This window comes from Spermophilus citellus (assembly GCF_964194105.1).
Source record: "Spermophilus citellus genome assembly, chromosome: 4".
Lineage (NCBI taxonomy): Eukaryota > Metazoa > Chordata > Mammalia > Rodentia > Sciuridae > Spermophilus > Spermophilus citellus.
Window position 1 is genome coordinate 66890359 of NC_138185.1, and position 142313 is coordinate 67032671.

At 47.7% G+C, this 142313-nt stretch overlaps 3 protein-coding genes across 15 annotated transcripts; 1 reads left to right on the plus strand and 2 right to left on the minus strand.

The window, feature by feature from the left end:
- Positions 1-9263: 9263 nt before the first annotated feature.
- Positions 9264-83200, plus strand: ACAN (aggrecan). Of its 4 annotated transcripts, XM_081293204.1 has the most exons (19): positions 9264-9621; positions 47157-47233; positions 49113-49496; positions 50517-50691; positions 51954-52081; positions 53632-53925; positions 55436-55840; positions 56818-56992; positions 57767-57894; positions 59228-59521; positions 61828-62043; positions 64363-68091; positions 68938-69051; positions 76949-77062; positions 80008-80166; positions 80674-80756; positions 81368-81512; positions 82317-82499; positions 82943-83200. In XM_081293204.1, exons 2-19 carry the CDS (start codon positions 47164-47166, stop codon positions 83017-83019), a joined length of 6873 nt encoding a protein of 2290 aa, XP_081149330.1. In that variant the 5' UTR covers positions 9264-9621; positions 47157-47163; the 3' UTR covers positions 83020-83200. The 4 variants fall into 4 exon arrangements, with proteins under 4 accessions (XP_081149330.1, XP_081149332.1, XP_081149331.1 ...); XM_081293206.1 differs by lacking the exon at positions 76949-77062; XM_081293205.1 differs by lacking the exon at positions 68938-69051.
- Positions 83201-85900: 2700 nt separating this feature from the next.
- On the minus strand, positions 85901-104953 carry HAPLN3 (hyaluronan and proteoglycan link protein 3). Of its 4 annotated transcripts, none has more exons than XM_081292303.1 (5): positions 104275-104953; positions 93660-93845; positions 92147-92515; positions 88582-88884; positions 85901-87919 (listed from the first exon to the last, which is right to left on the minus strand). In XM_081292303.1, the coding sequence occupies exons 2-5, from the start codon at positions 93814-93816 to the stop codon at positions 87633-87635; spliced, it is 1116 nt and encodes a 371-aa protein (XP_081148429.1). In that variant the 5' UTR covers positions 93817-93845; positions 104275-104953; the 3' UTR covers positions 85901-87632. The 4 variants fall into 4 exon arrangements, with proteins under 4 accessions (XP_081148429.1, XP_081148426.1, XP_081148428.1 ...); XM_081292300.1 differs by having other exon boundaries at positions 104232-104953; XM_081292302.1 differs by having other exon boundaries at positions 101459-104953.
- A 141-nt stretch (positions 104954-105094) lies between these two features.
- Positions 105095-118860, minus strand: MFGE8 (milk fat globule EGF and factor V/VIII domain containing). 7 transcript variants are annotated; one of them, XM_081292290.1, is made up of 10 exons: positions 118705-118846; positions 116651-116755; positions 115727-115852; positions 115276-115407; positions 112680-112861; positions 112103-112258; positions 111068-111212; positions 106488-106672; positions 105534-105689; positions 105095-105437 (listed from the first exon to the last, which is right to left on the minus strand). In XM_081292290.1, exons 1-10 carry the CDS (start codon positions 118775-118777, stop codon positions 105267-105269), a joined length of 1431 nt encoding a protein of 476 aa, XP_081148416.1. In that variant the 5' UTR covers positions 118778-118846; the 3' UTR covers positions 105095-105266. The 7 variants fall into 7 exon arrangements, with proteins under 7 accessions (XP_081148416.1, XP_081148417.1, XP_081148419.1 ...); XM_081292291.1 differs by lacking the exon at positions 118705-118846 and adding an exon at positions 117937-118153; XM_081292293.1 differs by lacking the exon at positions 118705-118846 and adding an exon at positions 117937-118151 and having other exon boundaries at positions 116651-116689.
- Between the last annotated feature and the right edge of the window lie 23453 nt (positions 118861-142313).

Below are 142313 nucleotides of genomic sequence, written 5' to 3' on the forward strand. Positions count from 1 at the left end.
GAACTCAGAGGCACTCGACCACTGAGCCACATCCCCAGCCCTATTTTGTATTTTGTTCAGAGACAACAACTGAGTTGCTTAGGGCCTCACCATTGCTGAGACTGGCTTTGAACTTGTGATCCTCCGGCCTCAGCCTCCCCAGCTGCTGGGATTACAGGCGTGCACCACAGCACTCGGCTAAGCTTGCCTCTTTGGGGCTTCTCTTTGGCCACAGAGAACTCTACCTGAGAGTCCTGAGCTAAAACTTCAACCAGGCCCCATCTTCAGCCTCACATCCCCATGAATCTAGTGTGACTCAGTTCTCCGTCAGCACTCTAACTTGTTATCTCATGGGCATCATGGAGCTTCTGGACTTCTTCCTTGGTTCCCAACTCTGCTCAGCTCAAGCCCCTGGCCATGACCTTTACCTGTCAAGCCAACCTTCCCTCCCATCATTTAAACAGTTCCTACCACCGCCATCCCTGGTGTGAATCTCAGCTCTGCCGTTCATTCGTTGTGCAATCTTGAGCAAGGGTCTTGCTGTTTAGGGGCCTTTGTTTCCTGTTTCTGGTAAAACAGGAGTAATGTGTGATGGATATGTACAAATCGTCAGGTCACTATGGTTACCGAATGAGTTACTAAACATAAAGTGCAGAGAACAACCCCTAGCACATAGTGCTCAATGCATGTGAGTAATGATGATTCATTTTCAGAGCATCAAAATGTGCCAGACACGGGGGATACAAAATAGACCTATTCATTCACTTTACAAATATTTATCAAGGGACTTCATGTGTCACCACTGATGGGAGTTGTGAACATGTGCCCTGCCCTCGTGAAGCTCACAATCCGATGAGGGAGGAAGTGGGGGGGGGGAGATACTAAATGAAGAACTGGCAAGCTCGTGAGGCCTGAGCTGGGAAGAAAAGGAACAAGGAGCTTTAACAGAGGTTGACGGAAGAGGAGAAGTGGAAGTAGTGGGGGGCAGAGTGATCAGGGGAAGTCTCCCTGATATTTATAACACTAAGATGTGGTATTCAACTCCATAAGAGCAAGCACACAGGTGACCTGCAGCGGGGGTGGGGGGATGAAGGAGATGAGGTGAGGGAGGTGGATAAGACCAGAACATTATGCCAAGGCACCCTCAAGTTCAACCCAAAGCCTCTGAGTGGTTATAGCAGAGAAGCAACAGGATCCCTTCTTCAATGGTATATTGCAATTCCCCTTTTACTGAGGAAGAAATTGAGGCCTTACGTCAAATCCCTGCAAAGTGGGATAGTTAGCACCAGAACAGCTCTCCTGAGCCCTAGCCCACCAAACTTGCAGTTGCCTGTTTCTCACTCCCCTCTGCCCCTTACAGCAGAAGCCAACTGCCCAAGTAGCACCTGGTTACCCCCCGAAAGCCCTCACCTGCTCTCAGGGTCATGACGCCCATCTTGACTTAAACTCACACCACACCCAAGACTCCGTCATGGGTAACTAGGTGCCAAGCAAAGATTCCCCTGCCGATAGTTTATGCAAACATGGCTCTGGCCCTCCTTCTCACCACTGTCTCCATCCCCACAGCTACCAGGGTTCACACCCAAGCCAGTAACCACAGGTAAACGTGTCTCTCCCTGGGACACAAAGTTAAACACACAATCACAGAGATGTGTCTTCGGTCCAAAATGGAAGGTGCCAAGGTGCCCTGGGATGACAAATCCTCCAAGAATCCACCTTGAAGTTCCTCCATAGAGACACCCCTCCCCAAAATAGGCAAAGAGGGTCAGAAACACCCATACAAACAGCTGATCCACAAAACGCCCACTGTGCCCAGGCTCCCTCCACCTCAGCCCTTTCTATTTTTATCAAGAGAGTGAGAAGGGTAGCCAGGCAGGGCCAGGCTGCTGTTTATGTCTGAAATTTGAAAAGATGCACAGTGTACTTGGGAGAAGGCGTTGCAGTTAAAGGAATTTCAGAGGAGAATTTCAAACCTGGCAGGGTGAATAGGTGCCTTGTGTTCTGGCTTTTGACTCTGGAAAAGCCACGTTTCCAACCAAGGCATGAGGAGGGGCCAGAAATGGGGACAAAATGCATGTATGTGAGATTTGAACAGGGAGTGAGATCCAGCTCACCTGGTGCAGGGAAGCACTGATTTTTCAGACAGGGTCCTTTGGAAGGAAGTGTGTTCTGCTGCTCCAGGGTAGTTTCTATCTACTTCTCTCCCAATTAATTCACAGAATTTTCTCGATTTTTCTGATTACCCCACAGAGTTCTGACCATTCTCTACTCCACATCAGTCGTCTCTCTCCTTTTGATCAGTGAGTTTTGCTAGACACTGATTTTCTCATATATACGTATTGGCTTGTTAAGGTTTGAAGTCACTCTGTTGATTTTCTTGTGCCTGCTAATTACATCGTAAGTGTTCCTTTGATAGCTGGATGTCTACCATTTCTTCAACGCACACAAAACTTAGGGCCTGACTGAGGGTTTCACTCTGTAGGCATTACATTGGGACTAACTGATGTTCTTCTTTCAATTGTGGAAAATAAGAGGTAAGAAAGAGAAGCAGAGCCAGGCTTGGTTGTACGTGTCTACACGTAGGAGGCTGAGGCAGGAGGATTTTAAGTTCAAAGCCAGCCTCAGCAACCCAGTGAGGCCCTAAGCAACTCAGTGAGACCCTGTCTCTAAATGAAACATTAAAAGGGCTGGGAATGGGCTGGAGTTGTAGCTCAGTGGTAGAGTGTTCACAGGTGAGGCATTGGGTTCAATTATCAGCACCACATAAAAATAAAACAAAGGTATTGTGCCCATCTATGACTAAAAATCTTTTTAAAAAATCAAAATTATCAAAAAGAAAGGGCTGGGGTTGTGACTTAGTAGTTAAGTGCCCTGGGTTCAATCACCGGTACCAATAAATAAATAAATAAACTAACCAACAAAAAAGCAGCAATATTGTGACCTCCTACCAGCCAAATGCATGCCATGGCTCTTTCTTTTTCTATGCTCTCTCTTAATGACAATGTGGTTAATGTGGTTCTGACACCAATCTGTAGACCAGAAATCCAGATCCCTTATTAAGCCAGGGATGGCCAGGAAGTCTGAGGTGACTTCTGGAGGGGTGGACTTAGCCTTGATGTGAGATTTAAGGTACACATGATCCCTAAGATCATGGCTGTATTTAATCTCATTTCTTTGGGCCTGGGGATAAATGCTAAGAAGCTCTACCTTCATCAATATCTCTAGCTGAAAAAAAAATGCAACAGTTCAAAAATATTCCTGAGCCACAAAGTCCTAATAGCCACAAGTGGCTGTTGTCATGCAATTAGCAACTCTCACTATATGTCCAGTGAAGATTCATAAGCAAAAATAACTAAAATGTAAGATAACTAAGTTTTGTGAGGAAAAGCTGCTTCTGGGTCTTAGCAAATTATTTTTAAGCTATGAAGGTGCTTCCTGTACCTCTTCCATTCCATTTCTAGCCAGTATGTGTGTGTGTGTGTGGGGGGGGGGGGGTTGTACCGTTTTTGCCCATCTTATAAGCATGCATTCTATATCTACATTATGGTGTGTGAAACTCTGGGACAAATTTGTCAAAATAGTCCAATGTTATTTCTGAAAGAAAAGAAATGTATCAAACGTAGCTGATCAGCCTTCCCAAAAGACTCTGGTGGCTGGAATAAAGGAAAGACCAGAGAATAGCCAGCTCAGGTCTGGGGTGTGGGAAGCAATCCCTTGGGATCCAGGGAGGGAGACAGAAGGTGAAAAGGCTCCCAGGAACCTGGGGAGGTACACAATTCCAGGACTACAAAATCTAAATGCTCCTATCCCAGATCTGCTTGGAAAATGTTGTTGCTGATGATGGTGATGGTGGTGATGATGGTGATGATATTATAACCCAACAGAGGAACACCACACTCAGCTCACTCACTAACTGGTCAGTACCTTAGTAAACGATGAGTAAAATGCTTGCCATAATTTCCTCCTTTATAAATGGCAGGGTTTTACTGAAAATAGGAATCTGCTACAAATTCAGGAACTCAATGTTTTTGAACTGAAGCTTCAAGAAATGAGAATTTCCTTAAATGTGCCCTTCAATGTGAATGTATTAGGTGACACAGCACTTTCCTGTCACTGTACATCATGATTCCACACAGACCTGTGGGGCTTGCAAGTGTTTCATTAACTTATCTCGTGTTTTTTATTATTAGAACATTTCTCTCTTAGTTTGTCACTTGTACAGCGTTACAGTAATAAAATGGCACTTTTCAAACAGTTCACTGGTTCTCAGTGGGCTGGCTCCCTGGCTCAGTTCTGCCATAGGAAGGCTGCTCTACATTGTATTTCTACAGCCCTTTGCTTCCAGAAAGGATTGCAATATTCTGTACAAACATAACATATAGTATTTATCATTGCCACACTCCTATGAGGTGGGTATTTTTAGCTGCTTTTACAAATCCAGAAAGTAGCACACAGAAGATAATGTGCTAACTCAGGGACACCAGAATTCAAGGGGTAAAGGAGAGAAGAAAATTCCTCATCCTTGCACCTCAAGCCAGACCGTTTGCTAGGTGCATTCCATGTCTTGTTTTAATTCTCACAATTCCATGAGATAGCTCCATTTATAAGTATAAAAGTCAAGATCCCGAATAGTTAAGAAACTTGCCTGAGGTTCCTGTGCCAGAACTGGGATTCACATCCAAGACTATCACACACTTAGGGAACCCCTGTCCCCACCATTCCTTAACTATTTTATAGCTAGAGTCAGATAGGCAACCCTTTCATGGTGGCCAGCATAAAAACAGTCTGATGCTTTTAATTGTCCACAAGTTTCAATATGATGTGACATAGCTCTGAAAAGCAACCATCTTTGCCACACCAGTCGGAGATGAATGTCCAAGGAAAGTGAATGTTGAATGTCCAAGATGAGAAGGAAGAGTTGTCCTGGCCCAGCTCCCCGCCCCAAGCCACAACTGGGCTTGCTGGGGAATGGCAGGGCTGGAAAGCGAATTTTGAATGGACTTCCATGACCAAGCATTTCCAGAGATCAAGAAATTCAGAAGAAGATTTCCTTGGGAAACATTTGAAGGGCCTGGGGCCTCCTGCTCTAAAGGGAGACACGGAAAACCCCACTCATTGTATCAGGATAACCCTGTGGACTAACTGGAGGCTGTCTGACCTGTAGACATTGAGACAGATTGTGTGGCTCGGGAGAGCAGAACCAAGCCACTTGCTCATACAGGAGTATGAGATGGATGCTTTGAAGAAGTTCTGCAAATACCTTATACTCAAACTTTGCAAGGTACTTATATGATGTCCCCCTATAAGGGACAGAAACAAGTACTCCATGGTGGTACAGTTAGGTGGGCTGGAAGATTGCCCATCCTCTAAGAGTCAGTTTAGACAGCCACCGGTATGCCCCTGTGATTCTCATCCCCCACTATTTACATCCCCATCCACACTAACCCAGGGCTGTGTGACCACTGGAATTCAGGATTGGTGTATGACCTTCAGATCTAGACAGAGAAGCACTGCAGCTTCTTCCCTGCCTCCATGTCACTCAGTGTGGTGGAAGCCAGCCGCCCTGTCATGGGAACACTTAAGTAGCTTCACTGGGAGGCCCCCATGGAGAATTACAGAAGCCACTGGCTTTCATTGGCACGACCTGCCAATCACATGGGTAAGCCACCTTAGACATGGTCCTTGAGCCCTCTACAAGCCTTCAGCTGACAGCAGCTACACTGACATCTGACTCTAAGCCATAACTGCCTGGCTGAGCATCTCTCAAATTCCTGACCCACAGAAACCATGGGAGATATTAAATGACTATGCTTGTTTCAAGTCATTAAGTTGTGGGGTGGTTTGTTACGCAGCCATAGTAACTGGAATACAGAGCCACACCATCCTTGGAGGGCTGCCTCTGGTCCTGCCCTAGAGTTCATCCCTAGGTTCAGTCCTGTGCAAACCTGAACACAGACACAGAATGATAGAATCATAACCCCAAGATGACCTGGAGTGGTAAACTGAATTTATTAGGGTAATTTTAAATAGAGAAAAGATGAAGTCCCAGTCTTCGATTAGGAAAATCCCACTCATTGTAAAAGGATAAGCCAGAGGAGACATTGGGCCATAGTAGAAGTGAAAAGAAGGTCTGAGTTGGTTGCAGGCTCAGAATGATCTTGATGAGGCTGTTAGAAAACCACGTGAATGTAGGCTGCAATCACAGAAGCATAGGACTCAAACGAAGGAGGCAAGTTCTCCCTTGGGCTGAGCACACCAATGGGAGGACTGTGCCCAGTTCTGAGTTACTCTTTGCATGGGACACAGGTGATTCAGGCCTGCTTAAAGAAGATTAATAGAGGTGGGTCTATTGATGGAGACAGATGAGAAAGAGTAGAAAGGAATGATGGTGAGGGCAAAAGAATCACTAACTTTAAATACTGGAATATCAGTCCCATGGCAGGAGGCCAAAGACCTGGGGATAGCGGGTAGAAATGGGCCTGATTTGTTCATTGCTGAATCCACAGTGTGGGGAAGGAGTAGGAGCTTCCACAGCAACTGAGACCTGCCTAAATACTAGAACCATGTGAAAATAGGGCATGCCCTCGGAAGATCCAACCCCTGGGTATGTCCATGCAAAAGTGAACCTGGGGGAAAGCACTGGCATATTCTAGAAGGGCCATCTTCCAAATTCTCTAAGAGCCCTTCCCAGCTCTCCATTTCTCTTCTGTGCTTTGAAGATTGCCTGGGTAGAATTTGCTAAATAACATCATCACAGTACCTCTATTGCTTCAGCAGATACAAAATGCAGATTCTGAGTTAGCAGGTCTGGGTTGGCCTGACATTCTGCATTTCCAGCAAGCTCCCAGCCCACACACTGGTCTGTAGAAGACACTTTGTAGCCAGAGGTTAGAACGCACATGGGATCAGGCAGCCTGGCAAGACACTAGGAAAATGGGAAGTGTTCTAACGGAGAAGGGACTGCCAGCAACATCAGACATATACTACACCAGGACCAGGACTCCTGAATTGGACAGGAGAAGCATCATCATGCCACCAAGAGCTTTCTGACAGTAATGTCCTTTGATTCTCAAAACACAGTCTTCAAAGTATCAAAACCCTCTACCATCACCCTGGGCTGATCCTTCAGGGATAGGCAGTTTGGAGTCATGACAACCTACACTTGAATGCCCTTCATACTTTGGTGGCCTTGGAGTCTTGTTTCCCAGTGTGTAAGTGGGAATCATACCCACCAGTGAGGCTGCTGTACCACACAGCACCTGGCATGGAATAAGTGCCTAATATATTTCTTAGCCTCATTACAAAACTAGATGATCAATAAACATTTGGTCCCTTCCTTACAAAGATGAATTACCTAATTAATATTTGTCCCCAACTTAAATTGTCCTTCACCCCCCCAGAAGGATTAGGATGTGTGACATTTTACAGACAAGAATAGTCTTTTCCCACCTGAAGCATTAGGCAAACACTGGCATGAGAATTCATGCTCCTTCTAGTTGGAACTTTAAGGATTGGTTTTTCTTGAAGGGTCATTTAATCAGAGCCAGTAATTTGTAAGATTTCCTACCATTTGTCTGAGAGGGACGACAGCTATGTGCTGTGCCTTTTCTTTTGTCCTTCTTTCCCCCTCCCCCTTTCCCTCCATATGGGGATTGAACCTAAGCAGGTTCTACTGCTGAGCTACATCACCAACACCACCCCACCTTTTTTTTTTTTTTTTTTTGAGACAGGGTCACTAAATTGCCCAGGCTGGCCTCAAACTTGCCATCCTCCTACCTCTACCTCGTGAATCATTGAAATTACAGGTAGGCACCACCACACTCAGCTCCACTGTGCTTTAAGTGCTCTGTAATGTAGAGACCTGACCCAGATACTCAGGTGAAAAGGGGGAAAATCAAGAACAGCCAACTAATGGAGCACCTTAGCCACAGCTCCAAGAGACAGGTGGGTGGAGTGTGCACAGCTGTCTGCCCAGGAACCTCACTTCTCTGAACAGAGGAGAGAAAGGGGGGTTTACAGAGAACACTATGGGCCAGACAGTCCCAGCTCAAGCAGAGGTGGCCAGAAGGATACCCACACAATTCTGGGGAAAACTGAGGCACTATGTTCCTGGCAATCAAAGAAGAGCTTGATTTATCTCTTCTGTAATGTGCAGTCCATAAAGAATCCACTTTGCGCTTCAGTCCTTGCCCAATCAGGGGCATGAGGCTTTTGCCACGTTAACTGAGTCCATCAAAGCTTAGTGGGAAGCACACCAGTTCCTCCATAAGGACCCTGAAGGCCACCAGCCAGTTTAGATCCCCCAAAAAAGTTGCTGCAGCTTTAACCAGCAGCTCTTGTAGCACAGAGAGTTTGACCTTGGGTTTGAATTCAGACCCCCACCTTGAGTAGGTAACTCCACCACTTCCTAAACCTCAGTTTCACATCATCTGGGGGAGAGGGTTTGAGAGTTTTAATGTTTACTGGGCTCTTTAGAGAAATTAAATAACATTAGTGTAGGTGGACTCATAGAAGATACTCAAAACTGTTAGTCTTTTTATTCATTTTCCCAGAAAAAAAAAAAAAAAACATGCTTTAGAGGTTCTGGAGTTAGAGCGATACAGATGAATTCTGCTTTTCATTTGAGATGTCCTTGGTTTCTCCTGGATTTAAAAGACTCATTCAGCGTTCTGCCCTGGTACACCTTCGTGCTGCTTCCTTATCGCCTGTCTCTGCCCCCCCCCGCCATCCCTGTGTACCCCAACCCCAAAACTTTCAGCCAGCTCCTCTGTGGAGGGTCTTTTAAATTGCAGCCTGAGAGCAGGGGGCCGCTCCTTCCCTGCCCGTTTTTGCTGGGGAAACCCAGCCGGGAGCTCTAGCCATCACACCCGGGCGCTCGGGGCTGCTCTGCGGGTGCAGCCTTTCGCGGCCCCTCCGACTGCGGAGCTGCCGACCGCAATGCAGACGCGGCCCTTCAGCCCTTCGAGTGCTGTCTCCCTTCCGCGGGCCTCAGAGATGCCGGGTCCACGCCGCCGCGGGCAGCGCTCCTCTCGCGCCCTGCGCGCCGAGTGGCTTCCCCAGTGGCGCGCCGGTCTGGAGCCGGGGTCCAGCGCGCTCCAGACGTCTCTGCTTTCGCCTACCCTGGTGGCCGCCCTTCGGTCCCCCGGGGGGTGGGGCTTCCCTTTGCGCTCTCCCCCTCCCGCCCCTCACCCCTGGAGTGCCCTCCCCTCCCCCGCCCGCCCCTATGTATGTGTCACCGCGCGCCATGCCCGCCTGCCCGCCCGCCCACCTACCTCCCCGCGGTTCTAGAGGGGGCTCACAGAGCTGAGGACGCGCACGGCACCGCTCAAGGTCTCTCTCTCTCTCTCTCCGTACCCTCGCCTGCCGGCATCTGACGCGGGCACCAAGGGGCTCCGGGCACCTTTCTGAGTGTCCCTTCTCTGGTTCAGTCGGGACTCCGCAACCCAGCCGCTGCCGCTGCGGCCACCGCCCGAGGGGACCTGCGGACAGCACGCCAGCAGGAGGAGGGGTGCGCAAGCGCCCGCGCCGAGTGTCTCCTCCGCTGCGCAGCGAGACCCAGGCCTCCTGGCCTCAGGAGTCCCCGGCTGCCTCTCCAGGTGTACTGGACTGAAGTTCTTTGAGGAGGGAGTCCAACTCTTCAAGGTAACTGTGTCCTTCCCTCCAGAGAAAGGTTCTCTCTGGGCGTCCCGAATCAATTCTGAGGTTGTGCGCCTCTGCGTTGGGGATGCGCTGCCTCGGTCTCCCCACTGTGTGTGTGTGTGTGTGTGTGTGTGTGTGTGTGTGTGTGTGTGTGTACCCGAGGCTCCCGGCATCATCAACTGTATCCTCAGTAGAGTTGAGCAAACTTTCTCACTCTTGCCCACTCAGAGTGAATGGGGCTAAGGAACACGTGAGAAGGGGCTCCTGTCTCCGAGTGTCCAGAATTAAGTAAAGGAACAAGGGAGATTTTGCTGCCAATTCCCTGTTCGTTTTCAAGTCCTAGAATCTGAGAGGATATATTGATGTGTAGTTGACAGAGTAGCAGCTTTAAAATCAAGAAGACATGGGTTCAAATCCCTGCTGTGCCTCTTTGGAGCTGTTAGAGGGGTGCATCTTCTGAGCCTTGGCCTGCGCTCTGTCAGCTGGGGAAGAGGAGTCCTCCTTGGTCCCATAGCCAGGGAATCCACTAAATGATGTGGGCAGCTTGTCAGGTATGCAGAGGTGCCAGAGCAGAGGCTGAGAGAACTCATCAGCTTCATTTCCTTAACCACTTAGCTTACTGCAGGGACCACAAGGCATCTGAGAAGTGAAGAAAAGGCTGGGAAGAGATTGGCAGAATCTGGAACAGGGCTACTGAGCTGCCCATAAGGGAGAGGAGAGCAGTGCTCTGAACATGCATTTGTCCACCAAGAAGGGGCATTTCTCAATGCAGAAAGAGGAGGAGACCAGGGACAGCTTTTTCATCCTGGGATACTCTGCAAATAAAGCCAACAATAGTGGAGCAGGAGCCCTTTCCAATACTAGGGTTGGGTAGGAGGTTGTCAATTATGTTAACTGAACCCACATTCTAGGCCAGTACAAGCTGGAGAGGTGGAGGGTTACCTCCAGGTGGGAGATAGGATTCAACCCCAACTTTTCCATCATTATCTCTGCAATCAGGAGCTGGCTTCTGACAGGAGGGATTCCACTAGGGTTTCACCATCAAGCAGCTCAGGTCCCTGTATTTTGATTGATGTGTAAATTCCAGTTCTGTGGGGGTGACTGCCAGGAGGAAAAGAGGGAAACACAAAGCTGAATTGGGTTAATGTGCTGTTTCTGGTCCTGAGTGTCGCAGTGGGAAGGTGTCTGACAGTTTGGGAGAACTCTTGGCCTTGGAAACACACCCACCTTATCTCATGATAAGGGAAAGGGAACCCAGAAAGGTGCAATGACTTTCCAAAGGTCACACTGTGTCATAGGGGAAGAGACAGGACCACAGTCTAAGTTTTCTGAGGCTATAGCCAGTCACTCCTTCTGATTTAAGAGTCTAAAAGTCTGAATGCTAATCCTTATTTCTCTTTCTTGCCTTCTGGGTGCCCATGAACAAGGAGCAGTTAGGTTGCCCCATGTGCCCTAGGCAAGGCAGTTCAGCTGGCACTGTGAAGATGAAGATAGATGCGGAGTGTTGACCTGTCAATCACTGAACCCAGGAAGTTACAACCCAGAATCTGCAGGGCAATGGGGAAGCAATGGCCAAGGCTTGATAGGGGCAGGAGCAAAGGGTGGGGCAGGGGGTATTTCTAACCTATAAGAAAAAAAATATAGAACACAAGATCTCCCTAGTTTAAAAAGTTTTAGATGAAGGAATGGCCCAAAGGAAGAAGATATCTTTCACAGATGCTGGAATTCCTCACATTATGTTTAATTTAGGAAGGTTTGTGTGTGGTTTCTGGTGCCAGGATGTTATGTTCATTCATTCCCTAACGTCTTCTGAGTGCCACCCAGAAGCCAGACTCTGCTCAGTGCTGGCTCACAGTAGATACTGAATAAATAGTAGCTGAGATGACTCAAGCAAAGGGCTTAGCAAAGTGCCCACCACAAGACAAGCACTCAGTAGCCACTCAATGTTATTATTAATTTTAATATTAAGTAATTTGTCTTTCCCTAAATTTTTCTATGGAAAATCTTAATTAATTATACTTGCATTAGGATTCTTACTGTTTGGAAGCCCCACTTACCCTCGGGCACACATCCTGTCCGTGCACACGTTCCCATCCCAGGCAATCCCCACCCCTGCATGCCACGGTGGTGTGTTCTCCATCCTCATGTGCCCATTCCCCAGCTAAAGGGAAGCTTCAATGTAGAGCTCCCCTTCTAAGATGGTGGGGAAGAGCCATGTGTGTGGCATGCAAGACAGACCTGGGTTCGAATCCCAGCACAGCCACTTACCAGCTACATGACTTTGGTGAGGTTCCCGAGTCTCCCTGAGGCTCAGTTTCCTTTTCTCTCAAAAGGGGGAAAATACCTCCAGAAGTGGATATTTGTGAAGATTAAAAGACATACTGTGGGTGCCTTGTCCATGCCTCAGTAGGCACCATACCCCCAATTCCTCCTCTCTGCCAGCTCCTTGGCCCCCTTGAGGTTACAAGCCGTAAAGTCAGGATGGTACCAAGTTCTGCCTATTCTGTCTTAGTCAGAGAATGCATGTCCCAACTTTCAGTGTGGGTTCATTTTAAATGATGCCTTCTAGAAAAAGATCCCCCAAGACCCTTCTGTTCAGGCACTAGGGGACCTCAGCTGAGCCAGGGGAGACCCACAAGAGTCTGCTTAGAGTCTCACTTTTAGTGTGTCTGTAGGAACAGCTAGCACAGGATTAGTCCAACCGTAGACTGTGACACAAATTTAGTGGGGGCTTTAATGAAATAAGAAAGAAAAATTTTATAGTGCTTCCTATGTAGTTAAGGGTAAGTATTGTTTCCAAAAAGTTTTATTTCTGTTAAATATTCTTCAGTTCTCTATGAGGGTACAAATATTCACCATGTATGTGTATATGTGCAAATATATACAAATGTGATGTTTGTGTAATGTGTTTATTACTCCGAGTTGTGGTGGAAAAAGTTTGAAAGACATCAGTGGCAATGATGTTTCTGTCTCTGAGAAATCCCTGCCTCACGCTCCTGGTAGCAGGCGCTGGGGTGTCCCTGCTGCAGCTATACCAGTGCCCAGCCTGACACCTAGGTGTCTGGGAATGAAGGCAGCTAGAGGTGGAGGCAGGTTGAGGGTGTTAGACAAGCTCAAGAAAGAAGACCCAGAGTCAGAAAGGAAGCCGGGTATGGGGGACAGCTCTGCTTACCGATGGAACAGGGGAGGGGACAGAGCAATGGCTGTCCTGAGGGTGTCACCTGAAAGAGGAAGCAATTGTTGGAGACAGTAGTGTTCCTCTCCTGCTGTCCCAAACCCATGCTCTAGGTCCAGATGGAAGCCACATTGCTGCCTCCTTCCACAAGAAAGCCCTGTTCCTTGGGGCACAGGGAGCTGTCTCAATGGCATCTCCTTTGGGGGTGGCTGCTCCCTTCCCCCAGATCCCAACAAGATACCCCATCCTTGTGAAGGGGTATGGACCCCTGGACAGGTTAAAAAGATGTCTGCAGAGGAGGGATTCTGGAGGAGGCAGCGTAGGGCTGGAGTATAGGCAGGAGGAGGACCAGAGACAGGGGAATTTGTAGGGGAACCGGTAAAACAGTTCCTTTTTTTTCAAAAGTTGAATCCAGGGCAAGAACGGAAATGGTTGAGTTTACTTTTAAAAACTCAGAGCCTCCTTGTAAGCAGCTGTGTGTGTGTGTGTGTGTGTGTGTGTGTGTGTGTGTGCGGGCCCTGCGGGCTGGCTGGGGTGTGTGAGAGGCAACTTCACTCCCTCTCAATAGCCTTACAGTGTATCCTAAAGAAGCTTTTTGTTAAACTCATGAATAGGTGGATTCGGGGTGTGTGATGCTGGGCATCACGATTTGGATATTTGGTTACCTTTGAGGTTACATGTTTTTCCTTTTAAGACATTCACCCAAAAAAAGGGGCCATGTCTCCTGAATAGGGTCAATATTGCAGGTAGGGGTTTGCCTGTCTCTATAATGGATTTGGCTTGAGGGGGTGAGCATAAGAAAGAGAAAGACAGAAGTAGGCAGTTTTGCACTGTCTGGACTGGGGGCAGTCCCTCTTCAGCCCCCTGGTCTCTGGTTGTCCCCAGACCATGGATGCCCAGGGCCTTTGGGGCCTGTGATGATTCTCACTAAAGAGATCACAAAAGGAACCTGGGCTCCAGAGAGGGAAAGGACTATACCCCATGCCAAAGCAAATTGGTGAGGATCTGTACAGGACGAACCCAGACCTTCAGTCCTAGAATGTGCCAAATCCACAGAAACCAATCATCCATCCATTCATTCATTCATTCATTCATTCATTCATTCATTCTTCTCTCAGCAGTACTTGCTGTATGAATAACACAGCTGTGAATAAACCAATCCTCTCTTCTTGCCCCCTGCCTCCTGGAAGTCTAACAGGGGGGAGAGGCTGTTATCAATTTGACCTTGATCCCTTATTTCTATAAAGCAGTGGTTTTTAATTGAGGGCACTTTTGCTCCCTGGGAACATTAGGCCATGGTCTGGAGACATTTTTTTTTATCACCAAAGAAGAAGAGGATGCTACTACTTGCTATGGAGAAAAGCCAGGGATGCTGCTAAGCATCTTACAATGTTTTGTAACACAAAATGTAAAGCTACATGTGCATGTGTGTATATATATATATCACACATACACACACACAGCAGAGAACCATTCAGCCCAAAATGTTAGCAGTATCAAGACCGAGAAACTACTCCAGAACTCCCTTCTGTCATTAGGCCAGGCCACGCCCTACTGTGTGCCTGAAGACTTGGGGTTGGAGAGCAAAAGGGCTGATTTGACAGGGAGACAGATAACAGGCGGAAAGTGGGGAAAGAAGACAGGGCCACAGAGATAAAGTAGAAAAAAAATTTGGCAGTCCAGATGTAGGCTGAAATCCTGGCTGTGTGCCCTTGGGTAATGCACTTATCTTCTCTGAACCTGTTTCTGCATCTGTAAAATGGACTTGTAGGGAAATCATGGGGGTTCAAGATAAAGCAAATAGTGAACCTGGCACAAAGCAGACAGACAGTTTTTAAAAAGCAGCTGTTATTATTACCTTTGAGGCTTTTCAAGGTCCTGCTATGGAAAATTACAGCATCAGCAATTGGGGACATGTGATCTCGAAGCCAAAGAAGGTTGCTGTTTGGGGCAGGGTTGCCATAGTGATGCCTTCTGCTGTGGGAGTGGGGGAGGGGAGTGGGTGCTGTCAGCACCTCCCCTACACACAGCTCCCAGCAAGGAGTGAGGAGCTGGATGTGTTCAATGTGTGCACTGGAGTTGGAGTCATGGGAACTGGTCACTGGGTATCTGCATGCCAGTCAGGAAATGGCTTTGCCTCTCTGAGCCTCTTGTTCAGTATCTGCAAAATGGAGACACTGAGGACCACTCTTCCAGATCAAGATCCATTGGAAACTCACTGTCCATGATGGTTCCTGGTGGGGATGCCTGGAAACCAAGGCAAGGACCTTTTGTATCTGCTGTGTGCTGTAGCTAACCCAATGCCAGGCACACAAAATAGAATAGTTGAATGAGTAAATGAACGAACTAACAGACCATTGCACTCCAAATTCCTTTCAGTTCTTGACAAGGAGAAAACTGACAATACCCCTCAGGCAATCAATCCTTAGCCAGGCCACTACTCCATTCCATACAGACCCAAAGAAACCGGAACAGTGGTTTCCATCAAGTGCTGGGTCTTCCTACAGCTCTGAGCAGCGGCGCCCTCTAGAGGACACTAAAGATATAGCAAATTGTGTGACAGTCCCAAAGCTTGGTCCTCATGGGAAGTGGGAGGTGGAAGGAAGGGGGAATATAAAGCCCTGGAAAGTCCAGTTACTACTAAAAAGAGGATTAAACGTATCAGGAGCCAAAAGACCATCTCACTTCAGGCACATCACTGAGTACCTCCATTTTCCCATCTGTGAAATGGAGTTACAATAAGCTAAGCCCTAACTGAAAGCCACTAGCCATAGGGGTGGAGTTTGGTAGGTCACAAAGATCCCCGAGCCTCTGTCTGTGTTTTTGTAGGTCACCAAGCTTCCCTGGGCTTCCATCTTACATTATCATAAAACATTAGAGCAGAAAGGGACTCTGGGTCACCACATTGCCTTCTCCATTATTCACCCAGGGAGAGGGCACCCCAGAGAGGGAAAGGGCTTGGACCAGGGGCACAGACCGCTCTTGCCAGAGCTGTGGCTTCAACTCAACTTTCTGGGGCCATTTCCTTCTCACAGCAGGTCACATACAAGCCAGTAAAGGAAGTGGCAGATCACAGAAACACAGTACCATCCCATCAGAACCCAACCATGGACAGATTCAGTCCTGAGGCCACCCATTGCCACCCTTGGGCCACCTTCTGGCTCTGCCCTTTATGTCCTCACCAGTTCCAGGGCCACTTTTGAGAAGAAAGCCTTTCATAAGAGAAGTGTCCAAGCAAGTGGAAACCCAGCCTCTCTCTCCCTTAGAGAACCCGACTTCCTTGTCCCAGCTGCCACCCTGGGCCTGGCGGGGGGGGGGGGATTTTTCCCAGTAAAGTCTGGCCCCTTAACCTGACTTCCCCCACTCACCCTCTACCCCATCAACCTCTCACTTCTACCTGCACATCCAGATGGCTCCAGGGAACAGCTGGATTTCAGGATGACTCAGGGACCTAGGGGATGTTATAAGAAATGAAAGCCTGGTAACCATCACAGGAGGTAGGTTTCATCCTAGAATTAGGAGTGTCTGAGGTGTCTGAGGCTGCTAGGTGCCTGAATCCCAAAGTCCTCTTGACAGCATCTGCGTCAGTGGGATTGGGATTGGGGATGATTGTGGGGAATCTGTGTTTTTCAAAATCACCCCCAGGTGATTCCAGGACGATCTGATTTGTGGACAACCCCCCCCCCCCAGTTTAAAGTCCAAAACAGTTCCTTCTGGGTTCTAAGCCATTCCCTCTAGCCCTGTGTCTTAGGGTCCCTTGCCCTTTCCTCCCTACAGGCAGGACTACAGCCTTTGACTCCAGTTAGGAGAGTGAGAAAGTCAAGATTTGCTTTCCTGTCTCCTCTCTCATGCCTGAGATAGGGGCCCTGCTTCCATAACATAGCTGTTTTTGACCTTGGATTAAAATGCATTTGTCCTAGGAGTTAGGCCAGGGTTCCCCAAAGTGACTTCTACAGAACACACCTTCCAAAGGACAACAAATAGGCATTGCACATATAAAGGGTCTCAACCCCCAAGGAAATGCAGAGTTAGACAAAAATCAAATGAGTCCCTTCCATATGTTGATTGGCTGGAAATCTCCATCAAGTTTCCCAAACAGAATGTGACCAGGGAGCTCTTTTTTTCTATAGCAGATTGAGGGACTCAGTCTAGAGAGATGCTGATCTAGGCAATCAGCCAGGTCTGATCCTGCGGCAGGAATGAGGCAGCTGCACCAGAGCCCAAGGGGCAACCCCAGAGAAGGGGGAGACCCACCAGGGGGGCTTAAAATCCTCCATCTCAAATGCAGTGACCCAGTGAGTCCTCTCTACCTCTTTTCACACCAGCAGCCTTCTATTTAAAGGCTGGCTGTGTTGGATGCTCATTTTAGTTCCTTTCCCCACCCCCACTGGATTTAAACGGTGGAGCATCCAGTGTAGTATTCTGGGATGGGGACTGTTCCCCTTAGCAGAGTCCTGCCACAGGACAGTTTCCGTCCAAGCCTGGCCACCCCTTTCCCTGCATGTGAGCCGAGGGCTCAACCCGGCTTGCTCTACTTGGGTGACTCTAGGGGTCACCAGTCTCCAGAAAGTCTCTGGGAACAGCACTCCAAGGGTGAGTGGCAGCCCCTGGAGTTGAGCAGGTGCCCTGTCTATTACATGTCTCTGTCTCCCGTCCTAACACCCCATCCATGGGCTTCGTCCCCACCCCCAGGCTTCTAGGACCCAGCAGGGCCTTTGCCCCTTCCTCAGGCCTTCTGCCAATCCCTTAGCCGTGTTCCCAGCTTCCTTTTGCAGTTAAATGACTCCAACAACCCGGGAACAGCCTGGTTCTGGGATTCCCACTCGTTTCCTAACTACCCCACACTGGCTTCCACTGGGACTTGTTTTGTTGATAATTTAGCAGAGGGTCCTCCAATCACAGGGGGCCTGATTACTTGGAGAGTTGCATACCTGTTCCTGAGGACAGGCTGGGGTGGGGATGGGGTGGGTTAGAGCTTTGGCTTTCCAGAACCCTCCAGGCCTCACATCTGCCCTCCTCTTGGGAGCTCCACCTGCCATCCCAGGGGCTTAGGGTCTCCAGGTTCAGCAGGACTCTTTCTTATATCCACCAGATAAGCCTCTGGCAATGTTTAATGGTTGGAATGGTACAAGTACTGTGTGGAAAAACTCACCCTTAGATGCAGACAGCGATCGATCGATCAAGGTTATTTGCATATCCCTCTTCAGCACCGGGGAGATTGCAGAAGCCCTCAGAGGTCCTCAGAAATGACCCTGGCATGCTTACAATCCAACCAATCCCCTCCTTGCCCCACAGGATCTGGTGTGCTTACCTGGCCCATCAGCTCCTGTGACTCTGTCTCCCCGCCTTCCACTCCCCTCCTGCTTCCTTCCAACCTCAGGATCTTTGCCCCCTCCCCGTCTGGATGTTCGTCCTGATTGGCTTTGCATGACTCATTCTGGTCATTCAAGTTCAAATATCCCTTGCTTCACGAAGCCTTTTTCTGACCACCCCATTTAAAGAAGGCAAACCCCCCTCTGAGCACCTATTATTGAATTTTTCACAGCTCATCACTACCTGGAAGTTTCTGGTTGGTTTCTTTGGTAGCTGTCAGCCCCCATCCCAGCCCCAGTCATTTGTGGATTAAACAAATAACTTCCATCCATTGCTTTTCAAACTGTGCCCCACAGAGTCCAGAGTAGGGGAAGGGGGCCACAGAGGTGGGTGGAAAGAGTCAGAGCCGGTGATTCTGGGGGTCCCTGTACCAGATTCTATCAGAACAACCCAGTTTTCTGTTTCTTAAAAACCAGTGACATGGTACATGCTGTCCTTGTCATAGATGAGAAAACTGAGACCCAGAGAAGAATAGGTCCCACCCCAGCCTCGGCTCAGGGAATATGCAGTCAGAATGGCCACCCCCTGGGCCATTTCATGTTCTGCCCCCAGTGGGAAGCGCAGGGATCCAGCTGAGAAGAAGGACAGTCATCTCCACATGCCAATCCCTTACCCGTGTCCCCAGCTTCCTTTTGCAGTTAAATGACTCCAACATCACGGGAGCAGCTGCTTTCAGAACCGGTTATTATTTTTAGGTTGTTACCCCTAACAAATTCTACCACTGGGTTACCCAGCATGCACCATCTCTCGTCTCATGACCTTCCCATCTTCTGGGCCACAGGGTCCTCTGTGCTATGGTAGGAGGCAGGCTAGGAATAGGATGGAGAGTGACATGGTTTCCCTGGCTGCATGTAGCTCAGAGTCTCCATGACGACATGGACCTCAAAAGGCAGCACTTCTCACTGTCCATATGGAGTGACATTGCACCCCTAATCTCATTGGCGTCCTTCCTTAGGGTACACCTCCCAGGGGTCCTCCCAGAACCTCCAGGTCCATCTTGTATTTTTTTCAACTGTGATGGAGACTCTTCATTTTTATTCCCAGCTACCTCCCTGAGAGAAGTTCACAAAAGAATTCATGAGGCCATTGTCTTCCAGGAGTAGGTTCTGAGCCCAGTTTGGCTGCTTGTCCAGGAGTGTGGCTGGGCTGATGAGTACTGCTCTACCTCAGTTTCGGGCTCTGTGCATTAAGTATAATGACACTCACTCCACAGGTTTTTTGGCAGGGTGAACGAGATAATGTAGCTAAGCCACAGTACTTCACATGGGGCATCTGTTCCCAAAACAGCAGTGCTATTAATCACAAATAGCCCCAGTCTGATTCCTGGTATTTCAGAACCTAACATTTTGTCGAATGATCATATCGTAACTGTGACTTCCTCCTTTGGTCCAAACCAAAACTCCTCAGCTGCTTCTGGCCTATTTATACTCTTATTATAGCCTTACCATCTTAGGAAGGCAGGGACCTCCAGACTGATAAGCCTAGAAACTGCAGCAGGACTTGTTTACCCAGGGCCTCCATATTACATAACTCCAGGGGCTTCTGTTCCATCACGGTCATGTGAATAGTGACCCCTGAAATTATTCAGCGCACAACCTTTGCAACTTTACCAGTCCACCCTGATTTTACCTCACTCCTTGGTAAAATTCTCTTGGGACTGCACTACAGATGTTGCACTACAAAGGATGAGTTGGCAAGAATTTTTCACTGCTAGCTGTGTGGTTGCACTATCAGGAGTCATACGGGAGTGAGGAGCTGATGCAGAATTGGGAGCTGCCTCTAGTTCTACCCATCTTCCCCTCTGCCCACCATCCTCCTCTCTGGGGAATGGAGAATTCTAAACGTCCCAGAGGAAACTTTAATGATTCTGAACTGGTTACAGACCAAAAGAGACACTGAGCCCCAAAGGTCTATCTTAAGGAAACTGTCACTTCTGAGGTTTTCCTTAATAAAAGGCAGAATTCAATTAGGATCTGGGATATGTTCCTCTCGTCCTCTGGTTGGGCATTAGGGAACAGCGGGGAAGCCAAGGTCCCATGATAGCCTGAAGGTCAAGGAGTCAGACCAAGGAAGTCCCAAAGAGGTGTCTTCCAGTAGAAGAGCACATGAGAAAGATGTAGAAAGATCATCAAGAATGATCTCAGGGCATGAAAGGTCTGTCTCTACTGAGAAAAGACAGGCAGCAGAGACATTTAGATTAAACATTATTATGTAACGTATTAGTAACTTGGGCTGGGGTATAGCTCAGTGGTAGAGCACTTGCCTAGCACATGTGAAGCCCTGGGTTTGATCTCCAACACTGGAGAAAAGGAAGGGAGGGAGGGACGGAGGGAGGAAGGAAGGAAGCGAGGAAGGAAGGGGCTTCCCAGAGAATTTTAAGTGATCCTGAGGTTGACTATCAAGTGAGATTGGGGCATCTCTTTTTTTAATATGTTAACTTCCTAGTGAGCCTAGGTGGCTTAAAACATCAGAAATTGATTGTCCTGCTGTTCTGGGAGCTGGAAGATCAAAATCAAGGTGTCAGCTGGACCATGTTCCCTCTGAACCTATACAGAGAATCCTTCCTGTCCCCTTCCTAGCTTTCTGGTGGTGACCATTCATCCTTGGTGCTTCTTGGCTCCCAGCTACATCACTACAGTCTTTATCTCTCTGTCACTTGGGGTTCATCCCTCTGTTTTCCCGTGGCCATCTTCCCCTCTTAAATGGAAATCAGAGCTGGGTGTTGCACACTTATAATCCCAGTGAGTTAGGGAGGCTGAGGCAGAAGGATCGCAAGTTTGAGGCCAGCCCTGGCAATTTAGCAAGGCCTTGTCTCAAAAAAAGGGGGGGGGTGCTGGGGATGTAGCTCATTGGTAAAGCACTCCTGGATTCAATCCTCAGCACCAAAAATTTAAAAATATAAAAGGACATTGAACATATTGGGTTAAGGATCTATCCTAAGGACCTCTTGATTATATTTGCATAGACCCTATTTCCAAATAGGTCTCCATTCATAGTGCCAGATGGATAGGACCTCCATGTATCTTTTTTGGAGAAGACACAATTCAACATATGTTTACTGAGTTGCTACTGGGTTTTAGACCTGGGCTTCATCCAAGAGACTGAAAGAAAGTTCATCCTGAGAGACAGATTAAACCATTGATGTACTCCCCATCCAACAGTGCATTAATGCTAATGGGAGACTGAACAAAGAGGGAAGGAAACGCCCCTGTATGATCAGAGCTGAGCTCCCGTGCGCACACTTCTCACTGAGGTTTGGAGAGTTCTAGAAGTAGATCTAACTATTCCCAGTTGATAGATGATGAAGCTGAAGCATAGCTGATAAATGGTATAGCCAGGACATGAACTGGTGACCGACTGATTCCCAGGTTCATGGTTCCTGTGTATTCCAAGCACTATACTCAGAGACAGGTGAATTTTCCCATCTTATGGAAAAGGAAAAAAAGAAAAAGAAAAAGAAGCAAAGAGGTCTTTTTCCCTCTCTGGTCCACTGCTCAGGTGTGTGCAGAAAGCCCTGTTTATCCTTACATACAGAGTGCAAGAACTTCAGGTACATTCTTTAGCTCAGGGTCAAGGTCATCTTCAGGAGACATAGCCATGAACTGGAAAGATCTTGGGCCCAGAATCAGTTGAACATTGTAACAAGAAATTTCTTTTCCCAGCAGATTCCCAATAGTTTCAACACATAGTGAACTTGCTCCCTCCCACACTGAGGCCCTCTTTCTCCCTCTATGCCACACTCCCTCTGGCTGCCACCTTAGTCACTGGGGAGTCCAATGGCTTTGACACACCAACCCCAGTTCTCCAGATAACCTGCCAGGGCTGGAATATTTTTTTCTCCTGTGACTGTCTTGAATGTAGATTTTTTTTAAAAAGAATATAAAATCTTTATTTTTAGAAACATTTTTCCTTTAAAAAATAATAAAGGACATGGTAGAAAGTTCAGGAACTAAAAAACACTCAGATGGAAAAGTTAAAATTGACTCTAAATACAGTTAAATTTCTATTTTTGTTTTCCATGAGTAGATATATACAAAAATAAAATGGAATTGCATTCTACATCTTATTTTGCAACTTGCTTTTGGTGCTTAATGACATAGCATGAACATGTTTTGGAGTCAGTACACAGCTTTCCATGCTTGAATATCTATGTGTCAGGCTCTTTATAAGATGGAATGAAGAATACAAAAGGAAGAATAAGTTTTTTCTCTGCAGTGAAAACACCTCATCGGTGTGGTACAGAGAGCCCTAGCTCTTTGCCCCAGTCCTGCTGCTGATAATGCAGCTCTGACTGAATTTTTCCATCAAGGAAAATCAGCACAGCTGCTACCGCCAAGTTCAAATGCGTCTGAGGCTCAGCTACTATGCAGTGTGGTGTTATGGACACATAACATTTTAGTGAGAAACTTGCAGGTGCTCCTCCTGTTGGGCACATGTCCCCTGTAAGCCAGAGACAAGAATCCCAAATCTGCTATTCAGAGGCAGCCCCAGTTTCCTCCTTCTTTTCACAGTGTGAGAAGCACCAAGCCACACCTGTATTTGATGACATGTATTTCTTAGACAATGTATGGCCCTCAAAACCACCCAGATAATTCATCTGCTGCTTGGATAAAGAAATAATAGTCCAGCGCAGCAATGGAAGGGGATGGCTGTGTTGGATTCATTGGGAGATAGCATGGGGGCCTCCAACATGGAATCTTCCTAGAGGTTTTCAAGGGGAATTTCTATCATACTTGGTTTCTGCCTTGTGTGGACTTTCAAACCAAACCCCAAGAAGACATAGCTTCTCTGTGGAGCATGCAAAACATCCTCTGCAGAGGCGGATGCTAACAACAACATGGCCTCTAGGAGAACTGCATGCCTGTGAGAGCTTCCTTGAATATATAAAGCACTCCAGGGGGAAGAAAATCTGGAAGCTGTCCAGTTGGAATCTCACATAAATATATCTAGCTACTGTGTCAGAGAATGCTATTGATTTCCCTCCTCAGAGGAAATGTTAGTCAGATTCATGGAGACAGAAAGCAGAAGGGTGGTTACCAGGAGCTGGGAGGAGTGAGTTGGGATGATTATTTAAGGGGTATAGACTTCCAGCTTTGCAAAATGAAGAGTTCTGGAGATGGATGGTGGTGACGGTGGCTCAACCGTGTACTATTTAAGGCCATTAAACTGTACACTCAAAAATGATTAAGATGGTAAATTTTATGTTATGTGTATTTAACCACCACTTCAGCGAGGGGAATGATCAATCTTTTTTAAAAGTCAGGGAAGGTAGCTCTTATGTGACGTCAGTGTGGTTGAAGATCCCTGACTGGGAGGAAGTGGGAGGCAGTACCAGCCTGAGTCCCTTGAAGGCATCTTCTGAAGGCAGCAGCTTGGGTGACCTGTTGGGAGGCTATTGGGCACTGTAATCCTGACAGCCTTATAGGAGACAGTCACACAGCCAGAAAAGGCTGGCAAAGAAACTGGGGACATTCTGGAGATCACTGGAAATGGAGGAAACAGGAAGGGGCAACTTTTCAGGGTCTCCTGCTAACTATTCCAGGACAAGTGTGGGGGGTCTATAAGGGGCTCAAAGAGTAATTCTCTGCCTTTCTTGGGGTTTTAGGCCTTATTCTACAGCCTGAGGTATTTTGACCCTTTGCATCAAATTTTGAAGCTGAACCCAATTCAAGAAACCTTCAGTATCAGGCACTCATCAAAAATATCTGTTAATCCATAATTTTGAGGGGATGCTTGGAACCAAATCCAGGATTGTAGGCAAGCACTCTACCACTGAGCGACATGCCCAGCCCTTTAATCCATGACTTAAATAAAGCTGGGGTGACAGATTGTCAAGAGCTTTTTCATGACTGGAACAAATGTCCAAAGGATGCCATATTCAGCACCTAATGCCATTCCTTGTACATACGTGGGAAACCGGGAACTGATTAGTGTAGTAGAGTAGCTTTTGAAATCATTTTGGGTTTGCATTCTGGCTCTGCCACTCTCTGGCTATGAGATTTGGTCCTCTGTCCTCTCAGTTCAGAAATAGAGCTAGTGAGAATGTGTTCTCCCAAGACTGTATGAGCACTGAACAGGATGCCGCATATGTTTAAAATGCTTGGTGCATGCCTGAAATCCCAGCAACTCTGGAGAATGAGGCAGGAGGATCACAAGTTCAAGGCCAACCTGGGCAACTCAGAGAGATCCTCAGCAATTTGGCAAGACCCTACCACAAGATAAAAAATAAAAATATCTATGCATTTAGTTCAGTAGTAAAGAAGTGTCCCCTGGGTTCACTCTCCAGTACCAGAAAAAAAAATCCTGGTGTACTCCTGTAATCCCAGCAATTTGGGAGGCTGAGGCAGGAGGATCACAAACTTGAGGCCAGCCTTGGTAACTTACTGAGATCCTATATGTAAATAAATAAAGGGGACTAGAGATGTAGCTCAGTGGTAAAGTGCCCCTGAGTACAATCCCCAGTACCAATTAAATAAAATATTGCTAGCACCATGCCTTACATGGACTCAAGCCTCAATATATGGCAATCTATTTTTTTACATAATGTATATTTCTTCTTTCCCACATTTTCTAATGACACATTATAGTCATGCATAATGGCAGGATTTGTTGTTACATATTTGTACATGTACACAATATAATTATAATTTGGATAATATCATTCTCCAGTATTTTCCCTTTCCCTTCCCTCTCCCTTCCCCTGATCCCTTTCCTGTATTCTATTGATCTCCCTTTGCTTTTCACGAGACCCTCCCAACAACACCTTTCCCTCTCTAGCTTCCAAATATGAGAGAAAACATAACAACCCTTGACCTGAGTTTGCTTATTTCACTTAACATAATATTCTCAAGTTCTATCCATTTTCCTGATATAATGTCATTTTTCTTTATGGCTGAATAAAACTCTATTGTGTATATAAATCACACTTTTTCTATCCATTCATCCATAGATAGACACATAGGCTGCTTCCATAGTTTGGCTATTGTGAATTGTGCTGCTATAAACATGAGTATGTATGTGTCGCTATAGTAAGATGACTTTAATTCTTTTTTTTATTGGTTGTTCACAACATTACAAAGCTCTTGACATATCATATTTCATACATTAGATTGAAGTGGGTTATGAACCCCCAATTTTACCCCAAATGCAGATTGCAGAATCACGTCAGTTACACATCCACAATTTTACATAATGCCCTATTAGTAATTGTTGTATTCTGCTACCTTTCCTATCCCCTACTATCCCCCCTCCCCTCCCCTCCCATCTTCTCTCTCTACCCCATCTACTGTAATTCATTTCTCTCCTTGTTTATTTTCCCATTCCCCTCACAACCTCTTATATGTAATTTTGTATAGCTATGAGGGTCTCCCTTCATTTCCATGCAATTTCCCTTTTCTCTCCCTTTCCCTCCCATCTCATGTCTCTGTTTAATGTTAATCTTTTCTTCCTACTCTTCCTCCCTGCTCTGTTCATAGATGCTCTCATTATATCAAAGAAGACATTTGGTATTTGTTTTTTAGGGATTGGCTAGCTTCACTAAGCATAATCTGCTCTAGTGCCATCCATTTCCTTGCAAATTCTATGATTTTGTCATTTTTTATTGCTGCATACTACTCCATTGTGTATAGATGCCACATTTTTTTTATCCATTCATCTATTGAAGGGCATCTGGGTTGGTTCCACAGTCTAGCTATTGTGAGTTGTGCTGCTATGAACATCGATGTGGCAGTATCCCTGTAGCATGCTCTTTTAAGGTCTTCAGGGAATAGTCCGAGAAGGGCAATAGCAGGGTCAAATGGTGGTTCCATTCCCAGCTTTCCCAGGAATCTCCAAACTGCTTTCCAAAGTGGCCGCACCAATTTGCAGTCCCACCAGCAATGTACAAGTGTACCCTTTTCTCCATATCCACGCCAGCACTTGTTGTTGTTTGACTTCATAGTGGCTGCCAATCTTACTGGAGTGAGATGGTATCTTAGGGTGGTTTTGATTTGCATTTCTCTGACTGCTAGAGATGGTGAGCATTTTTTCATGTACTTGTTGATTGATTGTATATCCTCCTCTGAGAAGTGTCTGTTCAGGTCCTTGGCCCATTTGTTGATTGGGTTATTTGTTATCTTATTGTCTAATTTTTTGAGTTCTTTGTATACTCTGGATATTAGGGCTCTATCTGAAGTGTGAGGAGTAAAAATTTGTTCCCAGGATGTAGGCTCCCTATTTACCTCTCTTATTGTTTCTCTTGCTGAGAAAAAACTTTTAAGTTTAATTAAGTCCCATTTGTTGATTCTTGTTATTAACTCTTGTGCTATGGGTGTCCTATTAAGGAATTTGGAGCCCGACCCCACAATATGTAGATCGGAGCCAACTTTTTCTTCTATCAGGCACAGAGTCTCTCATTTGATATCAAGCTCCTTGATCCATTTTGAGTTTACTTTTGTGCATGGCGAGAGAAAGGGATTCAGTTTCATTTTGTTGCATATGGATTTCCAGTTTTCCCAACACCATTTGTTGAAGATGCTATCCTTCCTCCATTGCATGCTTTTAGCCCCTTTATCAAATATAAGATAATTGTAACTTTGTGGATTAGTCTCTGTGTCCTCTATTCTATACCATTGATCCACTCGCCTATTTTGGTACCAGTACCATGCTGTTTTTGTCACTATTGCTCTGTAATATAGTTTGAAATCTGGTATCGCTATACCGCCTGATTCACACTTCCTGCTTAGAATTGCTTTTGCTATTCTGGGTCTTTTATTTTTCCATATGAATTTCATGATTGCTTTATCTATTTCTACAAGAAATGCCGTTGGGATTTTGATTGGCATTACATTAAACCTATAGAGAACTTTTGGTAATATCGCCATTTTGATAATGTTAGTTCTGCCTATCCATGAACAGGGTATATTTTTTCCATCTTCTAAGATCTTCTTCTACTTCTCTCTTTAGGGTTCTGTAGTTTTCATTGTATAAATCTTTCACCTCTTTTGTTAGGTTGATTCCCAAGTATTTTATTTTTTTTGAGGATATTGTGAATGGAGTGTTTTTCCTCATTTCCGGTTCAGAAGTTTTGTCGCTGATATACAGAAATGCCTTTGATTTATGCGTGTTGATTTTATATCCTGCCACTTTGCTGAATTCATTTATTAGTTCTAGTAGTTTCTTTGTAGACCCTTTTGGGTCTTCTAGGTATAGAATCATGTCATCTGCAAATAGTGATAATTTAAGTTCTTCTTTTCCTATTTTTATGCCTTTAATTTCTTTCGTCTGTCTAATTGCTCTGGCCAGTGTTTCGAGAACTATATTGAATAGAAGTGGTGATAGAGGGCATCCCCGTCTTGTTCCGGATTTTAGAGGGAATGCCTTTAACTTTTGTCCATTCAGAATGATGCTAGCCTGAGGTTTAGCATAGATAGCTTTTACAATGTCAAGGTAAGTTCCTGTTATCCCTAGTTTTTCTAATGTTTTGAACATAAAGGGATGCTGTACTTTGTCGAATGCTTTCTCTGCATCTATCGAGATGATCATATGGTTCTTATCTTTAAGTCTATTGATGTGGTGAATAACATTTATTGATTTCCGTATATTGAACCATCCTTGCATCCCAGGGATGAATCCTACTTGATCATGGTGCACAATTTTTTTGATGTGTTTTTGTATTCGATTCGCCAGAATTTTATTGAGGATTTTTGCATCTAGGTTCATTAGAGATATTGGTCTGTAGTTTTCTTTCTTTGAGGTGTCTTTGTCTGGTTTCAGAATCAGGGTGATGTTGGCCTCATAGAATGAATTTGGAAGAGCTCCCTCTTTTTCTATTTCCTGAAATAACTTGAAAAGTATTGGTATTAATTCTTCTTTAAAGGTTTTGTAAAACTCCGCTGTATACCCATCCGGTCCTGGGCTTTTCTTGGTTGGTGGTCTTTTGATGGCTTCTTCAATTTCATCTATTGATATTGGTCTGTTCAAATTGTGTGTATCCTCCTGACTCAGTCTGGGAAAATCATATGACTTAAGAAATTTATCGATGTCTTCACTATCTTCTATTTTATTGGAATATAGGTTTTCAAAATAATTTCTAATTGTCTTCTGTATTTCTGTAGCATCTGTTGTGATATTGCCTTTTTCATCCCGTATGTTAGTAATTTGAGTTCTCTCTCTTCTTCTCTTCGTTAGCATGGCTAAAGGTCTGTCGATCTTATTTATTTTTTCGAAGAACCAACTTTTAGTTTTGTTAATTTTTTCAATAGTTTCTTTTGTTTCAATTTCATTGATTTCCACTCTGATTTTAATTATTTCTTGCCTTCTGCTACATTTGCTGTTGTTTTGCTCTTCCTTTTCTAGGGCTTTGAGATGAAGTGTGAGCTCATTTATTTGTTGTTTTTTTCTTTTTTTGAGGAATGACCACCAGGCGATGAATTTTCCTCTTAAAACTGCTTTCATTGTGTCCCATAGATTCCGATATGTTGTGTCTGTATTTTCATTTATCTCTAAGAATTTTTTTATTTCCTCCTTTATGTCTTCTGTAACCCATTGATCATTCAGTAACATATTGTTCATTTTCCATGTGATGTAGGATTTTTCCTTCCTTCTTTTATCATTGATTTCCAGTTTCATTCCATTATGATCAGATAAAATGCACGGTATTATCTCCACCCCTTTATATTTACTGAGGGTTGCCCTATGGCATAATATATGGTCTATTTTTGAGAAGGATCCATGTGCTGCTGAGAAAAAAGTATATCTATTTGATGATGGTTGATATATTCTATATATGTCAGTTAAGTCTAGGTTATTGATTGTGATATTGAGTTCTATAGTTTCTTTATTCAACTTTTGTTTGGAGGATCTGTCCAATGGTGAGAGAGGTGTGTTGAAGTCACCCATAATTATTGTGTTGTGGTCTATTTGATTCTTGACCTTGAGGAGAATTTGTTTTATGAATGTCACAGCACCATTATTTGGTGCATAAATATTGATAATTGTTATGTCTTGTTGGTGAATGGTTCCTTTTAACAGTATATAATGACCTTCTTTATCCCTTTTGATTAACTTAGTCTTGAAGTCGATTTTATTCGATATGAGGATGGCCACCCCTGCTTGCTTACGAGGACCGTGTGCGTGGTATATTTTTTCCCATCCTTTCACCTTCAGCCTGTGTATGTCTTTTCCAATCAGATGTGTCTCCTGGAGGCAGCATATTGTTGGATTTGTTTTTTTAATCCATGATACCAGCCTATGTCGCTTTATTGGAGAGTTTAAGCCATTAACATTCAGAGTTACTATTGATATATGGTTTGTACTTCCATCCATGTTTGATTATTTATCCTTTTTTTAAAAAATTTAGTTTGTTTCTCCATGATTATCTTTCCCCTCGCCCTCTGTCTTTACTGAGGCACTTCCCACTGATGGTTTTGGTTATTGTTTTTCATTTCTTCCTCGTGTAGTGTTTTGCTCAAAATGCTTTGCAATGCTGGTTTTCTTGCTGCAAATTCTTTTAACTTTTGTTTATCATGAAAGATTTTTATTTCGTTGTCATACCTGAAGCTTAATTTTGCTGGATACAGAATTCATGGTTGGCATCCATTGTCTTTCAGTGTTTGAAATACATTGTTCCATGACCTTCTTGCTTTCAGTGTCTGTGATGAAAAATCCGTTGTTAACCTTATTGGTTTACCCCTGAATGTAATCTGTCTCCTTTCTCTTGTAGCTTTTAATATTTTCTCTTTGTTCTGTATATTGGATATCTTCATAACAATGTGTCTTGGCGTTGGTCTACTGTGATTTTGTGTGCTCGGTGTCCTGTATGCATCTTCAATTTGTATATCTGTTTCCTTTTTTATTTCTGGAAAGTTTTCTGTAATTATTTCATTCAGCAGATTACTCATTCCCTTGGTTTGAATCTCTGTACCTTCTTCTATCCTGATGACTCGTAAGTTTGGTTTTTTTATGTTATCCCATAACTCTTGGATGTTTTTCTCATGATTTTTTACCAGCCTTTCTGAGTTGGCTAGACTCTTTTCAAGATGATATATTTTGTCTTCATTATCTGACATTCTGGCTTCTACTTGCTCCACTCTGTTAGTGATACTCTCAATTGAGTTTTTAATTTGGTTTATCGTTTCCTTCATTTCTAGAATTATTGTTTGATTATTTTTTATAATCTCTATCTCCTGATAAGGATGCTTAACTTCTTCTTTTATCTGTTTATGTAATTCATTCTCAATGTGTTCTTTCACTGCTTGAATTTGCTGTCTTGTATCCTCTTTAAGGTTCCATTCCATCTGTCTAAGGTGTTCCTTGAGTTCTTTATATGACCATTTTTCTGATGACTCTAGGTCCTCCTGAATATTTAGGCTGTCCTGCATTGTTTGTACTCCTTTTCTTCCTTGCTTTTTGAAGCTGCTCATGTTACTTCTTGTTCTGTTTGACTGCTGAGTTACTGTTTACTCCTATAAATTCATTTGATGCTTGGGAGGAAAGGTATTAGAAGGGAAGGGAAGAAGTCACTAAAGAGAATGAGAGTAAGCAGGTAGAATTCAAGGAAGGGGGGATAAGATAATTGAAAAGAAATGAAAAGACAAAAGAAGAAAAAAATAGGAAATAAAAAAAGAAAAAAAATTAAAAAAAAATAATAAAAAAATTAAAATTAAAATTAGAAGAAAAAAAATTTAAAAAAAATTGTACAAAAAAATTTTAAAAAACAACAAGAAAGAAAAATGAAAATGAAAGAAAAACCCAAATCAAAAAAAAAGAGAAAAGGAAAAAAAACTAATAAATGCAGTTTTAGAGTTTGATTAACTTCTCTTCCAGTAGGTGGCGCTGTGCCCACCCGGCCAAGTTTCTCCTGTCAATACGCGGGAACCAATCACTGTGCAGCAGCTCCTCCTCCCAGACTGGGCGAGTCTCCAATCCTGAGTGCCTAGGGCCTCCTCTTGTGTCTAGTCACTTCCCCACTTTTCCTCTAGCCAGGCCCCTCTCACGGGTGCCACTCACCACAATACTGGCTACACACCAGGTCTGTTGCTCCCGGGAGCCCTGTTTTCATGAACGACTGGGCACACTCTTCCAGTTTGCCATTCCCTCAGACCCTAAGTTTGTAGAGCTTGGGGCTGAGAATCCTCAGCGAATTTTACTTGCCCTCCGGTAGCCACGCCCCCCGTAGCTGGTGCAAGAGACCTCAGCTGTCAGCCCTGGTGGGAGCAGTAGTTCCGTCCCGCGGGTCCCGCGCCACCTCTGATTCCCTCGGTCTGGCTATCGCGCTCACGGGAGAGCTGGGAGGGTCCCTTACGGGAGAGCTGGGAGGGGCCCTTAAGGTTTCCCCGATGTGTGGAGAGGGAAGGCTAGGTAATTACACACCTGTAGCCGCAGGTTTCAATGAAGTTATCTCCTCCGCCGCAGTCTGATGACGTCAGTTCTCTGCCATGGTGGTGTCTCTTGCAAATGGCGACAGTTCGTTTCCCTTTGCTGGGCGACCAATGCAACGGGTGGGTCCTTACTGTCTCTCCCAAGCCCCGTTTCAAACCTGTGGCCACTACCTATGAAGGCTCGGTAGGCATTTACCTCTGTAGGATCAGAAGGGCTGACCAGTTGTTTCAGCCGGATGGATTAGTGCTGAGTCACAGCTGTTTGTCTGCGGGAAGCAGGCGAACGGGAGCTTGAATTCAGCTGATCCGGGCTCAGTGTGTGTTCTGAGAGGCCCAGACTGTTCGCCCCAGATCCACGTCAGCTCAGCATTGCCTAGTGATCCTGAGCAAACAGATTTAGGTTGTTTACGACTCCCTATGCCCGCACAGCTGAAGAGGTCAGAGACTTGATCTCTCCGCGCCCGCCGCCATGTTGGAATCTCTCTGACTTTAATTCTTTAGGATGAATGCTGAGGAATGATATAACGGGTCATATGGTGATTCCATTTCTAGTGTTTTGAGGAGCCTCCGTACTGATTTCCAAAGTGGTTGTACTAATTTATAAACCCACCAACAGTGTAAAAGTGTTCCTTTTCCTCCACTTCCTTGCCAGCATTTATTATTGTTTGTATTCTTGATGACTAACACAAGGTAATCCTTACAGGGAGTAATTGGGATAGGTCCTAAGGAGCAGGGATGACTAAGGATGAGTAAGATCCAATGCACATTCCCCCATGAGCTCAGACTCCCTGCAGAGGCACACAAAGGCTCAGGGCAGCATGTGCTGTGATCCAGGAGGATGAACTCAATCATGATGGGGGGGGCTTTAGTCATTCTCTAAAGCCCTAAGTGCCTCCCCATTAATTAGAAAATGAAGTCAAACTCATCAGCCCAATCATGGAGTCCCTTCAGGATCTGGCTCAACTGCATTTCTAACTTTATTTGATCTTACTATGTAGACATACTCCTTTGTCCACACCTTTGTGTATGCAATTCTTCTTTCTTGGAAGGCACTTTCCCATCTCTACATGTCCATATTGCACCTGTCTGTCAAGGCTCAGATCAAATGCCATCTCTTCTTCGGATCTCTGAATCATGCACTCCCTCAACTCCTGGAGCCAAATATCAGCTTCTCGCTGAGAGGTTCTCTTGGTGTTGTAGGATTTATTCTCACAGCTCCACCCTTGCCTGGGCTAGATCCACAGCTGATCCAGCTGTAGAGCCCCTTGGGCACTCATCACAGAGGCTTCTGCATGGTGGGCATTCTGCAGAGGAAAGTGGGAGAGAGGGCAACCAAGAAGTGCTGGGACTTTTCTAGATACATGATAATTGTTCCTGCCTCATAAAAGCCAGAAAGAACGCTCTACTGAAAAGGCAGCATCACTGGAGGGTGGCCATAGGATGCAGAGGTCTTATCTACTCAGTCAGTACTGACCCATTCTGGGCAGCACATGCTAACAGACAGGGATTTGGGGAGGACCCCAAGTCCACCTCTGGCTCACTGGTTTGCTGGAGGGACTCACAGAACTCAGCAAAGCTGATATACTGACAGTTTCAGTTGATCACAGCAAAAAGATAGTGACATCAGTCAGCAAAAAGAACAAAAAGAATAGGCATATAGAGCAGGCCTCCAAATGGATATGGAGCCCAGGCAGGAACTTCCAGGTGTCCTCTCCCAGTGGAGTCCTGGGAAAGCACTTACTTCTCCAGCAACAACGTGTGGGACACAGTGTCACTAACCCAGGAAGCTCATGGAGCTTTCAGTTCAGGGTTTTTATTTCAGGTTGCTTGTGTAGACATGGTTGACCATCACATAGCTGATCTTAGTCTGCAGTCCCTCCAGAAGTCAGATTGATACCTTATGGCCCAAGATCCCCACCATGTATCACACTGTTAGTCTAGACTGTCTGGTATGGCCCAAGGCCCCCAGGTAAATATTTGGATCAGGCAGATTATTCCAGGTGTTTAGAGTTCACCTCCTGGGAGCTTATGGCCAGGGCTCAGTCTCGCTGGACAAGGTTAATCCTTGACTGCACAGAAGGGCAGTTCCATGAATACTCTGAAATGATACACAAAATCCTGTGGGTGCAGGTAACATTTCCTAAGAATTATGTTCAGGGCTCTTGTTGGGTGTCAAAGAAAAGTTTGACCCAAAAGGAACTAAGAGGATGTTTCCTGTAAGGTCCTTCTCAGTCCCTGGACCTGGGGGATACAAATTAGATTCAAAAGATTGAGGTTTGATACCAAATAACCCATCCCTTCATGGAATCTTAGGACTAATCAAGAGCCTGAGCATCTGTCCCCAAAGTTAAGGAGTCAGGATAATTGCCCCCTCTTTTCTTTCTGCTGATACCCAGACACCTGGCCTCTGCTTCCCCAGGAGTTCAGTTATAGCCCACACACCTATGGCCATTTCTTGCAAGGTGGTATTACCACCAGGACCCTCTGTTTCCAAAATCCTTCGTGGAAAAAAAAAAATTTCGTACTGAGAATTGAACCCAGAGGCATTTCATTACTAAGCCACATCTCAGCCCTTTTTTATTTTTAATACAAGGACTCACTAAGTTGCTCAGGGCCTCGCTAAGTTCCTGAGGCTGGCTTTGAACTTGCCATCCTTCTACCTCAGCCTCCCAACTGCTGGGATTACAGGCATGTATCATTAAGCCCAGCTAGAAGATCTTTCTTTCTTTTTTTTTTAACTTTTTTGTAGTTGTAGATGGACAGAATGCCTTTATTTTATTTGTATATTTTTATGTGGTGCTGTGGATGGAACCCAGTGCCTAACACATGCTAGGCAAGTGCTCTACCACTGAGTTACAGCCCCAGCCCCACAAAGATCACTTTTTAAACCTGGGCTCAATTCCCTGTCAGGAAGGCCACCAAGGAGTCACACTGGGTCTCCTAGCCCATCCCCAAGCTCCTACAGGAGGGACCTCCCTGTCCCGCCAGGTTGGCAGTCAGCACAGCATAGAGGGAACTCAGCTCTTGGCCCATGATCCCTGACCCAGGAAAGGTGCCTGTGCCCAGTGGAAAGTTTGAACTGAGAGATACCCTTTTCCAAAGACCTAGGTCTAATATTTACACAAAGTCTGAAATTTATGCAGAGCAAAACTTCTAAGCTCCCTGGGCTGGAGCTGAAGGCTGAGCACAGGAAAAGGCAGGTCCTGACTATGAGGGTGTTTTCCACCGAGAAGACACAGCAGAGATGAATGTCCCTGGGTGAGGGACTCAAGAGCCATTAATCATGGCACACTTCTCCATTTGAAACTGGAATTCCTGGGAATTTGCAACTCAGAGTGAGGAGGGTGGGAAGAATGGGGAAAGCAGGAGAGGACTGAGTATGGATATTCCCAGGGGCCACAGGTATGCCTCAGTCTATCCCTGGCAGCCCCACCCAGAGTTAGCCTCCCTCCTGGGGCTTCAGATGCTCTCCAGGACTGAGAGGGTAGGACTGTTTTGAGATCAGGTGACACTGGACTGTTGTGATCAGTCTTTAGCTTACCACTCCTCCCGTTCCCAAACTGATCTAGAAGAGCCATCCACTCATTCACTCAACAAATACTCATTGAGTACCTACTGTGGGCCAAGCACTGTTCTAGGCACTGGGAATATGTCAGTGAGCAAAACAGACAAAAGTCCCCCCCCCCACCTTGTGGAACGTGTTTTCTACACAGAAACAAACAAAAGGCAAACAGGCAGGAAAGGACGGTCATTTCAAATAATAGTAATGCCATAAATGAGCTGTAAGAGTACGTGATGTAGGCCAGGTGCAGTAATGCATGCCTGTAATCCAAGCCACTCAGGAAGCTGAGGCAGGAGGATGGCCAATTCAAGGCCAGTCTGGGCAACTTAGCAAGACCCTGTCTCAAAATAAAAAATAAAAATAAAAAGGGCTGGGGATGGAGCTCAGTGGTGAAGCACCTCTGGGTTTAATCCCCAGAACCTCTCCCACCCCAAAAAAGTGTACATGACAGGAGGGAAGGATGTGGGAGATGAGAGGAGGGAGCAGAGTGGTCAGGGAACGTCTGAACTGAGGCTGGGATGATGAGAAGAGCCCAGCGAGGGGCTGATGGGAAAGTGTGCCCTGGGAAGAAGGAAGAGAAGGTACTAAAGGACATGTTCAAGGCACAGCTAGGATGCGTCTGGAGTTAGGATATGAGGAGTGGAGTATGATGTGTGGTCCAGGCCGGGGGTTGGGAGGGGGCATCAGGTGGGCTGTGGGAAGGAGCCAGACTCCAGGAACACCTGCCCTCTTCCAGGAAGTTCTGGGCCAAGCTTCCCATGCTCTTGCCACCCTTCTGACCTGGCTCACTCAAGACCCTTCCTCCCAACCCCACCTGCCATCCACCCAACAGGATCAGACTACCCAGGGCCACAGGAACCCCTTGAATGATTTGGAGGGAACAAGAAGAAGCTCAGGACAAGCTGCCATGGGGAGTCATCAGTTCCTGCTGCTCATCCTATTTGGAAATTAGCAATTTCCAGAGTCTTCACCCAATGACATTATGGCCAGAGAAGACAAGAAATTTTCCCAGGGTCACCCAAATAGCAAATTTTGAATTCAGGTTGTGTTCTTAAGGTACCCACCTTCTACCACACTATGTTGTCTCCTAGGGAACTTGATAAGAGGCCATTTCAGAAAATAGCACCAATCCTGGGTTCATAGTGGACCCCAGAGAGCAGATGAAGAACAGTGTATACCTCTTGTCACAACAGATCCAAGTCAAAGAGATATTACCAGCAGGGACATATGGCCATAGGGTGAGCAGCATTGAAGCAGAGAGACTAGAAGAGGGAGAAATAGACGTCATCTTTTAAAATATTTCCTGTGTTACACATCCGGAACCAGGGTCTGCTCCTTCCTGTCCCCCCACCCATAGTATCCACCACCTCCACCTAGAAGCCCACATATACCTTTAGCAAACCAAGCCCAGCTCTGGTTTTGTTGGTGGACATACATCCTCCTGGCCCCTGGCCAGGACAGTGAGGTTGGCCACAGGCTGGCGCTGGCTGGAACAGCTCCTAGGGCAGATTTCTGGAAGCTGAAGTTCAGAAGTGGCTTTGTTCCCTTGGCTCCCTTCTCCTGCCTTCTGTGATCAACAGCTCAGGAAGTGGCAGGAGCTGCCCAAGGCCAGTGCTCTTACGTGGCAGGGTGGGACACTAGAAAGAGCCAGAAGCCCCTGAAAGAGTTCTGTTGACTCTTCCAGGGAGCTGGTACCAGAAGTCCAGATGCTCCCGAACACAACATGTTCGTACCTTGGCAGGTACCACTGAGACCTGGGCCATTTTTCCAGGAGTGTCTTGATTAGAGTTCTGTCTAAACCCACCCTGAAACTCCCTGGGAGGACATTAGCAAGGCCTGTCTGCAGCCCTGCCAGGCAGCAGTAGGTCTGTGGAGTGGCCTCCTTTTGCAGAGATCTTGAGCAACTTGCCAGATGGATGCTGGGGAGAGCTCCAGTGGACCTCTGGGGGAGCAGGGAAAACCAAGACTCTGAGTCTGGCAGGGCCCCTCCCTGGTGACAGAAGTTCCAAGAGAAAGTGAGGATTCCAGACTGGGAGCCACCTCCCCAGAAGGAGCCCTGCACTCAGCAGCAGCAAGATGCCCCCAACTCTGCCGAGATTACAGGCAGATTTGGAACACGTATTGATTTTCTCTCTCCTGTAAACTAGTTAGGGATATATTTACCCCTAAATCTCTCCAAATCTGAAATATGAACATCCTCATCTCCTCCTTCATTGAAATGTTTGTTGACTAAATAGTGGAATAAATGAGTAAAACTAATGAACGTAGAGGGACTGGAAATGTTGAGGGAAACCATGGAATTTGTAATCATGAGTTCCGGACTCCAGATGAAACTCAGTCACTTACTATTTGTGTGACTCTGAGCAAATTACTTAACCCTCTGAGCAGCTATCTTATTGTCTATAAAGAGAGAAGAGCAATACCTATTTTTGCAAGCTTGGTTTCAAGATGATAAATGGATTTCAGACAGCTCAGAACATAGTTCCTGACACAGAAGGCCCTCCATAAAGTGATCTGTAAGATTGTTCATGAGCCACTATTGAAGCTGATTTTGGCTAAAATATACTCACTGGTCACCTAAGGGTAGAGAGGGAACAATTGTCCTCAGTAACCACAGAGAAGCTCTGGGTCAAACCTGTGTCACTGGACATGGTGATGACAGCATTAGGCTCTTACATTATAGTCCACAATTTTACTTTATTTTTTTTAAATCAAGCCAAAGTAGTAGTATCATTTATTGAGAGTTCACAAAAATACAAAGCATGCAGAGGGACAGAGTATTGGGGTATGACCAGTATATTCTCCATTTATTCAGATCCAATACTTTGCCATTTAAATTTTTTTTAATTTTCTGTAAATTAATTTGTAGATGGTTTGTATTTTATTACATAATGGCTTATTGTTTTCTATTATGTTTTCTATGTGGCTACCTAGGATGGAGAGGAACATTAATATTTGTGAGATGATTAATTTCACAATTTTATTTGACTCCACATCCTATACCCAGCCTTGGGGGTGGATGCAGGAAGTGGTCCTAGGCCGGCCAATTGGAAAGGCATTCTCATTGTTTGATATCATTGGTTAAATGACCAATCATTTAACTCAACCATTTAAGTTAAAGAGAGGGACAAACTGTATTTGGGTGTGTCTTCTTAGCAAGTTAGCCCACATTGTCTGAGTGCCTACTATGTGCAGAGGCTCTGGGCTCCATGCCCACAGTAGGTGAGCTGTATTCTACTAGATTAAGCACAATGATGGGTATACATGATGCAGGTGTTTTCTCCTTAATGAAGAAGGAGCAAGTGGAAAAGATTTGGGGGAAAAGACAGCATTTCCTGAGGGCCGTAGAGCATCTCTCAGTTAATCCTGTGCTATGCGATCGATCCTGTCTTATCAGCACTTTAGAGGTAAGGAAATTGAGCCTCTTGGAGGTTAAATAATTGGGCCAAGGTTACAGCTCACATGTATGTATCAAAGCTGTGATTGAACAAGACCTGTCTGACTGCAAAACCAATCTCTTTCCACCACACAGCCCTGTCCCCAGCATGGCTGTCCCCACTCGCCCACTCTCCCCCTCCCCCGAGAATGTTAGCCTTATAGTTTCAGAAACCCTGAGCTAGGATGTGTTTGTTAGTAAATTGGTTCTAATAGCAAGAAATGACAAAAGCCATGGCAGAAAGGTGATATTTCAGGTCATCTAAGAGCCCAGGAGGCAGCATTTGTGCTGAGTCTCAAAGAAGGGTCAGAATAGGTCAGCATGTTCTGGAAGTAATGAAGTGTACAAGCAAAGGGGCCAGGGAGCCGGGAGGAGAGCAGGCTTTGAATGGGGCATGGCTGGAGGTGAGACCAACTCCACATTAGCCCAGGGCCGGCAGCCAGTTGAAAGTATGGCCTGCACATAGGCCAGCCCAGCCTGGTGTCACCCTTACATGTCTTATTTCCTTTTCTCCCAGCTCCACCACCTGAGCCTCGCCCCTCCCAGCAGGGCCTCCCCACACCCCTTAGATTCAGACATGACCCTATGGCTTCCTCTCTGTACCCTTTGCCCCCAGCATATGGAGGGGACAGGGTCATCTTTTCAAGTTGGTATAGCCCTGGCTGTTGGAGTAGAACAAGCAAAAATGAGACAGTCCCTAGCCACAAAGGAAGTTGTGAGGGATGAGACAAGACTCATCCTGTCCCCCGATGTCAAAAAGGTCAAATTTGCCAGGCGCTGTGGCACATGCCTGTAATCCCAGTGGCTGGGGAGGCTGAGACAGGAGGATTGCAAGTTCAAAGCCAACTTCAGCAAAAAGCAAGGCACTAAGCAACTCAGTGAGACCCTGTCTCTAAATAAAATACAAAATAGGGCTGGGGATGTGGCTCAGTGGGCAAGTGTCCCTGAGTTCAATCCCCAGTACCAAAAAAAAAAAAAAAAAAAAAAGTCAAATTCTCACCACCTCTACTACGCAGAGCTGGCATTGAGAATCTTAGAGAACTCTAGGACCAATTCTCCCAACCCTCCCCCATTTCCAAGATGGAAAATATGAGGCTTAGGGTCATATAGCCAGTTTAATCAGGGTCAAGGTTAGGACTCAGGGCCCACTCACTCATGCAGGTGTGCTATCCCTGGGTACAGATTTGCCTCCACCCCCAAGGCTATAAGCAGCTCCCAGGGAAACATTCCTCCCCTCACATTGGGCCCCTCTGCCTTAGCACAGAGCTTTCTGGGACCAATCCTAGGCAAAACTGTGGACTGGAAAGGTTTATATGTAACATCCCCCACACCACTGTCAATGACGTTTTCAGAAAACCTACTTAATTACCTAGAAAGCAGGGAAATATTTGTGAAATTTGATTTAAGATGGCTCAGTGACGAACATTAGAAATAAGGAAATTAAGATATGGACAAAGAGGGAGAAAGAGACAGAAACAGAGGGAAGGAAGGAGAGAGAGAGAGTGAGAAAGTAGGGAGAGGAAAAAGGGGAACTGTAAAGAGTATTAGCATCCACAAAAAGTACCTTCATGATTCTCCTGGATGTGAAGCTTGCATGATGCTTCCAATTTGCAGATGAGTTCCAAAGTGAGTTAGGACAGAACCGGAAGCAGCTTCCCCATATCCCCTTTCCTTGCTAATCACTGTGTCATTTAAAATGTGCATAAAATGAGCAACTGCAATTGAGACCACTCTAGCCAGCTCTGCCTTGGTGTGGGGGGGGGGTCCCTGTCCTTTCTGGGTGCTGCATTTGAAACCTCAATCTCAAGAGAAAACTTCAATCTCAACATGTCACCATTTGTATGCACAGGTGTCAGGGTGGGTCTTGTCCATGAGTGACAAGACAAAGGTTGTTGGGAGATTCACTTGCAAATAAGTAATGAGGTAGAGGCTGGTGCCTGGCTGGGCAGGGGAAGGGGTGGGTGGGACTTTGGTCCTTGGTCTTTTCAGTTCTTTCCTACAGGACTTGATTCAGGGACACAGATCCATTCCATCACTGGCAAATCTTACTGATCTACTAAATTCCACTGTGTCCACTAGCTTAGCCAACAAGGAGGTATCACGTACCATTTTGTTGTTCCTGGCACTTACTGAATTTAACACATAGAGTTTTGTTTTGTTTTAATTTAAATCCTGACTTTCACCCTCAAGTGGGACCTAATCTATGTGGTGAGGCAAAACTGGCACATAAAAAACAAAAAGAGAACATCAAAGTCTAAAGGAAGTAGAGCTGGGAGACAGAATCCAGGGCCAGAGCCCAATCCAGGAGGCTCCCATGGTGGAGAATGGGGCTCCAGGGTCTGGGAAGCCAGAGGGTATACATGCAACCCCCCGTCCAGAAATGCTTACCAAGTCCGCACTGAGGTAGCGGGCTCAGGATAGGTACATGACATGGAAACAAATGGCCAGCTCTACCTTAGGGCTGGCAAACTATCCTTGGTTTCAGAGTTAGCTTCAGTGGCCCCAGGGACCCATGCAGGGCCATGCTATCAGTGAAGTAAGAAGCTTCAATAGGTTGAAAAAAGAAAAATACCCATTACCCTTCCCCAGCCTTTTTCTATATTTACTATGAGTTACTTTCAGTAAGTGTCAAACACACTCTCAAAAAGGAAAAGAAAAACCAATTCTGACCCCATTTTAGTGTCTGCTGATTACCATGGTGTAAATGCTCCCACCATGACCAATTCCAAGTGACTAGAGTGATATCACTGAATGTGGAGTTGGAAAGAGATGCTTCAGGTTGGCCCTGGTGAGCTGGTACAAGTTGGCTGTAGCACAGCACAGGTACTCCCAGGAACCCTGGGAAGGGAAGACCCTGAATTTTTCTCCTCTATGCTGGACATAGATCATGACCTTCCCCAAATCACATGCCTGGTTTGGGGAATCAATACAGCCATGCACATGACAAGCAAGCAGTGTTTCCCTAGCCGAGATTTACTGAGTACAAAGTAGGAGTCTACCTCACACACAACACATAGGTACTCAACATATGAGTCCCACCTCTCCCCACCCAAGGCACAAGGCTAAAGGAGACGATGTCTCTAAGTTGCCTGGGCCCCCACTTGTTTACGCATTAGTTCAGCAGGTATTTCCTGTTTGCCTTTCTTTGCCATGCTGGGTGCAAAGGAGGCCCAGGGGAAAAAGACAAACACAGTCACTATCTTCTGGAACTAGCTGGAAATTATGAGGAACAGGTCCCTAGAACTGGGGTCTGGTTCTGGCTCTACCTCAAACCTAATATGTGTCTTTAAGCAAAGCATAGTGACCTCCATGGGCCCTAGTTTCCATCAGTAAAATGAAAGAATTAGAGCTGGTGTTCACTAAGGTGTAACGCATCTCTGACTTTCTGTGGCTCCAAGGAGGAAAGAAAGATCTGGAAGCCACAGAAGGAAGGGCTGGTTGGACACACCGGGAATGTCTCCATGGGAGAACAGCAGGTAGAAGTGCAGATTGGAACCCTGGAGATCTGTCATGAGTCTGTGAAAGAGAAGGGGTTGTGTTTTGTGTGGCCTCTGATGGTGGAACCCACGGGCAGAAGTTATGATGGGGGTGGGCCACTTTCACCCCATCTTGGAAGATCCGGAGCAGAATTAGAGCTTCCCAGTGACTAAATGGGCCACCTTGTGAAGGAAAGAGCACCTGCCAATCAGAAAGAGGCTGAAGACCACCTGCCCAGGCCACCTGGGCAGGGTTCCCAGCAGGGAAGTTGTAATTGTAAAGCCCTGTGATCATACATTCTGACGGAACCAAAAAAAGCCATTGGGTCCGCTGTGTTCTGTGGAAAAGGCAAATAGGAGGCCAAATATGACGTTACAAAGAACAAATAGCCCAGTAAATGCCTAAGGAAAAAGACCAGAAGAAAAACTATGAAAATACCAGCAAGGATTGGATTAGGATGGAGGATTATAGCTATTCTTTTTTTGTGCCTTCCCTTGTTTTCCAAATGTTTGGGAAGATGGTGATGTTGTTTTTGAAACTAAAGCAATTTTATTCTTTATGGAAAGTTATCTGGTCCAACCCTCATCCCGGGACAGGAAACCTCTCTACAACCGCTAAGCGCTCTTCCAATCCCCAGGCTCTGAGAGGCTCAGTTAGGCCCGACAGAGCAGGAGTCGGGAGGAGAGTGTCGACGACGTGGAGGTGCCTGCTGAGTGCCAGGTCCTGTGTGGGAACAGCACCAAAGGCACCGTGGCTGTCCTGAACCAAAAAACAGAATGGCACATTGTCTCACTGCATCTGTGAAACAGGCAGGGGGCAGATCCTGTGTTGTTCAGCAATAGGTGGGTGGCCTGCCAGACCTGAGAGGCAGGACAGAGGGTCTCCACTGTACACATTGCTGGAAGAGGAATTCGAGGTGAGCCAATGAACTGCCTGTGCCGTCCTATAATCTGATGGCATCAAGGCCAAAGCTGTGGCCAGATCGACGATAATCAGGACATGGAGTTTACTTTGACATGGAGGGCTGGGTTTCCCTGTCTCCAACTATGGTACACACACACACACACACACACACACACACACACACGCACACACGCACACACAGCCTCAGCTCAGGTGAAAAGCACGAGCAAGCTTGCTCCCCTGCTAAGCCTCCTAGTAATTCTCCCTGAGGAAGCCAGCTCCTTCATGATCAGCCAGGCGGACACACGGCATCCACTCCTTGCACCCTGTGCTCCCCCTTATTCTCTATCTTAGCCCCTCCCTTTCTTCCTCCTCCAGGGGCCACATAACCCCCTCACCACCTACAGCCCCTCACCACCTACAGCCCTGAACACCTAGAGCCTTAATACCTACACCCCTCACACCTACAGCCCCTAACACCTGTACCCCTCACCATATACAACCCCTCACCACCAACAGCCCCTCACTAGCTGTAGCCCTCACCACTGCCTTCCTTCGCTTCCCATGGAGAAAGGCCTCCCTGGCCGCAGTGCTTGCGCTGGCAAAGTCAGTCTCCTCACATAAAAGACTCAGTGAGTCCCGGAGACACTTGGAACCCAGACAGAATGGAATTTCTCCCTATTTTCTTTACAGCTGAGAAAACACAAACACAAGAGCATATTTATTACCATATTTCTATCCCAAAGTTTGTCTAAAAAAAAAAAGAAGAAATAAAATTAGTTTCTCTTGCCCACTCCACCGCTCCCCCCATCCCTCCCCCCACTCCCCTTTTCATTCCTTCCCATTTCCTGGTCTAGGCCAGGGAGCCAAACAGAGCGGACCCAAACCCCACAGAGAACTACTGCATCCCCAGACAATGTCCGGCTTGTTCAGAGAGCGAGGGAAGAAACACAACTCCGAAAACATACACAGAACTTCCCAGTGAGCTGTGTTCTGAGGAAAGAACAGGCCGGCCTGTGTCTGAACGCAAATCCTTGAGGCTCTGAGAAGAGGGGAGCCCAGAGTCTAGACCCCGTCCCCAACTTGGAGAGGACACCTTGCTCTCTGACCCTCCTCAGCCCTCCAAACAACCGTTTCCTAGTGAAGGCTGGTCACACCAGGCTTGAAGAGAGCCCCATAACCCAGCAGCCCCTTCAGGGCCAGGCCTGGAGCCCCAGAGATGGATTTTAAAGGCAGCATCTAAGTAGAAAAATCCTTAAGAAGAAACAAGGGGCTACTTCTCAGAGTTTGGGAATTTTCCAGACTTCCTTTTTTTTTTTTTTTATTGATTATTTATCGCATTACATAGTTCATGATATATCATCTTTCATACATTAGACTCAAATTGTGCTTTGAACTCCCATTTTCACCCCAAATACAGATTGCAGAATCACATCTGTTACATATTCACATTTTTACATAATGCCATATTAGTGACTGTTGTATTCTGCTACCTTTCCTATCCCCTACTATCCCCCCTCCCCTCCCCTCCCCTCCCATCTTCCCTCTCTACCTCCCCTGCTGTTGTTCAATTCTCTCCCTTTTTTTTCCCTCCCCCTTGCCCCTCATAACCTCTTATAATTTTATGTATCCTTGAAGGTTCCAGACTTCCTTTTTGAAGGCCATGTGCCTCACATGTGCATCTCTATGCCCCCAGCAGCACTTACACAGAGAGCTCTCATTTCTCAGGAGACCAGCGTATGTAGCATGAGTGGAGGACAAATGGTAGAAGGATGTCACGCACCAAAAAGGCAGGAAAGGGTCACCCAGAGTCCTGGGTCCTCAAGGTCCCTCCTGCAGGTGTTCCTAGGCAGAACAACTGCAACCCCCCAGTGCCCCACCGGATGCTGCCCTCATCTCCAAATCCATCTTGCCACAGCCTGTGGGGACCGAACCAAGAGCGACATCTACTGGGCCAACAGAGCCGAGGTTGGGCACACCTCAGCTTAGCATGGCTCTCCGCCTCTGCAAACTCCCTTCTTTACCTGAGTTGCAAGTCCCCCACCCACTCCAAGGTTTCCTTTCCCTATGGTGCAAGTGCTCTTAAAAGAAAATGCTCATGGCCAGGAGCAGAGGGCAGGGTAGGTGCCAGCGCCAGTCCATCCGACAGGACAACCTAGTGACCATTCTCAGGCCCAGGTCATGGAGGGCAGGTCACAGGTGTGCATAGTGATTCCCATGTGCAGCCACTTTGAGAGACTCTGCCCTGGCTAGTGGCTTGTAAATTTAGTTGGGTCTTTTCAGGGTCTACCTGCGCTGGTAGACTAGAATCCCAATCCCAATTGTGCAGGGGATGCCCTTGACATGACAGCTGTCACTGATCTGTGTACATGTCATGTCAGTTGTCCAGCACATGACAACGAGGAAGGCTTGTCTTTCTAATTCACATGAAGTTGTGTTTGGGCCAGCAGGAGGGCTTCAGGAATTCTAGATTCCCATTTCTTTCCTAAATTATGAATCTGTTTTCCCACAGCCCACTCAAAATCTCTCTTGCCTTGATATGAACCAGCCAAGTCTTGCCTGAAACCTTGGAGCACAGTCTATTCTAAAACATGTAGGATGCCTGGATTTTTGTTGTTGTTTTGTACTGGGGGGTTGAACTCAGGGGTACTATACCACAGAGCCACATCCCCAGTTCTTTTTATTTTTCGAGACAGGGTCTTATTAAGTTGCTGAGACTGGCCTTGAACTTGCAATCCTCTTGCCTCAGCCCCCCAAATTGCTGGGATTACAGGCATGCACCACCTCACCTGGATGGATCCCTGGATTTGAAGTTGGTGGCAGACTCCATTTCTATTAGGGACATTGGGTGACTTGTTACTTCTCTGGGCCTAGGGGATTACATTAGAGTTCTCCAGAGAAATAAACCAGAGTGGGAGAGGGAGAGGTGTCTCTTAACAAGAACTCTCTTGTTGGGCGATTTTGTCATTGTGCAAACATCATACAGTGAACTTACACAAACCCACATGGTCAATACTCCACTTGGCCTCTTGATGCAATGAAGGGACACAGTGAAAACCAGATGTATGAGGCTGTGCTGATGTGCCACAGCATATTGTTTTGCAGTAAACATATTTTCATATGTAGAAGTACATGCTAAAATAAAATACAATTGAAAGTATTATCCAGGAAATAAAAACCAGTAATAGTTATTTATTAGCCTTTTTAAGTATTATCTACCATGCATAGCGGTATTGCCATACTTTTATACAACTGGCAGCATGATAGATTTGTTGACACTAGCATCGTCACCAACAGGTGAGTGACATGCTGTGCTATGATTTTTCACTGGCTACAATGTCACTAGGCACTATGAATTTTTCATCTCCATTGTAATTTTATGGGACTGTCATTGTATATATGGTTCATTACTAACTGAAATGTTATTATATGGCAGAGGATTCTTTGTGTATGTGTGGAGAAAGAGAGAGAGTGAGAGAGAGAGAGAGTGAGAGAGAGAGAGAGAGAGAGAGGAGATTGATTGATTGATCGATGAATTATTAGGAACTAGCTACATGATTATGGAGGGTGGCAGGCCCCAAGATCTACAAGGATTTGGTAAGGTGGAAACAGGAGAGCCAATAGGGTATTTTAAGTTTGAAAGCCTTTTGGCTCAAGACCTGGGAAGAGCCAATGTTTCAGTTCAAGTCTCTAGGAAAGGAAAAAAACAAACAAACAAAAAAACAGTGTCTAAGCTCACTGGTCACAGGAAAGAAGAATTCCCTCTTATTCAGGAGAGGGTCAGTCTCGGGCTGTATTCAAGCCTTCACTGATTGGGTGAGGCCCATACCTCTGGCGAAGGCCATTACTTTACTCGTTTTATAGATTAAAATGCTCATCTCACCCAGAAACACCCTCATAGACCAGACATATCCTGAACAATGTTTGGCAAAATGCCCAGGCACCCTGTGGCCCTGTCAAGTTGATGCATAACATTAACCACCAAAGGAATTCACTGGAATGAGTCTTTGCTGACTAGAACATGGGAGGTTAGCCTTGTCAGTCCAATGCCTCTAACTAAACAGAAATCTGTAAAGGTTTCATGAAGAAAAGGTTCTTGCAGAAGGCCTCACACACCACCTCCAGCCTCCTGCCTGACTGTGATTTCAGATCCTGAGATGTGAGGTTTAGCACCTTGCGTGGTAGATCACGTGACTCTCCTCCACCTCATATATATTAACTGTCCAAATAATGCCTCTACCTGCCCTCTTCCAGGTGAACTATGACCACTTTTCTCTTGCTTTTTGTGACTCTGAGGGTCATCACTGCAGCCGTCTCAGAAGAGGTTTCAGGTGAGGACATTCCCACACTTGTCTCATTTCCTCAGTAGGTGCTGAGTACTGAGTTCTGAGCACTGGTTACTGAACATGGTTCTGCTAGTCCCAGGGACACAATTCCCCCTTTCCTGGCCTTTTCCTGGTCCTTCCCTTCCCTACCCACACAGTCTAATCACAGCAGGAGAGCACCCCTGTGTGTGTGTACAGACAACCAGGAGCTTCTCTCGGATCACCCAGCTCCTGGCTGCCTGGAATGAGCTTGACCCCAAAGTAGAATGACTCTCCCTTAGACCCAGATAAGAGGCCCTGCCCTGGACCACACACTGTAGAGCCCTCTTCTTGAGGAAGGGGATGTGTAGAGCCAGTGAGAGTCACCAGACTCTGGAGAGAAAGGATGCTCACAACTCTCTGCCCAAGAGGCACAAGCCACTCCCAGGGCCTGTATGTGTGCATCCTCCTTTGGAGAGACACAACCTGAGCACGAGCACCCCCTGGACCCAATGGAAGAGTCAAGCAGTGGCTGTTTGCTTGGGGTGTTGACAGATAAACTCAGCCTGTGCATGAGATCCCCCACAGTGCAGAGTCCATGGGCCAAATAAAAGGGTACCCAGCTCCTCTTCCATCACCCAGCCACTACATCCAACGCAAAACTCTTAAGGAATTTGAATCTGGAAGCTTAGGCCATTTTGAAAGTTACCATGGTCAAATAGGAAGACACAACGTATTTTATTTAGTATCTGTTAGTCTGCATATGGAGACATATGGCATATGAGCCTCCATTTTTACTGTTGCTTTGAGACCCACAAATACCTAGCTCCTGGCCACCACCTGGGGTTGGTATGTCCACACTGGCTAAGTGACCCACTAGCATTGGTTGAGAACTGTAACAACTGTGGAGCTGGACTCTACGTGGCCTTCAGCTGTCCCCTGAGGACCACCACTATGAAAACCAAGCTGGTGCCAGAGCCAGACGTTAAGATAGAGGTGTTTGTGGAAGGGGCTGGTGGTGACTATGCAGACTTCAAAAAGCCGGAGCCAGACTCCAAACATTCCTGGCTCCCCTGTTCTTGCCCTGCTATGTATCTACCACCCACAAATATCTGAAACATTTTTATTTTAACCTGTAGGCTCTACTGAAAGGGCTCCATAAATTTAGGTCTCACCATGAAAAGTGTTATTTTTTGAAAAGCTATGTCTCTCCCATTCCCGACCAGATCTTTTCCTTCGAGCAGGATTTGGTAAACACACTGTAACTTTCCTATCAATAATCTCCCTGATTTTTGTGGAGTCTAGTTCTATCCCATCCCCAAACCCTCCATCTGACTCTTTGCATACTAAATTGTCTGATCTCTTATGCTTCTCCACTCAGCCCAACACCTGAAGACAAGAAGCAATTTGTTCCCCTTTGAAGTCAAGTAGAGTCCAAAGTGGACCTCCCAAAATTGGACATAGCATTGAAGTTTCGCATCTTAGCTATAAAAGCTCTGTAGAATTCTTTTATACCCCATAATAACTTTTTATACAGCAATACAAATTTTTCCAAAATCTTTGAGTCAAACAGTCACTCCAAGAAGATGGGTCCTGTTTTATCCTGTGGTTTGGTGACCCAGGAGTACCTCAGCTTGAGAAATAAGGAAGTGATTTCTGGCTGTGCCATGTCCCTGCTGTCCTCTGGAACCCTTTTCTGGCTCTACAGATTTTGTCCTGAAGTGCAGAAACCAGGGGTCTTGAGAAACATTGCTCTAGAAAGGGTATTGCAAAGCTTTCTGGGAGTTTCCATATGACAGGTCATCCCATCATAGACTCAAACACACTGACTGAATTGTGGTCTCAAAAGAGTGCGTTTCCAGAAGGTAACAGGTCTGTCTTCTATCTCCCTGCCTCTCCCACACAGAGCATGACAACTCCCTGAGTGTGAGCATCCCCCAACCGTCCCCAGTGAGGGTCCTCCTGGGGACCTCCCTCACCATCCCCTGCTATTTCATTGACCCCATGCATCCTGTGACCACCGCCCCCTCCACTGCCCCCCTCGCTCCGAGAATCAAGTGGAGCCGTGTTTCCAAGGAGAAGGAGGTGGTACTGCTGGTGGCCACCGAAGGGCACGTGCGGGTCAACAGTGCCTATCAAGACAAGATCTCGCTGCCCAATTACCCGGCCATCCCCAGCGACGCCACCTTGGAGATCCAGAACCTGCGCTCCAATGACTCTGGGATCTATCGTTGCGAGGTGATGCACGGCATCGAGGACAGCGAGGCTACCCTGGAGGTTGTAGTGAAAGGTGAGGACCCTCACGGGGATGTCACTTCACTTGCAGAAAGGACCACAGTGGTGACCTCACCGGTGTGGAATCAGGCAGGCTGCTTTCAAATCCAGCTCCTCCACACAACTGTTTGCCTTAGACAGGTCACAAAAACACCTCAGTTTCTTCCTCTATAACATGGATCTAGTGAAACCATTCTCTGTGGACTTTGGGGCAGGGTGGATTAAGTACTTCCTGGCCACAGTCACAGGTAAATGACCCTTGTGCTTTATAGCAGCCTATGATCCAGTAAGCCTTGTTGACTGCCCTTTTTGCAGGTAAGCAAACTGAGGCTGACTTGCCTTAATTACCCTGGAAATGAGTCAGAGCAGTCTCCTGACACTTCACCCAAGTATCTTTTCCCTTCTCCTCCTCCCACTCCTTCATTCTCGGTTCCAGAAGAAAAAAAAAAAAAAACTGAAGAGTCTTGGCCCCCTTTCTTTCACAGGGCTCCCACTAGGATACCTCCCAGGGTGAAGGTGCAGGGGGCTCTGAGTGTCTCTTTCCCCAAAATAATATAGGATCCTGGGGTGACAAGAAAAAAATATATGGAGGCAGGTTTTAGTTTAGTTCAAAGAACATTCTGATTATCAGAATCATCTTAAGTATTCAAAAGGGAATGCCAGGCACAGTGGCACAAGCCTGTAACCCCAGCCACTCCAGAGGATCCCAAGTTTAAGGCCATCCTTAGCAACTTAGACCCTGTCTCAAATTTTTTTAAAAAAAAAGGGGGGGATGTGGGGCTGGGGATGAAGTTCAGTGGCAAAGTAGGTTCACTCCTCCATGCAAAAAAAAAGTGGGGTACCTTAAGAGGTAGCGATTCCCTGTTACTGTGAGTGTTCCAGCAAGATCAGGACCACACAAAATTGTGGAGAGGGGATCCGTGCCTCGACCCGAACCAGATAGTTCCTAAGGTCCCTTTGATTGTTTCCATAATCCTGGGAGGGCCTCAGTGATCAGAGGCTGCTCCTGACAGCTCTCCCGCCACGTCTGTGGCAGGCATCGTGTTCCACTACAGAGCCATCTCCACGCGCTACACCCTGGACTTTGACAGGGCACAGCGGGCCTGCCTGCAGAACAGCGCCATCATTGCCACACCTGAGCAGCTGCAGGCTGCCTATGAGGACGGCTTCCACCAGTGTGACGCCGGCTGGCTGGCCGACCAGACTGTGAGGTGAGCTCACAGCCCCCAACAGAGCCGGCGTCTGGGCTGGGGGCCAGGGGTCAGAGGACATAGCACAGCGAGGCAGGTGCCTGGTAGACACTGAGCTCATGCCAACGTGACATTGTAGCCAGCCTTGGTTAGGGGCCACGGTCCCACCTTGGCTGACATGAGCACCCAATGTCCCCTCCCAAATCCTTGCCATTCTATCCCAGTGGAGTGGTGGCTAGCTGGCTTGCCCTGGGTTGTCATTATCCTGCCCGGTTTCCCTTTAATCAAGGTTTCTGCACGTTTTGCTTTTTTATTTTAACTTTGGTGTTTTATATATTTTTATAAGCCACCTTATATCCTTTTTGTTCTTAATAAGGCTAGACATGCATAAATGAGGCTTCTTTACATCTTTGGAATGCAGCCTGGGGCAGTGGATGGCAGTGCATGCAGATAGCTCCCTGCCCTCGGGGGATTTCAGTGCAGCCAGAGGCCTGTGGAGACAAGAAGTTCTATTCCACTCCAGGTGGATCATAGCTTAAGTTCCTAAAGCCAGAAACACGAAGCATCAGGAAGGAAGCCATGGGAAGCAGTTTTGCAATCTTGGGTGGGCAAAGAGACCTTGGGATACAAAAACTACTAATAATCAAAATAAATAAACATTCAGAGACTACAGTCTAGCATAGAGAAAAGCCCATACCTTGCTACACTCAAATTCAAAACTAGACTCAAATTCTAGCACTGGCACCTGAGATCAATGTGACCTTGAACAAATTGTTTAAGATCTCTGGGTCTCAGTGTCTCTGGGTCTCTGGATAGCACCTGCCTCATTAGGTTGACGTGAGACTCAAATGATATAGAGCAGAAACCAACTATGGCCCACCAGCCAAATCTAACTCACCCCTTTCTTCTGTAAATAAAGTTTTTATTGGGGCCCAGCCACACTCATTGGGTTCTTTATTGATTATGTCTGTTTGTGCTACTATGGTAGTTAAGTAAGCATTACAGAGACCCTAAGGCCTGCAAACCTAAGATATTTACTCTCTGACCTTTTACAGAAAGTTTGTGGGCACCAAAGAGTGTATGTTTGCATCAATAAATATTCAATAAAGGGGACTGCCCTTAATCACTAATAACAGTAAAAAACAGTTCACATATTCAGAGTAGACACAGTCAAATATAATATTACGTTGCTGTTTCATCCTATAAGGAAGGAAGCTACAAGAGCCCAAGCCTTGGGCTTCCCGCTGTCCCAAGTGACACTCCTCACTTTGGGTTCCTGGCAGGTACCCCATTCACACCCCCCGGGAAGGCTGCTATGGAGACAAGGATGAGTTTCCAGGTGTAAGAACCTATGGCATCCGAGACACCAATGAGACCTACGATGTGTACTGTTTCGCCGAGGAGATGGAGGGTAAGTGTGTCCCCCCACCAGGAGGAAGCTCGCCATCCCTGTCACCAAACTGACCAACACTCGCCTCCCCCCCAAGGGCCACACAGACCTGCTATGGGCCAGGGCACTAGCTCAGGGCCTGACTCAATCCTTCTCTGCCATGAAGGAAGAGTAGGAGGGGCCTACTGGTCTGGACCCCTCCATGTCCACTTTAGAGAAGGTCTCAGTGGCCCTAAGCTTTTATAAACTGTCCAGAGTCACCACTGGGCACCAAGACCCTTGCTACAGGAATACTCACCTGGGACTCCCCCTCCTAGCCAGGACCCAGTTGCTCTGGCCAGCACATCCCCATCCTAAGGACTGCTGTATCTTCAAAGCCCAACCCAGGGCTGGGTTGTAGCTCAGTAGTAGATTGCCTAATTAGCATGTGGCCCTGATTCGGTTGTCAAAACCCTTTAAAAAATAGCTCAGCCTTATCACCCTCATAAGAGAGCCTCCTGGCCAATCCAGGGTAAGCCCAATGGACACCTAGTTTTCAGGAGAGCTGGTCCCTCAGCCACCTTCTTTCTGCTTCCCTATTGCCAGTATCTGACCCTATTCCAAACTTTCCTGTTGGGTTAATTGTGGGGAGGAACTTGGATTCTTTGTTTTGTAAAAGGCATTAATTTTGGTCACAAGGGTCACACCAGCATGTGGATGACACTCCTTCCCCCATCTGCACCCATTTACCCCTCTGGACATTCCAGACTCTGTCACCTCTGCACAGGCACTTACATACATACCACAGCCCCCAAGCTCGCCGCTCCTTCAGGCTGGAGAGAAGAACAGACATGGCCCCTTCCTCCATCTCACCCCAATAGCCAAACCCATTAGGTAATGAGTACTTGTACTCTCACCTTTGTCTAACCAAAGACAAATAGAACTGCCAATCAGAACTGTCACTGTGGAAAAGCACCCAGAATGGTCCTGGTGAGTGGGTGTCCACAGCCCTACCCTAAATCTCCAATATACCCTTGATAAGTTTGGGTAAATATTTTTTAAGCTTGCAGGCCCCAAATTGTTCCATGATGGCCTCTTCACAACCTAGAGACCCCAGTTTGGGAAGCACTATTCTAAGAAATCAAAATCTGGTGCCTGTTTTTCCCATCAGAATTAGATTTTTTTTTTTTTTTTAAGGATTTACTGAGTGGGTAATACCTGAGCTCATTGGACAGTTCCCCCAGTGGTGAAAAATCGTACAGCAAATGGTGGGGCAAAGATGCTTCTGACCAGGAAAGATTTTCCTCCTGGATTTCCCGTTACCCCACCCTTGGATCCACCCCTTGTGTTTTGGTGGACTTCTTTCTACAGCTCCTGTTTAAGAAATTAACATCATCCTTCCCCAAAGCCCAGAAAAATATGGGAAATGAAGGGCAAGATCTAAGATACGGAGGTGTGGGTGTGGGTCCAGGGTTTTGGACCAAACCGTGTCAGAGGACTCATCTCCAGGAAAGACCTGAATCTCTCTCAGAGGACTTGGGACAGGGGAGGCAGGAGGAAGATCTTTACTCAGCTTGCTGTGTCCTTCACAGGCGAGGTCTTTTATGCAACCGCTCCAGAGAAGTTCACCTTCCAGGAGGCAGCCAACGAGTGCAAGAAGCTGGGCGCCCGGCTAGCCACCACTGGCCAGCTCTACCTGGCCTGGCAGGGTGGCATGGACATGTGCAGCGCCGGCTGGCTGGCCGACCGCAGCGTGCGCTATCCCATCTCCAAGGCCCGGCCCAACTGCGGTGGCAACCTCCTGGGCGTGAGGACCGTCTACCTACACGCCAATCAGACAGGCTACCCCGACCCCTCATCCCGCTACGACGCCATCTGCTATACAGGTGGGGCTGGGACTGGGAGCGGGAAGGGGAGTTGCGCCACCAAAGAGAAGATCTTGGAAAGTGAGGGCTGGGTTTTACTCTGGGTACTTGAACTCCAAGCTTTTGCCACCCTTACGCCCCTTTTCATTGGTTTTGAAGGTGGAGACATTGGAGGCTGCAGTGTCTCCAGTCCTTTCTCATCAGATCTTCACGGAACAGGGGTAAAAACATGTGCGTTAGACTCTGCGTTTTCTTGGGTTTGAATCACAGCTCTACCAACTACTATTGCACAACCCTGCGAGAGACAAGGCCCTGACTCTCCCTCTGAGCCTCAATCTCACCTATCTAATGGGGAGATGGTGATACCGCGTCAAAGATGATGGGGGCCTGTTATGGGGCCATGATCCCACAGGAGGGCGCTGTTATCTGCCCTTTTAAATTGCACTTAAAAGGAAAACGAAGTGTTAATGAAAGTAGGAAAACATTGGACAAGGGGACGTCATTTTTAAAAAAATAGATTAAAATAAGTTTTTATTTTATTGAACACGAGTTAGGTTGTAATTATAATTAACTGCTAATTGTTGGAGAAAAGAAATGAATAATATGGATGAGGAGCTGCATCAATTTTACAACAGAATTAAATGACAACTCAGTTCATATTTCACTTCCATAGCCTGATCTAACACAAAGAGGGTAGTTTTGCAAAAATAATTCATATTACACCCCCCAAGCAAAGCTTTTCTTATCTTTTTGATAGTCTATTCACTCTCTGGAAGTATTGTGAATTTTCTCTTTATTAACTAACTGGCTTCTTTCTGAAAACCCCTTATTTGTCTGTGCCAAGGCAGGCAGTTCCCTGGCACCACCTTCATCAATTTCCTGATCTCACCTTCTGCAAGATTTTTATATTTTTCCTTCACAACTGACATAAAATGTCCCGGTGGACACTCAGTGGGTAGTCACAGATGGACAATATGGCAACTGCTGATGAATAGGAAGGGATGTCCTGGTGGGAGCTGATTTTATGAAAAGTAAGCTGGCAGGTCATTATCTTGCAAGTATCCATGGGTATCCGCACATTGAAAAAAAAACTCAGATTGAAAAAAATGGGACAGGTATATTGCATCTGTTCTGAACATGTGCTGACATTTTTCTTGTCTTTATTCCCTAAATAATACAGTATAACCATCATTTACATAGCCTTTACACTGTATTAAGGATTATAAATAAGTTAGATTTAAAGTGTACAGAGGATGTGTATAGGTTATATACAAACATTATGCATTTTATATAAAGGACTTGAGCATCTGCAGGTTTGGGTACATATGGGAAGTTCTGAAAGAAATTCCCATGGATACCAAGGGATGACTGTAGTAAGAGAGCTGAGGATGCCCCTGCCATGTGCTGCACAAGGTGCCTGTCACCCTGCGGGTATCTCCTTCCCAGGAGGGAAGGAGGCAGAGCGAAGCTCATCTCTCATCCCTCTCAAGCCAGGCTGAGCAGTTAAAGCTCATTTTTGCCCCCATCCCAGGTGAAGACTTTGTGGACATCCCAGAAAATTTCTTCGGGGTAGGTGGTGAGGAAGACATCACCGTCCGGACAGTGACCTGGCCTGATGTGGAGCTGCCCCTGCCCCAAAACATCACGGAGGGGGAAGCCCGAGGCAACGTGATCCTCACTGTAAAGCCCATCCTGGACGTATCCCCCACTGTCCTGGAGCCCGAGGAGCCCTTCACATTTGTCCCTGATGTGGGAGCCACCGCCTTCCCCGAGACTGAGAATGGGACTGGAGAGGCCACCAGGCCCTGGGGCTTTCCTGAGGAGTCCACATCTGGGCTGGGCTCTGTCACAGCCTTCACCAGCGAGGACTTGGTGGTGCAGGTGACTGTTGCCCCTGGTGAAGCCGAGGTCCCTGGGCAGCCCCGTTTGCCAGGGGGTAAGTACCCACCTGTTCCGGGGGGAGGCTCAAGGGCAAGCAGAAGGAACTTGGCCTGGGGACCCACCCCAATACCTTTTCAACTTAACCTGGGACCTGGGACAGCCTCTCTCCTCTCAAGCTTTTCTCTCTTGGTCTCAAACAAAGAGGTAGAGCAGACCAGTCATGTCCACTCTTTGCCACAAATCACTTGCTTCAAAGGAAGTCATACATGTAAAACAGGGTTATATGTCAAACAGATAAAAGTGCCACATGGCCCTAAGGAAAGTGGAGAGGAGCACTGGGGCCCCTGCCCATCAGGTACCTCCACAGCAGAGGCCCCCTTAGAAATCCTGCACTGGGTGACCCTGAGGCCCCTCCTGGTCTTGTCCTCCCTGCCATGACAATGATCCGCAAACTGGTCAATGGTCCAAATCCTGCTGCTCTTATAAGCCCCATGAACTAAGAATAACTTTTACTCCCTAAATAGTTGAGGTGGAGGGAGTCAAAAGAAGAAGAATATTTTGTGATGATTGAAAATTATATCAAATTCAAATTTCAACATTCAGAAGTGAAGTTTGATTGGAACTAAGCCATAGCCATTTGTCAATGTGCTGTTGATGGCTAACTAGGACAATCACAGCTGAACTGAGTAACAGAAACCATATGGCCCACAATGCCTGAAATATTGACTACCTGGCCCTTTCCAGAACATGCTTCCAGTCCTGTGCCAGACTGATGGTGCTCCACGTGCTTAGTGAATGTTTGAGGAATTGGGATGTCACAAAGCTCTCTAGCCCAGCTGCTCCCCAAACTCTAGTCCCTAAAGGAAGGCCCTTCTGGTGGTGTCCCTACCCAGGGGACTGGCAAATGGACCCTGCCATCCGCCATCACATCCACAGTGCCAATCCAACATATCAGAATGGAGGAGCTGGGCTTGGAATGGGCCTAGGGCATCTGACCCTGACGGCTCTCTGCTCTCCTTCTTCACCACCCAGGAGTCGTATTCCACTACCGCCCAGGATCCACCCGATACTCTCTGACCTTTGAGGAGGCGCAGCAGGCCTGTCTGCGCACCGGGGCGGTCATGGCTTCACCCGAGCAGCTCCAGGCCGCCTATGAGGCGGGCTACGAGCAATGTGACGCCGGCTGGCTGCAGGACCAGACCGTCAGGTGCAGGGCGAGGCTGGGCGGGGCGGGGCGGGGCGGGGATGGGCGGGGCGGGGCGGGGCGGGGATGGGCGGGGATGGGCGGGGCGGGGATGGGCGGGGATGGGCGGGGATGGGCGGGGCGGGGATGGGCGGGGCGGGGATGGGCGGGGATGGGCGGGGCGGGGCCAACCGAGACGGGACCATCCCTCTCCCAGCCTAGCAGCCTCAAGAGATCTGGCCTAAGGAGCCACATCCTACAGGATACTCAGCACAGTGGGCACCCTCCAGAACCTTCAATGCTAATTACTTTGCCACTCCCTAGGCATATTTTCTCCCCTAGGCATATTCTGGAAGGATGGTGATAAGTTCCTGTTCATGGAATCAGGTCCATGAACAGAAAGGACACTCTGGTGGTGCCCACACCTGTGGGAGAGGCAGAAAGACACTGCAGCCACCACCAGATCCTTAATCCCATCAAGTGGGATTTCAGCCTGAATTGCCAGGCAGGGGACATTCACCCCAAGAGACAGAGAGACCCCCTGTTCTTGAGGATCCCCTTCTTAAGCATCCCCCTCCCCAGTTCCCTCCAGTTTGACCCAGTGTCCTTCCATGTAGCAGCTTCTCTTCTGAAGTCAGAGATTCCTGTACCCTTCCCCCAGCCGCTCAGCAAACTTGCTACATGAGAGGTGGCTCCTGGTTTCAGCCCATGAGACACCCCAAGACACGTCCTGCCTACATCAGAGTGACCCTGAACCCCAGCTCCCAAAACAGGCTCTCATCCTCCCCTCATTTGCAGATACCCCATTGTGAGCCCACGGACCCCATGTGTGGGCGACAAGGACAGCAGCCCTGGGGTCAGGAGCTACGGTGTGCGCCCATCATCAGAAACCTATGATGTCTACTGCTACGTGGACAAGCTCGAGGGTACAGGCTACATTCTCACATTCGGGGCTTTAGATGGGCAGGGGACTGAGAGACAGACACAAAGGGGAGGGGGAATTGCTACCCACTCACCCCATTCCCACTCAGCCTTCCAAGTAGAAAGGATTCTTTTCAAAATGGCACACCCCTCTCAGTGCAAGTCCCTCTTTCCCTCCTCAATGGTGCATGTGGTTTCCCCAGCATTCACTCCTTTAAAACACAATGAGTTCTATGAATACATAAATTAACTTGTTATAAATAAATGCCATGAAGGTCATAATATCCCTTGCCTATGATCCCAGCCACTTGGGAGGCTAAAGAAGAAGGATTGCAAATTTGAGGCCAGCCTGAGGAACTTAGCCAGACCCTGTCTCAAGACAAAACAAAAGGGTCTGGGGATGTAGCTCAGAGGCAGAGCACCGCTGGGTGCTCACAGATAATAATATTAGATAAATAAGTGTTACATATTTATATTAGATAAATATATTTATATTATATATATTTATATTATATATATATTGGATTATATAATTATATTAGATAAATAAGTGTTAAATATATTAGATGAATGAGTATTATATTGGCCTCTTATAGAGTCCCAATGCCCATGAATGAAACAAAGGCTCTGAGAAGTCCCACAGTGGAAAACCTCCTTAACCCTGTCTAACCCAGCATTGCCAAGCTTATTCAACCACAGACCTGTATTTTGCTTTATTTCATTTTATTTAATCTCAATGAACATCACCAAATTACTATTCCACTGGAACCAATTGTAGAAATGCTGATGTTCTGGAAATTTTCAGCATTAGTACTCACTTGATCCAGGACCCTGGGCACTCCTTGTCTATAATGAGGTTGGTTTTTTACCCACACGAGGCTTTTTTGAGTATTGAATAAAACACATATGAAAAGTTGATTGCCCAGGTAGGTGCTGGGTAAATCCTCCTGAACTATATAGGCAGCTAGGTGTGGCTGGGGTGGGTGGGTCCACAGGAATCAGTATCCAGCAAGCCGCTCTCCTTAGCGAGGGCAGGGGGTCCCTGGTGTGACTGGAGAAGCCAGAAAGGAGGGATGGAGTAGAAGCCCCTTCCCTGTGGAGTGACCTGCTCCACCCAGCTCTGCTGTGACATTGCCTTCCCATAGAAATCTCAAGGAGTCCCAGGAAATCCCAGTCCCCTCGGTCACAAACCAGAGCAGTTGGTCACTCTAGTTCCCGGTGTCCTATGAGATCTAAGGGGTGTGATCCGTGGCGGGTGTCCATCCTCACAAGCAGGATTGGGATGGCAGGGAGCGGCCGTGGGCCTGGAGGGTCACACTCCACCTGCTTCCCCGGCAGGGGAGGTATTCTTCGTCACGCGCCTGGAGCAGTTCACCTTCCAGGAGGCCCTGGAGTTCTGCCAGTCGCAAAACGCCACACTGGCCTCCACCGGCCAGCTCTACGCCGCCTGGAGCCGAGGCCTGGACAAGTGCTATGCCGGCTGGCTGGCGGACGGCAGCCTCCGCTACCCCATCGTCACCCCTCGGCCGGCCTGCGGCGGGGACAAGCCAGGAGTGAGAACCGTCTACCTCTATCCCAACCAGACGGGCCTTCCAGACCCACTGTCCCGGCACCACGCGTTCTGCTTCCAAGGTATGAGCCCTTACCTCTCTCCAGCGTCCCATTCTGCCTCCTGGTGACTCCCCGAGACTGGCCCTCCTGACCCCTCTCCATCAATCTTCCATCAGAGCAAGGAGGAAAACATCCTGTTGGGACAGGGACAACTCTAAAGTTAGCTGACTTTAGGCTTTGACCCCCAAGACAAGGCCATTCTTCTAAATTTTCCCAGAGGCAAAGCAAAGTAGATAAAGACCTTTGACTCTAAAATAAGGCAAACCTGAATTTCAATTATGGCTTTGCTATTTAATAGCTGTGTGACCGTGGATAAGTGACTTAACCTCTCCTTTTCTCTGCTTCACCTATAAATGGTGATAAAATAGTTTCTGCTTCAAAGAGCATTACATATGAATACAAATAGTTGGGATAGTGCATGCAATGCATTTAAAAATATACATAAATATTTTTAATTTGTAACTCTTGTAAAATTCTCTCCTTCTTGTAAATATTTTTGTGATGAGGTTAATCAAATAATTCTATTATTCTTTATTAAGTACCAGTATTTCACATTTCTAATTAACCCATGCTGTGGACACACTGCCATATCCATCATTAACAATTAGATTTTTAAAAAGGGTATCAAGGAACAGTTGATGGCCAGGGTGTGGCCAAGCACATTGCTGGGCTCTGATTGGATGAGCTCTCACAGTGTTAATGTAGGGTCTAGGTGCATTGACCAGATGTAGGTTATAGAAGAGCTTGGGTCATATTTTCCATATTATGCAAATTGAGGGTCTCTGCAACTTTCTGTGGATGTATAATTATTTCCAAATAAAATTAAGAGGAAAAAAAGAGAGACCCCAAGTTTTAAAATCCTATTCGAATTTCAGCCTCTTTTGTAGTTTGGATGTCTCCCAAAGAACCATGTGTTGAAGGCTTAGTCTCCAGGTGGTGGTCCTATTGAGAGGTAGTGGAAATTTTAGAAAGTGGGGCCCAGTTGGAGGAAGTCGATCACTGGAGATGTGACTTTGAAGAATTGAATATTGGGAACCCAGGCCCTTCCCCACTGCCCACCTCCCGACTGCTGTGAGGTAAGCAGCTTTGCTCTGCCACACCCTCCCTGCCATGTCATTTCCGCCTCACCACAAGCCACAGCAGTGGGGCCAAGCAACAGAGGCCTAAAAACGACTGGAATTTTCTGTTAGTCAGCTTTCCTTTGCTGTGACAAAGTATCTGAGAAAACCAACTTGAAGGAGGAAAGATTTATTTTGGCTCATAGTTTCAGACCCTGGTCAGCTGGCCTCCATTGTTCTGGGCCTGTGGTGAGGCAGAACATCATGGCAGAAGGGCTCACCTCATGGAAACCGAGAAACAGAATGCAGGAAAGGGGCCAGGTTCAACAATGCCTTTCCAAGGCGTGCCCCCCAGTGGCCTCCGTCCTCCAACCAGACCCCCCCTCCTACAGTTTCCACACCTCCCAATAGTCCAGTGTTGAACGGATCAGTGGGGTGATCCATTGATGAGGTCAGAGCCCTTGTGATCCAATCACTTGGATCTGAATGTTGCTGCAGTAGGAACCTCGCCTTCAACACATGAGCCTGAAGGGGACATTTCATACCCAAACCATAAGAGCCCCCATGGGGTCAGGTTCAAGAACACCAGTCCCCTCCCCGGAGCTCATGAGGCTCTTGGCCCAGGACCTGTCTCTACTTTGGGTAACAGAAGCCAAGCCAGTTGGTTTTCCAGTAAATTCCCAGCCATAAACCCTTCTCCCCTGACCCCTGACCCTCAGTGGACTTGGCCTTTTATATTATCCTGCAGAGAAGTTGAATTTCCTTCCTACACTTCCCCAATCTGCTGGTTTCCCCCAAACCATAAGAATTTCCCTCACAGTTGATGAATATTTTCTTCCCTCCTCCAAATACCAGGAAGGCTGCATGAAATTTAAATGTCTCCTTTCTGTTCTTGGTCCTGACACACTTGGGACATAATGTCTCTCCCCAGTAGAAGCAGCATGGTCTGATACCAGATGCTTGGATTCTATCTGCCACTTCTAAGTCACTGACCCTGGGCAAGAAATATAACTCTGAGTTTCGTTTGTAAAAAGGGGAATAGAATCTATTCCACTCTGATCTAGACCACCGATGGGTGTGTGCGATTATAAATGGTACACCTGGCTCTTATTAGCTGAGACGGCAGGAGCCATCTTGCAGAACTGAAGGCTGGGTGGCCAGTAAGGCTCTCATGCCAGCTGATCCACCTCAATTTCCCCTAACTCCTCTCAAGGGTTTGGGATGGGTCACTGGCCAGCAGGGGACCCTCATCACCCACGTTCTCTTCAGGTGCATCAATGGTGACCTCTCCAGGAGAAGAGGAGGTCAGAACTCCCACAGCACCCACTGACGTGGAGGACTGGATCATTACCCAAGTGGGACCTGGTGTGGCTGCTGTCCCCATAGGAGAGGAGACAACTGCAGTCCCAGACTTCACCTCTGAGCCAGAAAATCAGACAGAATGGGAACCAGCCTACACCCCAGTGGGCACATCCCCACTGCCAGGTCCGTGTGAGTGGGCTCAGGGCACATCCTGCAGTTGTACATCCCTGTCTGCCTAGGTTGTGCCTGGGGGCAGGGGGGCGGTTATTTCCCCCTGGGACCTGGGTTCCTAGGACATGCCCCAGAGTGACAACAAGGCCTGTGTATAAAACACCCCACACACATGTCCACTGTACTCTTTCCTTTATTTCTCCTGCAGACATCCCCAATGCCCAGCTCTGGGCCCATCAGAAGACTCTCAGTCATTCTGTCCTCTTGCATGGACACTCCTACCCTAACCTTTTCCATCTTTAGATCCTTTAGAAGGATTTCCAATAGGGGAGAAAGAACAAAGGAGAGGGTAACTACTGCAGGTCTGACTGTGACCTCTTTACTCGACTTTCTCCTCCTTCCATGTCCCTCCTCTGGATCAGGCCTCTCCAGCCAAGACTTCCTAAACTCTGAAATCAGATGGGACTTAGTAGGATGAAAGTAACAATCCCAAAACCTTGTCAGAAGTGTTTTGTGGTCACCAAGGTTTGGGAAGTCCTGGCTTACTGAAAGACTAACAGCTTTCCTCGCTGCCAACCCTCTCAAGTCTTTGATAAGCTAAGGTGCACTGTCATTCTCAGAGAAGAGGTGATGTATGCAGGGTGTCACAAGTAAACCTGATCACAGAGACTTTATTTATTTTCATGGAAGCTTGTTAACATCTAGTGGCTCACAGCACTGGAACACGAATTGAAGTGGTCTACACCATGTGTGTGCCTAGTGCAGTCGGCTCCACAGGGACTGGTGCATCTGAAGAAAAGACCTTCAGAGCTTCCCAATAGTTCATTCAGCCACTCATTCTCCTCGTGGGTCCTCAGCAATTTGGCAGAGCTGGGCGCTTCTCTGGAGGCTGAAAATGCAAAGTTTGTTCCCTCCATGCCAAAAGATGAGGATTCAACTCTAGGTGGGATTCTGGCCTCAAGACTTTACCCAACAGCCACACCTGCCTATGGCCCTTTCCTTGCCCCTCACCAGGAAAAGAATAGCTGGGTCCTCTTGGGCAGGAGGGTGTGGCTTGGCCCAGGACTCTGGCCACTATTCATGGGAAGTTATCCATGGGAAAGTGCTCCAGCAGTCTTGTAGATAAGTTTAACTTCAGTTCCTGACCACCTTGCTGATTTCAGCCATATCTGGGACTGTCTGTACTATTGTTCATGCCACAACTTTCTCTTTCAATTGACTTGCTTTTTAAAATGACACCTAAATGTATTTAAAAGAGAAATGTTATATTATGACTGCAAATGGTCATGCCAGTGGTTTCTGAGATATGTATATTGTGTGTGTGTGTGTGTGTGTGTAAATCAAAATAGATCTTTTTCTGGGTCCTACCTGTAATCATCCAGTATGCTACTGTACTTCACTACCCACGCCCTCCAAAGTTCTCTTCTGAGAAAGAGGGGACTGTGAGCCTACCCAGAGGACCAGATGCATCTTTCCCCAGAAGCATGTGTAAGGTTCAAACCTAGCTATGTTGTTTTTATTTTTATTTTTTTAGTTGTTGATAGACCTTTTTTTTTTTAATTTATATGTGGTGCTGAGAATTGAACCCAATGCCTCATACATGCTAGGCAAGTGCGCTACCGCTGAGCCCGAACCCCAGCCCCGCTATTTTGTTTTTAAATGGCAAAGAATGTAAGACTGAAAGAAAAGAATGTAACCATGATTATTTAGAATGGTGAAGGTTTTTTCTTTTCTGTTTTTCAAATCCTTTGTAATGGGGATCTCAGAATTGAAAAGGGAATGTGTGTTTACAAATAGCACTACACCAGCTCTGCAGCTTCAGAGGGAAGCATTGAGATCAGGGGTCCTCATTCTGTAGTCCTCATGTCCCAGCTTGTGGACATGATGAGCTGGGCCCACCCCAGAGCCTCTGTCAGCCAGACTGGGCTAGGGTCTGGGAATTTGCTTCTCTATCAGGTCCCCAGAGGATGCTGGTGCTGCTGGTCCAGGGATCAAAATTACATGAGATGATAAAGTGGAAGTACTTGAAGGGTGACCTTGGCCATCTTCAGTGATGGCCCACACATCCAGTGGTTTGTGTGGGTGGCAGCCTCTACAGTCCCACAAAACACAGGCTGTGAAGGCCTGGGTCCCTGAGGGTAGTGTGGGAGCTTCCTTGTGCCCCTGCTTCTCCCTGCTTCCTTCCCTCTCTTGTCCTCCCTTCCTACTCCCCTTTCCAAGACCCTTAAGGATTTCTGAATTCTGGGGAGGAAGGTTTTACTGTGGAAGGACTAGAGTTCAGTTTCAGAGTTACTAAGCCCACACCTCACCTTGTTTCCTCCTCTCCTCCAGGAATCCCTCCCACATGGCCTCCCACTAATGCAGCAACAGAGGAAAGCACAGAAGGCCCTTCTGCAACTGCAGTGCCCTCTGCCCTGGAAGAGCCTTTCACCTCGGAGGAGACCTACACACCTGCCCATGTCATGCCAAGTGGGATGGAACTGCCAGGCTCTGGGGAAGTATCTGGAGCCCCTGACACCAGCGGTGACTTCACAGGCAGTGGAGAAGCTTCAGGACGCCTTGACTCTAGTGGGCAGCCTTCAGGGGTCAGTGCAAGTGGACTACCCTCTGGAGACCTTGATTCCAGTGGTATCACCTCCACAGTGGGCTCAGGCCTGCCTGTGGAAAGTGGACTGTCCTCAGGAGACGAAGATAAAATTGAGTGGCCTACCACTCCTAAGGTTGGTGGGTTACCCTCTGGAGGTGAGGGCTTAGAGGGCTCTGCCTCTGGAATAGGGGACCTCAGCAGGCTTCCTTCTGGAGAGGAAGTTCTAGAGACTTCTGCCTCTGGAGTAGGGGATCTCAGTGGACTTCCTTCAGGAAGAGAAGGTCTAGAGACTTCTACCTCTGGAGTAGAGGACCTCAGTGGGCTTCCTACTGAAAGTGAAGGCCTAGAGACTTCTACCTCCGGAGTAGAGGACCTCAGTGGGCTTCCTACTGAAAAAGAAAGTCTAGAGACTTCTGCCTCAGGAGTAGAAGATATCAGTGGGCTTCCTTCAGGGGGAGAAGGTCTAGAGACTTCTGCCTCTGGAGTAGAGGAGGGCAGTGGGCTTCCTACTGAAAGCGAAGGCCTAGAGACTTCTGCCTCTGGAGTAGAGGACCTCAGTGGGCTTCATACTGGAAGTGAAGGTCTAGAGACTTCTGCCTCTGGAGTAGAGGACCTCAGTGGGCTTCCTTCTGGAGGAGAAGTTCTAGAGACTTCTGCCTCTGGAGTAGAGGAGGTCAGTGTGCTTCCTACTGAAAGAGAAGGTCTAGAAACTTCTGCCTCTGGAGTAGAGGAGGTCAGTGTGCTTCCTACTGAAAGAGAAGGTCTAGAAACTTCTGCCTCTGGAGTAGAGGAGGTCAGCGGGCTTCCTACTGAAAGAGAAGGTCTAGAAACTTCTGCCTCTGGAGTAGAGGAGGTCAGTGTGCTTCCTACTGAAAGAGAAGGTCTAGAAACTTCTGCCTCTGGAGTAGAGGAGGTCAGCGGGCTTCCTACTGAAAGTGAAGGCCTAGAGACTTCTACCTCTGGAGTAGAGGACGTCAGTGGGCTTCCTACAGAAAAAGAAGGTCTAGAGACCTCTGCCTCTGGAGTGGAGGACATCAGTGGGCTTCCTTCTGGAATAGGAGGTCTAGAGACTTCTACCTCTGGAGTAGAGGACATCAGTGGGCTTTCTTCTGGAGGAGAAGTTCTAGAGACTTCTGCCTCTGGAGTAGGGGGTGTCAGCAGGCTTCCTACTGGAAGAGAAGATCTAGACATTTCTGCCTCTGGCATAGATGATGAACTTAGTGGTGGACTTCCTTCTGGAAGAGAAAGTATAGAGATTTCTGCTTCTGGAGTAGGAGAAGATATCAGTGGACTTCCTTCTGGAAGGGAAGGTCTAGAGACCTCAACTTCTGGAACTGAAGAAACCTCAGAAGGATTACCTTCTGGAACAGAAGATTTGGTGGGGTCTGCTTCTGGAACCTTGGTCTTTGAAAAGCTGCCTTCTGGAACTGTAGGAAGTGGACAAGCTCCAGAAGAAAGTGGCCTTCCCTCTGGATTTAGTGGTGAGTATTCTGGAGTGGACCTTGGAAGTGGCCCATCCTCTGGCCTGCCTGACTTTAGTGGACTTCCATCTGGATTTCCAACTGTTTCTCTAGTGGATACTACATTGGTAGAAGTGGTCACAGCCTCCACTGCAAGTGAACTGGAAGGAAGGGGAACCATTGGCATCAGTGGTGCAGGAGAAATATCTGGGCTGCCCTTCAGTGAACTGGACATTAGCGGGGGAGAAAGTGGACTCCCTTCAGGAATTGAACTCAGTGGTCAAACATCTGGGTCTCCTGACATCAGTGGAGAAACATCTGGATTCTTTGGCGTTAGTGGACAGCCATCTGGGTTTCCTGACATCAGTGGGGGAACATCTGGCATTTCTGAGGTCAGTGGGCAGCCATCAGGGTTTCCTTACACCAGTGGGGAAACATCTGGAGTGACTGAGCTTAGTGGACTATCTTCTGGACAACCAGATGTCAGTGGAGAAGCATCTGGAGTTCTTTTTGGCAGCATCCCACCATTCGGTATAACTGACCAGAGTGGAGAAACATCCGGGGTTCCTGATCTCAGTGGGCAGCCATCAGGGATAACACCCAGAATCCCGGACCTGGTTTCTGGCACCATGAGTGGCAGTGGGGAATCTTCTGGAATTACATTTGTGGACACCAGTTTGGTTGAAGTGACCCCTACTACATTTAAAGAAGAAGAAGGCTTAGGGTCAGTGGAACTCAGTGGTCTCCCTTCTGGGGAGACAGATCTGTCAGGCACATCTGGGGTAGTGGATGTCAGTGGACAATCTTCTGGAATAATCGATTCCAGTGGGTTTACATCCCCGGTTCCAGAATTCAGTGGCCTACCAAGTGGAGTAACTGAGGTCAGTGGAGAAACTTCTGGAGCTGAGATTGGGAGCAACCTGTCTTCAGGAGGATATGACGGCAGTGGACTTCCATCAGGTTTCCCAACTGTCTCTCTCATAGACAGAACTTTGGTGGAATCTGTAACCCAGGCTCCAACAGCCCAAGAAGCTGGAGAAGGACCTTCAGGCATTTTGGAACTCAGTGGTGCCCATTCTGGAGCACCAGACATGTCTGGAGACCATTCTGGATCTTTGGACCTAAGTGGACTGCAGTCTGGGATGGTGGAACCCAGCGGAGAGCCATCAAGCACTCCATATTTCAGTGGGGACTTTTCAAGCACCACTGAAATAAGCGGAGAATCCTCTGTAGCCACAAGCACAAGTGGAGAGGCCTCGGGTCTTCCAGAAGTTACTTTAATCACTTCAGAGTTCGTGGAGGGTGTAACTGAACCAATTGTTGTTTCCCAGGAACTCGGCCAAAGATCCCCTGTGACATACACACCCCAGCTTTTTGAGGCCAGTGGGGAAGCCTCTGCCTCTGGGGACATTAGTGGGGCTACACCAACGTTCCCCAGTTCTGGAGTAGAAGCATCATCAGTCCCAGAAGCCAGCAGTGAATTCTCTGCCTATCCTGAGGCTGAAGTGGGAACATCTGCTGCCCCAGAGGCCAGTGGAGAGGTGTCTGGGGCCTCTACTCTGCAGGAAACCACCTCTGCCTTGCACGAAGCTGACCTCGAGAACGCCTCGGGCCTGGGGGTGAGCAGCAGCCCTTGGTCTTTTCAGGAAGGTTCCATGGAGGGGTCTGCTGCTCCTGAAGTGACCAGAGAGTCCACCATCACCTATGATGTGGGCACAGAGGCATCTGGCATGCCTTCAGCCACTCCTGTGACTTCTGGGGACAGGACTGAAATCAGTGGAGACCTGTCTGGTCAGACCTCAGGGATGGATATTGTCATCAGCACCAGCCTCCCAGAATCTGAATGGAACCAGCAGACCCAGCACCCTGCAGAGGCACATCTAGAAATCGAGTCCTCAAGTCCCTTGTTCTCAAGAGAAGAGACCCAAACGGCTGGAACAGCCACCTCCCCAACAGATGCTTCCATCCCAGCTTCCCCAGAGGGATCGGGAGAATTAGAGTCCACCGTTTCAGGTATTGTTGTTTTTCATCCTTTAAATGTGTCTGGACAGCTGTACTGTAGAAAGACACTGTGGAGCTTTAAGTTTCCAAGCACAGTTCCACCATAGATTAGCTGTGCAGCCTCAGGCAAGAGTTTTAACTTCTCTGAGCTTTCCTTCTATAAAATGAGAATAGTACCAAGAAAACTAAACAGAATATAAATATAGATAAAGCAAGCATTATATTTTGCACACAATACACCCTCACAAAGATTAGTGACTGTTATCCTAACAGTGGAGTTACATCACATGAGCATTTATGTGTGAATTCAGCTGTGTGTATTTGGCACAGAGAAAAAAAGGGCGATTTAGAAAGTCCTGGAAATTCTGTTCATGCATCATGCCCCAGGGTGAGTGTGAGAGAAGAGAGTGAATCTGCTGATGACATTTTTTATGTCTGATTATGTGTTTTGTGTAAGACTAAAACCTGCATAATTTAGGGAACTATGAAGTGCTATTTTGGCCATGTCCCAACTTTAGACTCTGAGTCCTCACCCATCCCAGGAAGGGACTCCCTAGATGACTGTGATTGCCTCACCTCCACACAGTCCTAGGAACCAGGCACCTGGCAAGTAGCTGCTCTCCCTTTGCTTTTTGTTTGGGGATTCCTTGCCCCTCCCACGGGGCTAAGAGAGTGTTCACAGTCAGCAAAAGAGTCCCCACCCCCAGACGCTGGGGGCCAAGTGCCCAGAAACAAGCTGACCCAAAAGCCACCCTCCTGGAGTTCAGGGATCTCATGACCCAACTGCACAGTCTTGGAGACTGCATTGGCCCCAGGTGGCTGTGTTCTTGATACTCAGCCTCTTCCCTGGGGTTGAAGCCCCTGCCAGGTCCTGTGCAGAGGAGCCCTGTGGCGTTGGAACCTGCCAGGAGACAGAGGGACGTGTCATATGTTTTTGCCCCCCTGGCCACACTGGCGAGCACTGTGACATAGGTAAGAGCCTTGTGGGGTATGGGGGTGTGGGTAGGGACACTGGATAGACTGACTCCTTCGTCCCCAGAAGGGGCCACAGGCAAGAGGAGATGCAGGGTCAACTGTGGCTCAGGCTTTGCAGACTAGGAAGGAGAGGTCTGCAGCAGCAGAGTGTCAGGGGTCACAGCCTCACAAACACAGCTTCCCAGAGCATCTAGTGGAAAAGACGGTTTAGGAGAAAAAAAATCAAGCTAAATAATTAGGCAAGCAAGTAGTTTGTTTCCTATCAGGCCAAAGGCTACTCTATGAGTGCTTGAATTTTGAAGATAAAAGAGAGCCCTCCAAGAAATGTTGAACTTGGGGTGAGTATTGGTACCCCCGGACACGTCCCTCTGACTCTCAAGGGGGCTGTTTTGTATCATGCAGGGTGAGCTCCTGGATTAAGCCTCTGTGGCTCCCTAGTGTTTGGGTCTGGATGGCATCTGAGTCCCCTTCCTGTCCTGAAGGAAATAATACAGTGCTTGTCACCCCCAGCAGTGTGTTTCCCACGGGCACCTACTGCCCTGGAAGCTCTGATGGTTCATTGCCATGGTCAAGCAGCCTGTGGGACGGGTAAGGAACCTGGGGCTCCTCTGATTGGAGGTGGTTAGAATCCACCTGTCATTCTGTGGACACATCCAAGGCCGGAGGCCACGATGACATCTTATCTCTTCAACATTAAAGAGGTACCCAGTTACCGCCAAGCTCCTGTCCTTGGGTTAGCTCTTTCCACGACCCAGTGCCCTTGTTCCTAGCTTCTCTCTCTAGTCAGGGTCTTTCACAAAAGGGCTTTATTCCTAGGACATGCACAAAATTGGAGAAGGGAATTCCAGGGACAAAAAACAACCACTTCCAGGTTTGTCAGGCAAATCCTGCCAGGCACCTAGCACCCAACAGCCTTTACATCATCCCCAAAGGCTCTGAGTCTGGATATGTGACTATATGCGAAAATTAACATATCACTGTATATTAGATACTCGTATGTACTGTGTGGCTGGCACTTCTACAGTAAATATGTACAAGCATTAGGGCAGATAACATCTGTTCTTTCCCCCTCTGGGGTCAGTCTCTGCCCACAAGTCAGGGCTGGAAACTAAGGACACTCTGGGCCTCCAAGACCAGAGCGGGTGAGCTCTCCTTACTGCCCAAGGGATAATTTTTTCATGGGCTATAGTGACCCCAGGAACTGTAGCCAAATGTCTCAAACTGGGGATGACTCTATTCTTGTGGTCAGGGGGCAGTTACTGGGGACTGAACTCAGCTACTTTCCACCATTGAGCTACATCCCCAACCCTTTATTTTTTGGGAGGGAAGCTCTTAATTTTGTACTTTGAGACAAGAGCTCGCTAAATTGCTGAGGATGGCTGGCCTTAAACTTACAATCCTCCTGTCTCAGCCTCCTGAATAGCTAGGATTACAGGCGTGCACCAACGTGCCTAGCCATTCCTTCCCAAACCTGATACTTGAGGCAAAAATGTGACACTAGTATCAGAAGTCAAGCAAGGCTCATGGCCTCAGCAGCCCTGAAGTTAGTAAAATCAGATGACAGTAGAACTTAACTACTCTATTGTAAGGGCAGCCTTTCTCTGATCTTGCATATTTCCTCAGGGCTCTCCCAAGATTTCTTCCCCAACAGCTCTATGAGCAGGTTGGTAATTATTCCTATTTGAAACTGGAAAGAAGAGAGGTTAGTTCATTTGCCTGAATCCACTATATGAGTTAAATCAAGGATCAAGGTCTGAGTTCACTTTTTTAGCACACTGGGCTAAATTAGAAACCGCCTCTTAAAAATAATAACAAGTTGCTGGGCATAATAGCACATGCTTGTAATCCCAGAACTCGGGAGGCTGAAGCAGGAGAATCTCAAGGCTAGCCTCAGCAATTTAGCAAGGTCCCAAGCAACTTAGGGAGACTCTGTCTCAAAACAAAAATTTTTTAAAGTGGAGCTGGGGATGTAGCTCAGTGGTAAAGTACCCAGGGTTCAATCCCCACTACCAAATAAATAAATACTAACAACAAGTTGCTGGTCACAAAAATCTGAAGGCAGATATCTGGGGAGCCAGAATGGAAAAGGGCTGTGGAATCAGAGTCAGTCTGATCAACACACACAGCCAAGCCCCTGCTTTCCTCATTTGACAACAGGAATCAATGATAGTGGTTCTCAGACCAGACCCATGGATTCTGATTGAAATGGTCCTGTGGCCTTTGGCATTGGGGCTTTTAAATTCCCAGGTAACTTCAATGTGCAGCCAGGGCTGAGAACACTGCAGTACGGGTCACCTGAATATAACATCAGCCAAGAGGCATTCAATAAAAATCGGTTCCCCTTCACTGTCTCTCATGCCACTAGTTAGGGAAACCTTAGCTTCCCTACAGAGCAGGTGATGAGGATCAGTGCAGCACAAGCCTGGGCTGTCACTCCCCAGGCCTGTTCCCTGGGGTCCCCAGTCACTCCTGTTCAATGTGGTTCAAGTGCTTCCAGGACTGTAGATGGTGTCTGGTCTCCATGAATGAACCACCTACCATCTTGCTCTAGAATCGGGAGCCAAAGGTTGTTAAAGAAACCATGATTTCTAACAGGAACCAAATACAGTGTTTTGTGGAATGTATGGTAATATTTAATATTCAGGGGAGATGTTTGCCTAGCAACGGAATTAGAGGCTGTATTTTGTCCTAAAAGAAACATTTGAACCAGGTATTGTAGCACATACCTGTAATCCCAGCAACTCAGGAGGCTGAGGCAAGAGGATCACAAGTTCCAGGCTAGATTCAACAACTTAACAAGACTGTCTCAAAATAAAAAGGGCTGGGGATGTAACTCAGTGGTTAAGTGCTCCTGGCTTCAATCTCCAATATAAAAAAGAAAAAGAAATGTTTGGGAATCACTGTCATCTTATTTAGTCAGTATTCCATAAACAAATTCTTGATAAATTATTAATTAGTACTTTCTACTTCAAAATAAATATCTGATTAATGAATGCTCAGATTCTTTAGCAATCAAAAGTAGGACTATTCTATTCTTACCCTGCCGCAGTCTTGGCTGGGCACAGAATCACGAGCCACTCAAGCAGGAACAAAACTTTATTTTGAAAAAGCCGTCAAGACTCTGTAGGCGCCGGCAAGCCAAACCCGGTCCTCCCACGCGGGCGTCTACCGGAACCTCCCGTATCTCGGAACCGGGGGTCCCCCGGACCTCCCCCGGAATTTCCTCCTACTATCCTTCCCCAACCAATGGGAACTCTCCATGAGTCCCGTAACATGAGTCCGGTAGCAGGCCAGGGTGAACAGCGGGAGTCCAATTTCCATATGAATGTAAATCTTAACATAATCATATCTCAGTGGCTAGCTGGCGTCACTTTACAACCAAAGGTGCCATACATCGTATATTTGCTTGTGGCTCCTAGCATTACCCACTTAAAAATCATCATCTTCCTCACCTGCATTACTGGTAACATCTATGGGGAGTGACTTAGGTTTCCCAGCTGCTGTTTAAAATCAAGGGAGTGCTTTTAAAAAGCATCATACTTGGGCTCCTCCCTAAGATATTCTGATTCAGTTGGTCTGGAGAGGACCTCCTGCACTAGCATTTAAAAAAATTAAAAATTAAAATTTAAAAAAATTGTTTTAACTATCCCATTAATTTATAGTGTGCAACAAAGGTTGAAAAAGCACTGTTCTAGGGCTGGGGATGTGGCTCAGGCGGTAGCGCGCTCGCCTGGCATGCATGTGGCCCGGGTTCGATCCTCAGCACCACATACCAACAAAGATGTTGTGTCCGCCGAGAACTAAAAAAAAATAAATATTAAAAATTCTCTCTCACACTCTCTCTCCTCTCTCACTCTCTCTTAAAAAAAAAAAGAAAAGAAAAAGCACTGTTCTAATCAGATCTCACATCTGATTTTCAGTCATTGCTGAACTTCTCCTAACTTCTAGCTTAGAAAGATACAAAATTAAAGTTTAATCAGTCTTTTTTCTATTTTACTGAAATTATTCACTTTTTTGGTTGGGAATTCTAATTTATGATCAGACACTGTCTCTTCTTCTAGGGAATACATTTAACTTTCAGTGAAACCTTTATGTCTGGGAAAGAAGTACTTTCACCAAAACTGAAAAATATAGGGCTATAAAATCTAAAAATTCAAAGTAGACCTTCTTGACTTGACTCAACTTAATTGAATTTAAGCAGGATATTAAAATTGCACTCAAAATCAACCTTTAGAATATAAAAGACTTTAAATAGTATAATAGTAGTATACTTTTTAATTTAATGGTTTTTATTTTAAAAGCAAATTGGGACTGACAAAAATACCCTCATAATTCCTCCCTTAGTAGTATAAAAGACCCAACAAGAAAGTCAGTATCTATACTCAAGTCTGCCCATCCTTATTGGTCTTAGGTTTTTGCATGGTGCCCAGCAGCTACTGAGTTAAGCAATTTTCTCTATGCTTCTTGAGGGGATCCCCACCCCCAATCCTTATCCTGGAAAATTATGTCCTGGAAAAAAAAGGTTCACTCTTGTCTTAGAAAGATAAGCATCCAGCTGCACAGATTGTATACCGAATAAAGAGTACCATTCATATTGTAGTCTTTATGAGTGGCAAACCATTTAGTCAAGTATCACTTGGGTAAAATCACTTGTCACTCTTTGTTCAGCATCTTCATGTGTCAAATAAACTCCAGCTCACCTGGAGGTCCTGGGCTCTGATCCAGGTGGACAAAACCTACTCAAGGTGGAGACCTGATATCTCCAATTCAGACACCAAGAATTATTTCCAAGTATCTCCATTACTTTGGCCTTCACAAGGGAGCTCCCAATTCTTTCCTCTCCTAAGTTAGAGGTACCACTGGAAGGCCCTGCTGAGGTATGAACCATCCCTTTTAGTTTTAGTAGTGGTAACAGAAGCTAGAGAGTCCTGACAGTACCCAGACTCCCTGCTCCGTGATGATGAGTGAACATTGGGTGGCTGTAGAGGAAATGGTAACAAGGTCCCAAGATTCCAGGACCCCAGTGTCTCTCTCCCTCCATCATCCAGTCTCATTTTCTTACTCTCTCTCCCATCTCTTCTCATCTGTCACCCCTATTTGCCAGCATAAGCAAGTGCCTTCACTTGTTTCCCTATCTATAAATGGCATCATGTCTATACCCACTGGGCATTTGGAGAATAACATGTGTGTGTCAGAGAATCTGGCTCAGACAAGGTTGTTAGCAGATCTTGGTCCTCTCCTTCTTTCCTCTCTTCCTTTAAGATGTCTTCCACTGCCCAAAGCCCTTTCCTTCCTCTATCCCTTTATCACATTGTCTGGGACACCCCCAATCTGGGCTCACAACCGGACCCAGTCCTACTCCTCTCTTGGTTCCAGAAGCTGAGAGATGCTTTAACTGCCCTTCACAGAAAGAGGTGGACAGTCAGGTCCAGAGTGGCTCTTGCAGACAGATAAAGAGGAGATGAGGTGCCCAGGACTGAGGGATTAATAAGAAAGCTACACACAGGATATCAGCCCTCTCCCTGCAGCTGAAGATGCAGACTCAGCCTCTCTAAACTGCCCCAGTGGGACCCACAGGCTCTTTGCTCTTCAGAATTGTGGCCCTTCTGACCCTCCTACAAAAATTAATAATAATAATAATAATAATAATAAGCTTCTGATTCCAGAAATTGGTTCCATCTGTCCTTGCAACCTTCTCAGATTTGGTGCCCTGGCCAAACACAGGGAAAACAACACTGCCCTGGAGCTCACACAGCTAGGGATGGGCAGTACAAGGTACAATCTCCAAGCCTCTGGGCAGCTGGAAGCTGTCTGGCCTGACCTACTTCTGGGCCTCCCATCTTTGCCACCCTTTCTTCAGTGATTTTGACCAGGAGCCAGTGATGTCTGGCTTTTCTCCAAGAAGCCACCCCTGTCCCCTGCTCTGTACAACTGCTTTAGCGCCTACATTTGCTTCATTCCCCTTGCCCAGTGCTGCCCACTTCCCATAATGATGCTAATGGACAAAAGAGAACACAGCTTTCCTGAAGCAGGAGAGCCGCCCCAGCTTCACCCTGCTGACTGACCTGACCTATTGCTGCTACTGCTGCTGCTGGGAATCCTGGTGCATGCTGGGAATCCAAGTGCATGCTGGGATTTCAATCAGTTCCTCCATGCATTTTGAGTTTGCTCAGAACAGTTCCAAACTTGGAACTGTTGGTTTCTAATCTATGGTGTGTACTCCTTGAAATGAAGTTAAGGACTCTGTGGGACAAGAGAGATGCTCAAGAAACAGAGATTAGGAGCTTCACAGGATGAGCAAGACACCTGGGAACCAGAGATTTTCAGGCCACCCATTGCGCAAACCCAACTTTGGCCAAGAAGATGCCTATTATGCACAAACTTGAAGATCCAGAGGAAGATACTTTTGCTCTCATGTCAGAGGATTGACTTTAAGATCTTGTTTGCTCTTAATGGAGGCAAGAAGTTCTGGAACATATTGAGGATTCAGAGGTCCTATTCCCAGCCCAGGGCTTAGCTACTCACATGGATACCACACATAAACATGCCATTGGATCCTGGAGGTTGCATGAACCCAGCTGCACATACCAAGGCTTAGCATCTCCCAACTACATGGTGCCCCATAAGCCACTGGAGACCACTTGTTGCAGAATTTTATTGATGTGTTGGCAAGAGGATTTGCATAATACCTTCATCTTGTCCCCGGTCAGGGAAACCCAGGGAGAAAAATAAAAAATAGCAGGAGCTTTGGACTACAAAGACAGAAGAAGAATTCCTTCGTGTCTTCTGTTTTCTCAGAAAGGTTCGGAAAGACCATATTAAGAGATTCAATTCTCATCATGGCTAATTGAGGAAAGGTTGAGGCAAAGGCCAATGACTTACCAGCACAAGTTCTACAAAGAAGTTTGACCAGAAAAACATCTTCAGACAAAAACAGAAGGAAGAAGAGCTGACCTGAGAAGAAGAGGCTGATGGACACCTGCTTGTATTTCAGAATTGAGTGGCTGGTAGGCAGCCACTCACTGAGTACCTGGTCAGCTTCAAAATGCTTGCCTCCCATTCACAGGATGGAGCCTTTCCAGACCATACCAAAACCATTTGCCACAGGAGAGAAGAGTCTGGAAGAGTCTTTACTCACTGGAGATATTCATCTTCTGTGGCCTTAAACTGGAAGATTAAATAGGGAAATGTTGGGCAGGATTTTAGTCCCTATCCCAAGAAAAAAGATACCAGCTTCATTTTTACAAGATTTTTTTTTTTTTTTTTTTTTTTTTTTTTTTTTTTTTTTTTTTTTTTTAGTGAAAGCAAAGAAGGCGTCTGCAACCCAAGAAGTCTAGTGAGTTTCATGTGGATATCCCAAGTGGCCATTTTCTCATGGATCTATACTCTGCAGACCCCATTTCTAGTTTGTTCATTCTGGTATTGCATCACCTTGTCCTTTTTCCTGAGCTCAGAGCTACAGAGGAAAATAGGAAAAGAAAGAGTCCTAAACAAGCTTCAAGAACCCAACTTCCAGTGTCCTTGCTCACCACTATGTTCATAGTTCAGACTGCATGGCTTCCTGAAACATTCACAAAAAAAAGAAGACATCTTGGAGGAACTTTTGACTTCAAAAGTACCATATCTCTTCAACCCATTGGGAAACCTGGCTTCAGGGCTCCAAGCTTGTCAATCAAGAATCACACACATCCAAGAAAAACCCTGTCAGAATCCTTGGTTCAGCATTCCAAGATGGCGGCAGCAGCAGCAGCAGCAACAGTTCTCAGGAAAACCAGCCACTCCCCTCCCCAGGCTCTGGACAGCAGCAGGGCTGGCTACCCATAAGGAGGCCACAGTGCTTGTGAGGCTGGAATTGCGGGCAGGAGTCCTAATGGTGGCCCTTGATTTCTTGCAGACATTGATGAGTGCCTCTCAAGCCCTTGTCTGAATGGAGCCACCTGCGTGGATGCCATCGACTCTTTCACATGCTTATGCCTTCCCAGCTACGGAGGGGACCTGTGTGAGATCGGTACGGCCGTCTCTGCTTCAGCTAATGTTACTAACAGTTGCACCTCCTCCTCTTTCCTCACCCTTCCCTTCTAATCCCAGACTCTAGGCCCTGACCAGGGCCCCATATCCATCTGGACAACCACCAAGAAGTCTGCTTTTCCCACTGATTCTCACTCTTTTTCTTGCTCTTCCTCTTCTGGAGCACTGCCTGAACTGACCACAGGAGAGACTGCAGGCTAGACAGCCTGCACTTTGGAAGGTGGGGCTCTAGGAAACTTTATACCACTAACTTTCTCCAGGACTCGCAGACTTGCTGATGCCACCACTGAGCTTGGTGCATGCATCAGAGTAAGAGGATAGAGCCGATTCTGTGCACTTGGCTTGAAGGAAGCTATGGGTGGGAACAATTGTGTCTCACTCCAGTGACAGCCTCAGATCTTCCCAGTATGGTCATGGGCAGCATCTGCCTGCTTTATCATCTGTGGGCCTTTTGTGGCTCTTCCATGATCGAAGGAGCCATGGGCCATGCTAGCCAAGCTACCTTCTCTTCCCCGGGTGAAAGCTGTGGTTGGTCTGCCTGAGAGCTCCTGTGTCACCAGCATGCTCAAGTCATGCATGAACAGGGACTGCTGCATGTCACCTTCTCTCCTTCACATCATGACAGCTGCTACATTGGTCATGCTTTCCTTCTTCCTTCCTTGTTCAAGACCAAGAACTGGCCAGAAAGAACAGTCTCACTGCAAGGGGCAGGGGTTGAGTTGCCTCTCTTGGGTCTTGCCAACCCCTTTATTTCTCACCTATATTCCAGAAACCTTCCCAGGGCCAGACTGAGCCCCAGCTCTCTCCCTATGGACCTTCCTACTCTCCCCCCAGCTCCTCTAGATTGCATGGGCTTTCTGACTCAGAGGGGAGATGAGGCTTCAGGTGTTGGTAGCAATGATGCACACCTGGAAGTGTGCAAGACCTCAAAGCTCTTTTTCAAAGAACTCTCAAGGTGGATACCAGAAACTTCCAGAAAGCAGCTGAAATTCCTGGGCATAAGCAGTATGGGTGGTAGTCGAGATTTGCATGTCCCTCCAAGACAATGACAGTGTTACAGGTTAGTGGAGGAATTTAAGGCTTCTAGAAGAAAAGGCCTGAATACCCCTCCTCTCCTGCAACCTCAGCTGGGTGGGAGTGGAGAGCTACAGGATTTTCTCCCCAGGATACCAAAACCATTTGCCGCAGGAGAGAAGAGTCTGGAACATCCACACAGACAACAGCTCTGGGGTTCTAGCATGGAAAGGAGAGGTTATACAGGAATGGAGGCAGGGCTCTCATGGGGCTCTGAACTCTGATGGAACAGAGTTTGTTTCAGAGCCTCTCAGAGAGGCCCTGGGCCTGGGTACCCAGTGAAGCCAGGCTGCACCTCTTCTCCCACTCCAGCCCTCTGCCCTCACCACCCCATAGTGCCTCATTCTTCATCTCTGGCCTCACAGCCTTTCCCAGTCTCCCTGGAATTCTGTCTGTGTTACACAAAGCCTCCATCGTGCATGGCCCCACATAAGCACCCCCCCCAACTGCTTCACCCTCCAGCTTTGCCTGCCCAGGTCAGCCCACAGGCACTGAGATGACCCAAGAACTGACCCCACAAGTCAGCACTGGGGTGGAATCTCTGTCTTCCTGGTGGTGCTGAGCTACCTCCGAGACCTCCCCAGTGCTTTCCAGACCTTTGCTTCATCCCCTGGGAGAGCATTGGTAGCAGGGGACAAGGCCTCCCCTCAGTTCCTCCTGGTACTCCACCTCTTTCTTCCCAGACTATTGGCCTCCACTCTACTGTCTTCACTCTTCCCAAGCCACATCCTCCTCCCTTGGCAAGCATCCACCGTGCATGCTAACACACCTTCCCCAGCCTGCCAGTTCTTCCTTCCTGGCATGGCCAGATTGGTGGCATCCAGTGGGAGGCTGCCTACATCCTGAAGCATTCATGGCCCCAGGGCCCTCCACCTGGGTGGGCAGTCCTCCACCTAGGAGGACCCCTCCACATGGGAGGCCCCAGGCAATGAAGGGCGAGAAGGACTTGAATTCCCTCTGTCCAGTGCTGCGCTGGCAGACATTTGACGACTGGATTTCACAGAGGAAAGAGGAGCCCTGATGGTGGCATCTGTCAGCTCCTGAGGGGAAAATACTCTCACCAGGGCCAATTTAAAATTGCCAGTACCATGTCATGCAGGCGGAGTTAGGAAGTGACGCTTAGAGTCACTGATCCTGAGTGACAGACTCCCGCATATCCCTCCAGAACAGCCCCTTCTCCAGAGCAGAGAGCTCATTACACATTTAGAAGTACTCCCCTCTTCCCATCTGCCACCAAAATATAAACAAAAATGAAAGCCAGGGCCCCTGGATCAGGGGTGGACCCCTGGCTGGCTGTGTCTCTCTCTAAGACATAGACAGCACTCAGCCGGAGGCCTCTCTGATAAATGGCCTGAGCGCTGTCAGTCTTTGCACCCAAAGCAGACTGATTTCTGCTCCTGTCCTCACTCACATTTCTGTGGGAAGGAGGCTGCCAGCCCCTTTTTCTGCCCAGGCCTGCCCCTCCTAAGTCCTCCAACTGCTTCCCACAAAGCCTCTTGGAACCATGTTTTGCCTTAAATCTCAAAACCTGCCACATTTTTGACCTTTGGTCCACTGAGCTCTGTCGGCCCTCCAGGGCAGGCACCTGCAGGTGGAAAGTTGGGGCAGGGAGTGGCACTGCAACAGAGAAAGAAAGGTCCCTGGCACTAACATTTCCCAGAGATGAGACATAGAGGCCACTAGAGGAGCCAGGGCTTACTGGCTTCCCACAGGAGCATGTCCCGAGCTGGGCCTGTTCCTTCCCTTGAGAGCACAGGAAAGAGCGAATCTAAACCCATGTCATAAGACTGGCAGCAACCACATCCCCAGCTGGCCTGGAACTCCACTTCAAGCCCCTGACCTGTATTGCAGACCAGGAGGTATGCGAGGAGGGCTGGACCAAGTTCCAGGGACACTGCTACCGCCACTTCCCTGACCGTGAGACCTGGGTGGATGCTGAGAGACGGTGTCGAGAGCATCAAGCGCACCTGAGCAGCATCGTCACCCCTGAGGAGCAGGAGTTTGTCAACAGTGAGTGTGGTGGGGGCTGAGGAAAATGGTCATGTAGGCAAAGGGTCTCACTTGTCAGAACTAGCAGAGTGGGGGCTGGGGGCGTGGCTTATTGGTACAGTACCTGCCCAGCATGCACTAGGCCCTGGGTTCCATCCCTACACCACAAACAAAAGAAAGAAAGAAAAAAAGAAATTAGCAGTTTGGACCCAGTGAGGCTGTTAGGGTCGGGGAGCTAGGAGGGAGGGAAGGCTTTATTGTAGCTTTAGTTCCCCTAGAGCGCACAGAGGACGACCCAGGACAGCACTTCACCAGGACCAGCCTCAGACTCACCCTTTGGCTGCTATCTATCCATGCTAGCTTGGGGAGGTAGTCCAAAGTGCACCCCAGACATTCATGTGCTGAGAAGCAGGTGGCACGCTCCCAAGAAGCCCACCTGCCTCCTTGCACACTGCATCCCCTGAGCTCCAATTTTCAGACACCCCCAGGGTGTCCAATGCCAGATCCAAACCCAACTTCCCTCTGCAGAAAACGCTCAAGACTACCAGTGGGTCGGCTTGAATGACAGGACCATCGAAGGGGACTTCCGCTGGTCAGATGGACACCCCTTGGTGAGTTCTGCTGGGTGCACCAGCCACAGCTCATGGCCTGGAGGGGAGGGGTAGGATAAAGACCCCCAGAGACGCATTCAAATCAGGTACAAACACTCACTGAGCAGTTGCAGGAGCCTTGGAGGACAGGGATTGTGCCTCGTTTGCCTCTGCCTTGGGGGACCAGCCCAGAGATGATGAACAGATTGAGTGAAAGAAGGCAAGAAGCCAGGGAGGGAGCCAGAGAGAAGGGAATGAATGTCAGCAAACCACCATGAGAGGCCATGTGAACACTTCAGAGAGGTTCCTGGTCCATAGAGATGGGAAGCCAGAAGATGCAAGTGAACACTATGGCAGAGGCGGGGGTCAGTGCTGCAGGTGTGACAGGCTGAATCCTCTCAGGGCTCCATTTGTGGGAGTTCTGAACTCCTGAGAAGCTTCCCAACCGTGTGCCCAGTTCCCCAGAGGACCCATGGGTTCCATGGCACCTTCAACAACCCTGACCAGACTCCCAGCAGCCTTCCCCAATGCCAGACAAGCCAGAAGTTGGGCTGAAAGAAAGGAAAGTGGGGGGCAGGTCAAGCCATGAGGCTCCAGCCCTCTCCTCACCCCTTCCCCACCTCTGCCCACAGCAATTTGAGAAATGGCGTCCCAACCAGCCTGACAACTTCTTTGCCACTGGAGAGGACTGTGTGGTGATGATTTGGCATGAGAAGGGCGAGTGGAATGATGTTCCCTGCAATTACCACCTGCCCTTCACGTGTAAAAAGGGCACAGGTGAGCAGGGCCTGGGAGGGGATCCAGAGCAGAGAGAATCAGGACTTTCTGCACTAAGGGAGGCTCTTGCTGTGTGACCTGGGGGGCATCCCCTGTCGTCCAGCTGCTGGTGTCTTGTGGGGACATTCTCTAAAAGCAGATGGAACCTGATTTGGGGGCTCCTTTTCAGCACCGCATTCAGAGCCAATGGCAAAGGCAAGCTGGCTCCTAGGGACCGACCACAGGGACAGGAGAGTATGAAGGTTGCAGGCTAGAGGACAGGACTCTCCTTTAGATATCAGTGGCAGAAAGTCACCCGTGATGGCACCTGGGTTGGGAATCTCCCTCTCTTTGGGGTTCCCAAGTCTATCAGTCACAGAATCAGGGTTGTCAGGCCCTAATCGCTCAGCTTTAGATCTGTGGACATCCAGGTGCTCATTCTCGTGGCCTTGTGTCCACAGCTATCCTTTGGGTCCCTCTTTCCCTGGCATTGGATGTTTTCATAAAGAAGCCACAAGTGTCTGCCTGGCTCTCCCCCTCTTTCCCCATCTTTCTCCCTCTCTTCATTTTTCATGGTCTTACAGTCCCCTTTGTACTCTCCTCCTGTCACTCTGTACCACCAAAGAACCCAGGTGTTAGAACCAGAGGTCTCCTGATTCTTGACACTGGATAAAAATGCCCCTTTGCCAGCAACCAGGGCTCTCTGCCAGGTGTGGAGTTCAACGTCCTTCCCACAGAGCCTTGGGCTCTGAGCTTGGCACAGACCACAGGGTCATCACAGAAGACCCCATGAGACTCCTTTCTAAAGGGTGTTTGCCCCCTCAGTGGCCTGCGGAGACCCCCCTGTGGTGGAACATGCCAGGACCTTTGGACAGAAGAAGGACCGATATGAAATCAATTCCCTGGTTCGGTACCAGTGCACTGAGGGCTTTGTCCAGCGCCATGTGCCCACCATCCGGTGCCAACCCAGCGGGCACTGGGAGGAGCCTCGGATCACCTGCACGGACCGTGAGCATCACCCTCTGAGCACTAACAGGGGTTGGGGCTGGATTTGGCCAGCACGGCCTTCTTCCTATCCCTGGGAGGGGACAGCTGGGACTCACTGTCTCCTGGGGATGCTGCACCATCCTTCAGACTAAGCCAGGGTGGCAAAGTCAGTGAACTGTGACTGTGATCTGTGATCTGTGACTTAGGGAAGGCCAGATGCCTGACCCAGGAGAGGGCTCATATTCAGAGAGGGGAGGTAGCAGAAAACTGGTGGCCTGCTTTCCTTTTCAACAACAGCCTGCATGCCCATAGCCCAAAGAGGCACTGTACAGCTAAAGGCTGGCTTCCTGAGCCTCCGTTTTGCAGTGAGGGGTGCCAGCGGAGAGGGGCAGAGTGGGGAACACCTCAGCTCGGCCTCACTTCTTCCTGGCTCACTGATATTTCCCATCTTCCTTTCACCCCAGCCACCACCTACAAGCGCAGACTACAGAAAAGGAGTTCACGGCCCCCAAGGAAGAGCCACCCCAGCACGGCCCACTGAGAAGAGTTTCCAGAACGCACCCAGGATGCTGAGCCCAGGAGCCTGGCAGGCAGACAGTGCATCCCATCCAGTTGGTGTCCTCTTGTCACTTTTTGTCATATAAGGAATCCCATTAAAGGAAAAAAAATGAATCCCACATTGTGTATGCACCCACCCCCACCCCATCCCCAAGTCACCAAAACCTCATCTAATTTGTCCCCAAAATGCCAAAGCAAAGCAAACTTACTGTAACCCATGGACTGAGTTTAGAGACATTTCTTCAATCTCCCGTTGTGCCTTTCCAGGGACCAGAGCAGGGACAGGGGGAGAGGGAAGGGGTTAAGTTAAATAAAGAAGATTATTTTTGTTTCCTGACTTTATCCAAGAGCAGTAGAGTCGTTGGTTATTTCACCTCCAGGGAGAGCTAGGGAGGAGGGAGGAGGGGTTGGAAAGAGGTGGAAGGGGCAGAGGCCTGAAGGACTCAGACTGGACCGCAGCTGAATGTATTGGACAAAAGGAGCCATGAGGGCTGCACCATCTGCGTGGGGTAGAAGCCTGGGGGTGAGGGTCCAGCTGACCCGGGGTCAGCGGGCAGGAGAGAGCCAGCAGAGGGATCTTCACAGCGTGGGGGTCGCCCTCCCTCCAGGGGTCCCTCTCCCAGTGTCCTCTCACCTGGGTCTGCCACCCTAGCAGGTGTCAATTTCTCGGCAGGGCTGGGTGGGGGCACTTCCTTCCAGAGGGAGTGCCACCCACCCCCTCACCCCACCCCACCCCCGGGACCGTGCAGGCACCAGGGTTCCGTGCACCTATTTATATTTTTGAAAACTAAAGATTATGATAATTATAACAATAAAGACATTGGAAGAGATCTATTTCTTTTCTTTTCCCTTTTTTCAATTTAAGGAGAAGGCAACCGCAATCTAAGGCCTGTTGAAGGCTCTCAGGAATGGTGACAGTGGGGACATGTTTTGATCAAGTGACCCCACATTGTGTGACTCCTGTCTGTTCAGAGCCTGGGACAGTCATGTCTGGTGTGCTTTATTTTTACTAGAGTGAAGCTGTGTTGGATGGATTCTGCACATGTGTGGATAGGAATGTGGAGTGTGTGCCTAGGGGTGCCTGTCACATGCATGATGTGTCAGAAGGTGGCACTGTGGGTGGACGAGCAAGTGGGTACTGTAAAAGAACAAGAGAAACATCTGGTCATCTTGCATAGTTTGGTTCTTTGCCATCACACTGTGTTGGTAAACTAAATCTAAAAACTGGGAAACTCAGGATTTAACAAAAGGGAAGAAAAAAACAAATGGCAGACAATCTAGGAACAATAAATCTTGCTTATACATTTTTGGGGCAAATGGGTCAGCTGACTGCTAGCAAAAAGATCTGGACACTGTGCATTTAAGTAAGATAACAATGAAACCTCGGGAGTTATGGTGCACACCTGTAATCCCAGCCACACAAGGGACTGAAGCAGGAGGATCACAAGTTCGAGGCCAGCAACTTTGTAAGACTCTGTCTTGAAATACAATTAAAAGGGGCTTGGGATAGAGCTTAATGGTAGAGCACATGCCTAGCATGCATAAGACCCTGGGTTCCACCCCCAGCATCACAAAAAAAAAAATCAAATTAAAAGGGCTGGGATATAGCTTGGTGGTAGAGCACCTTTGGGTTCAATTCCCAGAACTGGGTAAAAAAAGACACCAACAAGAGCAATTTTTACTGTTTATTGTACCCCAAGAATTGAGCTGGAATGTGCAGGTCAAACACTGAGTGACCTTCCAGTGCCCCCTCAGGACCTCTCCCTCATCAACATGCCTTCGAGGCTTTGTCTCAAACGTGTTTGTGTTGGAAGTGAATGCCAGTGTGAGTTTGTGTGCCATATATTTTTCAGGTGTAGGTATGGGCATGGTTGAGCCTTTGTAGGTGATATATACATGTGTCCAGGTTACTTATAGCTCTGGAAAGAATGGGTGAGCAAAGAAGCACATAGACCCTAGTCAAATAGTAGGGACTCAATAATTATGTAACTGATGGATAAATTAACTGACTATGGATGCTTCTTATGAGGTTATATCCCCATAAACCCCATCATAAATTGAAAATATCCGAAATTGAAAATATATTTAGAGTCAGGAGCACACCTGTGATCCCAGTGGCTCGGAGGCTGAGGCAGGAGGATAGCAAGTTCAAAGCCAGCCTCAGCAAAAGCAAGGCACTAAGCAACTCAGTGAGACCCTGTCTCTAAATAAAATACAAAGTAGGGCTAGGGATGTGGCTCAGTGGTTGAGTGCCTCTGAGTTCAATACCTGGTACTAAAAATATAATATATATTTATTTTATATATTTTTATGTTATATGGAGAGAGAGAGAGAGAGAGAGAGAGAGAGAGAGAGAGAGAGAGAGAGAGGCTGGAGGTATAGCTCTTACTTAGCTTGCACGAGGCCCTGTGTTTGATCCCTAGCCCAATTTAAAAAAAGATAAATTAAATGCATTTTAATATATATATTCTACCAAACATCAGAGCAACATAGTACACAGTAGAGGATCTATTGTGTCTCTTTTTGATTGAGTGACTGGGAGCCCTGCTTGTTGCCACTGTCCAGCATTGTGAGAGAGAATTGCACCACATTTTGCTAGTCCAGGGAAAGATCAAAGTTAAAAATTCAAAGTAGCAGCCAGGCACAGTAGTGGACACCTGTAATCCCAGTGACTTAGGAAGCTGAAGCAGGATGATCACAAGTTCAAGGTGTGACTCAGAAACTTTGCAAGACCCTCAGAAATTTTGTGAGACTCTGTCTCAAAATAAAAAATAAAAAAGGGCTGGGGATATAGCTCAGTGATAAAGCACCCCTGGGTTCAATTCCCAATACCATACACATACAAAAAAAAATTCAAAGTAAAGTTTCTGCTGAACATTTATTGCTTTCATGCCATCTACTACAGTTTGGATATTGAACATTCTCCAAAGCACCATGTGTTGAGAAATGGGTCCCCAGGGTGGTGTTATTGAGAGGTGCTGGTAGACCTTTAGGAGGTGAGCCCTTCTGGGAGGTCCATCAGTCACTGGGAACAGGTCCCTGAATGGGTATTTTGGGACACTACCCTCTTGGTCTTTTATCTTTGCTTCCTTGCTGATAAGGTGAGCCTGTTTCTCTGCCATCCACACCTATCCTGATATACTGCCTTATGCAAAGTCCAGAAGAACAAGAGCCACTCAATCTTGGACTGGAACTTCCAAAACTATGAGCCAAAATAGACCTTTTCTCTTCACAAGTTACTTATGACTGATATTTTATTATAGGAAAGTGACATTGACTAATACAACGTTGTAAGGTCAAAAGATCAAAAGTCAGCTGGACGCAGTGACACATGCCTAAAATCCCAGCAACTTGGGAGGCTGAGACAGAAGGACAAGTTCAAGGCCATCCTGGGCAACTTAGAGAGACCTTGTCTCAAAATAAAAAAAAAAAATAGAAGGGTTGGGGATGTAGCTCAGATTTAAAGCACCCTTGGGTTCAATGCCAAGTGCAAAAAAAAAAAATCGTAAGTCAAATTATCATACATCAGAGACTATCTGTAATTAGTAAAACAACCATCTATGCTAGTGGCTTTCAGAATCCCCTGGAGTTTCTAACTCTGTAGGTAAGGCCAGACTTTGAGTAGCACTGGGCTGGTGAAAAAACTGATTGCATTACTGAGAGGTAAGTGGCAGGGCATGCCTGTGAGAAGCAACCAAAGTGCCTTCCTTCAGGGTGAGGCCCAGAGGATCAGGCCCGAGAGCCTGGCTTCTGAGGCCCTCTAGAGGGCACCTTCCTCTCTCTTGCTGGGCCTCACACAGACACACTATCAGGGGCTGGGGGATGCAAGCCAGGAAGCCAGCTGCTGGACCAGTACCAGAGGCAGGGCATAGCCTGGGGCAGCACACCGAGTTCTCTGCCCACCCCAGGTGCGCTGACCCCGCCACCTGTGAAGCATGGCACAGAACCGAACCTACCACATCCACCAGGCTGGGAGCTGAGCCCTGAGACTGGATGAGACAGAGAGCCAGGCACAGAAGCAGGTTGGGGACAAAGGAAGGAGTCATAGCACCATTTATCATTCAAAGAAGGTGCACACACCTGAAAGCGGCTCTCCACACAGGGAAAATGAGAAGAAACAGAGTGGAGATGAGAAAGGAAGAGGACTTCTCTCCCTCCCCTCAGATCTCAAGGAGAAGCCTAGGAAGCCACTCCAGAAATAAAAAGGACCCCCCCCCCCATCACCAACTCCTCTTCCTTCCCAGACTGAGACAGAGGGAGAGCAGCAGCCACCATGCCTTGACCCCTTGTGGCCAGGTCACTGCCCACTCGGGTATCAGCCTCCTCTGAGGAAGGACACAGGCTGGACTCAGAGATAGCAGGGAGCCCTCTAAAAGGCTCACAAACCTCAAATATTTGTGATGGGGAGCGCCTCAGGGTGTCCAGGGAAGCTGGTACTTGGATGCTGCTGGATTTACAAAAAATAATGACACTTTTAAAAAATATTTAAGTTGAGAAGTATAAAAACAATACTAAAATTGCCCCGACCCATTAGGAGAATCGAACCACTCAATAAATACACAGCCCCTGGGGGATGCAAAGCTGGTCGCCCAGATCCTAGCGCGGGCGGTAGCAGTAGACGCCATCCAGGCGGCTCTGAGGGTCTGGGAAGCCGAAGCTCCGGACTCCAGGCTCTGGGGGCCCGCAGTTGGGACGGGGATGAGCCACAGGGTAGCGGGCGCTGCCATCTGCCAGCCAGCCGGCATCACAGCGGTCCAGGCCACGGAACTTCCAGGCAGCAAAGAGCTGGCCCACCTTGGCAATCTGGGCACCATCTTCCTGGCAGGCCTCCCGGGCCTCCTTCAGCGTCAGCTTCTCGGGGTGCTCCAGGTAGTACACCCGCCCTGGGGGAAGGTGAGGCATTAGTGCTGGGCAGCTGAGACAGTGACCCCAGCAGAGCCCGTCCCAAGAACCTGACAACTGTCCAAGCCCAGGGGACCACGATGCTGTGGACATGTGCAGTGGACATTTTGGGAAGTGTAACTTCCCACACCTCGGCACCTGAGAGTCCCACTCTACTTGCTGTAGGGCTGGGTCCCTCTGGTTATGTCTGTACTCCCCTGCCACTGTTCCCTGATTGTACCCCCAAGTGGGCACCCCACCTGGGCTGGACCAGAGTCTCTCACCCAGTCATTTACTGAGCACCTGCTATGTGCAAGACATTTCTCTAAGTGCCTAGGATACAGCACTGAACCAATTCCTGTTTTCACTTATCTTCTGATGAAACAGGCCATTTTACGAGGACAGATGTGTTTCCTTTGTCTATGATGCCCCTGAGCCTCGTCTAGGCCCCAGCACTAGAAAATGCTCGATGAGAATAAACCAATGTTTGCAAGAAGCAAAAGCAGCAAAACACTCAAAATCCCACCAGTATTGCTTCCAGATCTGCTGGGGCTCTAGACCTCTAGGTGGAAGTGTCAGCAGGGTGGGCAGAAGGGTCCAGAAGTTCCCCGCAGGTCCCAGGTGCCCATCAACCCACAGGCCTGTGCTCGGCCACTCCACTCACCCTTGAGGGCAGCAGCAAAGCAGAAAACATCGTAACGATGCAGGTGGTGGTGGCGTGGGCCATAGCTGCGCACACCAGGCGCCAGGCCCAGGCCACCACAGGGCTCTCGGGGCAGCGTGATGGGGTACTGCACCGTGGCATCCTGCAGCCAGCCTGCGTTGCACCAGTCCAGGCCTTCCTCCCAGGCCCGGAAGAGCTGCTCAAAGGAGGCCACTACTGCATCCTGCTCCTCACAGGCCTGCTGGGCCTCATGGAAGTTGAGCTGGTAGCGCCCCTGAGGGGGCTGGTAGGGAAAGACCACGCCTGGAGAGGGAGGAAAGGAGCTTGGAGGGGTGGGCTGCACAGTCAGCTCTTCCTCCTCCACTGGGACACACGACCCCCCCACACACACTCACACGGTCACTCAGGAAGCTCAGCAAACCTCCATCTCCTACCCACTGCCCACATCCAGGCAGAGCCTATGAGCTTTACCTCCTGGAGCTGAGCAGGCAACAGCGGCATTCAGGAAACATGCCTTGGCTTGTGAAGGTGATTAACCAGCCCAATGTCTCCAAATTAAAATGGGAATACTGCCTTACTTATGGGGCTATTGAGAGAACCTCAGTGAGGAGATGCTATCATGTACAAGATGGGCACTGGCTTTGGACTCCAGAAGCTGGATTTGGCTCCCAACGTCCCTCCCAATAGCTAAGACCTAATCACACAGTCTTTCCTCAGTGTCCAAAAGGATCGGTTCCAGGGACCCCCCTCAAATACCCAAATCCAAGGATGTTCAAATCCCCTATATAAAATTATATAGTATTGCCAGGCATGGTGGTGCATGCCAATAATCCAGATACTCCAGAGGCTGAGGCAGGAGGATCACAAGTTCAAGGCCAGGCTGGGCAATTTAGCAAGACCCTGGCTCAAAAATAAAAATAATTAAAAGGGCAGGGGCTGAGACTCAGTAGTAGATGCCCCTGGGTTCAATCCCCAGCACTGAAAAAGGAAAAAAAAAAGCATAGTATTTGCATAGAACCTACATATATCTTCCTGTATACTTTAAATCATCTCTAGATTATTTATGATGCCTTAATACAAAGCCTACACAGCACTTCATTCTTATGGATTTAGCATAGTACTTGGCATGCAGCAAACTTTAGTTCTGCTTTTTTTGGAACTTCTTGGAATTCTTTTTTCCAAATAATTTTTGAGCTGTGAGTTGGTTGAATTTGCAGATGAAGGGCCCACAGTTACAGAGGACTGACTGTATATGTCATTATGAATATGGAAGTTTCTTAGGAAAATATAAGAAATTTTCCACATATGACAGATGTTTTTTAGGGGAAGGAGAGGCCCTAGAAGCTATGGGAAGAGGGTAGTGAAGGGCCCTTAAATAAAGGAGTCTTGAAGTCAGGAAAGGCTTGGGGCATGGGCCCTCTCTCTTAGTAGTCAGGGTACAATGGGGGCCACAAAGTCCCCTCAAAATTTGTTTTGCATGTTTGAAATTTTACTATAATAAGTTTTTTAAGCATTGGAAATTCAGTTCCTAGCATGTTGGATGAAATCTTAAGAAGTAGGAGTGACTCTAGGGTTCAGAAGGGGACCCTGCTGGGCTTACATTGTTTATGACCAGGGCGCTGAGTAGGAACTCCTCCCTGTAGCCAAGGACATGGAATATGTCAAGCACCAAACCCAGTCTTGCTGGGGTACCAGTACCTGGGCAAAGCCAGTCTAAGAGGGCACAGAAGCCCAAGGGAGCTGGTCGTGGTGGTACACACCTGTAATTCCAGCAAATCGGGAGGCTGAAGCAGGAGGATGGCAAGTTTGAGGACAGTCTTGACAATTTAGTAAAACCCTGTCTTGATAAAATTTTTAAAAAAGGAAGTTGAGGGAAGAAATTGGGGGTGGGTTGTAGCTCAGTGACAGAGTACTGGTGGATACAATTCCTAGTACCCCCCCCCAAAAAAAAAGAGAGAGAGAGAGAGACAGAAGACCATGGGCCCGACAATCACATCCTCAACCTTCCTGTATGCTCACAGGGGGATTATTGTGCGCCTGGTACCATCTCAAATTCCTAGCCCTGGATGAGGATTCCCTGCCTCTGTAGGCTGCTTCTGCCAATCCAGACAAATGAATCCTGCAGGCTCTCTCCCTTCCCTCCACCATATCCAAATCCAAAATGAGCAATGTGGCCTCTCTCAGGCACCATCTAAGCCACAGGGACTTCAAAGTTGGAGTGCTGCAAAGATGAAGCCAAGTTTCTAGGATGTGCATTTATTCTCCTGGCCTCTGAGGCAGGTAATGGAGGAACTACTGTTGTCCCCATTCACACCTCTCAGAACAGCCCAGAGCTCTGAGAGGCTGAGGCATTCCCAGGGGTCACAGCAGAGATGGGCCAGATGGAGTCCAAGAATCTTCCTCCCTCCCAGCTGCCTCCCTAACAGGGCAGACCGACATCAGGACTCCCAGCCTTATCCCAGAGACAGAGGAGGTGAAAGGATTAGATCTTAAACTGGGGCCCAAAGACAAAATCTGGCTTGCGGGGTCTTGACTAGTTTTGACAGTCCTGGGTCTTTTCCAGAAAATAGGAGACTTTTGTGGGGCACGGTGGTACACACCTATGATCCCGGTGACTTGGGAGCCTAAGACAGGAGGATCACAAGTTCAAGGACAACCTGGGCAATTTAGCAAGAATCTGTCTCAAAATAAAAAACAAAAAGGGCTGGGAATGTGGTTCAGTGGTCGAGCAACCTTGGGTTCAATCTGTAGTTCTACAAAAAATTAAAAAGTTTAATTAATTAAAATTAAAATAGGAGCCGAGTGCAATGGCATACACCTGTAATCCCAGCTGCTCAGGAGAGGCTTGAAAGTTCAAAGGCAGCCTCAGCCATTTAGCGAGGCCATAAGCAACATAAGAATAAAAAATATAAAAAGGGTTGGAAATGTGGCTCAGTGTTTAAGTGTCCCTAGGTTCAAACCCCATATATATTTTTTAATATATATATATATATATATATATATATATATATTTAAAAAGGAGATTGTTACATAAAAAGACAGTCATTTCACATAAAAAGATAAGCTCTCATCAAATTAGGAAATCTGATTGCACCGGGCCTGCATTCTGCCACGGCATCATCGGCTGGGCCTGAGCAGAGTGGCTCCTCTGGATGGGACAGGGCTCACCCCTGCCACTCCCTCTCATTGCATGCTGGGCCTGCCACATTCTTTCATTGCCTGCTAACCCTGCTCAAATCTCAGCCCTGGCTCTAATGAGCTATAATACTGGCTCCCACTGTCCTCTCTCTGAACGGGACATGAGTGAAAGAGAACAGAAGGCAGTAGATGCTGGAGGCTGCTGCCGGGGTCCAAATGCCAGCTTTGCCATTTATGAGCTGGGTAACCTCAGGTAAGTTACTTGGCCTCTTTGGATTTCCTCATCTGTAAAATGAGGGTGGTAATAATAGTAGCTTCCTTATGAGGACATAATTTTCTACATAAAGCACAAACATCCGGATGCTCTCTCAGGGGCCTCTCCCCTCCCTTAGGTCCCAGCATCACCCAGTCCCAGTCAGGGCCTCACCCCGCAGCTCCAGCTCCACCAGGCCGCTCTCATCCTCTAGCCCATCAATGACCTCACAGCGGTAGCGCCCATAGTCTTCCAGCCGCAGGTCCCAGAGCTCCAGTGAGACTTCACGCTCCTTGTCCTGCCGCAGGTGCACGCGGCCTTGGTAGTCCCCAAAGGAGCGGTGCCTCTTCCCTATGGCCACCAGCACATCCTGCTCTGGGGCTCCGTTCTCTGACAGCTTCCACCACTTGATGCGCACGGGCCTTGGGGAGGCCAGCGCTGGCTCATAGTGGTAGTGGCAGGGCAGGGTCACGGTAGCCCCCCGGTGGGTGAACAGCGTCTCCTCGGGTGTCTCTACGACCAACTTCACCCCATTGAAAAGGCCTATGGGGAGAGGTAGGGGACAGAGAGGGACAGCTGCAGCACATCTCTACCTCCCTTCAGGGTCAATTGTTATGAGTGAAAAAATGGCCTCCCTGCTCAACCCATCTCTATCCACCCCCCTTGCAGTGTGCCTGTGTATCTCCTGCCATCAAGAGGTAATATCTATTCCCCTGTCCCTGGAATGTGTACTGGCCTTGCCACTGGATTTAACCAAATGGACATGGCTGGTATGACTGTCCCATAGTGCCTGCTCTGAGCCTCAGTTCCAGGAGATCTGGCTACTTCTGGTTTCTCATGGGTCCTCACCAGCCCCCATGAGCATCAAGCCGAGGCTTGCCTACTGAGCATGAAAGACCACCTGGAGCAGAAGCAAGCCTCCCCAGCTGGGGCCACCCTAAATCAACCATCCCCCAGCCTGTCAGCACCCTGTGGGTGCATCTGCAAGTCTCAAGTGCAAGGCCAGAAGAAAGGGAGCCCCCTGTCAAATGCTGACCCACAGGTAGCTGAATAAATGGCTCTTGTCTTAAGCCACTAAGTTTTGGGGTAGTTTGTTACACATCAAAAGTTAACTGATGAGTCAGATGCACACCTGGAATCCCAGTTATTTGGGAGGCTAAGACAGGAAGATCACAAGTTTAAGACCAGCTTGAGCAACTTAGTGACACCCTGTCTCAAAATAAAATAAAAAGGGCTGGGGGCTGGGGATGTAGCTCAGTGGTTAAGCACCCCCAGATTCAATACTCAGTATCAAAAGAAAAAAAAGAGAGAGAGAAGAAGTCTTCTGCTCAAGGCCAGCCAGTAAGAAGCAGAATTAAGATTCAAACTACATCTATATGACCCCAAGCCCTCTTTTTACTGAGGAGCCCAGGAGAGATCTCATTTCAGCCAGATCTTGAAGAACTGGCAGGACTTTGGGGAAAGTGTAAAATAAGCAAAGTGATCAACCCTAAGTGAATATGGCCTCATGTCCAAGGAGACGGCAAACAGTAACTAAACCATCTCTTCCTCTTGTCTAAGAAGCAAGGCTGGTCCACCCCAAAAGCCAAGATGGGGAAGAAACTACTGTGTCATACCCTGTCCCCATCCCATCCTGGAACCTGCATAGCACAGCAGGAACCAGGATCCGGCCCAGGAGGCCACCCACCTTCGCCATAGCCATTGCCTGGATTCCTGCCATTGGGGCTGTTGGAATAGTAGAAGCCGTTATAGAAGGGCAGTCCAGAAACGCAGGGCAGCAGGAACAGCAAGACCAGGACCCATGGTGCTGCAGCGCAGCACCCACAGCAGCAGCTCCGGTGCATCCTGGGCCAGGCTGGGGCCCTGGGACAAACTGGGAGGAGGAGGGGGGAAAAGCCAATTATAGATCCCCACTGCAGTGCCCTGGGATCCCTCTGTTCGACCTGCACTCAATCACCTCTCTATAGTTCATTATGAAGCATCTTCCAGCACCAGGCTCGGTGCTCGGAAAAGCTAGAGGAATCTCTGCTCTCCGCAGGCAGGAGGGGCAATAGCAAACAAATAAACCCTCAGAGGAATTAGTAGGCAACAAAAAGAGCATGGAAAAAATTAAGCCAGATGATGTGACACTATCAATATTTCTCAAATCACAGGTTTGAATTTGAGAGGTCATGAGCAATTATTTTATTTTGCTTTATTTATTTATTTTATATTTTATTTTATTTTATTTGACATTGGGAATTGAACCCAGGGGCACTTTACCACTGAGCTACATTCTCAGTCTTTTTTATATTTTAGTTTGAGATGGGGTCTTACTAAATTGCCAAGGTTGGCCTTGAACTTGTGATCCTCCTGTCTCAGCCTCCTGAGCAGCATATTTTAATGAAACCAAACTGACTAGACTAGAATAAAAAATAGCAAAGTGCATTTCATGCTTAGTGAAAATAAATCCTGCAACAAGAAACTTTTGTTTCAGTCCAATGTCTGGGGGTCTGGAGTTGTAGGGGTCACAATGTGAAATTTATTTCTTACCCTAAGTCAAGGTTAAAAAGAAGTTTTTTAAACATCACACTAGAGCATTATTCCTGTTTAGGTGGATATTCAAATAAAATAGGCAGTTGGCCCATGAGCTGTAGTTTGTTGATTTGATTTTTTTAAAATATCGCATTAAGCTGGGCTCAGTGACACATGCCTATAATCCCAGCAGCTTGGGAGGCTGAGGCAGGAGGATCAAAAGTTCAAAGCCAGCCTCAACAAAAGCAAGGCAATAAGCAACTCAGTGAGACCCTGTCTCTACATAAGAATACATAATAGGGCTGGGGATGCGGCTCAAGGGTTGAGTGCCTCTGAGTTCAATCCCAGGTACCCCCCCAAAAAATTGCTCTAAAATATCCTGCCTTGATTGCAAAATTTTTGGCAAACACACACTTCCCTACTTCAAGTTTGCACCCAAGACTAGTGCTTCCTCAGCTCACCCTTGCCTTTAATGAGCGTTCTCAACAATTAAAAGACTGAAGGAGCTCAGTCCAGGGAGCATTGAAACGAGATTAAAGACAGGAATTTTCAAGGTGGAAAAAGACAGACTGATTTTTCTTGCAGAGACACAGCCACTGCAAAGGTGCAGAGGCTAGGGACAACACCTAGGGAATAGGGGTGTGCTAGGGGATATCCATTTGTGTCCTCCCCCCACGCACTCCCAGGTCCACTCTCTGCCCTTCTGTGCCATGCATTGATCCCTGTGGATCATTCCACCAGGGCCCACTGGCCTCTGGCCTCCAGCTGGATTCAGTCAATGGGAAACACAGGAGATGGGTAGAGGGAAGAGAGAGAAGCAGTATTTCTTCCCTGCTCCCTCCCCACTCCAGTGGCTCCGCCATAGTGTCTACTGCTGCTTGTCCTCATTTGATCCCTACCTTCATTAAAGTCTCTTTGTCAGAACCATCTGGAACAAATTCCATTTTCTGCCAAGACTCTAACTGGTATAGAGGTTAAGATGCAAGAAGGTCAACAGGGTCTGTGCCTAGATGCCCTAATGTCCTGGGGTGCCAAGATGGCTTTAAGCAGAGGAGCAAAAGGATCAGACTTACATTGTAGAAACATCCACTGGAGGCAAGTCGAAGGTGGACTGTGGGACAGCAAGACCAGAGTGACAGCAGGCATTTGTAAATATAACTATGATTATCCTGCAGCAACACAGAAGAATGCTGAGGGTGTCATTTAAAACAGAAAAAGCAGAACATACAATTGCCATCTGGCTATGATTGCAAGTGTGTGGTCTTATGAATGCCTGTGCACAGGAACCAGAAGGGGAAGAAACCCTAAAAAGAAAATGAGAGAGAAGGGAGGGAAGGAGGGAGGAAGGGGAGAAGAAAGGAAAGGAAAAACAAAGCAAAGCATTGGTCTATGAAGTTGACCAGACTTGGAGGAAACACTCTTGTTTTCAGAAGAGTTGCTGAAGAGGCTTGGACGTGGAAGAAGATGAGCGATATATCATGCCATTCTCTTAGACAGCTTGGCAGAAATGAGGCCCAGATTTGCCATCTGTGCTGTGCCCTGCAGCAGGAACACTGTCCCCTCTGAGGATTCAACTCTTGTTCAAGAGGAATTGCCCTAGCCAGGTGCAGTGGTGCACGCCTGTGATCCCAGCAGCTCAGGAGGCTGAGGCAGGAGAGTCATGAGCTCAAAGCCAGCCTCAGCAACTTAGCAAAGCCCCAAATAACTCAGGGAGACCCTGTCTCTATATAAAATATTTAAAAGGAGTGGGGATGTGGCTCAGTGGTTAAGCGCCTCTGTATTCAATTCCAATACAAGAGAGAGAGAGAGAGAGAGAGAGAGAGAGAGAGAGAGAGAGAGAGAGAGAGAGAGGAATTGCCCTGCTGAATTCCAGTAAGTCCCTGCACAGCAAAAACAAAATCAGGCAACCTGGGATGGAGTTTGTGAACTAGAAGATTGAGGGTCAAAACCCACCTCCACTTCAGTAGTCCCTCAGTAATGGTGGGGGATTGGTGTTGGACCCCTGAAAATACCAAAAACCACAGATACTGAAGTCCTTTACTTAATCTGCCACAGTATTTGCATAGAACCTACACACATCCCTGTACTTCAAATTATCTCTAGATAATTTATAATACCTACTACAATGTAAATGCTATGGAAATAGTTGTTTACTGAATAGCAACAAAAAAGTTTGTATATATTCAATGCAGATAAAAAAATTTCCTAATAATTTCCATTAGTCATTGGTTGAATGTGTACAGAGTTGACTGTACTTAGTATTAGCTATGTGGTTCTAAACAGGTTTCCCCAGTTGTGACATGGAGGTCATAAACTTGCCCCCTGGCACATTTCTCATTAGTATGTTCTGGTTTTCTGTTATGGTAATGGAATTCTAGAGAGATGCATGACCACTCAGCTAAAGGCTGTATTTCTGGTCTTCCTTGAAGCTAAGAGGGCTGGGTTAATTAGTTTTGCATCACTATGACCAAAATGCCTGACAAGAACAACTTAGAAAAGGGAAAGTTTATTTGGGCTAATCGTTTCAGAGGTTTCATTCATGGTCCGCTGAGTACGTTGCACCAGCAGCCAGCAGCACGCTGAGGCAGAATGTTGTGCAGAAGAGCAAAGGAACATTCCAGGTGGCTAGGAAGCAGAGATAGAGGGAGAGGCAAAGAGGCTGCAGCAAGATGCACTCTCCCAGGGCAGCCCCCAGGAACCCAGCTCCTCCAGCCACACCCCACCTGCCCACAGTTACCACCAGTCAGTGCATGCAAAGTATGGTAGACTGATTAGGTTACATTTCTCGCCATCTAATCATTTCACCTCTGAATATTCCTGCACTCACACAGGAGCTTTGGGGGAGACACCTCATATCCAAATCATACCAAAAGCCAGGTAACTCATTTCTGGCCAATGGCAGCCAGCAGAAATAACATGCTCCAGGTCCAGGTCACACAGTTAAGCCTACTGAGGACACCTTTTGCAGGTATTCTTTCCCCTAATCTGCTGGCCACCACAGTAGAAAAATTTAGACTCAGAGATGGGAACCACAGATTGACTGGCAGGGCTGTCATCAGCCTAGACCACGTCCACCTCATTGTCCCTTGAGCAAATCCTGTTGTATTAAACCAACACATTTTTCGGCTACTGGGGAACACAGTTTAGCCTCTCTTGGCCAAACAAATCCACTTCACAGCATTCTTAGCATCAGCATTAAGCATGAATAGCCAGGCTAGGAATGTAGCTCTTGCCTAGCATTAGTGAGGCCCTGAGTTTGATCCCCAATACTACAAAAAAAGTAAAAACAGCCAACTTTAATGAGCATTTAGTATATCACTGGATCCCCATCCCAACCCCTAGAGCTGGGGCCGATTTTTATCCCCACATTGCAGATGGGAAAACCAAGATGTAGAGAAATTAAGTCTGGTGAGTGAGATTAAGCCAAAGGTCAACCATCTAGAAAATGGTAGAGCTAGAATTTTAATCTATACAGACTCCAAAGTCTACAACCATCAGGCCAAATTCAGGGAGGTAATTGTGTGGAGTACACAGCCCAGGACCTAGCGCAGAGTAGACCCTCCTTAAAGTCAATTTCCTTTCCCTCCTTGAGCCTTCACTTGGGGAACTGAGAGGGAAGCAGAGCAATAACTGAGAGGATTGTGGGTGTTGAGCTGGACGTCACAGGGACCACAGTCCCTGGGCACCTAGAGCCTTCCAAACAGAAGGGCTCCCTGCTTCTGCCTGCAACACTTCCAGCCTGTTAGAACAGCTCATCCAGCACCAATGCTGCCCAGCAAGAAGGGCCTTCCTGAGCATGAACAAGTGAGGTGTTTCTGCCACAGAGTGACATTTGTATACCTGCAAAAAAAATGCATTTTTGCAAAATCATGCCTCAAAAAATGTTAGACAAAAAAAAGAAAGTCAGTGCAGACTACTCAGAACTCTGTCATCAGAGTATCAGAGTGCTAACCAAGACAAGAGCAACCCAGGGGGAAAAAAAACAAACAGCACCTTCAATTCTCTACTGATATATGCCTACAGGTGTTGCTCTGCCACCCTCAGCAGCCTTCAACCCTGAAGTGAGTGCTGCCTTCTTCAAGATGTAGATCCTGGAGGCATTTGATTCCAGTGGGAACCAGATTTGCCAGTATTAAAAGTCGGACCCAGGGCTGGAGGCGTAGCCCAGTGACAGAGTACTTGCCCAGCATGTGCCAGTAGCTGAGCTCCCCTGCTAGACCCCCAGCACTGCAAAAATATTAAGACAAAGTGTGACCCAGAATGAAATCATCTTCAATCTGTTTTGTCTTTTAACTTAGAGATACATTTAGGCAATTTCTTCATTGGATTTTTAATTTTATTTAAAAAAGAAGAAATATGGTGTTAAGTTCTGTTAAGCAGCAAAACCACAGGTATTCCTTCCTCACCAAATTTATGTCCCCCCACGTCTAATTTTCTGCAGTACTGGAGATCAAACCCAGGACCTCACTCAACTAGATAAGTGCTCTACCGTTGAGTCACACCCCCAGCCCTTATTGCATCCTTGAGTTGGGATGGCAACAGTTTGGGATATTGAGATTTTTGAGAATTCATGTTGGAAGAGATGCCACATCATCCAGATCTATTTGGTTCCTGAATCTTGGAGAGTGATTAGCAAATTTGGATGGCAAGTGAAATCTGTATGTATACTAAAGAAAGGCACTTTCTGGATGGAAGGCAATGTGGCTGCTACGTCTGTCACCCCAGTGATCACCAGGGTTGATTCAACTGATCTGGCTGGCGAGGTGGATGTTCCCTTCCTCCCTCACTACTCCATGTGTGTTCCTCCTGAAGCTTCCAGTTTAGTCAAAGGACAACCTTCCCTGATAAAGAAGAATCATTCTTCAAGTGTACATAAGTAGCTGAGCTCCCCTGCTAGAACCTCCAAACAAAGGCACTTCTTAGCTGGGGGCAATGGTGCACACCTGTAATCCCAGCAACTCAGGAGGTTGAGGCAGGAGGATCACAAGTTCAGTGCCAGCCTCAGCTACTTAGGGAGACCCTAAGCAACTCAGAGAGATGCTGTCTCAAAATAAAAAGGGATGAGGATGTGGCTCAGTGGTTAAGCACCCCTGGATTCAATCCCTGGTGGGTACAAAGAAAGAAAGAAAGAAAGGTAGGCACTTTCTGCAGAACTGTGAGCCTTTATTATAAGGAATCCATACATTGAATTGCTCTTTAAAGGTCAGAAATCTCCAAACATTCATGTGTTGGTAAAAGTCTCTCCTGAACCAATGCAATTCTACGTTATATGCATATTGTTCCCTCATCATTCTTACAATCAAGGAGGAGGTAAACCACAGTTCAGAAACATGCACTAAAACAGAACAGACAGAACCCCTGGGTTCTCTGCAAGATCTGCCCTCGGGAGCTGCAAAGTGTGAGTCTCCAAGGCACTCTTCCCATCCCCAGAGACCCAAGTACCTGGGATTAGAGGCACACACAGCAATGCCCAACACACACACACACACACACACACAAAAAATTTCTGATTGGTATTGTCATGACCCCTATTATGCCAATGAAGAAGAGGTACTCTGGAGGCTGAGGCAGAAAGATCTCAAGTTTGAGGCCAACCTCAGCAACTAACAGAGATCTTGTCTCAAATTTTTAAAAAGGGGAAGTGGAATACTGGGGATTTAGTTCAGTAGTGGAGCACTTGCCTAGCTAGCATGCATGAAGTCCTGGGTTCAATCCCCAGTACTGCAAAATAATAATAAAGTTGAAGGAAGACAGTGTCTACAGAGCATAGAATACTACCGGTTTGGGGCAAGCACTCAACAATATTAGCTAGTATTACTGTTGTTATCATAAGTGTACAAAATCAAAACTCACATTATCTCAGTGAGCTAAAAGAAAAGCCATCACCATTGCCTTCTCTTTTCATCTGGGGAAACTGAGGCCAAGTCCAAGCTTTATTTTTGGCAAATATCTTGGACTGGCTTTTCCCAGGCTCCACTTGCCTAAAGCCCCCACACGTTAAAGCAATAAACTGAGCCCTGTTGGGGGTTCACCTCCCCCACCAGATTCACACCCTCAGTGGGCCACCCATGAATACAAGTCCCCCAGATACCAGCAGAGGGCAGCATTGCCCCCAGTTCTCCACCGGCCCCACTGCCCGTGAGGAATTTGACTTCGAGGGTCCAGGGAAGACAAGGCTTTACAAGAGCCTTTGAACCCGCAGCCCAGAAAGTGCGAGCCCCGGGTATTTGTACCAGCATTCCTGGCCCTCTCACCAGTTCAGGGATGTGGGAGGAGCTGGGGAGCCTGATGCAGAAAGCAGAGGCACTCCCAAGAGTCGAGGGTCGGCGGGGTCACAGGCTGCCCACGACCACCCAGCGAGCTGGTGGCAGGCAAGGGTCAAAACGTCCCGCACTCCTTCCTTCCCAGTCTAAATTCCTCCCTGAGCGAAGCCATCTCCCACCCAGGGCTCTGCCTCCCACCCTCCCTGCCTCTTCTGGTGCTGCTATCCAGGAACCCACGGATATCCATACACCCTTCCCCGAGGTGGCCAGAACGGGCGGCCGAGAGGGAGCGGCTCAAGTCCGCCCGTTCACCTCACAGGTTATCCCCAGCCCCTCCCAAGTTCCCGTGGCCCCGCAGCATCCAGCGGATGCCCAAAGCAGAGCCTGGCGCGGTGCACTGTGCTGGACGCAGCAGGACCTGGATAGCACAAGACCGGAAGGGACCGGCACCGGGCTGGGGTCTTAGAGGCCACCCAGTTGGCTCCCGCTTTCCTCCTCCTGGTGCGCTCTCGCTGTCCGCACCCCACTTGCGCCCACGGCGGCTCCCGGGGGCGACCGCAATCCAGTTCAGCCCGGGCCCCGAAGTACCCAGCCTCCTTTCCCTGAGCCTGCCTGAGAAGCCTGGGGGTCCGCAGGAGAGCCAAAGCGCGAGGAGTGGAACCTGCCCGCACTGGACCCCTAGGGACCTAGCAATCTCTGAGCCACGTACCGTTCCCAGCACGCTCTTCCAAGACCCAAGCGCTAGGGCCGCTGGCTGTGTGGGTCCCAAGCAACAGACGGATTTAGGGACCTTCAATGGCCCGAAAGGAAGCAGCAGCCGACAAACCTCCGCGCTCCTGCCGGGCCAGCCCCTTAAAGGAACACACCCTCCTTTCCCTCTAAGGCTGGGCCCCAAGGGAGGAGTTGTTGCAGATGCGGGCAGCCTCCAGACGTGCTGGGGACCACCCCCAAACAGGAGCTGTTGGCTGAGCTGTGGAGTGCAGGCTGTCTCATCTCGGGGAAGGAGATGAGAGGGAGATGGAAGAGGAGCTGCGGGAGGCGCAGATCCCATTAGAACACCCTAGTTTACCCCAAAACAGTAGGACTAAGCAGGGAAAGCCCCTCTCTAGCACTCTGCGGGTGGGCTATGGCTTCCTCCCACAGAGGGAAGAAAGAGGGAGGAATTACAGTTCTCTATGCCTACTCCCCATAGAAAGCAAGGGATGCTGACATCCTCCTGCCCGAGTTTGACCATGGAGGCCAGTCAGGATGTCAAAGTCAGCACAAGGTAGTTGCTGCCCCTAGTAGGTGGGGCTTGAACGAGTGGCCCAGGGGAGTGGGGCTGGAGAGACAGGCTGGGGTGCCAGTAACATGAGCCACCAGGCTTCTGACTGGTCCTTAACAGAGGATTCTGGCATCTGTCTGCACAGCTATCAGGCAGCCCCTCTCAGGATGCCTCTGTTTGGACAGGTTGTTTTCTTTCCTGTCCTGACTAATGGGGGCCCTGGCCTGGCAGGCCTTATTTCCTCAGCACAGAAACCCAAGGAGGTCCTTCAGCTTCAGCTGGGAGTATCACAGAGCCCGGACACTCTTCCTAAACACACCTCCAGACAGCCTACACCTTTGCCACACACAGTCAGGAGCAAATCAGAGCATGAAGAACTGCAGTGGGCTAGAGGGTAAACAGCACTGCAAGGGACACCAGGTTTATCGAAGGAGCCCATGAAGAATCGTCTGCAGGGAAGAGTGACGGGTCTGATCACTGTGCAGGATGGATCAGAGGGAATATAAACAGGACCCAAGTATGAACTAGGAAACTCCCAAAAGCCTCTCTGATAATGGTGGCCAACATTTTCAGTCCTCTGATGGGCCAGACTTGGCACTGGTGCTTCTGAGCATTTGGTCTTTTAGTCTCCACAGACCATGGAGCTGGTCTTAGTATTTCCATTTTACAGATGAACTGAGATCCAGAGAGGTTGAGCACATGACCCAAGGTGACCCAGAGCCAGGGTTTGAGCCCAGGTTGTCTGACTTAAGACTTTTATCTAAGTTCCACCACTACCACATTTAAACCAGGAACCCTAGACCCTTGGGAGAAACAGGGCAAACAGATCCCAGAACTAACAGCCACAGGTGTAGGGAGAGGTGTGGACAGCAAAAGGGTCAGTTTTGTTACAGGAAGGTGAGTTTAACATGCCAGCTAGGGGTGGGGTGGCCAGCAGGTGAAATGCAGCACTACAGTCAGGAAGAAAACAGTGGGTTCCCTCTCCCCCAGCCAGGGTCTCATGCACACTAGGCAAGTGCTCTACCACTGAGCTGAAAAAGAAAATTTGTGGAGGCCATGGTAAAAGCCCTAAAAGTGGAGGAAACTGCTCAGAGAAAGGACCCCAAGTGACGAGACTTCAGTCTAGGGACTTTCAGAAAGCTGCAGCCACACATCCAAGGCTACAAAGATGAGAAGAAGGAGCTAAGAAGTGGCTTAGGCAATTCCAGCCAGAGTCAGGTGGGCACCTGTGACCACTGTCCACCAACCACCCATGGAGAATGACCCTCAGAAAATCCTCAGTCTGGCTACTGTGGGCCAGTTGACAGATGGAAGTGAAGCTCAGTGTCCCCACTGCGAAGATTCTGGATCTGGCAGGGTTCAAGCTACATTAGTTACTAGCAGGCAGAACCATCCCCAGCAGATGTTATTGGGAAAATCTTTCTCCTACCGTAGGTGGTCCTCAGAGGAGGCCAGAACGGGGAATGGGGGCAGGAAATGCTCCCAGGAGCACTTCCAGAGGCCAGCGAACCCCAGAAAGACTTGACCCCAAGCCTAATCCACACAGGTCCACAGAAAACTGGAAACAGGAGGGAACCAGATACCTCTGGGGTGAGCATCCTGCATCCCCGGCTCCAGGGAGACTGCCACCAGACCCTTTTACTTAGCTCTCAGAAAGGAGCCACTTCCAGTCCAGTGTCCCTGATGTGGCTCCAGCCAAACCCTTTCTTTGCCAGCCATGTGGCCAGCCTGCTACCAAAGAGGCCCAAAGTTTGGTCAGGACAACTCACCTTGGAAACGAGGGTGAGCCGGGTGGGGATGCAGCTCTGACAGAGCTCTTGCCCAGCATGTATAAGACAGATTCGATCCCCAGCACCCCCCCCCAAAAAAAGTAGGGGGCTTCACTGACCCCTTCCCCAGCTGCTCAGCCCCACCTCTAGCTGCCATCCCCTTCCCAGATCACCAGGGCTCTGGCCTGAACTGCTCCCCCTAGCCACTTTTTAATGGTCCCTGCATGGAGGAGGGCAGAGAGAGGACCCCTTTCTTCCCAGCCCTAGTGTGCACTTGCCAGTGGCCTCCCAGGAACCAGTGTACTCTGCCGGGAGGCCCCGAGCCCAGTTGACAGAACCCAGCCCTCTCCTCCCATTCCACACTGCCCGCACCAGAGGCTCCCTACAGCCCGAGAGCGGCCCAGGTTCATAGGTTTCTACAAGTTTCCCCAGCCCAGGGCTCTAATTACAGAAAAGATGAAACTCGCCAAAGGGGGAAATCAGCAGCCAGACCTGGCACATCTTCCTGGGGCGGGAAGGGAGCAGAGAATTCATGGAGACGCCTCTGGGCCAGGACTGCAGGCCCCTCACCAGGCAGTAGCTGTGGGCCCCATCCTGGGATGGGGGGGCAGTTGGGTGTAGAGGTGGGGAACAGGGAAGAGGCGAGTCAGGCTTCAAGGACTAGAAGCCTGACCTTCCCCCAGAAGCCCTGAGCAGTCTCTCTCCTCCTGCTGTTAAGCTATTTGTAGTCAGACAAGTGACGAAAGAATGCTGGGCAGTGGTGGGAGCCAAAGCCAGTCAAGTTCCATTTCGACAGGACAATGATGAAGCATGGCAAGAATTCCAGTGGAGAATACAAATATATTTTGGAAGCTGCCTGTGTGCTCACGGGTGAAGAGCCAGCACAGAGGCCCCCACGCCCACCTAGACTGCCCACCTCCCTGCCCAGCTGGCTCCCCCATCTGTCCACAGAACACCCCCCCCCCAACTTCTGTCTTCCTAGGGCTTCGGGACAAAGGTCCAGAGGGGTCTCCAGGGGGATAAAGGGGAAGTACTGCCGGGTGGGTGCAGCGGCAGGCCTGAGGCAGCAGCCTGTTACTTCCAAGCTGTGCCTCACGGCTTCCTCTGGGGACATGGGAGTGTGGTGTGCAGAAAGGTGTTCAAGGTGACCCTGGCAGAGTGGACCCAGAGCCTGGAGTGGGGGACTCTGGAGAGGTGTAGGAAACCCACAGTCCTGAGCCCGCCCCTCCCTGTCCATCCCAGACCTACTCAACTCCACAGTGCCTGAGAAAAAGAGATGGCAGGAGGGCTGGGCGCCAGGGACAGTGGAAGATGGAGGGTGGCGGTGAGGACAGGGAGGGAGGGAGGGGACTGCCTGTTGGCATCTCCTGTGAAGCCCCACTGCCCTCCCTACCCCCAGCCCCACTACAATCAGAAAGGAGGTCCAAAGAGGCATGGCCCACAGGAGGCAGGAGGTTCTGGGAGGGGCAGGTGGCCCAGCAGCCTCAACGGCCCTCACTACTTCGGCTGGGCCTATCGCCACAGCCCAGCAGCTCCAGGCGCAGCGTGATGCGGTTGTGCCAGGCCACAGGCAGGATGCGCACATAGCGGGCAAAGATAGGTGTCTCAAACATATTCTTCTTGTGAGAGTTGTTATCCAAGTTTCCAGGGAAGACCTGGAGGCAGAGGGGGTGTCAGGAGTACCCCAGAGTCAGCCTTCCTCCCACGGTGCCCTGGGAATAGTGAGGGGGAGGCCCTGGACAGACACCCACCTTGCTGTCCGCGGCCCCTTGTTCCTTGTACTCGGTCCAGTTCACACCATCGTTACTGTAGGCCACCTTGTAAGCTGCCACGTACTGGATGTGGCCAAAGTCACGGGCCCCCTGGGTGATGATGCCTGTCACCTCTTTCTGGGAACCTAGGTCAACCTATAGGGAAAACCACGCACATTTTCTTGGCTTGCACCATCTCCAGGAAGGTGGAAAGAGGTAGGTGCACTGGGGCATGATTTGTTTGGGGAAAGCTACTTTCTTTGGCCAAGCTTCAGCTTCCTCATCTATAAAATGGGCACACATAATACCACCCATAGTGCTGGGCACTGCACTTCAATAAAGCTAGGGCTTGGCTGACTCTACAGCAATCCCTGCCAAGGCAGGCAGCCCCTCCTGGAACCCGACTCCTGGCCAGCTCCTTGGATCCAGAGACAGACACCCGCCCCCATCTCTCACCACTGTGGGGAAACTGCCCCTGGACAGACGTCCCAAGATCAAGGTTGCAAAGGAAACTCCCTGCCACCCAGCATAAGCCCCAGCAGATCCTCATCCTGCCAGGACTCAGTTTCCCCATTTCTAACACAAGCTCTGGTTTTCCATCACTCAATATGTCTCAGTTACATAAGTCAGAGGACATCTGTCCTGTGTGCATATGGAAAGGTCCCAGGACACGGGGCGGGGGGGGGGGGGGGGAGTCCCTCCTCCATCCTGTCCTGCTGTTTGCCCACAGGTGGCTCTACCCTACACACACACACCCTCTCTCCACCAGGGGGTCTTCATGGGAGCAGGAGCAAGAGAAAGGTGGGGCGTGTTGGGAGGAAGAAAAAGAAAAGTCAAAGACAAACAAGGCTTTGCAGAGTCTCTTGGGGAGCACAGGCCTGGGCTGGGTGGAGACCTGGCAGCCCCACCTGATCCCACCAGACCAGCCTGCAGCCCAGGAGGGGCCGGACCCACCTGCAGCCACTCGGAGGCATCGTTGGTCTGGGCGGTCCAGGCGTTGAACTTGCCCTGCCTGTCCAGCCGCCCATAGAAGGGGTACCAGCCGAAGGCACGCAGGCCCCAGGTCTTAAAGCTGCTGGAGGCTGTGATCTGCTTGTCGGGGATGGTGTTGTCCTTCAGGCCCAGAGGTTCAGAGCATCCTGCCAGCAAGCAGACAGGGGGCTGTCACCCGGATCTGGGATCCGCAGCTCCCCGGGGCATGAGCACAAGGCAATGAAGGGGAAGAACCATGGACCCCGATGTGCCCCTGGCAGTCTTTCTTTTATTTTCTTGTTTTTGTTTTTTTGGAGACAGGGTCTCACTATGTTGCCCAGGCTGGTCTTGAACTCCTGCCTCAGCCTCCTAAGCAGCCGGGACATGGGCATGCACCTCCACACCAGCCTTGGTATCCTGACAACAGAAAAAAGTTCCACCTGCCTTCAAGGGACAACTGCTGTACTTGTCATTGCCTGCTTAGCTCTCTTCTCATCTCAGCCGGTCTTAGCTCCACCCCAACATCACCCAAGACATCCCCGCAGCCACGGCTCTTCTCCTTTGGCAGCCCCAGCTCCACCTTCAGACCAGACTAGAAAGACACCTCCTCCAAGAAGCCTGCCCTGACCACCTCACTGACATCTCCCTCCTCCTTCCTCTGGCACTCCCCCTTCCTCTGCATGCCTGCTGGCCACACTACTGATTCTGGGACTATCATCCAAAACATTAACCACCACCATGCCATTTACCCAGTGCTTCCTTCAGTCCTTCACTTACTTCAGCCACAGAAAAACCTGAAGGAAGTAGGTATTAGCAACCCCATTCTACAGATGAGAAAATCAAGGCTAAGAGACATTAAGCAAAAAAATAAATAAATAAATATTAAATAAGATGTTGTGTCCACCGATAACTACAAAAATAAATAAATAAATATTTTAAAAAAAAAGAATGCAGAAATCTCTCGGAAGAGTAGAAAGAGACATTAAGCATCGTACCCAAGGCGTACACCACACACAGACTCTTATCCACCATGCCCCCTGCCAGACCCAACCAAGGCCTGCGTGGTGGCAGCTCCATGATGCGCAGGACAATAGTCCCGCCCTCCCGCCCTCCGGTGTTCAGGGATGTTCCTATACCTTCTCCAGCAGCACCTCATCTAATTTCTACCATAGAGACTTTGCACACTCAAATGTTTTGGGGATGCTGTCACATGGGCCTGGGAGGACTGGCCTAAGAAGGTGGCCTTTGCTGCACCCGATCCACCCCAAACACCCAGGAATGTGCTGGAATATTTTGCATTCACATCTGCACCTGCACCTGGCCAGAACAATTGGGGATGGGCAAGAGATAAAACTCTCCAAAGAATGTCTCACACCTGGAGGGGTCCCTGCCCCACAACTGCCTGTCCCTTGGAGGAATTGGGAGGTGGGGGTAGGAGGCATGGACAGCCATCTGGGACACACCACCTCTGGCTGTCCCTGGATGCCTACATCCTGGCCACTTGAGACATCTGCCCCTCAGATGCCCTGAGGAGCCTCCCAATTGTACCATCACCTCGTGAGGTCAGTGCTGTGCTCCTGGGCTGGCAGCTGGCTAGTCTGTTGTGTCCAGAACAGAGGACCCTTGGGAAGGCTATAGCCTTGGGTAGTTTTGCAGAGGACACCAATTCTGCATCATTTGCTCAAGGCGAAACCATGCACAGACCACCTGTTTCTAGAAGGCCATGCTCATCTCCCTCCCAGTCTGGCCTCCCCAGACTTCTAGGGAAAAAGCAGGCGGGAGGGTTACCAGGGCAGGAGCCATCATTCACTAGGTGACCCCAAGATGTCTCTTCCCTTCTCTAGGCCTCAATGTCCTCATCTGCAAAATGAGGTATTAAAGTAGTACTTCTCACTGGGCGTGGTGGCACACACCTGTAAACCCAGCAGCTCTGGACACTGAGGCAGGAGGATCACAAGTTCAAAGCCAGCCTCAGCAACTTAGCAAGGCCCTAAGCTACTTAGTGAGACCCTGTCTCAAAAGTAAAAAATAAAAAAAAAAAGGGTTGGGGATGCGGCTTAGTGGTTGAGCACCCCTGGGTTCAATGCCCAGTACCAAATGATAAATAAATAAAGTACTATTTCTCACAGGTCACCTGGGGATCTTGTTAAGATTCTGTATCAGCAGGTCTAGGGCAGAGCTGGAAGTCTGCGTGTGTAGGATGCTCCTAGGTAACACTGATATTGCTGGTCCATGGAGCTCCTTGCCCACCAAGCCACCACTCATTCTCTAGCCAGGCTCCAGTCCCACAGGCCTTCGTCTATCCTTCAATGCACCCCGGGGCCTTTGCACTTGTCAATCTCATGCCTGTAAAGCTCCTTCCATGCTTCCCCAGTGGCTGCCTTTCCATCACTCAAGCTTCTACTCAAAGGCCATGCCCCCCAGTAGACACTGTGCTGCCCGCTCCCATCACCTTCCACCATTTCCTTCAGAATTCTTTCTGCTATCTGATCTTTCTTTATTTGTTCCTTGTCTCCAATCTGTCTCCTTCATAAGAATGCAAGTTCCATGAGGTCAAGGGTCTCATTCACATTGTTTCCTAGAGTCAGATATTCAGGGGGAGCTTAGAAAATATCTTGAGTTAAATAGTTAATCAGTTCACCAGGGACACCCTTGTGGATTCCTAGGGAACATGCAGAGCTTTGCACCACCTGAAAACACACACACACACACACACACACACACACACACACACACAAGCATGCACGCACATGCACACCAATACTCTCTCCAACCAAGCGGAATGCCTGCAGGGAGAGAAGCCAGGCCAGACCTTGGGGGAAGCACCCAAGGAAACTTTGCCTCCTCATGTGTGAGGCCTGGCCTCTCCTGGCCCCAAGGGAAAGCCAGCTTTGGTGCATCATGCATCACAGATCCTCGTTCTTACACCTTCCTTCCTGGGTCAGCATGGGGCCCAAGGGTAAACTTCATCTTTTATTCAGGGCTACCTATAACTGATACAGTGCCTCTGCGCACATTAGGGAAAGACACTCCTTTCTCAAGATACTTTACTATGGCAGCCTTAAGAACCAAATCTTCAGCTTAAGACTGTAAGGAGTGAGGGACTCCAAGGAGAGGAGCACAGACCTGGCTCCATCCTTTACCAGCTGCTCAAATTTCCTTTTAGCAGAAGGCAGTCTCTAACCCCCACTTAAATGAGATGCTCAAAAATCTGTGACCCTGGGAAAGGGTCTTATCACTACAGTTTATCCTTAAAAAAAAAAAAAAAAAAACAGGGCTGGGGATGTGGCTCAAGCGGTAGCGCGCTCGCCTGGCATGCGTGCGGCCCGGGTTCGATCCTCAGCACCACATACCAACAAAGATGTTGTGTCCGCCGAGAACTAAAAAAAAATAAATATTAAAAAAATTCTCTCTCGCTCCTCTCTCACTCTCTCTTTAAAAAAAAAAAAAAAAAAAACAAGTGGTAGCCAGGTGCAGTGCAGCACACCTGCAATCCCGATGGCAAGGGAGGCTGAGGCAGGAAGACTGCAAGTTGAAGGCCAGCCTCAGCAACTTAGAGACCTGTGTTCCAACATAAAAAATTAAAAAGGCTGGGAGAGTGCTCTCTTGCCTACCACGCCCAAGGCCCAGGGTTCCACCCCCAGTACAGCACAACAAAGAGGAACCCAGAAAATCATAGAACTCAGTTCTGAGAAGTACTAGATGGTATCTAAAATGAGATAACAGGAAGAAGTGCCACAGAGAGGGGATGCAGGGCACAGGAGGGCAGGTCCTGGGTAAGGCAAAGAGACACCTCTCAGCTCTATGGCTCTGCCTAGTGAGCTCTACAGTTCCACTGGTGACCAGAAGGTGGCACTGTGGCTGCAAAGACCTCAAGAAAGCTGAACTGAGCTGGGCTGAGACAGCACCCATCAGCTCAAGCCAGGCACAGACCTCTCCAATGGGGAGTTTCTCCTGGCTTATCAGAAATCTGTTCCTTTCTGGTCCCCATCTTTCCATCTGGGAATCTGGAGAGGGCAGCAGAAAGCATTCACGCCCTACCATCCCGGTAGTCCCTGTGTTTCCCTTGAATGCAGACTACAGGAAGTTGCAGTAAAAGCACTGGACAGGTGGGGTCAGAAGCCCAGGGCTCTATACCCAGCTTTATACCTCCCAGCTGTGTACTCTTGATAAATCATTTATCTAGGTCTCACTTCCCTCATTCATTCATTCACTCACTTATCAAATATTTATCAGGCACCAGAAATACATCAAGGAACAAAGCAGACCTACTCTGGAGGTGACATCTGCAAAACAGAACTAATGCTATATATTCTAGGAGCTCAAGGAAACAACCAGAGTGAATGAAACTACTCTGAAAACTGAAAGGACGCTTTTTTCTTCAGTACGTGGAATGCCACAGGCACAGGTTGGCGGACAGTTAAAACCTGGGCTGATGCCTCTGGCATGTATGTCCTATGTGAGCTCAGGTCCCTAGGACTTGCTGTTGCCACTACCCAGCTTAAGAAAAGAGGGGACAGGAAAGGCCACCTCCAGAACTCCCCATGGTCCCCAGCACTCACCATTCAACTCACAGCCAAGGAGCTCAAAGCGGAGGGTGCAGCCCCGGCGGCAGGACACGGGAAACAGCCTCACGTACTGTGCCTCCAGGGGCGAACTGAACACGTTGATCTTCAGGCCGCTATTGTCCACATTTCCCACAAACACCTAGGAGGGAGGGGATCAGTGTGAGTGGCCCCCCCTTCCTGGACTTCCACACCCTCCTCTTTAGGTCTGGTAGGTAGACAGAGGGCTGGGAGAGCAGGCAGGGGCTCAGAGAGCAGCGCTTCCTTTGACCACCCCACAGCCCTCAGCAGATTCTTGTTCTTACACCTTCCTTCCTGGGTCACTATGGGGCCCAAGCATAAACCTCCATCTTTTATTCAGGGCTACCTGTAACTGATAGAGTGCCTCTGTGCACATTAGGAAAAGACACTCCTTTCTCAAGATATTTTATTATGACAATTTTCTATAGACAAAAGTATACAAGCATTCAATATAAGTATTTTAAATAGTACCTGCTTAGTAATAACCTCCTTGAGCAGTCAGTATACAACCTGCACAGCTATACATGGTATCTCTGAAGGTTCAGAATGAAACCCACCTCAACCAGCACTACCACAACAAGTCATTGCACTACTTTAAGGCTCTCTATTCTCATCTAAAAAGGGGGGGCTATTACTTGTAATCACACAACATGGACACAATCTGTCTTTATCAGTTTTTTTAGGAGAGCAGGGATTGAACCCAGAGGCACTCAACCACTAAGCCATATCCCCAGCCCTGTTTTGTATTTTATTCAGAGACAGGGTTTCGCTGAGATGCTTAGGGCCTCACTAAGTTGCTGAGGCTAGCTTTGAACTCACAATCCTCCTGCCTCAGCCTCCCAAGCTGCTGAGATTACAGCTGTGCACCATCGCACCCCGCTCTGACTTTACCAGTTTCTAAAAGCCACGGCTCACCTCATGGCTAATCACTCAAGGTACTCTTGTCTCTCTGGGGCCCTCGGCCTGGGCTAGAAACCTACCAGGTGCTGACCTTAACCCCAGCAGACCCACCTTGTCTCCAGACCGCTCTTCATCCTGGATGAACTGGAACTTGAGTCCATCAAGGCTGTAGGCCACCTTGAAGGTCTTCAGGTACTCGGCATAACCTGCCCGGCTGGCACCCTGTGTCACCACACCTGTCACCCGCATCTTCCGAAGCAGGTTCACCTGCACCCAGGGAAAGGATAGTACCCTCATCTTCCAGGGTCTTTCTACCTGGGATTCGGGCTGGCCCAGCTCTTTATCACCCACCCAGTGGAGGACAACCCAAGCAGAACACAGGACGGGCAGCTGAGGAGTAGCTCTAGTGGGAGGTTTGCTCCTCGGGCCCTCTAGGCCAGGGCTGGGGAAAGCACAGGAGGCCCCCAGAGGCCTCATGTAGAGCAAACAACCCCTCCATAACCAGGACCTGCTCCCTACTTATCCCAACCATCTACCCCAGGCCCCAAGGTTTCCCTACCATTACAGATAGTTCGCCAATGGAAACCTGTCACCTTGTTGCCTGGACCCCAGGAATGAGCTCCCCAGATGCAAACCCTCTATCTCACCTTCTCTCTTCAACCTGCCCAGGTCAGCATCTTCTCCATACCTGGATCCAGGGCTTCCTGTCATAGTTGCTGGCTGTCCAGGCGTTGACGATGCCCGTGCGGTGCAGGCGGGCCAGCTCCGGGGCCCAGCGCTGCAAACCCATGAAGCCCAAGTGCACAGAAGAGGCGGAGACCTGGAAGTCGGCGATGGCACCCTCCTCCATGCCCAGAGGCTTGGCACAGCCTGCAGGAAGGGACAGGACAGTGAGGGGGGCCACCCCAGCAGGTCCCAGGGCCCAGCTGGGACCAAAGGACAAGAAAGTAAGACAGTGTGACCTCTGCTGCAGAGCCAGAGCCAGAGCCAACCTCAGACCCTCACTCAGAGCAGAGACCACAAAGGGACAATGAGGGCAGAGTGCCAGGAACAGGTACAGAGGAAAGGTGCCTGGGAGGCGCAGCGAGGAAGAGAGGGGCCAGGCCGGGACCGCCATGACCCGCAGCTGCAGTCTCCCTCCAGGCTGCGGTGGGCCTTGTTCTTACAGGGAATCAGGCAGCAACTCTTCTGAAGTGCCACGAGGACTGGTGGGAGAAAATACATTGTGACCTCCTCTTTTTCAGCATGCCCCGCCCAGCCCCTGGCTTCCCCAACAGGGTGGCTTCAGGAGAAGGGGTACCTCGGACAGTAGTGAACAATACACACACCACACACAAAGCAATGAGCAAATCTGCCCAGAGTTTTCTAGAATCCCACTGGCAGGAGCTTTGTGGGTGGGGCAAAATGCCACCCTCTTTTCCCTTTAGCGTTTACACCTTCCGCCTGTGAGTCCTCAGCCATCTGTGAACACATCCCTGTCTATGGCCCCATCACCTACATTGTTACCCCGGCAACATGGGACCAGGGACCCAGGACAGCTACCAACCCTACACTCACACACACACCCCATCCCCCCACCAGTCTGGGACTCTCAACCCCAGAGATGTACAGTGCTTCCAGCTGCCAAGCAAAGGACCCAGGACAAATCTACTCTGTCCCTCCACCCACGCTAGGGATTGAACCCAGAGGTGCTCTACCACTGAGCTATACCCCCAACCCTTTTCATTCTTTATTTTGAGACAGGACCTTGCTAAATTACTGAGGCTGGCCTTGAACTTATGATCCTCCTGCCTCAGCCTCCTGAGTCACTGGAATTACAGCCACGCACCACCACACCCAGTCTGATACCTCTTAATCCAACACCCCAGGCTCATGCTCATGCTGAGCTTGGTACTATCACACTCACAAGGAAGGTGAACTGCCAAGTGGGGCCAGATGCCTAAGATCCAAGCTATACAGTGGATCTTAGTGGCTATACAGAGATATGACCCCAGGTGGGCCTCCAGGGCGATCCTCACACCCCACAGTGTCCACACCAAGGGACCCAAATGTGGGGATCTCTATGTGGGCCCCGAGGAAAGAGACCACACAACAAACAAGGAGGGGCTGCAAAGTCCCTCTGGGGGGTCCCCTGCCTGTGTGGTCACCTCCTGCCTTCTACACCAGGTGCTGCCATATCCAGCCCCTGGCTGAGAAGCTGAAAGAAGGCTAGGTGGGTAATTCCCACTCAGGCACACCCATGGTTACCTCCGCTCCCAGGACGGTAATTAGTGGCCCACCTGGCCCCACCCAGGGCTCATCTTCCTTGGCAACCTCCCCTACCCACACACACATCCTTCCACCCAGGACCTCAAATACCCTTCCACCCAGGACCTCAAATACGTCTGGCCTCAGTGCACAGCCCAAGGCACGGGCCCTCAGCACGGCCTCCTCTGAAGAGAAGGGCATCCTGGCACTTTGCCTGCTTTTCGTCAGGGACCCAGCCCCATTTCTTCTGGAGGTCAGCAAGCCTCAGAGCCCACCCCAACATCTACTTGAAGGAGGACCAGTCACTGTTCTGCCCCCAGCCCAAGATGTTTAGCAAATGACCTACTAGAACGTGGGACCCCCACTCTACCCAACCCTAAGCTCAAATGTGGACCCATCCACCCCACAGAAGGCAAGAAAGGGTCCTGGTGTGACTGGGGCCCAAGGAGGGAGGGACTCCCAGTAGGCATGGAAAACTATTGCCAGCAATGCCAGCTGGGCACCCACCCAGGCCATTCTGTGGCCATGTGGATAACAGAGTAGGTCAAACTGGGTCAGCCCCTCTGCACACGCCAGGCCTCTGGCCATCACACCATGAGAGAATGACCCAGCCTCCCCCTCCTCCCCTCCATGAGGAAGCCTTAGATCAAACTTGGACCAAGCGTGATTTACTAAGCTCCTGGGCCCCTAAAGATTAAGAATGTGTTTGTTTTCCCTTAATGGCAGAAAAATCCCAAGATTTAATTCTAACACTGTGTGTCTGGTTTGTGGTGACTTGGGAAACAGCACTCCCATGACCTCTGGGGTCACCACAACCCCTGCCTCCCCTGCAGCGAGGTCAGGCCTGGCTGGCAGTCTAAGAGAACAGAAAGAAGCCTGGGGAGGAAAGCAGGTCCCTTTATCACCTTGGCCTAACTGAGATGCTCTCCCTCCCCTCAGTCTCCCCGAAGGCATCCTTGCCTCAGGAAATCAGGCCAGATTATAGCCTGTGGCACAGGACAGGGTCTGCCTTAGAAGCAGGCACTCAGAGAACTCACTGGTCTCACAGTGGACGCCCACGTAGCCCTGCGGGCACACGCAAATGTACTGGGTGAAGACATCCCCTCGGTGCGCATCGCCAATCACCTGGCACTCAGCGTTGTGGTAACATGGGTTTGGGGAACAAGGACCTGGAATAGATAAGATGGGCAGGTGATCAGTGGGGAGGTGAGGACAAACAGGAAGCAGCAAATAGTCCAAGCCCAAAAGGACACTCTGCCCAAATTCAGCCTACTACCACCTCCTTCTCTTTTCTCCCAATCTGCCTGACGGAGCCTCAGTTAGCTTGGAACCAAGGAGGTTCCAAATAAGGTAAGCATCCAGCTTTCCTTATGACCTGGAAGTTCCAGGGCAATGCTAGGAGTCATCAGGAGAGGCACTGGAGACCCCTGCCTACTTGGGGAAGAGCTATGGGCTGGGGAGGAAAAGCAGGCCCTTGCAGGCAGGTACCTTTCTCGGTCTCATTGCAAATGAGGCCTGTGAAGCCCTCAGGGCAGAGGCAGTAGAAGAGGGCGTTGTCCTGGCCCATCAAGCAGGTCCCACCATTCAGGCACAGGCTGGAGTCGCAGAAGTCACCTACAATGGCAGTCCCTACTTAATCATTCCATTAATGTTTGGAGGGTCAACTACCATGAACATGTGAGGCCCCTGAAACAGGAAAGCCAGATGCAGCCCAGTCCTTGAGAAGCCAGTGGGGAAGAGGAAGGCCAGTCAACAGATGATAAATAAGTGCCACACACTAGCAGAAAAGTGCACAGGGGCCACCAGAGTCTGATTTCTTCCAGGGAGATGTAAGTTTTACAAATGAGGGGACATTTGAGCTGCGTCTAAAAGACAGAATGAGAAGGTCTCAAGCTGGGAAAGGACAGAAGAACATTCTAGAAAAGCAGAAGCACTGAGGGCATGCTGTGTTAGAGAATAGTAAGATGTATCTGAAAGGGTAGTTTGGGCCAGACCAGGAAAGATCTTAAGAATGACAAGTTTAGGAGGACATGGTGGCACATGCCAATAATCCCAGCTACTCAGTAGATTAAGGCAGGAGGACAGAAAGTTCAAGGCCAGCCATAGCAACTTAACGGAGACCCTCTCTCAAAAGCAAATAAAAAGAGCAAGGGAAGTAGTTCAGTAGTATATAAAATTGCCTAGCATGTAGTAGGCCCTGAGTTCCATGCCCAGTACCACCAAAAAAAAAAGAAAAAAAAAAAGATTGCAAGTTTAGATTTTGCAATTAGTAGCTTCTAACTTTCCTTCAGTTTCCACAGCATTGTCCAACAGGAACACACACTCTCAAGTGTGAGGTAGGATGGGGGAAACCAGTTTTAATCCTTGGAAGAAGGTTGAAAATCCCACCTTCAGAGACACTGACAGGCTCACCTGAGATGGGGAGGGTTTGGTGGCTGCAGACAGATCCCTCTGGATGAATGGTGAAGGAGGAAGTCAGATCAAAAGAGTGAGGGGCAAGGATGGATTTGAGAGACACTGTGGAGCAAGAGTTTTTAGAGGTAGGAGGAAGGCTGGAGAGGCCATTACGGCTTTTGGATGGGGCCCTGGGTGACAGATGTGCATTATCAGCTCAGATGAAGAACACAGGAGAAGGGGGGAAGGGGGAGGAAGAGGAGGAGAAGGAAGAGAAAGAAAGCAGCAGCAGCTATCTTGAGATAGGCACCTGGGTTTGTGGTCTGTAGGACTGTACACCCAGAAAGGAGCCCATTGAAAGCAGGGTTCTTGGCCCACTCCCTTGGAAGCCCTCCTTACTGCAGCACATCCTCAGTCTCTTGGCTCTGATGTCAACCAGTGAACTGCAGCCCTCCTCCAGGGTTAGCTGGCCCTAACCAGGGTCCTCTAAGGACGGTAGAATCCCAGAGGGCCTTCTCAAGACCGCACACCCAAACCTGCTATTTGGCTAAAACAGGAGAACCCCCCCCCCATAGTCACCCACCCCAGAATAAAGGGTCTTTCTGACATCTCAAAGCCCCAGGGAGCTCAGGCTTGCCCAGCTCCTCAGGCAACACCATTAATGAACACAACCCTCAGAGCTCCACCTCACAGGGGCCTGGGGAGCTTAAGGCGGCTCCCAAAGAGCTATTAGTCATTGGCTTTAAATAGCAGGTTAATCCCCTCCTCTGACCTGGCAGGCCACAGGCAAGCCTCACACAGAAGCTCCAGAAGCTGGGAATGGCCAAGACCTGGGTTCCCCCAACCCAACAGGGACTTCTTTCCTCCTTCCCTAGGGCACCTTCCCCCTATACTACTGGGGGGAGGGGTTAAACATTGGTATAGGGATGGAGGAGGGAGGGTGTCCTCTACCAGGCCAAGCATTAGACTGCCTGGGGCAGAGTAAACGGCACAAAGTAGAGGAGGTGAGTCCCCTCCTCATGCGGGTGGGGTGGGGGGGACAGATCACCCTCTACAAAGCCATTTGGGATTTCAGGATGCAGCTCTTTGGTAAATTTCCACAGGGTCATCTGCTTGGGGAACACTTAATTGGGGGCACAGAGGGGAGGTGGAACCGGGCTTTGAAGACCCACTCATCTTGCCGGGTGGCTGGGAAGAACCAGTTCAGCTTCGGGAAGGCGGGGGTCCCACCCATTATGGGATGGCAGGGCTGTAGTCTCATTTCTATGAGAAAATGATGGAGGAGCTATCTGAAGAGCCCTTACCCTCACCCTCACCCTCAGTGGGCACCACTTTCACAGCGGTCCCACTGTGAAGGAGATGAGGCATCCCCAGGAACCGCGTGCGGGAGGCCCAGCTGTCCACTGGGGGCCTCTAAGCGGAGGAGGAGGACCACGGAAGATACAGCACCCGGCCAAGGCCACCGGAGGGAGGGAGTCGGGAGACTCCCCACCAGGAGGCAGCCCTTTCAAAGTTCCTCCTCAGTCTCTTGGCCCCCTGCCGGATCCACCTGGAGCCCAGGCGACCGCACCGACTCCCCAGTCCTTCCCTTATCTGACCAGACCCGGACAAGCGGGGGCGCAAAAATCCAAAGAACTGTCCAGCCAGGTGGAAGTTGCCGGGGAAAGTTGGTGGAAGAAAACGTTTCGTTTCAAAAGCGGTGGAAGGATTCGAGAGTCAGCCACAGTTAAAGGTCCTCATTTTACAGACGGGAAAAGAGAGGCCCGACGCAGCGGATTCCTTTGTTATGTGTATGCCGCATCCCTGAGGGCGCAGGGCTGTCACCCGGTGTCCCGCGTCCCCACCCAGCGCGCCACCCTCAATCTCTGGCTAAAAGTTCCAGCACGGAGAGCAGCGAGGCCGAGCGCTCCCCACCTCTCCGGCCAGGGCGCAGTGGGAGAAGCCTCCCGGCGCGGGTCCCCCGCGCTTCGCCCAAGTTTGTCAACAGGGAGGCGGAGGGAGGGCGCCGCGGAGAACTTCCGAGAGACGCGGAGAGGAGGGGCGAGCGCGAGAGGGCGGCGCGGGCCACTCACCCGAAGCGGCGAAGAGGCCGGAGGCGCAGAGCAGCGTGCCGCACAGCGCGGCCAGCGCGCGGGGGTCCTGCATAGTGTGGGGGCGCGGGCGACGTGCTGGACGGTCTGGACCCGCGAGTTCTAGCTCCCGCTCCTCTGGGACCAGAATAAATCTGGCAGCTCGGCACCGCCCACAGGCCCACGTGCTCCGCCCCGACCCGCCCGGGGCGGACTCGGGGCGGGGCTCCGTGGCCAGGGAGGGAGGGAGGGAGGGAGGGAGGAGGGTCCTAGGGGTCCCGGCCACCCGCCTCCCGCTGGGGCCACACCCAGCATCCCACTTGGTGGGAGCGGCCAAGTCCCAGGTTCTGAGTGCGCTGGACACTCAGGAGGAATTAAAATGAAAAATAAAAATTTTTTTAGAATTAAGAAGAGATGCTGGGCTGGGGATGTGGCTCAAGCGATAGCGCGCTCGCCTGGCATGCGTGCGGCCCGGGTTCGATCCTCAGCACCACATACCAACAAAGATGTTGTGTCCACCGATAACTAAAAAATAAATATTAAAAATTCTCTCTCTCTCTCTCTCTCTCTCTCTCTCTCTCTCCCTCCCTCCCTCCCTCCCTCCCTCCCTCCCTCCCTCCTCTCTCACTCTCTCTTTAAAAAAAAAAAGAGATGCTAAAGCTTATTCATAATCAGAGAAATGAATTAAAACTACAATGAGTACCGTGTTTCACTTAACAGATTGGCAAGTATAACATTATTATTACCGTGGTGGCTGTGCACTGAGAGAGTAAAACTTGGTTCAACTTCTCTGTTTGGTAATACCTATCAAAATGACAAGTGCTGACACAAGACAAACTAACAATTCCGCTTATAGGCATTCATCCTACAGAAATTCACAAGTGTAACTGATATATATATATATATATATATATATATATATATATATATATATATACACTAAAGTATCATGGCAGCATCATCTGAAATAGTAAAAAGACCAAAAAAGGAATCAGCAAACTTTTTTCTGTAAAGATTCCAAATAGAAAATATTTGGGGATTTGTGGGCCATAAGGTCTCCATAGCAACTACTCACCTCTGCCCTTGTCCCAGGAAAGCAGCCATAGACAACACTGAAGGAAATGAGCCTATGTGGCTGCCCAAGAGGCAAAACCAGACTGAAGGAAACTTGCCTGTCACATTGAATTTTTACTGATTCTTTTTTATCATGTGTAAATAACCCTTGTTTGGAAAAAAACAATATTTTAATAATAATTTATTCCAGGCTAGCAAAATGGGGGAGGGGGATACACACATCTTCCCTACTGGTGTTTGAGACCTAGGTTGAGATGAGCCCACTGGCAGGAGACTTTTCTTAAAACCATTCTGAAAGGGGAAAAATGTGTGATGAACTCAGTCACAGGAAAAATATTTGATAATATTCCACGACCTTCATGACAGAGCTCTCAACATGCAGAAATACAAGGGAACTTCCTCAGCCTGATTAAAAATATATATTATATATATATGAAAAACAGTCAATATCAGATGCAATGGTAAAAAATAATATTTCCTCTAAGATCAGGAACAAGATGAGGATGTCTGCTCTCGTCACTTCTATTCAATGCTGAACAGGATGTTTGAGTCAGGACAACTAGATAAGAACCAGAAAATACATCTTTTTTTTTTTTTTTTTTTTTTTTTTTGTAGTGGGGATTGAATTCAGGGGCACTTGACCACTGAGCCACATCCCCAGCCCTATTTTTTTGTATTTTATTTAGAGATAGAGTCTCACTGGGTTGCTTAGTGCCTCACTATTTGGTAAGACTGACTTCTAACTCCCCATCCTCCTGCCTCAGCCTCCTGAGCCACTGGGATTACAGGTGTGCAACACTGTATCTAGCTAGTGGAAAGAAGGAAATAAAACTATCTCTACCTCTATTCACAGATAACATGATATTATATATAGGAAATCCTAAAAAAATTCACATGCAGCCCAGCTCAGTGGTGCACACTTGTAATCCCAACTACTGGAGAGGCTGAGACAGGAGGATCATTAGTACAAGGGATGAGGATGTAGCTCAGTGGTAGGCCACTTGCACAGCATGCACTGAGGCCCTGGGTTCAATCCCCAGCACTGGAAAGAAAAGAAGGAAATAGGAGGATCACTAGTTTAGGGCCAGTCTCAACAACTTAGTGAGATCCTGTTTTAAAATAAAATAAAATGGGCTGGGGATGTACCTCAGGGGCAAAGAGGCTTACCTAGCATGAGTTGAGGCCCTATATTCAATTTCTAGTACAGAGAGTGTGAGAGAGAAGCATCCCTTTGATAGCACTGGCCCAAGAGGCACTAAGAGGCATCATGAACGTCGGACTGCAGGACAAAGTGATACAACAAGATCTACCAAAAAGGCAAGGAAACGCCAGCTTCAGCCTAGAAAGTGGGTCCTAGTCAAATCTAGCTTCTGACTATACCCAGATCTCAAACAGGTTTAGGTCCTCCTACTTAACAATGCTGGAGCACATCAGCAATCAAGTAGACCAATATCATCTCAACTACTCAGTGGGCAGCTCCACACCATAGTTGCCAATGTTCCCATTGATGGTGGCAAAATAACCAATCAAAATAACCTTCCAAAACACCTAGGTTTTGGAAGACCACAAACATTATTTCCCTCCTAAGGCAATGATTGAAGTTCTTCTCTAGGGTAAATCCTACAAAAATAGGTAGTGACATCACTGCTGAGATTATTTCATCTAATTTTAAAGCAGTACAAAATAGTTTCTCCTAAGTGGGATGTGGAATCCTGTGTTTGTAATCCCAGTGACTCAAGTGGCTGGGCAGGAGGATCGCAAGTTCAAGGCCAGCCTGGGCAACTTAGTGACACCCTGTCTCAAAATTTAAAACTCAAAAGGACAAGGGTTGTAGCTTAGTGGTAGAGCAGCCCTGGGTTCAATCCCCAGAACCAGAAAAAAAAAATGTTTCTCCCATGTATCAAGGACAAATATTATAATAACATTTTCAAAAGTCTATTACAGCAGTGTGTGTTTAAGACGCACAAGGCCCTGGGTTCAATCCCCAGTACTATCAAAAACTAATTTAAATACACACACACACACACACACACACACACACACACACAAAAGCTATTCATTTCTATGTTTAAGCCAAGATAAAAGGGCAGTGGGGCATAAGAAACTATCCAAAGTCCTTGGAACAGAAAGTTCTTGAAGTCAGTGTGAGCACATTCACATGATGGAATTTTAAATTATGACTGTGATAGTTGTTTCTTTCCTTCTACAACTGGAACATCTATCTTAGGTTGCATGAAGGTGCTGGATCTTCAGCCATTCATGGCCTGAGCATAGATCAACACCATTGGAGAGGGCTCTCTTGTTTGCTTAAATGGCAAAACCTCCTGAGTCAGACTTTTGGAGGGATTTTGCCAAAGAAGCTCCTGCTCCTTGGCATGGACTGGGCTCATGCATGGGACTTTTCTTTTGTCCTCCCTCTACTCTGCAATTGCAGTTGGATGCTTCTGCTACTTGACTTAGTCCTTTGTCTCTTTAGCCCATAAGGCCTTTGTGGGTGTGTGGACAGTATCTCTCAGTGCTGGCTTGAAGCTCGAAAATCTCACCACTTTCCTGGATCTGTTTTGTGATCAGAGAGTTCATGATGACACGGGGAGCTTTAGCCTTCACCACTGGGATCCTGTCCACACTGTCCATGGCCATTGACAGGGTCAAAGCAGGGGAGAATACATTGGTCCCTCCTTCCCCTGCCTTGCGGCAAGGTGCTAATCCTTGTGATCTGGAATCAACGGCTTCCAGGGGATGCTACCTATGTCCCCTGGAGGAAGAGTCCTCAAGCGCACCATCATAGGTGTATGAGGTACATCTGATAAGCAGGAACCTCCTGCCTAGAGGCCCACTAGGCTCAAGAACAGGTACTTCTGGTTGTCTTGAAGTCATTGAAAGTCTGTGATCCGGGTGGTTTTTTCCATGTAGAATTTGGAGCTGAGTTCCTGCTACCATAGTAAAATGATGTGATGACCATGCTGACAACAGATGTTAACAAGGAACATTGATTGTCATGCTGCTGCAGATCGGCAAAGCTTCCCAGGAAGAGTCCCCAAAGGTTCTATTCTTCTACTGTTGTAAAGCTGACAGGGGCCCAAACTCTGGCATTGATGTGGTTCAGAGGATCCACAATTCCTTCGAAGTAGGGGTGCTGTACAGACCCAGTGATACCAGTGACAATAAGGAAGGCATCCAGCACCAACCAGGGAGCACTGGCCTCAATTGCTTTGTGTTGTTGTTATTGTTGTTTGTTTTTTGTGGCCTAGAGGACCAAACCCAGGGCCTCACACTTGCTAGGCAAGCACTCTACCTCTGAACTATATCTCCAGCGCTTTTCATTTTATTTTGAGACAAGGTCTTTCCTTGAGTTTCCCAGGCTAGCCTTGAACTTGTGGTCTTCCTACCTCAGCCACCCCTGTAGCTGGGGTTATATGCGTGCACCACGGTGCCTGGCATTAATTACATTTCAGAATGTTTATTTCTTTTTTTATTCTAATTTGTTACATATGATAGCAGAATGTTTATTTCTAGTATAAGAAATACAACTGGGAGCAGTAGCACATGCCTATAATCCCAGTGATTCAGGAAGGTAAAGCAGGAGGCTCACAAGTTCAAGGCCAGCCTCAGCAACTTAGACCCTGTTTCAAAATAAAAAATGAAAAGGGCTGCAAATGAAGCTCAGAGGAAAAGCACCCCTGGCTTCAATCCCTAGTACCACACACAAACAAAAATTTAAGAGTAAACTTAGCCGGGCACAGTGGTGCACACCTGTACCCGAGACTTTGGAGGTTGAGGCAGAAGGATCACAAGTTCAAGACCAGTCTCAGCGATTTAGTGAAAACTTGTCTCAAAATAAAAAAATTAAAATTAAATAATGGCTGGGTCTGAGCATGGTAGCACACGCCTATAATCCCAGTGGCTCAGGAGGCTGAAGCAGGAGTATTGCAAGTTCAAAGCCAGCCTCAGCAATTGAGTGAGGCCCTAAGCAATTTAGCAAGACCCATCTCAAATAAAAAATTTAAAAAGGGGCTGGGGATGAGACTGGTTAAGTGCCTTTGGGTTTAACCCCTGGTAGAAGGAAGGAAGGAAGGAAGGAAGGAAGGAAGGGAGGGAGGGGAGAAGAGATGACTGGGGATGTAGTTTAGTGATTAAAGCACCCCTGGGTTCAATCCCCAGTATCAAAAAAAAGTTTTTAACAAAAGAAGTACAAGACTCATACACTAATAACATCATTCAAAGAAATTAGAGGCCTAAATACTGGAAAGGCATCCCCTGTTCATGGGTTGAAGGGCTTGTATTGTTAAGATGACAATGCCTGCCAAATGATGTCAGATTCATTACAGTCGCTATCAAAATTCCACCTGCTTTGTCAGGCATGGTGGCACATGCCTGTAATCCTAGCGGCTCAGGAGCCTAAGGCAGAAGTATTGCGAGTTCAAAGCAAGCCTCAGAGCTTAGCAAGGCCATCGGTTACTTAACAAGACTCTATCCCAAAATAAGAAATAAAATGGGCTGGGGATATAGCTCAGTGTTAATCGCCCCTGGGTTCAATCAATCCTTGGTACCAATAAACAAAAAAATTCCACCTGCCTTTTTGGTGGAAATAACAAGTTGATCCTAAAGTTCATTTGGAAATATAAAGAACTCAAAAAAAAAAAAAAAAAAAACAGAAGAGAAAGCCTAAATAATGGGAGAAAAATCTAGCTACTCCTCTGACAGATCATTAATATCTAGAACATATATAGAGCTCAAAAATTTTTACACCAAAAAAAATCAAATAACCCAATTAAACAAATAGGCAAATGAATTAAAACAGACAGTTCTCAAAAGAAGAAATATAAATGACCAACAAATACATGAAAAAAATGTTCAACTTATTAGCAATTATGGAAATGCAAATCAAAAGTACTGAGATTTCATCTCACACCAGTCAGAAAGGCAACCATCAAGCATAAAAATAGCAATAAATGCTGGAGAGGATGTGGAGAAAAACAACAACACTTTTTACACTGTTGGTGAGACTGTGAATTAGTAACAACCACTATGAAAATCAGAATGGAGTTTCCTCAAAAGACTAGGCATGGAACCACCATATGACCCAGCTATATCACTTCTCAGTATTTATCCTGGAGAATTAAAGTCATCCTACTATGTGATACATGCATACCTGTGTTTATGACAGCACAATTCACAATAGCCAAATTATTGTTTCAGCCTAGGTGTCTATGAATGGATGAATATATTTTTTTTAATGTGGTATATATACACAATGGAATTTTATTTAGCCATAAAGAAAAGCGAAATTATGTCATTTTCAGGAAATGGATGTAACTAGAGACCACCATGTTAAGAGAAATAAATCAAACTCAGAAGGTTAAGGGCATGTTTTCTCACATATGAAGAAGCTATAGAGAAAAAAAGGAGAAAACAGTGGGAGCAGATCTTAGGAAAGGGACCAAGGGATGGGAGTCGAGGAGGAAGGGGGGAAGTGCAGAGGAGTGATATTGGCCAAATTATACTATTATATTGTGTATTGTGCACATGTACAAATATGTAACAATAAACCCCATCAGTATGTACAATTATAATGCAGCAATAAAAATGTGGGGGAGGGAGACTATTTGGCACTGATATTAAAAAAAAAAAACAGCTGGGCACGGTGGCACATGCCTATAATCCTAATGGCTCAGGAGGCTGAGTCAGGAGAATCTCGAGTTCAAAGCCTCAGCAAAAGCAAGGCACTAAGCAACTCAGTGAGACCCTGTCTCTAAATAAAATACAAAATAGGGCTGGGGATGTGGCTCAGTGATCAAATGCCCCTCAGTTCAATTCCTAGTACCAAAAAAAGAAAAAAGAAAAGAAAAGAAAACCCATATAAGGTCAATGAAATAGAATCAAATGTCCAAAAATAAATTCATATACCTATAGTCAATGACTTTCCACAAGAGTTCTAAGACAATTCAGTGGGGAAAGAATTGTCTTTTCAAAAAAAATGGTGATGCTGGGGATGTGGCTCAAGTGGTAGCGTGCTCACCTAGCATGCGTGAGGCACTGGGTTTGATTCTCAGCACCACATTAAAAAAAAAATGAAATGAAGATATTGTGTCCACCTAAAAAAATAAAAAATACTTTAAAAATGATGCTGGAGCTTGGATTGTTAATATGCAAAAAAGAGTGAAGCTAGACCCTTAACTCACAGTTTGTGTGTGAATTAATTCAAAATGGATCAAAGACCTAAATGTAAGAGCTAAAACCATAGAACTCTTAGAACAAAACAGGCATTAATCTTCTTGACTTTCTTGACCTGGAGTAGGCAATGGTTTCATAAATATGAAACTGTAAGCATAAGTAACCAAAAAATTGAAATTCATCAAAATTAATAAGTTTCAGAGGATTCTGGGGGTGTAGCTCAGTGTCAGAGCACATGTTTAGAATGCACAAAGCCCTGGGTTCAATCCCTAGCACCAAAAACAAACAAAACAAATCAACCTTTATACTTCAAAGAACACTATCAAAGAAGTGAGGAGATGCTGGGTGGGTGGTGTGCACCTATAAATTCAGCTACTTTGAAGGCTGAAGCAAAAGGATGACAAGTTCAAGGCCAGCCTTGGTAACTGGGTAACTTAGTGAGACTCTGTCTCAAAATACAATTTTTAAAAATATTTTATCCAGCTTTTTTTTTTTCTTCCTCCCCCTGACCCCCACAAAATTCAGGTTTTTAAAAAAAGGGCTCAGAGGTAGAGAGCTTGCTCCAGTATGTGTGAGGCCCTGGATTCAATCCTCAACACCAAAAAATTGAAGGAGTGAGGAGACCAACCATCAGAATGGAAGAAAATATGTGCAAATCATACATTTGATATGAATCTAATATCTAGAAAATATAAAGAACTCATAGCAAAAAGAAATCTCAATTTAAAAAAATGAATGAAGGAGCTGGGTGTGGTGGTACTTGCCTATAATCTCAGTAGCTAGGAAAACTAAGGCAGGAAGATTGTCAATTTGTGGCCAGCCTGGGCAACTTAGACCGTGTCTCAAAATAAAAAATAAAAACAACTAGGGGGGGCTGGGGTTGTGGCTCAGTGGAAGAGCACTTGCCTTGCATGTGCGAGGTCCTGGGTTCAATCCTCAGCACCACATAAAAATAAAAAAAATAAACAACTGGGGATGTGGCTCAATAGTAGAGCACTTGCCTGGCATGCATGAGGCCCTGGGTTTAATCCCCAGCCCTGCAAGAAAAAAACAACAGTCAACATCATTAGTCATCAAGATAATGGAAATCAAAACCACATGAGATACCACTTCACACACCCACTAGGATGACTGCAGTCAAAAGATATATAATAACAAGTGTAGTGAGGATGTGGAGAAATTAGAACCCTTATAGATTACCGATAGAAATGCAATTTGGGGCAGCCACTGGAGAAAACAGTTTGGCAGTTCCTCAAAAATTTAATAGTTACCATATAACCCACAATTTCACTCCTATATATATATATAAAACCAAGAAAACTAAAAGCAAGTTCATACAAAAACTTATACATGAAAGTTCATAACAGCATCACTCATAATAGTAAAAAGAAAAATAAATAAATAGTCAAAGGTGGAAGGAACCCAAATGTCTACCAACTGATGAATGGACAAAGTGATAAAACCACATAATGGTATATTATTTAGCCCTATATAGGAGTGAGGTACTGATACATACTGCAAATTGGTGAACCTTGAGAATATTATACCAGTCCGGTGCAATGGCACATGCCTGTAATCTCAGCATCTCAGAAAAACAAGGCAGGAGGATGTCAAGTTTGAGGCCAACCTCGGCAACTTACCAAAATTCTGTCTCAAAATAAAGAATTAAATGGACTGGGGAGCTTCGCAGTAGCGACTTGACCTTCTCTCTCCCATTCATACTACAATATTCTCTTCTATTTTTCTCTAATACAGTTGTTTTGCAATTTATTTGTCTAATAAAAACACAACATTTACTTGAAGAAAAAAAAAAAAGAACTAGGGGTATAGCTCAGTGGTGCAGCATTCCCGGGTTCAATCACCACTACCACAAAAAAAGTAAAAATGAATACACTTTACTGTGAAAAATGCCAGACACAAAGGCTACATGGCATATTGTTCCACTTATACAAAATGACTAGAACAGACAGATCTGCACAGATGAAAGGTGAATGCATGGTTGCTAGGAGCCAGAGAAAGGGAAGGTGAGGAACACTCTTCATGGATACAGGGGGTTTTGTGAGGGTGAAGATGTTCTGAATGATTTTTTCTTTTCTTTTTGCAGTATTGGGGATTGAACCCAGGGTCAATACCACTGAGATATGCCCCAGCCTTTTTTTTTTTTTTTCGAGACAGGAACTCACTAAGTCGCCCAGGCCATCCTTGAACTTGTGATCCTCCTGCCTCAGCCTCCCAAGCTGCTGGGATTACAGATGTGTGTATGTATGTGTATATATATAGCCAACTTGAAATTAGATAGTGGTAATGATTGTATAATACTATGAGTATACCAAAAACCGCTGAACTTTTCATTTTTCAAGGGTGAACTTTATGTTATATGAATTACATTTCAATAAAAAATAAGTACAATTCTTCAAAGATCCATCTGGGATGACAGAGCTTTGAGCATGGCACCCTTGCCAGTTCATTCCATTTTGTGTGTGTGGGGGGGTGCTGGGAATTGAACCCAGGACCTTATGCATATGAGGCAATCACTCTACCAACTAAGCTATATCCCCAGCCCTCTTTTTTTAATATTTATTTTTTAGTTTTAGTTGGACACAATATCTTTATTTTATTTATTTATTTTTATGTGGTGCTAACCCAGGGCCTCGCACCTGCTAGGCGAACACTCTACCACAAAGCCACAACCCCAGCCCCGATTCCACTTAATCTTGAAAGCAGATGTTCCTAATCACCCTCACCAGCTTTCTGCATGCACCTGGCACAACTGCACAGTTACCCCGTTATGTCAAATTCAATCACTGAATCATTCAACAAAGATTGAGCACCTCCTGTGGTGGGCACTGTGACTAGAAATAGCAACACTTGGAAAGAATTCTTCACTCCTATTTAGGGCTAAATAATATACCCTTAGATGGGTGTATCAATAGAGATGCACAGGCCTCACCCCCAGGGCAGTTACATAGAGTCCTGGGGTGGAGGCTGAGCATGTGTATCTTTCTGTTGTTGCATTTTAAAAATTTTTATTAGTACATTATAATAATACCTAATAATGGAATTTGTTGTTACACATTTGTACATTGGTATCTTCTTAAAATTCCCCAGAGAAGGCTATTGTGCAAAAAAGTATGAGAACCAACTGGATAGATTCATTGAGGAGGGAAAAACCTAGGTATTAGGACTTTCACCTAACAGGGAATTTTAATTAAGAAAGAAGGGTTGTAGAGGGAGGGGATTTTTGTGTATAATACAGTCCGGTGGATGGCATACCCTTCGTCTGAACACTTTTCTTACCTGTACTAAAGTATCACAGCATCACAAGATTTGGTTAGATTTTCTAATAGCAGTACTACACCAACCAAGATCATATTAAACAGGCAGTCTGTTAAAACCCTTCAGATTTTTCTTTATAGAAATGATAGGAAAACTATTATGACAGGAAATGATAGGAAAACTTATTTTTGTTTGAATAGAACCCTAGAGCATAAGAGAATATATTCTGCTTTCCAGAAACATAACAAAAATCAATTAAATTGATAAAATGCTAATCAACAGGGCATTGAGGAAAGTGAATACTTTAACACCTAATTGGTAAGGCACAGGCTGGTTCAATCTTCCTGATAACAATCTGATTATAACAAGACCTACAAAACCTGACCTGGTCTTTGCTTTGGGCAAATTCACCAAAAGCAAATTACCCAAATGAAAAGTCATTTATTAAGATATGCATAGCACCACTATTTATAGTTTTGAAAATTTGATAACTGTCCAAAACACCCCAAGGTAGGGGGCTAAGCAAACTTGACAGACCATGCTGTAGCTATAAAAAGTGCAAAGGATATGGGAGGTTGCATGTGAGAGAATGTGAACTGGCCTCTCTGAAGCCTCCATATTCATCCACAGCACGCCTGTGCAGCAACACCTCTGTGTAGAATCAAAAAGCAAAAGAGAACTGGGTCACAAATGAACAAATACCAGAGGCTGGGGAAGTGGCTCAGAGGTAAAGCCTAGCTGGTGGGAGGCCCTGGGTTCCATCCCCAGTGTCAGGGTGGAGGGGGATTACTACATAGTTCCATGATTTTGCTTAGACGAGGTATCTAATTCATAGAAGTCAAAAGTAGAATCATAATTTCCAGAGGCTTAGGAGAGGGGGAAAGAAGGAGTTCAACAAATGGGCAGAGTTTCATTTCCGTGAGATGAAAACGATTTGGAGATCTATTTCTCAACACTGTAAATACACTTAACACTACCACACTGCATACTTAAAATGGCTCAGAAGGTAAATTCTATAAAACTGAATTTAAAAAAAAAAGATAATGTTACTGTTATTTCATTCCAGCAGCATTCTTGGAACCAGTTACCATACCAAGCACTAAGGAGCATCCAGCACTAAGGAGCATCCATCCACCGCTGACGAGGTCTTCTATATACCAGAAAAAAAGATCATTTCGGATTATAGTAAGTGCTACAAAAACAAGGTGACAGGATGAGACAGTAGAACAAGAAGAAGGAAAGGGAGACAGGTCTAAATAGGGTGGCCAAGAACACCAGTAAGGCCAGCAACTCGGGAGGCTGAAGAAGGAAGATTGAAAGTTCAAGGACGATGTGGGAAGCTTAGTGAGACCTTGTCTAAAATTTTTTAAAATAAAAATAAAAGGGCTGGCATGTAGCTCAGTCGAAAAGCACCCTTGAGTTTAAGCCCCAGAAGTGATAAAGGAGGTGGGGGCCAGGCAAGGTGGCACATGCCTGTAATCTCAGCGGCTGGGAGCCGGGGGGCTAAGGCAGGAGGATCACGAGTTCAAAACCAACCTCAGCAACTTAGCAAGAGCCTAAACAACTCAGTGAGACCCTGTCTTTAAATAAAATACAAAACAGGGCTGGAGATATGGTTCAGGGGACAAGTGCCCCTGAGTTCAACCCCTGGTACCCCAAAAAAACAGGTAGACAGACACACTACCATTTACTCTAAACTGAATGTTTAGTAAAAGAGGCCACACACAAAACAGTACATGTTCTATATTTCTATGTACAAAGGTCAATGTCAGGCAAGACTCGACAATGGCTTGAAAGTCAGCATAGTGGTTACCCTTGGCTAAGGGGTAGTCATTTGTAGAGGTACAAGAGGGTCTCCAGATGATAGGGAAGGCAGTATCAGAAATGTTCTGTTTGCTGATCTGTATAGCTAGCTAGCTACAGGATGCATTTGCTTTGTGAAAACTCCTTAAGGTGTACATTTAGGATTTGTGTAATCTTTTGAATACATGTTGCACTTGATAAAAATCTTACATTAAAAAAATTCTAGGGGGCTGGGGATGTGGCTCAAGCAGTATCGCGCTCGCCTGGCGTGCGTGCGGCCCAGGTTCGATCCTCAGCACCACATACCAACAAAGATGTTGTGACCACCGAGAACTAAAAAATAAATATTAAAAAAATTCTCTCTCTCTCTCTCTCTCTCTCTCTCTCTCTCTCTCTCTCTCTCTCTCTCCCCTCTCTCACTCTCTCTTTAAAAAAAAAAAAAAATTCTAAGCCAGGCATGGTTGTGTAATCCCAGTGACTCAGGAGGCCGAGGCAGGAGGATCGGAAGTTCAAGACTAGCCTCAATAATTTAACGAGGCCTAAATCAACTTAGCAAGACCCTGTCTCAAAATAAAAAATAAAAAGGGCTAGGGATGTGGCTCAATAGTTAAGCGCCCTGGGTTCAATCCTCAGTACAAAAAAATAATAAATCTCAACTAGGTGTGGTGGTACATGCCTGTAATCCCAGCAATTTGGGAGACTGACTCAGGAGGATCAGAGAAATTCAAGGCTAGCCTCAGCAATTTAGCACAACAGTCAGTAACTTAAGGCCCTCTCTCAAAATAAAAAGTAACAAAAGTACTGGGGATATAACTTAGTGGTAGACCAATCCTGGGTTCAATCGCCAGTACCACAAAAACAAATAAATAAAATTTTAAAATTCTATTGAAGGACTTTAAGAAAAAGAATATCAGTGTTTCTAAAAGATGATTTTTAAAAATTTTTTTTAGTTGTAGATGGACCCAATACCTTTTATTTTTCTGTGATGCTGAAGGTCAAACCTAGTTCCTCACACGTACTAGGCCAGCGCTCTACCACTGAGCTACAACCCCAACCCTAAGATGATTCTGACTACCATGTGGCAAATGGGATCTAGGGAGAAAGGAGAGAAACCCAGGAAAGGGATGATGGTTACTTGGGCTTGGGGAAAGGAACAGAGTTAGAAAAAAGAGGATGAATACTAAATGAAGTTTAATAAACAAGGCGCACTTATGGATAGGATGTGTGGGGTTAGGCAAGAAAGGAATCAAGGATGCCACCCAGGTTCTAGCCTGAGCAATTAAGTGGATGAGATAAATTGCCTGTTATCTATTTGTGTCACACATACCGGATGATCTCCAGATGAACTCCAGGACTAGGTGCAGTGCCCAGCCCAAAGGAAGCATCCCTCAAATATTTGTTGAATAAATGAAATGACAGCCTTCCTCAGGCAGATTCAGAACCTGAGTGTGCACACGATAAGAAAGCACATACAGAGCAGGCGCATGGTGCGCACCTTCAATCCCAGCAACTCAGGAGGCTGAGACAGCAGGATCATAAGTTCAATGACAACCTCAGCAACTTAACAAGATGCTGTCTCAAAATAAAACAAATTAAAAGGGCTGGGGATGTAGCTCAGTGGTACAGCACCCCTGGGTTCAATTCCCAGTAAAAGAGAAAGAGAGAGGTGGGGGGGGAGGAAGAAAGGAAGGAAGGAAGGAAGGAAGGAAGGAAGGAAGGAAGGAAGGAAGGAAGGGAGGGAGGGAGGGAGGGAGGGAGGGAGGGAGGGAAAGAAAGAAGAAAGAAAGAAAGAAAGAAAGAAAGAAAGAAAGAAAGAAAGAAAGAAAGAAAGAAAGAAGAAGGGAGGGAGGGAAGGAGGGAAGGAAGGAAGAGGGGAAGGGAGGAAAGGAGAAGGGAAGGAGAAAACAGATATACTCATGATGAGAGAGAGCTTGCAAATGAACAGAACAAGGAGTGGACTGCGATGATTGGGTGGGGGCTGATTTCTCTGCGACTGGGGGATTTAAGCAAAGAACCTGTGTCAGGAGGACAGTGTGTGAGAGGGACCACTAGGACAGGGACCCCAGAGGTCTACACTATCTTCCATGCTTCTACACTATCTTCCACGCACATTCGTCTACACTGCCTGATTCTGTTACCCTGGAAAGATGAAAAGCAGCTCACTCACACCCTCCAAATGCACACCCCTGTTCCCAAACCAGATGCTCTGGGCACACAGCATAATCTGTGAGCAAACATCCCAGCCCAGGGACCAAACAACCCCCTTTTGTTTCCAAGCCAGAGGCCAAGGGCCGGAGGCCAGTACCAGGGAATAAAAATGCATTTAGTTCAAAAATGTAAAAGTGTTTTCATGCTGAAACCAAATGGGTCGGTCAGTTTCTGAGGTTCCTTTATGTGATTTTCCATACTTTGGTTGAGGACTCTGTTGACTACTATCCTCCACTGCTTTTCTCTGGCTCCTCCTTCCAGTCTTAGCTAATTTCCCCTTCTCTGAATGCTCGACACCCTGAAACTTGGAACCAGCCAACAACCAGGCTCCTGTCACGGTTGAGAGGAGTCCTGATGTCTTCTCACCCAGTGGGTCTGTTACTCAGATTAGAGCCTGGGACTGGATTCAAGTTCCAACTTCATGTATTACCTGATGACTTTGCCAAGCTGCTGTTGAGGCACATTTATGTTATTCATTCAAAATCACTGTACTTCCTCTCAGCTGGGCATGGTGGCACACACCTGTGATCTCAGCAATTCAGGAGGCTAAGGCAAGAGGAACACACACATTCAAGGCCAGCCTCAGCAACTTAGCAAGGCACAGTCTGAAAAAATAAAAAGGGCTGGGAATGTAGCCCAGTGACAGAGGGCCCCTAGGTTCAATCCCCAGTACCACCAAAAAAAAAAAAAAAAGAAAGAAAAGAAAAGAAAAAGACTCATCTCCTCTTCTATCTCCTCTCCTATTCCCAGACATTGATCAGCCACATCCATGGGCCCCAGAGGGATTTTAGAGGCTTGCATCTGCTGTAAAAAGGAACACACCCAGGCCTGGGTTGCATATTTGGTCTGCAAAGTAGACAGACGTGGAAGAAATGCCTTAGAAAGATCTATTTTTATAGGGCTCTGCTCAAAACCTTTCTAACCGGGCCAGCTGGACATCTGGACAGCCCATCTCATGTGTGAGTCCAGAGAAAGACCATTTCCGGAAGAACATCAAGTCCTCGCTTAGAAATCAAAACGAGGGAGGGCTGGAGCCAGTACCCCAGGTTGGGCAGGGTTAGAGGTGGGTAGTGAACCCAGGCCCAGGAGAGCTTGTCACTGATAATCCCCACCCACCCAAAACCCAGCCACTCTTTATCCTCCAGATGGTAGGGCCCTGCTTGGAGGGTGTAGGAGCCTTTTGGGGAGCCGAGTGTCTTTCCCTGATCCACTGCCCCCCTTTCAAGCCCCCAGCCCCAGCAGAACTTGTCAAACACTCGTTTTTGCATTTTGTCCAAGAAAAAGTCAACCATGTCAATGAACTCAAGAGCAGACTTAAAAATCTCTGACTTCTTGCTCCAAACCTATTGCTCTGTAGCTCTGGCTTTGAATCCTCTTAGGAATCAATTCCTGAATCATAGCAGATGTCAGCAGAGCAGAGTTGCCAGGTGAATGGGTTGGTTGAACCAGCCTCTGCCAGTTTTCAATTATGCCACTGAGTCCTGGTGGAGCCCAGTTCAGCTGTACAGGGCAACTTCCTCACCAGAGAGGGGAATTTGGACTTCATCTCTAACTCAAATGCCTGTGCCACTTCCTTAGCCAGCAAACAACATTGAACCTACCTAATTCCTATTATGTTCATTGATTTGTTCAATCATCTAAAAACATTTACTGAAGACGTAGCGTTGGTCCATGCCTGTAAATCCCAGTTACCTAGGCAGCCAAGGCAGGAGGATTGCAAGTTTAAGATCAGCCTGGGCAATTTAGCAAGAAACTCTGTCTCAAAATAAAAAATAAAAATGGGCTGAGCATGGTGGTACAAGCCCTTAATCCCAGAGACTCAGGAGGCTGAGGCAAAAATTCAGGTTCAAAGCCAGCCTCATTAATTTAGTGAGACTGTAAGCAACATAAAAAGACCCTATCTCTTGGGGCTGGGGATGTGGCTCAAGCGGTACGGCGCTCGCCTGGCATGCGTGCGGCCCGGGTTCGATCCTCAGCACCACATACAAACAAAGATGTTGTGTCCGCCGAGAACTAAAAAAAAATAAATATTAAAATTCTCTCTCTCTGTCTCTCTCTCTCACTCTCTCTTTAAAAAAAAAAAAAAAAGACCCTATCTCAAAATTTTAAAAATAAATAAAAAAGGGCTGGGGATATGGTTCAGTGGTAGAGTGTCCCTGCTCCTGAGTTCAGTTCCCAGTAGCCCTCTCCCCCCACCAAAAAATTATTGAAACCAGCCTAGTTGGCACACACCTGAAATCCTAGCTACTCAGGAACTTGAGGCAAGAGGATTACAAGTTCAAGACCAACCTGGACAATGTAGTGAGACCCTCTGAAACAAAAACAGAAAAGAGGATAAAGATGTAGCTGAGTAGTAGAGCTCCCCGGGTTTGTTCTCCAGTAACACATACACACACACACACACACACACACACACATATATATATATATATATATATATATATATATAGCAACTGTCAAGCTGAACAGAACCAGAAGTCACTCAGAACCTGAGTTTGTGTAATGATTACTGAGTTTGTATAATGATTATTGAGTTTATATAATGATTGCTTTAAGGTGAAGACATTTGAGATTAAACAGAAACAGAAAGAAGCCTTCCCACAGCTTTTCTTATCTGACCAAAAGCAGAAGCTTCTAAGAAATGAAGGATGGCATAAATACTGTCTTTGGGAGTGGGTCTACTTCAAGGAAAGAGATCAAGAGTTAATCTACCATAAATCCTCTCCTGGGAGAGTTTTATGGCCCTGAAGATGAAAAGACCATTCATGCCTGTGTAGACAAACAGTTTCACAAACTTTCTTTAGTGCTCCTAAAAATCCCATTTGTATTTCCTAAAGAAGCCTATTTGTTCCTCGCAGGGGAGTCCTCCTTCCCCTGTCCCTCTTCTCTTCCAACTTAGCTGTAAGTCTCAGTCACTATTGTAGGGCTCTAACGGATCACCTGAGACTGCAAACCTTATAAAGAACAGAGATGAGTTTCTTATGGATCTGGAGGCTGGGAATCCAGTCAAGGGGCCCACATCTTCTTATTGCATATTGCATCATACCATGGCAGAAGGCAGAAGAGGAGAGAGAGAGACAAAAGAGACAGAAGAGAGAGTGAGAAAAGAGAGAAGTGGGGAATAGAGATCATATTCAGAAGAGAGAAAGCAAAAGCTCAAATTCACAGCCCTCTTATAATCAGCATTAATCCATTATGAGGGTTGTGTCCTCATGATCTGAATCCCTCCATTACACCCCACCTCCCAACTCTGTTGCATTAGGGATTAAGTTTTCAACACAGGAGAGGTTGGGGGGGTCATTCAAACTATACCATTATATAAGCCCCAAATTCTAACACCTGCTGTGGTCTGGGTATGGTCTGAGTGTTCTCCAGGTACCATTGTGATTAAGGAAGGAGTCCCAAGGGTTGTGCTATTAGGAGGTGGTGACAACTTGAAGAGGTAGAGCCTTATGGGGGTGCTCCCTGTCCTAGGAGAGGGTGGTGGCTCTGTAACAGGGGCCTTGCTTTTTTTTTCCTCCTTTCCTATAAAAGCATTTTTGCACCCCTGAGTACCCTGTCCCTCATACACACACACACACACACACACACACACACACACACACATAGAAGAAGGGCATTGTGACAGAAGTCCCCTTTCCTTCTCCTGGAGTTGGACTTTCCAAATAAAGTCATTTTCCTTGCCTCAACATCTTGTCTCTCAACCTAAGTGGCAAGTAGGAGTGTGTCATGTTGTAACAGGACCCCAGTCCCTTTTTCTGACTTCCTGTTTGTCAATGTGATTTTCCATACACATGTTCCCATCATGATGTACAACATGCTGCCACTCTCACCAAAGGCCAGCTGATCCCCACCCAAAGCCCTGGCCACCTAATCTTGAATTCTGAATCTCCCAAACTGTGAACTAAATAAATATTTTACCTTCATAAAGTTAACCACCTCAGGTATTTTGTTATGGTTATGAAAACTACCTAATACATGAACTCCTTTGAGTGACCACTGAGTACTCCTGAATGTGTTGCATGCATAAATAAACTATTTTTCTCTTGCTAATTTGTCTTTTATCAGTTTAATTTGCAGATCCTCAGGTACTAATCATAAGAGGGTAGAGAAAAATATTTTTCTCTCCAACAGTGGATTAGTGGTTTGTGCTGAATCTTCTCCCCACCTCCCTCAATATTTGGGATTGAGCCCAGGGTCACTTTACTACTGAGCTACATCCCCAGTCCTTTTTTATTTATTTTGAGACAGGGTCTCACCAAGTTGCCAAGGCTGGCCTCGAACTTTTGGTCTTCCTGCCTCAACCTCATGAGTAGCTGAAATTACAAGCATGTAACACCACACCCAGCTTAAGCTGAATCCTCCAGTTCTCAATAGAGCTCTTGAGTCCTCACCTAATACTTCCAACCACTTGATCCTAAAATGGCTAAACCTGTCTCACTAGGCCCCTGGAAGTTGTCCCAGATCCTAGCCTTGTTCCACTTCCATCTTTACTAAGTGTCTCCAAACCTTAGAAAAGGAACTACCTGGGGACATGGCCTTGAGCCAAAATCTATTGTTTTTTCCTCAGCACTTTCTCAGTTCTACATTTTTTTTAATCTTTCTCGAATCTAGAGCCTATACTAATGTCTCCAGTCCAGATGGTGTAGTGACCTTTGTCTGACCGCAAGCCCAGACCCCTTCAAAATCTCACAAACAGCCAGGTACAGTGGTGCATGGCTATAATCCCAACTACTGGGGAGGCTGAGACAGGGGGATCACAAATCCAAGACCACCCTGGGGCAACTTAGTGAGATCTCAAAATAAAAAATAAAAAAAACTGGGAGTGTGGCTTAGTAGTAGAATGCCACTGAGTTCAACCCTGCCAGCGCACGTCACACACACACACACACACACACACACGCACACACTCACACACAGTCTCAGAAGCAAAGCAATTTATGGAATAGTTTTCAGTTTTCCAATGACCCAGTGTATACTTTCTAAATCATATACTCCCATATTCCCAAAGGGCAAAGGTCCATTCTCAGAGATAGTGTTGCTTGACCTTAAAGGAGAAAAGGAAAATGTGCCTAAGGGCCCTCTAATATGTGGGGCTGCTCTCTGAATCTACTACTAAGCTGGTTCTTGCGTGTCACACCACCATCTCACTGTGAAACCTGCCAGGTCCCAAGCTGAGCCCAGGCTCCTTAAAGGCTGCTTGGAGCTACCCCACAAAGACACAGCTGAAGCTTTGAAATTACCATGTGTGAAGGCACAAATTGCATTCTTAGCCCAGGATGAGGGTGGCCCTCCTTCTCTGCTGCTGTCTGGGGTGTAGAGGAGGGGTTCATTCCTATGCAGTGTTGAGTGTTCGGGCATGTAAAGTTAAGCACAGGTGAGGCATCCAGGAATTTGGAAATAAACTGCCCATGAGTAAGTGGATCCATACAGGGAGATGTGAAAGTCAAAGGTGCTAAGCGGGCAGTCCAAACCATAAAAATGGGGGTGTTTCCTTCAGGGCAGACCCAGGGAGAAGCAAAGCTTGGTGTTTTTGCTGCTCAGCCGTGCAGCAAAGACACACTCCCCAACCTCTGCCCCTTTGGGTTAGTTTGTATTTGTAGTTGAAGGATTAAAAAGGGCTGGAGAGAACCACAAAGTTTGCATGCCACTAGTCATCAAGATAACACGAGGACATGAAGAAATCATAGAGTTTCAAGTCCTCCAAACTGGCATTGAACCTGGCCCTGCCATTTTTGTAGTGGGACCAGCTACATAAAGTGCAAGTCTCTTTGTTCAGAAATGATTAAGAATTTGGGAGCACAGCTCAGTAGTAGAGCAGAAACGATTAAGAATTGTGTCCAGCACAGTGGAACGCTCCTAGAAACACAGCAGCTCTGGAGGCTGAGGCAAGAGGATGGCAAATTCAAGGCAAGCCTGGGCAACTCAAGGAGAACTTGTCTTAAAATAAAACAAAAAGGGCTGGGGATGTAGCTGTGTGGTAAAGCACCCCTGGATTCAATCCCCAGTACCATGTGTGGGAGTGAGAGAAGAAATTCTGGAAGGTCTCCCAACACCCTTGACCTTCAGAATTAGCATCCATCCTGGGCTCCTGCCTCCCTGGAGTGATGGCCCCCTACTGGTTGCACAGCACCTCCCAGGGCACTTTCCACAGTGCTGCCCTGGACTCCCCCACAGTCCCTTTCTTACGCACCCCAAGCCTCCTTTATCCCTGCTGCATCTGTCAAAATCTCTTCCTATATTACTTCCCCAAGGTGACCACCAGTGGCCACATTTTTTTTTTCTTTTGTACTGAGGGTTAAACCCAGAGGCACTTTACCCCTGAGCTACATCCCCAGTCCTTATTTTTTGAGGCAAGATGTAGCATGCAGCTGAACTGCCCAGGCTGGCCTAGAACTTGCGATCCTCCTGCCTCAGGCTCCCATTTTGCTGGGATTACAGGCATGCGCCACTGTGCCTGGCCCAGCAGCCACATTCAATGGCATTGTGCTGCTCACTTCTCATGAAACAAGCCCTATATCCTAAACATGGGACATTCCCTCCTTTGCCATCTCCCAAAGGACAGGCCCATTGGTGATGCCCTGAGCCATGATTCCCCATACCAGGTTTGTAGGCCCCTCCCAGGGGATTAAGTATGGATCCCAGCCAACTCTCCCCTCCCCTCCTCCCAGTGAGCCCCTCTATTTCTGCTCTTCCAGCAAAACTCCTTCCCTTACAACCTTGGCTGCAGCCTGTCCCTCCCTATGCTCACTGACCACCCTCATCTTCACCAAATCGTGTACCCATTTCACAGTAGGGAGGAAGAGGCACAGAGGTTCCACAGGCTCTGAGATCAAAAAGTAGAGTCTCTTGGGCACTGACTCCCCTGGAGAGAAGCCCCTCTGCTGTCACAGTGGGCAGCTCCCAGCACCCCCCTCCCTCAGCCCACTAGCCTGGGGCAGGGGGCAGCGGGCGGGCACCCCGCCCAGGCAAGCACCCAGGCAAGCCCCGGAAGCTGTGACAGCCTCCCCACGGAGCTTTCAGATGGAGCTGTTTTTAGAAGAGGAGAGCGTGTGACAGAGAGGCCACAAATGGGACTCTTTGTTGGGGAAAGCATAAATACACATTTAACTGCCAATGATGTTAACTCATTAGCCCTGGCTGGGCAGCCGTCCTGCTCCTAGCCCCCGAGCCGTCCACACCAGGCCGGCTGGCACTGAGCGTGGGCACGCAGCCTTCCTGCTGAGGCGGCGACGACAGCAGCATCCTGACATGGAGCAGATGCACATTCCCAGGGAGACCAGGTCCCAAGACCTTGGCAGGGACCCCCGCAGCTGCCCATCTCCAGCAAGCTCATCAAAAGGTGGTGAGGCGTGGGAGCCGGGCCCTCGGGGGGCCACCATGGGACCCGCCAGGCTGCCATCAGGTCTTGGCAGGAAGAGAAAACTTTTTGCTCTAAGAGAGGGCGGAGAGAAAGGCAGTGCGGCATTATAGGCCAACCCCTGCCAGTCTTCAGGGGCGGAGAACAAAACCCTTTTCTCTCTAGGTCCTTGAGCCCTCTGCCAGGCTGCACCATTGATTGGTTCTTTCCCAGCTCCCTTGGCACCGGGAGGTGTGGCAGTCAGAACTGCCCAGTGCTCATTGAGGAGAGGCCCTGAATGGGCACATCCAGGAGGCCCGCCAGAGCCTGCCCCCTGAGGAGAGTGAGGCACGGGCTTTGCATTCAGAGAGCCCTGTATTCACCACCCAGCTCCTTAACGCTGCACCGGTGGGGTCCCCTTACTACGGGGATGGGGCATGTTCATAAAAATGGCAAGGTGCAGAATGCATGGCTAGTGTGCCACCATTCAAAGAGGAGGGGCGTTTGCTTATGTGTGGATAAAGTGTCTCTGGAAGAATAAACAAAAGATGAGCTCTTTGGATTTCCTCTAGGAGGGGAAACTGGGCAGACAAGGAACAGGGCAGAAGCAAGGCTTTTCAAAGTACAGTCTTAGTTCAAGAGAGCCTCAGTTTCCTCATCTGTAATATGGGGCAATAAGGCAAACAAGCATAATAGCTAAATCTTTTGAGTAGTCATCCCTCAGCATCCATAGGGATTGATTCCAGGACTCCCTCAAATACCCACATCTGAGAATGCTCAAGTCTCTTATGTGAAAGGGTATTCTATTTGCATACAAACTATGCATATGCTCCCATATACCATTTTTTGAAGAGGTATTGGGGATGGAACCCAGAGCCTCATGCATGCCAGGCAAGTGCTCTACCATTGAGCTAGACCCCAAGTCCCCTGACCCTATTTTAAATTTTAAGTCATTTTAAAATTTAGTTTTGAGATAGGGTCTTGCTAAATTGCTGAGACTGGCCTCAAACTTGTGGTCCTCCTTCCTTGGCCTCTCAAGTCACTGGAATTATAGGCTTGTGTTTTTACATCCAACAATTTGTCCTCTTTTATTTATTTATTTACTTTTTTTTTTTTTTTTTTGGTATTAGGACTTGAACCCAGGGGCACTTAACCATTAAGTCACATCCCAGGGCCCCACCCCTTTTTTTTTTTTTTTTTTTTAAATATTTTTTAGTTGTCAATGGATCTTTATTTATTTATATGTGGTGCTGAGAATCGAACCCTGTGCCTCACACATGCCAGGCAAGTGCTCTACCACTAAGCCACGTCCCCAGCCCAGCCCCACCCCTTTTTATTTTAAGGTATTGCTAAATTGCTGAAGCTTGCTTCGAACTTGCAATCCTCCTGCCTTGCCCTCCCAAGCTACAGGAATTACAGGCATGCACCACCACACCTGGCTGTCCTCTTTTAAATGTTAGTTCTATGGACCAGATTACTTAACAAATCTTCTATAGAGGCAAGCTAACAGCCAAAAATTTGGCTATATTAGAAGTAAAGAATTCAGCTGGCATGGTGCAGCCCTTCTGTAATCCCAGTGATTTGGGAGGCTGAGGCAGGAGGATTACAAATTCAAGGCTAGCCTCAGCAATTTATCAAGGTCATAAGCAACTTAGTGAGACCCTGTCTCAAAACAAAAAGTAAAAGGCTGCAGATATGGCTCAGTGGTTAAGCACCCTTGGGTTAAATCCTCAGTACC

What these genes read in the sequence shown, in the direction of transcription:
- HAPLN3 (XM_081292300.1), bottom strand. Translation starts at nt 104,316, where the DNA reads ATGAATTCTCTGCTCCCTTCCCGCCCCAGGAAGATGTGCCAGGTCTGG. An exon ending in TGGCGAGTTTCATCTTTTCT is followed by an intron (nt 93,846 to 104,231) that starts GTAATTAGAGCC and finishes TCCTCCTCCCAG; the next exon opens with TTTGTCCCAGGGCCCCAGCC. An exon ending in GGTGGAGCTGGAGCTGCGGG is followed by an intron (nt 88,885 to 92,146) that starts GTGAGGCCCTGA and finishes CTCCCTCTCCAG; the next exon opens with GCGTGGTCTTTCCCTACCAG.
- ACAN (XM_081293204.1), top strand. Translation starts at nt 47,164, where the DNA reads ATGACCACTTTTCTCTTGCTTTTTGTGACTCTGAGGGTCATCACTGCA. An exon ending in GCAGCCCCGTTTGCCAGGGG is followed by an intron (nt 55,841 to 56,817) that starts GTAAGTACCCAC and finishes TTCACCACCCAG; the next exon opens with GAGTCGTATTCCACTACCGC. An exon ending in GGAGCAGGAGTTTGTCAACA is followed by an intron (nt 80,167 to 80,673) that starts GTGAGTGTGGTG and finishes TTCCCTCTGCAG; the next exon opens with AAAACGCTCAAGACTACCAG.
- MFGE8 (XM_081292290.1), bottom strand. Translation starts at nt 118,777, where the DNA reads ATGCAGGACCCCCGCGCGCTGGCCGCGCTGTGCGGCACGCTGCTCTGC. An exon ending in AAGAGCGGTCTGGAGACAAG is followed by an intron (nt 111,213 to 112,102) that starts GTGGGTCTGCTG and finishes CCTCCCTCCTAG; the next exon opens with GTGTTTGTGGGAAATGTGGA. An exon ending in ATGCCTCCGAGTGGCTGCAG is followed by an intron (nt 105,690 to 106,487) that starts GTGGGTCCGGCC and finishes TTTTCCCTATAG; the next exon opens with GTTGACCTAGGTTCCCAGAA.